The following is a 144,179-nucleotide window of genomic DNA, read 5'->3' as shown; positions in this document are numbered from 1 at the left end:
TTTTAGTTCACTTTAAAGGCGGATTTTCATGTGTCCTTTACCTCCGTGAGTTGCGAGCGATTGTGCTAAACAGCCAATGAAATCACGCATCGGAGATGGCGCGCTACACTCGCGTCAGAGTAGAAATTTGTTCAATTCTGACGGAAGTAGCGCGCGTACACTATTGTATTCACTGACTGACATGGCGGAAGTCGCAAACTTTCTATTTTACGCATGCGCATTAGCTAGGGAGTAGTAATTTGGCGCAATACACGCACGGATGTATGAAAACGGTGAATACGCTACATGTGATGCTTCCGTTCTAACGCGGGCATGAAAATCCGCCTTAACTCTCTGCGGTTAAAGTGAATGAGTGCATATTATGTTTTATCCATACAGGAATAGCGAATGCCGTGTGAATCAAATATTGAATGTTTTTTGTAAGCTACTGAACATTTGGAAAAGTATTGTGAATTAAATATTGAACGTTTTTTGTAAGCTGCTGAACATTTGGAAAAGTATTCTATCTCTTGTCCGTATAAGAGTGACTTCTCAATTCGGTATAAATACCTATTTTTTAAATTTATAATTTTTCTTTCCGTGCAGGTTTACTTTTGGCTAACCACTCGAAATAATAGTTGAAAAATTGATTCTTTCGTGCAGTTTTAGTATACGGATCCATACTATAAGTAGTAATAGGAGTAGGGGTAAGGGGTAGCAATAGGAGCGAAAGGGGTTAGAAGCCCCGCAGGGGTTCATTCGGTTCGGGAAGGTTTTAGGACACAGATCCCCCCATATAGAGGTTAGTAGCAAGGTTGGTTCCTTTCTGTACCAAAGTTTAAATTTTAATTTAAAGACTATTGCCGAGCGAGTGAAGGCGGGTTAGAGAAAGGCAGGGCACGTCGTTTTGTCTTTATTACAGCTAAATGGGAAGAGGGACCTGTGTTCTAGAACCTTACCGTTGGGTTCTGTTCTCTACATAAAATGGGAAAATTAGACTTCCCTAAGTTTTTCCGTACATTTTACAATTTGTGGATCCGTATAGTAAAATTGCGCCGATTCTTTTACTCATTTCCTTCTTGTCTCCTAAATGATTTGCGCTAGGCGACTTGAAATATCTCACATATAGATAAAATTCAAGAGGGGAATCGCAAGTAATTGTCGATAAATTATAATTATTCGGCAAGGTTCTAGAACACAGGCCCCCTTCCCATTTAGCTGTAATAAAGACCGAAAACTACGTGCCCTGCGGGGCTCTAACCCGCCTTCGCTCGCTCACGCTCGCTCGGCAATACTATTTCAATTAAATATTACATTTCACTACAGAAAGGAATCAACCTAGGTGCTAACCTATATGTGGGACTTGTGTTCTAGAACTTTCCCCAATTATTCTTTTATGATTTGTGTTTATATGTACGAGGCCGGATGTATGGCATAAAAACTAGAGTGCAAAAAATACAAGCCAATCTCTAGTAGGTGGCCGCTAAAAAGCAGCAATGCCATCTAACCGAGTCAGCGCAGATCAAAGATGGGAGACCGAGCGAGAGCGAGGGGATGCTTTCAAAGAGAAAAGGTGAGTATATTACCATTTCTGTGACATGTCATAAGAATTCTGCATACAGTTTTACTTTTGGCGTGCCACTTGATATAATTAATGAAGTATTATAATTATTAGTGTGGAAAAGAAGTAAAAATTAAGGACAGGGGCAATAACCCTACATTCACTATTTTCTGTCGTAAAGGTAAGAAAGGAAGACAATCTAACACTAGTGTATCACTTTTTTTTAAAGGATCGAAATTAGGTTTTTTGTAGATGAGAATTATTACAGATATTTTAAGTGTTTTACCACATCCTCGTTTATGCGTATACCCCCCGTTCCTGACGTGGATGCTACCTGCAGACGCACTCCCTCGCAGCCTCTCCGGCCCCCCCTGCTGTGCTTCTGCCTTGACTCGGTAAGATAGCATTCGTACTTTTAGTTGGTTCGTGATTTATGCACTGTAGTCTTTAGAGCTCCTCATTTAGTGCATGTTGTGCAAAAAGAAACCGGAAAGTGGAAGGAATATGTCAAAATTTGGTAGAATCGTTTGCCTGTAGATCTTCCAAAATGTGGTGCGCCAAAAGTAAATCAGCACCTAAAATTCAAAATTTTTAGTGGCGACTGACTGATCCTCGCACACGACAAACCGCTTAAGTTAAATACTTGAAATTTGGACAGTACGTAGGATTTGTGACGTATGGTACCACTAAGGAAGGATTTTTGGGAATTCTACAGGAAAAGGGGGAATAAGCGATGGAAAGTACTTTAATAATGTGGCCATATCTCTGAATCTCTTAGGCTTAGATACTTGAAGATTTATTTGTACTTGTCATTTAAAATAATTAGCCTCGTATTTCAGTTTTTTACACCAGCCTAGAATGGAAGAAAAGGGGCGGGACAGGGAATAAGGTGGGAGGTATTTTAATAAGATGGCCATTTCTCTGAACCCCATAAGCTTAGAAACTTGGTCTTTTGTGTTTAGGCTCATAATTTAAAATAATTTGAACGTCTTGCAGTGTTTTTTAATATTTAATAAAAATCGGTAGTAATGAAGGGAAAAAAAAGTTATGGTTTGAAGGTTAGAATCATGGAATTTGGTATTCATTTGGTGGACTTCTCATTTAAAATAGATACGAAATTAAGCGTTCTTTTTTTTAAAATATATGTCCTAGAAGGGAAGAAGAGAGGCTCTGATGGCGATGGAGGTAGAAGGGAGGTCGGAAAAATAAGCAGACACGTGTCCGAGTTTTAGAAACTTCCGTTTATTAGGATGAAAGGGGCTGAATTGTTGGTCTAACACACTGAAACGGGTATGTTGAGCTAGTTCTAATAGTTACCCTGATGGGCGCATGGTCGAAAATTTGCTTACAGATTCATAATAACCCACAGGGCATACGTTATGCACATACGATTATTGTAAACGGCTCACTCAACTTTTGCTTCAACTATTCTTTTGTATTAGCTTGTCAAAAGTGGCCATCACAGGACATTGTCAGACGAACTGCATGCGAAATGAAGTGCCACATAATTTACTTATTTTGTTTTAGTTATTTTGTGTCACTTCAAATCTTCTAAGGTGAACTCACTATAACCAGTGGTGCTATTCAGCTGGTTCGTTAGAACCGGTTACAATATTAAGAGTTCGCAGAACCGTTTGTTATACAGTGAACCCTCTGAATAATGGACACCAATGGGACCTGAATTTTTCTCCGCTATAGAGAAGTTACAGAAATTTCTCACAACGGTTAATTGTATGCAGTAATATACAGTGAATGTATTATGTATGAACGTAAATACATAAAATTAAATATGAAAATTTTCTATTTAGTACGTATTTGAATTACTGGGAGGGCTGAATTAGAACTTCATATCTGTTAAATAATATTATTGCTGGGAGATGTGTTAATATATTCGTTCACATACCACCTATCAACTGATGGAAAATATCCAAACATCTTTGGCATATTATTCTTCAATATGGGAGGGAAAGTGTTTTTCATTTATTTCAAATTCTCAGAACCTTCTCAAAAGATGCGTTCGGGAAAGATGCAAAGTCGAGAGGAAAAAGGAATAAATTTATTAGGAGCGGAAAGATCTTTCACATAAAATTCTTGTCCATACTATTCACCCTGCATGAGTGTTATTGCTTATTGAAGGTTTTTTGGGGTTTTCACGAGAAGGCAGTTTATTAGGCAGAAAAAAAGAATTTCAAGTTCAGGTCGAAGTGTTCTGTTTAATGGTTAACTAGGTCTAGACTGAGATACGCTTGTGGGGAAAATACTTTTCTGCCAACTGTAATATGTCACAGAACCGAGAATAATTCTTGTCCGTTTTGAAGAGGTTATTGTAACTTTGAAAAAAAATCGCGTCCATATCAGAGTGTCCGTAAAAGGGAGGGTTTTTGTTCCGTAGGAGAACATATATTTTTGCCGGGACAAAAAAAATCTGTCCGTATTATAGAGGTGTCCATTAAGAGAGGTTTCACTGAACTATGACATAACAGAAAATTTTACCCAGTTATACCAAGGAACAATAAAGTTTAGTTGAACTATGCTGCAAGGGGTCCTTGGTTCGATTCCAGCTCACGCCAAGTGTGCTTTGTGGTGGAAAATTCAGGTGCATGTGTTTTGTTTTAAATTAATATATTTGTTCATATTTGGCGAACGTCACTGAGACAGTGCCGTAGCTTAGATTTTTTCTGGTGATCAAGCATTAATACGTGTATTTTGGCCCCTAGAAAAAAGTTGTTTTACTAATTCTTGGGCCTCCTCTTTCCATCTTTCCTTTACTCTTTGTGGGTCTCCCGGAGCCTTTGGGCCCTCCCGCACGGCAAGGTCTGCGGGGCCGTTAGTTACGCCCCCGGGCCCGTTCCATACATAACAAATGAATTAAGGCGACAATATTGATAAATTTCAAAGCCATACGAATAAGTATTATTTCTAGGGCTCCTTATAGTACATTTTTTTTTACTGAAATGGGCCCATGACTCATTTTTGTTTTATTTACCTTTTGTGTGCTGTTTTATGCAATGTAGTGAACCTGTTTGATGCTTTATTTATAAATTCATGATCGTATCGTATATGGAGTAAGAAAACTTTGTCTTGAAGTGGGCCCCCTCGAACGGCGGGGACCTTCCTTGAGGGGAAGTTGCCCCCACAAGTTACGGCCCTGCACTGAGGATACTGCGATGATTCAATATACATTTGTTCGTTCGTCTTGCCTGTATCATACATACTACAGGGTACCACTTTCAGTCTCGTAAGTTTAAAGTTTCAGGGTACAAGCACGAGACAATTTATTTCTTGTATATATTTGGCGGCATACCAACGTAAAATTTCAAAATGGCGGCCATTTAAGAAAAATATCAGTGAATACAAAATTGTTGCAAGTTGTGACGATGATAATATTGAAATATAAATCACATTTTAACACTTTTTACCCCACAGACATTAAAATATTTCGAAAAAACCCAATTAAACCCGAAAATACTCGAAAAAACCCATATGGGCCCAGGTGGGTTGGGCTTTTTCGAAAAAACCCGGGTTTTTCAAACCCTGCTCATTAATCACTAACACAACAATAGGTTAGTGATTAATGTACGTACTCTCCGTACTGTTCTATAGTCTCGTTTTCAGAGTGTAAAAAGATGTAGAACTTGTCATTTGAAGAGGGATACTCTATGTTTAAATTATTGTGAAAAAAACGTTCTGATGCCCATTTTTTCGCTTTAAATATATACTACACAATACTCTCGCTAATCCGGCGCACATCCAACCAAAAACACGTCCACAATGAAGGGGCCGTGGTGGCTCAGTGGTAGAGCGTTCACTTCTGGTGCTTGGGGTCCCGAGTTCGATCCCAGCCCCCGCCAAGTGAACTTTCTGGTGGACAAACACCGCGTGCGTGGATTCCCTCGGGGTTCTCCCGTTTCCTCCCCCTTTCTTCATTCCACCATTTCATTCATTACTCATCATAACCGTCTCCTTTAGCTTAACCGGCATACCTTGGGACGTAAAACGTGCACAATGTATTATTGTGCGCATGCGCAACAGTGCTTAGTTAAACAATGCTTCATATACTGTATGTATTCGAAATTGTAGCATTCTTTACAGTTCGGTTGCGTGATATAGCATGCCACGTCGCATATCATCATTACGACGGTTAAAAATTAGGGGCACGTTTCATAGTGAGTGATACTACTCAAGGACTAAGTTTTCTTTGAAAATTAATGTACATTTGGATTTAATAAAGTATATCCTATGTTTTAAAATTATATCCTTCGATTTAATAAAGTACAGTACACTATATCCCCTATTTTCTTTAAATAAATAAAAAACAAGATAAATTAATAAATCAAATACATGTCAGACACTCAATCCGGCACCCATATGTGCCAGGAATGGCCGGATTAGCGAGTCTAATGTATTGTGCCATGAATAGTTGTCAAAACCATCTTCCTGTAAACTTTATTTCCCAAAAGCATGTTATAACATTTAAAAGACGTTGGGAATCATTTTCGCAAGATGTGCAATTTTCCCATCTTCAATTGACACGTTAAGCGTCCATGGAAGAGAGAGAGCTGAATATGTATGTCGGCGATAGAGAGGTGAATATGTATGTAAAACTATCAAAACGGCGCGAAGGTTCTGACAGTTCATGAGTCAAATTTTTTCAACGTTACAAGGGTAAGCTACCTGCGATTGTCACCAGCTGACACAGGAAGATTGATTTGCTCTTTCCCTTAAAAAAAAGTTACTTCTAAATCTTGGTCTTACAGAAAAAAATGTTTTGTTTGTGTGCAAACTGTAGTACTTTCATCGCATTTGGACTGGTAATTTTCAGGTTGTGGATCATTCGCTCACGCCTAAAGTACATTTCAACCTTTTCTTCAACTGTTCTGCCATGTTGGTAGTTTGATAGTTTCCTTGAGCATTTCATGATTTATTCCTACTTTCACGATTTCTTGTATTCTTTGCAACGCAACGTTACTAAAATTATTCATTTGTATAAGGCAAAGTAGTATGTATGGCCTGCTCCGTGGGAAAGAAATTGAGGAAGGTAGCGGTGATCAAGGCCTTAGTAACCATCTGGGTATTCACCTGGTGCGACTCAGATAAAAAGAATAACCGGGCCAAGATTTGAGATCGGAGCCTTGTGAATGGGACACTAGCTCTTCATCAATTGAAATGCTGCCACATGTTTTCACATTATTATTATTATTTTTTAAATGTTTTTAAATTATTTTCTATTCTATGTTGCTAATTTGTAGCGCCCCAGAGGATGGCCCGGAACTTCTGAGTGCTACAGAGCGGAAGGCGTCTAACGTACTTAGAACGCAGACTAAAGAAAATCCAGAAAACTGAGTATCAAGGGGTCGCCAGTCTGTGAAAGATGATATGGCAATGAAGTATAGGGCGCACAGACAACGTCCGACAACACGAGGCTTGCCCACACCAGCTCTACGAGAAGGCATGAACAAACCCCCCTTCCTCTTCTTGCTCCTGCGTACACCATAATTTAGAAATAGCTAACCTTAAATTAAACTTATCTAGCTACTAAGGACTTGCACTTGAACAACAACACTTAAAATGGAAAAGATTATTTATTATTTGATCAAAAGTTGGTATTAGGGCCATGGAAGCTTGATATAGAACAGGTACTTTATAACAGGTACATATACTATCATGCACGAGAACATATATTCGTATATTTATAAGAACAATAAAAAAAAGTCATACGTGAAAATATTCAGTTACTGATGCATGATTACATCAAAATTCTTGCAGCTATAAACAATTGAGGAGGGACAACCATCTTCACCTCCCTTGTATAATGATTGAAACATTAACACACTTCATAATAATATACAAATTAGATTCTTACCAAATTCCAGAAGAATTGTCACTTCTGAAGATGATGAAAGAAATAGTTTAAGTTTATTATGCAAAAGATAATATCGTATCATAATTGTTAATTGTTGTACACTGCAACTAGACTTCAAGGATGATAATATAGCTATAAGGTACTAGCCAGCGTATACCCACCATCGGGTGCGCGCCTACCTGTGCACTATCCAAACATAAGTGCAAAACTCAGTATTAAAATTGTTACCACTAAGGAAAGGTATGCAATAAAATTATACACATTCATCTAATAACCCATTGAGACTGATTACCTGTTACTATGAGATTTACATTCCACATGTGGGCATTCTGTGCCCTTTTCTTGATTGAACTGGCAACATTATGCTCCACCCCGGTGAGAGTGAAGCTGCCATGAACACATATAGCATTAAGCTTGTTTATTCAACATTGTGATTCTTACCTGAGAATATGCACAAAGCATACTTACTAATGAATGAAGCATGTATTCAGGATTGATGCTCAATAAGATAAGATAAGATAAAGACACTTTTGTGTAAACAACACAACTGCACTAAAATGCGAGTGGCCAACATTATATGGAGATTATAAGGGACACCTAGCACCAGTGAGAACACAAAACAGCTATTCGTGAAGTAGCACTGACAAATAGTAGAGGATACAGCTTACTGCAGCTATGAAGCAACATAAAAACAAGATAATTAAGTAATGCACCACACTTGTAAACACAGTTCTTCAAAGAACACCATTGAAATGAGCTTGGAGAGATAGCTGGAGGATTCACTATTATTATGAGAAAGCACTGGCTAATATGCCACTTTCACTCAACTCAGAGAGCACTGAACATTATAAACACTAAAGAGGGCTTAGAAAAAGTAAGCTTTCGAAGAGCTTAACTGGGCCTGATAAATTAACAGGCTATATCAAAGATGAGCTTTAATACGCACAAACATGCTCAAACATAATTGAACATAACTAAAAACAACATACTCATCAAAAATTACGAATGTGGTTGCTACGAAGGCAACCTTTATCAGGAAAACACCTTTAAACTGCCCATCTTCATATAAGAAACACTAACACAACAGCATCTCATCTCACTACCAGCTAATCCTGAGCCAAGGCTGGGCGGAGCTAAACCAAAGGGGGCTCCAAGGTAACTCCTTAATAATGGAAAAAAGTATGAAAAACTCCAGAAAAATGTATTGTGGTGTAAGATAACATGTCCCAGAACTGCATTGTCGCTCGACTAAACACTGAGCGAGCGGCGGCGAAAATAACGGGTGGATTCTTCATGCTGCTCATTCACCTGGGCTATGGGCCACTAAAATGCCTCTAAATTATTCCAACTGAATATGCGTTTGGCATAAATCCTGCACCACTCTACAAGCTGCTTGTTAATAGACTAATACTGCTCACTTAAGAAACTGCACTGGTTCACAACACATATGAAAGGATATTGGTTTGGAATAAACATGCTACTTGCTACTAAAATGCCATAAGTAGCTATAGAATCCAATACTTGTTACAGTAACCAGTACACTAGAATGTAAAGAAGCCACATTTTGTTGAAGTACATGGAAGTAGTGTTGTAGCAAATATATGAATGGGAATCAGCATTTAAGTCGTTTGTACGTGAAAACCAAGTTACTTCCTGGGAAGGTACATTGCTGATTTGTTACAATCCTTGTAAAGATCTGGACTCTTGATGATTCTGTGCTAGAGGTTGAATACATTGCTTCCTTCACTGATATGATACCGGACAGAGCATGCATGGGGCGGGTTCCCACAGAAGTTTTTAGTGCTTCATTATGATTTCATACATTATCACAACTAAGAAAAACTTCACGAAAATTGCCATTATCGTATTAAATGGAGAATGTCACTAGGACGAACACAGAAACTTAAAATATAATTAATGGAGAGGCACACACTGACAGACAAAAACTTGTAGCTGTAACAAAACACGTGGGAGACCACTTGCTCTTCTTTATAACTTCCTCTTGGAAATTGCACACCAAAATTATGATGAAAAAGTAACAGTAAGGCTTCACTTACACTCAATGTTGCTCTGTCAAAACTGTTGATTACTAATAAAAGGAGGATGGCTACGAGAGGCCTAGATTAACTATAATTTTAGGCTTCATTTTTACAGATATCGAGAAGCCATGCGGTACACAATCTCTTTCTCCGTGGTACAGCGGAAGTCACCCGCTCGTCTTCCCTCCACAGAAGCGGAAGTATCAATGTTGCCAGATCTTACAAAAGAGAGTTAACAATACTACTTAAAAATATTACCATTATAAAATAACACAATTACTAAGGGCACTACAAATTGATATTATAATTTGCCTCAGTTGTAACATTCTCATTTTTGACTTACGTAGTACGACTGAGAGAGTGAACCAGAAGTATATTTTACAGCACAGTGTTAAATAAATTAAATATATTATGTAATTGTAATATTTATAAGAATCTTTATATAAGAATATTTATAATAATAAAAGTGTGACTGCTTCAACATATCATTTTCAGCTGTAGCTGTTGTCTTCCTTGCCCTTTACATTTTTTCAGTGTGTTACGTTTGTGACACAATAGTGTTTTCAGAAGCTGATACAGGTCCTACGCAAACATTTTAAATATTTTTGTAAGTTTAAGATGTAATAATTGATCCTTAATCATTCCCTGCGGTTATTATTTTATTAAACACTGCCTATTGTTTCTATTTTCAGAAACTGCGGCAACACAAGAGAAACGTAAATAACGAGATTATTGAGAATTGCCTTCAACATGCCAAACAGAGATGAACAAGAAAATCTGTTAAGAATTCAGCTGCAGTTCCATAGAAATTTAACTGTCAATTCGCAGCGTCGAAATTAAATTTATTAATCAAAAGTAACATTATAAAGGAGCAAATTTGTATTTCTGGTTATTCAGCAATGTGTATGTTCTTGAAAGTGACATTTCTTGAAGCGCCGTAGATTTGTTGAACTTATTTTCAACAACAACATACGTAAATATTGTTGTTTTTTATTATTATTAAATTAGCGTGTCACTGACATAATTTTCTAGAACAAGTGTTTAAAAATTAGAAGGTGAATTTCTGATATTTGAAAAGATTGTTCTTAATGTGTAGAAACAAATAATATGAGCAGCATGAAGAAGATGCTGCTGAAGAGAAGATAAAGAAATAAAGCTAGAATAATATACATTTATATTTTTATTTAACGACTTAACGAGATAAACTGATATATGTGTATATATTTTATAGTGGATAGTGTAAATTATGACTACATAATGTTCGCTTGCTCTCATAATTTTAAGCATTTTTTAACTCAAAATCTTATTTATATACAAAATGTTTTAGGTGTTCCACTGCTACTACTGGTGTGTGGCCGTGTCGTGCATGTATGTTGGGGTGTGTTATGTGATCTTACAAGGTTCAAACTGCATATTAGTGATCTTACAAGGTTCAAACTGCATTCATAATCATCATCTACCAGTTTTGAAAGCGACTATATTGGATTTATTATCTTTAAAATAGAAAAAGAATTGCTAACAATTGTTTCTTGAATTTGATGTCTAAACTTCAATCCTTTTCCTATTTATTTTAAAAAAGAATCCAATATATCCGCTTTTAAAACTGGCAGGTGACAATTGTGAACACACTGGTATGCAGTTTGAATCTCGTAACGTCACATAAGACACCCCAACATGCACGGCGTTGCCACACACCTATAGTTCATAGTGCAACATCATTGCGACATGTCACAATTTGTTACAATGAGGTAACGTGGATATCCCTAGGATGTACTGACATTTGGAGATCCCAGCGACATCGCATGGGATGTAACCGGAGCGGACATTTGTTAGTCGCATTTACGTCGCATGGACTTTCTGTACCAGGCATTTTTTTAATGCAATAGCCTTCCTTTTTAAACAAGCTGCCCTCAATTACCTGAGAGGTACTACATCAGGTAATTGAGAGATAATTAAGCACAGTATTTGAATACATGAATTCTCCTCCATGCGATTTCGAGAACCTAAGATGTCCTCCCTGGACTGTTATAAGCAGATGTACCTTGTATAATTAACTAGCGCGATTGTCACTAGTATATTTTTTTAAGTTTGTGGGCCGCAATGGTTCCTCGTGATGAAGACAGAGTGATGCAAAAGTGTCTAAGCAAGTAAAATTCTGCAGAAGAATCTTATGTTTTCTTCCAACTGCTGTGTCGTTGCCTGGCCGGTTTGTTTTCAGTCCACTATTTGTCCCCAGCAAGCAGGCGATATATATACAGAGTGACGCAAAAGTCCAGAGCCCATAGACCAACTGGGTTACTATTGCAGATATGAAAACAAGGTAAGGATATTTTTAAATTCCAGCGACAGTTTTGTTGTGTACTAGTGTATCGTCCAATAAAGAAAATACGTTACCGTGCGTCATGTTGCACTACATGAATGAAAGAATGTGGCCTGAAATTAGCTACACCGAGAAGAATTGAAAGGAAACACAATAAAAGATAAACATGCGATTTCAATATCCACGCCAGTGGCGTAGCAACCACGGGGTTGGGGGACAGATCAGATACGAAAGACACGAAATTGAGTCCTGGATTAAATATTTCATTGTGTCTTTCTTTCCGTTTTCTTTGGTCCAAATAATTTCAAACCATACTTTGTTTCATTCAATGTTGTCCAACCCTGGCAGCGTTGTACTTTTCGTTACTATTGGGCGGTATACTGATATATAAACAAAAATTGCTGAAATTTAAAATTACCGTTACATATCTTACCTTGTTTTCATATCTGCAATAGTACCCGAGTTGGCCTACGGGCTCTGGGTTCTATCATGTACAGAAAATATTCTCTAAATATTTTCTGACACAAAAAATATTCACTAAATATTTTTGTCATATAAAGAAAATATTTTGTCATATGTAAGAAAATATTGTCTAAATACTTTTTGTCATGTACAGAAAATATTTTTTGTCATGTATGGAAAATATTTTAGAATTATTAGTTTACAGAACATTAATCTTTGTTAAAAATGAATTAGAAATCTTCAGAAAACATTTCAAGTAATGTACCCAATACATTGTGAAAATATTTAGAAAAAATTTTCTTCATTCCTGACAAATTATTTTCTGTGTTATTGGTAAATAATTTTAAAATATTCCATGCGAAACATTTTAAAAACCATTCCGTTAACATTGTATAAAACATTTCAAATACATTTTCAGTAATGTTTGGAAATCGTACAGTAAACATTTTTTTGGAAAACTTTTTCTAACGGCGTATAAAATATTTCTGCAACGTTTCTGAGTGTATTCAGAGAATATTTTCAGTATTATTTGGAAAATGTTTTCAAAAACATATGGAATATATTTCCTTAAGGGAAGTAGGATACATTTTCTGAAGGAAAATTATGGTACGTTTTAAAAACGTTTTGAAAATATTTCATTGCTGTGTGGGAATAATTACATGTATTCGTAAAATCATTATTTGAGGAACAAAAAGGAGATATAAATTGAATAAAAAGTTGCCGTTTTGTGTATTAATTAAATGTTCATATTTTAAAGACAAAACAAAGAAACATATACATACCTTCCATTCCAAGTTCCTTGCTTGCATCTGCCCACAATTTGTTCACGACTTGTTGTTTGTGGTAATCTGGATGAACTTGGTTCCACAACGGAACTTTATCAAAAGCACAATTTATTAAAGCACCAACATCTATTTTCATCTGTATTTTTATTTAATTTTTTAATCTCCGCACCTTTCAATTTATAGCGAAATATTTATAATATTTATAGCGAAATGCATGAAAATTTAGGATATTAATAATACATACACGTAAATGATATACCACACTGTAACCGCTTTCAGGATCTTCCCCCATTCTGTCCCACCAACGCACTTTCAGACACCTGAACTTACGTATTTAAGACATCAAAGAACTTTTCCAAAAGGAATTAAGAACTTTACCTGGATCGCCCTCCGATCTCAACAATGAAATGAGCATAAGGCACCGAGAGATTCAGATGTCTCGTCTCGAAATCCTCACGGACATCCAGATGATCGCTCACACTGCGACACAGAAAAATATTCATATATGCAACGAAAACACATTAAATAGAATAATATTATGCTTATTTATAGGGCAACCATGAAGCATAAAAAGCAGTAAAAGCATAATGGAATTTTTCACTTATCTATGGTTGGTACCATATCTGTGATTTTGACCACTATTCATATCCAAATTTGCTAATCTTGCATAATAAAGCATAACGCTGAATGCTTTTTATTCCAGAACCCTGTGTATGTGTACAATAAATAAAAGCATCTTAATATATTTTATGCCAAAGAAAAAATATCAACAAGGGCTGTTATCAATCCGCCAACAATGTAAATCAACTGCTAATTGCCCTTACGCGTTAAAATGGAAAGTTCGAATTCCTCCCTCTAAGAAGGATTTTTCTTCTTTCCTCACTTTGTATTACAAGGCAGGCAAGACTGGTTGTGCTTATTCCAAGATGCTAAAATCAAGAGTATATGGAATCTGAGAGAGTAAAAGAATTCCCAACTGACTATTTCAAATTAGAAAGTTGTAATCTATTTTGTATTCTTTGTCCTGAATTGATTAAGTATAAGGAGTCTACTTTGCAAGTGCATGTTTTTCTTCGAAACACCGCTTAAGGAAAACTACACAAAATGAAGCAGTATGATGTATTGTGTGAGGTTGTTGTATTGATGTCATGCTTAGTCGGAAAAATTAATAGTTTCACATACATTTTTAATGCTTCTTTAATAAAACCTGTAAAATATAACAAAATATGTAATACAGATGGGTAAAATTAAAATATAATTCAAGGAACAGCATATTAAGGCATAATTTAAGAAAAAGCATAATAGAAGGAAAAATAAAGCATAATATACAGCTGTATAAAGCATAAAGTTGGTTGCCCTACTTATTTATTAAATGCACTATGCGTAAAAGATATAGAAGAGAAAGGATCACAACACTAGACACTGATATGGATGTAAACATTTAACTATTTCCACTAATATTAAATTACACTTCACACTTAACGACGTTATAGCGATTTAGATTTGTATCACACACATATATAGATGATACTTTATATTTGTGAGTTCGCCATAAACACTTTTCTCACACCACTCACTAATGGACGTAGGGGTTAACGTTTTGCGGGTAACACTAAAGTAATCCCACGACGTAAGTTCCTGGCTGCTGTAGGAAAGTCTATATCCATCAGAATACATACATGGAATCACAATGTAGAATTAGGACATTGGAGGACCCGTACTACTTATACGAACAGGGTCAGCGGATCCGAGAATTCACTAAGTGAGGGCTAGCCGCTATTCAGTCTTTGATCGGCTACTAGCTCACGCCCCTTTGCGTAATGCTATACGATAATGATAAATGAACGTGTTCGCTATATTGTAGCATGGAGAAGACTCCCGGAGTCCAGGTGTTCTAGATGTGAGCTGGGTTGACCGACTGGTCAATGTTGGTGGTTCATTTTAAAATGTAATTAGGTTAAATCATCTGTATGGATATGCAAATTAAATGTTAAAAGAATTTGCGTTAATTCACAGCTCACTGGTCGCAATGCAAGAGAACACGATGAACTTATCGTGAGAACTTCTAAGTAAAAAGTGGCTGAGCAATATGGTTGGTGCCGGCGAGTCATTCGAACCTGATAACTTCTAGATAAAACTGGGTGAACGACATTGCTTCTCGATGGTCTGACGACGCTGTGGCTAGTTCGCAGCTGGTCGGCTCTCACCTGCCACAGTATTTCCATAAACAATTGAAGAAAGCACTTAATTTAGTTCCAAATAACTATAGAACGTAGTCTTTGCATACTTATGAGTAAGGGAGAAACACTGACGACCCAAATAAAAGAAAATACAACTATCATGTATGTAATTCTGATAAATGAACGTAGCCTATGTTACAGACTAAAATCTTCTCACAACAAAAAACGTTTGACATATATGTATGAGTGAACGATGAAAGACTTATTCTTGATTCGTGGGAAATAAATTAAATTCACCAGTTCCCACCGAAGAAAATAAATTATTTGCGTCGCAAAAATAAAGCATAAATCGAAGAATGGTTTCTGTTTTTCCAAAATATACAGAGCTTCCACAACAATTACTTATATAACCTGGTTATATAATTGACTTTCGACGAGGGAGCAACTTGTCAAACACACGAGGAACAGGTTGAAAACTCCTGGCTGTTTAAAGAAATTGGAATAAAATTAAAAATCAGTCATCAAAACTCATCAAACTCGTCATCATCAAATTCATCAACTCATCAAAAATTATGATCAGTTAGTTGGTAACACTGTGATATGGTGTCATAATAAAAAAACATGCATGAAAGTTTAGTGGTTTTTCACCCTAATGCTTATTTAAAAATAGTTAGGTTAACTCTTTTATCACTCACTACAGTCAAACATGTTGAACTTCCTGCGTGAATAATCCAATCCAGCTGTTCCATAAAGTGATAAGATCCTTTTAAATGACTGGTGCAGTTGAATTTCCTTATCTTCCGTTTCTTCGTATGAAGGAATCCTTGTTGTCATCTCGTGTTGAATATCCCACGTTGTTCCCCGGCGTTGAGTTGATTGGGAGGGAAGGGGAAGTCCTTTTTTCACTACACATGGGTGTGAGAAAAATGAGATGTGGTTTAAACACCTCTGCAATACCTTTTGTTTTCCATTTTTTCACCGCAACTGTACAGAAAGCGTTTATGGGGCTATTTAAATTGTTACATTTAAAATATATTTTCGTGAAATGTTTTAAGTGTTCCGATTCGATCACTGTATATTGTATAATGTGAAGTAGATATACACACACAATAACTATTCATAAAAATATTAATTTCAAAAATTATCATGAAACATTTCAATAAAAGTCAGTAAAGAGTCTCATTTTAGAATATACTTTTACATGTATTTAAAATATTAAAACAAATGAATATGCAAATAGCGAAAAAATGTAAAAGATATTAAGGATATTAAAATTACGACAATAATACTTAACCATTATCACTGATATATGTTGGAGAAATGTGAAAATTATTAAAAAAGGTAAAATTAATGAAAATATAGATACATTATCGATTGGCAATATACAAACAAAAAATAAGATTTTCACCTGTATGTTCCTTTTTCCCCTCTCTTGAATAAAGTTAGTGCTTTGTGTTGTTTAGAGAAAAAAAAACGAAAAATCGCTTTTCCAAGAAAACTTAAGTGTCTAAGCTGACATCCATACTGATTCCCACAAGCTAACATGAATCTGCATTTCAAGAAATTGCGATCTCGTTAACATGTATCAAAGAAACCTGATATGCCGTAAGGCCAAAGCAATCTATATTTGCCATGTGAGAGATCGAGACCTTCGTTCAATAATGCTCGGGACAAACGTAATTTGATTCTGAAACAAAGTTATTGGTATTAGCGTAAGCCTAGAATAATAATTTTTCGCTTTCAAAAAACTTATATATTGTAGGGTTACAAGAATGTGCGGATATTATCTGCTGAAAATTCATTAGCAAAAGGTTGAAAACTATGCAATGTAGATCCAAGTATTTGAAAGGTATGTAAACCACGAAAGTTGACTTATTTAGTGCAAACATTCCTGAAAATAAATTGTCATTGCGCCAGGTACTAAAAAGCTTAGAAAGGGAAATTTGTACTACACGTAAACACAAAATGCAATCGTCTCCTACGATGCAAAACTAGAAACGTGAATAGGCGCTTAGAAAATGTTTCTATACATAACTGAAATATAAACGCTTTAATATTCAGTAATATACACATATGTTCCCTAGAACGCAACTGCATACCGACTTCGTTCTTCCACCTAGGAGAAAGATGTATAAACACACAAGATTCAAATGCTGTCGTAGCATCGTAAAAATATGTCTCTACAAGACAAAATACACAAGACCAATTAAAAGAAAATATGGAATGCAAACAGAAGTATAGTCAACAATATTACGATTTTCTGGTTGTGCCTGAAACATTAAAACTAAATTCCCTACAAGACAGTTATGATAAACTTTCGTAGGCATCTTCGCTACAAAACATATTCGAGTCATTCTTTTAAAACTTTAAAATTCAAATTCATCGAGCACGTTGGATAGTTAACAGAAAGGGATTTTCCTAAAATGTCATGGTTTCATGCTGCTGGAAAGAAACAGAATAAGTTTATTTTTATGGAATCTATCTCAGTATTCAAATGGTTTCTGGGACTTACTTTAACTAAAATATAACTTTTACAAAATTAGTATGGAAAAACGTTACAACATATTAACATACAAGTACACATAATATAATTACAATCCATAAACACTAAAATATTCACTGGAATATTACTGAACAACGAAACCTACTGAAAATATTTAGCATACAGATACACATGCTATATTACGGATTACTGTGAAGGAAGAAAAAACTATACTTTACGAATGATGGTAAAAAAAATACAGTTAGCTACGGAATATCCAATGGATTAGCCAAGTCCATTTTGCAATAGAACTGCAATTCCAGGATGTTTCCTCCCTAGAAAATAAATATATTCCCATAAAATTCCTACCCGAAGAAGTTTCCCTACGGCCGCCAAGGTATCTGAAGAAGACGAAAAGAACGTTAATCGGAAATTACAAGAAAATGTAGGAACTAAACATATTTCCACTTATATATAAATATGGGAGAAAGAGGACCGTTCACCATCATAATACTTGCTCATATAGTCCCTTCTAAAATAAAAGATTACTACTTTAGTTCGAGAAACATGCTTTTCAAACGACATTCCTACACATATTCATAGCCAACAAGGAAATGCCTGTTATCACTTCTTAGAGCTAAGTTTAACCCTTTTCCAAGCTTTTCTCTTCGGACAAAATACATCGTGTCATATCCTGGAAATTCAAGTTAAATATTAAGAAAAATAAAATCTTAAGGTTAATTAGAATTATAAAATTTCATATTCTACGCATTATGTTACATGTTAAGTTTCAATCAAAAATCTACAAATGTATATATAATTAACAACAACTAAAATCTGTCTTATCCTGAGAATCTCGACATATCTGTGGAAATGGTTCTAAAAAGAAAATTAAACATTAATTTTTAACCACATGTAATAATATATTTAAGGATTTAGAAAGTAACAGAGGATTCGAAAAAGAATTTTAAGATTGAAAACACTTAATAAAAGAATCCATTATAAGACCAAAATGTCATCCCACAAGCTAGAGTGCAAAAATCTCGCTAGGATTTCAAATCGCTTTTGGAAATGCGATTCTCTTACGCATATAATGCGTGTCCTTATTTACTGAAAATTTTGGAATCTAATATCTTAAATTAAAAATTAATGACACTGAGCTAAAAGTAAATTATTAGTAAAGTTTGCAACACCAGTACTCAGCTAAATAAGTACAAAGTCTAGACAAAACGAAAACCAGAAAAAGGATCAATCAGTTATATCAACACCCTCTTATAATAACATTATAAGAGGGTGTTTGTTATATTGTCCCTTCTTTGTAAACACAAACACAGATGGTCGGGAATTTCAGTTGTTGCCTTATTAAAACAAAAGAAATAAAAAGGTAATACATGTTTATATTTAACAATTAAAAGTCTGGAAGCAAAAAAGAAAGATTAAAAGAAATGCTTAGTTCTCTTTTTCATCGGTAGCTGAAAATAAAACGAAATTTACTTATCTATTTTAGTCCTGTTCAACTTAATTTTGAAAACAAATAAAGTACATAGCTTTCCTGAAAGACCAATCTGTATCAATATAGAAAATCTGAGTTACCTTTTTTCCTTTCCTATGATTACTATTCCTATTTTGATAGTTACGGTTATTGCCTGGTCTATTTCTAAAATATTTACTGCTACGTACAGATCTATTCTTAAGATCGTTACGCAAGTTACGATTCCAGTATTGTTTCTTATTATAGCTCTGATCATGTAGTCGTTGTTTGCGATTCCGTTTGTTTCTATTACTTTTTGTGCGTGATCTTGGTTCTGATCCCTATTCACGTTCGTGTTGTTTACACGCTGATCTTGATATATTTCCTTATTGCTATAACTATTACCTCGTTTGTGCCTTTTCTCTCTACGATTTTTGTTAGTAGCTGTTATAGTGCGCTTACGACTTCTGACGTATACAGCCTTCACTTTAGAATTTTCACTACTACTACTAGTAGTAGTGGTGTCATTACATTCTGAATAAGCAGAATCATTATTGTGTCTATTACGAGGTTGGTTAGGAACAGGCCCGCAACCAGAGGGGAGCTAGGGGGCCTGCCCATCTAACCTTGGTCCCTCAAGACCTGAATACAAAATGCACAGTTTAGATATTTGTAACGTATTGTGGGGTAACACTAAAGTAATACCACGACGAAAGTTCCTGGCTGCTGTGAGTAAAGTCCATATCCAGCAGAACATATACATGGATCACAACGTAGAATTGAGGGCCCGGTGGCGCAGTGGTAGAGCGTTCACTTCCGGTGCTTGGGATCCCTGGTTCGATCCCAGCTCGCGCCGTGTGGACTTTGTGGTGAACAAACACCGTGCTCTTGGGCTTTCACGGGATTTTCCCGTTTCCTTCCACTTTCTTAATTCCATAATTTCATTCATTTCTCACAATCACCGTCTCCTTTAGCCTAACCGGCATAACCGTGAGACATAAAACTTAAAGATTTCATTTCATTTTCATTTTCATAATGTAGAATTAGGACATTGGAGGACCCGTACTACTTATACGAACAGGGTCAGAGGACCCGGGACTTCACTAAATGGGGGCTAGCCGCTATTCAGTCTTTGATCGACTACTAGCTCACGCCCATTGCGTAATGTTATACGATAATGATAAACGAACGTGTTGGCTATATTGACGCGTGGAGAAAACTTCCTGAGTCCAGGTGTTCCAGATGTGAGCCGGGTTGACCGACTGGTCAATGTTGGTACTTGATTTTAAAATGTGATTAGGTTCAGTCACCTGTATGGGTATGCAAATTAAATGTTAAAAGAATTTGCGTTAATTCACAGCTCACTGGCCACAATGCAAGAGAACATGGTAAACTTATCGTGGGAACTTCTAGATAAAAAGTGGCTGAGCAATATGGTTGGTGCCGGTGAGTCATTCGAGCCTGAGAACTTCTAGAGATAACTGGGTGAACAACATTGCTTCTCGATGGTCTGACGACGCTGTGCCTAGTTCGCAGCTGGTTGGCTCTCACCTGCCGCAGTATTTCCATAAACAATTGAAGAAAGCACTTAATTTAGTTCCAAACAACTATAGAACGTAGTCTTTGCATACTTATGAGTAAGGGAGAAACACTAAGGACCCAAGTAAAAGAAAATACAATTATCATGTATGTAGTTCAGATAATGAACGTAGCCTGTGTTACGCACTAAAATCTTCTCACAACAAAAAACATGTGACATAAAGTGAATGAACGATGAAACACTCTTTTATTCTTGATTCATGGGAAATAAATTAAATTCACCAGTTCCCACCGAAGAAAAGAAATTACACTGTTCAACAACGAAAATGTAAATTGAACAAAATCAGCTAATTCTTATTCATTTTGTGGTGCTGATCAGGAATTTGAAAGTTATTTTCGAATATTAGCTCTACTTTTCGTTTTACAGGCATGTCTAATAATAACGCTTTAAAAATAAATATATTCGCTTCGTTTGGGGTAAAATGTTACACTGATCCGGCAATACTGGAGAAACTATATGAACGCTTGGTTTCATTGTGTTCCTTATCTCAGTAGTGTTCTGCTATTGTTAGAAAAGACAGGTTTAGTGCAGTTATCAGCGTTTTGGGTGTGACTTTTGTGTAGTGCAGGACATAAAAATGCAACTACAAGTACGCAAAAATACTCGTATTTCGAATGTATATTTTTAAAAAGTTGTCGGAACTATTTCAAGTAACATTTTGAGGATTTCAATAAACAAAAATGCCGCGAAATTGTGTAAACAGTGCGGATAGCTTTTGCTACGTGTGTGGGAAAGTGACATTTTCCTCATAAAAGCAGACTATAACACCACTAATAAGAAAAGCCTATCAATATTACTTTGGTTGTAAAATTGGAGACCAAGATAAATCTTGGGCACCCCACATTGCGTGTAACACTTGTGCCAGCAAGCTAAGAAATTGGATTAATGGAAAGGGGCGCTCAATGCCTTTTGCAGTGCCCATGATTTGGAGGGAGCCAAGCGACCACATCAGAGACTGTTATTTTTGTATGGTTCCTTTCGTCAAGAAGGGAATTTCCACGAAGAAGAAGTGGGCCTTGATCTATCCTAACATTCCTTCTGCAATGCGCTCTGTTCCACATAGAGAAGGACTACCTGTTCCTGACTCACCTAAAGAATACGATCTTTTTTCTGATGATGATCAAGAAGTTGAAGCTCCTGAATCAAGTACTTCGAAGGACCCTACGTTTGTTGTAGAAGAACCTCCATGTGAACCACATAGACTTACTCAAGAGGAACTAAGTGATCTAATCAGAGACTTGGACCTCTCGAAAAGCAAAGTCAAAATTTTAGCGTCACGCTTAAAGCAATGGAATTTATCACAGGAAAAAGTAAATATTTCAGTGTATCGGAATAGGGAGATGATGTTCACTTCATTTTTTACTATGGAAGACACACTTGTGGCATGTACAGATGTAAATGGTCTCATGAGGGCACTTAAAATTAATTACGAACCTACGGAGTGGAGGCTCTTTATAGATTCGTCCAAGGTGAGTTTAAAGGCAGTGCTTTTACATATTGGAAATGAACTTCCTTCAATTCCTGTAGGTTACGCAGTTCATATGAAGGAATCTTATGAAAACTTGAAACGTTTACTTCAAGCCATTAAATATTACGATTTTTAGTGGCTCATTTGTGGTGACCTTAAAGTAATAGCACTGTTGCTAGGTATGCAGTTAGGGTATACAAAGTATTGTTGCTTTATATGTGAATGGGACAGTAGAGATCGTGGATCTCATTACCGCAAAAGTGATTGGAGTACCAGGGAAACTTCAGCCGGGAGTGAAAAACGTGCAGCATGAACCTCTGCTGGATCGTAACCGAATTTTGTTTCCCCCTCTACATATTAAATTAGGTCTTATGAAAAGTTTTGTTAAGAGCATGAGCCAAGAGGATGAGGCCTATAAGTACCTAAGAGGACAATTCCCTCGATTAAGTGATGCCAAAGTTAAAGAGGGTGTTTTCATAGGGCCACAGATTAGGCAACTATTCAAAGATCACAAGTTCGACGAAATTCTACAAGGTGAGGAGAAAGCTGCGTGGGAAAGCTTGAAGAGTGTTTGTTCACAGTTCTTGGGAAGACACCGAGCAACAAATTACAAACAACTGGTAGCAAAATTGTTATTGTGCTACGAAAATCTTGGTTGCAATATGTCTCTGAAACTCCACTTTCTTCATTCACATCTAGACTTCTTTCCCGAAGATTGTGGAGCAGTAAGTGACGAACATGGTGAGCGTTTCCATCAAGATATTGCAGCCATGGAGAAGAGATATGAGGAAAAGTGGAGTTCTAAGATATTGGCCGACTACTGTTGGACTATTGCAAAGGATGCTCCAGATGTAACCTACAAAAGGCAAGCCAAGCGAAGACACTCAAAATAAAATAAACATAATCCTGTACAAGGGATCGCTTGAAACTTTTGTCTACATTGCAGTGTAGTTCTTGCACAAAAAGGTATTTGTACATATTTTTCATGTTTTGATGTTAATACTGATTTTTATTACGGAATTGTTAATGTTTAACTTGACCACGGTTGCTTTATTTTCTGTATCGCTGTGAAACTGGTATTTGCGCAATTTTGAAAAAGGAAGTACAAGGGTATAGAAAGCTATAGGTTAGGGTACTTCTTAACTCCCCAGCTTATCACATCACAGTGAAATAGATAAAAAAAAGTGAAATGTAGGTTTTTACAAGGATTTTGCTTAAATGTTCTATAAATATTAATACATTTGTATATATACAGCTACTGTTGTACAAGGGCGTTTTTTTTCACAACCTGAGCTAAGAAAATTCTTCTATTATCATTTCCTTTCATATTGTGCTTAAATGAATGTAAAAATCGCAATTTCAAAGAATTTGCATACTTTCGATCAAAATTTGTTGAACAGTGTTATTTGCGTCGCTAAAATAAGACATAAATCGAAGAAGGTTTTTTGTCTTTCCAAAATATACAGAGCTTCCACAAAAATTACTTATATAACCTGGTGACGGTTATAACACTATGTATTAGTCATCCAGTTCCAAACAGCTCTTGCCCATTTACTGCAAATCCCAGAAAACTTACAACAAACTGTTTGATCTGCATGTTTGTAGAACTGGGAAAACTTCAGTGTGTTCATGTGAAAAACTTGAACATCTTCAAATATTTCAAGTTCTACAAAACGCATCGGTCCTGCAGTTTTTCTCGGGTTTCTGAGATCTGATGTAAATGGACAAGAGCCGTTTTGGAACTAGACGACTCAACTAATAAAATATAAATTTTCCAGTTATTCATAACAAAAGAACAATTTATTCAACGATTTCAACCATTTTAAACTGAATACATTTTAAAGCAAATCTTATACAGAATGTTCCGAAAGTCACGAATGGTGATACATTATGCAAATGTATAATGTAACATAGAGACGGCATAACAACGAAGAAAAATTCCTTTTCTACAACTCATGTGTTACTAGTGCTCTTGGCAACCACTTAGTAATAGCTGAGAAATGTACTTAAAACAAATGATGAGTTACCGAGTACCAAAAGTGCATATAGACAATGCCTACCAACAGTAAATAAAACAATGACCTGTTATGCATTATGGCATCGGCATGGTAACAGGAAAGCCAATTAGGACTAAGTTCAAATAAATGGAAAATTTTATGATAAAGAATATGAAAAATAAAACGTATAAAAATTACAATTAATTTTGAAGATATTAAAATCTAACGCTATAAAATGAATAATTATTGATTTTTATGCCAAATTTTCTACGAAATTGAGGAAAATGGTTATTTTGTGAAGTTTAAGTATGGTATATCCTACATATTTTTAAAATAAATTAAATATAGAAAATTTTGAAATTAAAGTGGTTAAAAGGGGCAATTTACCTAAATTACCATAGATTACATATTTTAGATAGAAATAAAATTATTTTACGTCTAAAATTTTTATTTTCTATTTTGACACAAACTTATTGATACTACATGAATATATTACACCAAAATATATAGGGTGTCCCAAAAGAGAGACATATTGATCGGATTGAGACATATCAGGCGGAAGAGCTTTACTAAAGGAATGTATGGTTTCATAATAAAAATGCACAGTAGCGGCTTGTAGTCTGTACAAGCACCGGTTGCAATGTTGCAATATCAAAGGTATGTAGGTACGCGCAGGTGTTCCACTCCCCCAGCATTCTTGAGTCTTATCCAAAAAATATTCAGGAAATATGAAGAGGAAAGTCTTTTAAGCTCTATTTGTATATTATTGATTAAATTATTTCTCTAATATTGATTTAATATATAAGCTATTTCCTTTTTTTCAAACAACCACTATCAATGTACGTTTATACACTATTTATATACAAAACCTCTACACTCATGTTATTGAACACGAGATAAATCGAATATATAGTATGTGCTGTAAGCCATGAATGGTGGCGTTAATCCGAAAAGAAGAAAAAAGCAAGAAAATTGCACGCACGCAGTTAAACAAAATTAATTAATTATATAAACTATGCATTATTTTAGAATGGAAGGTCTTTCTTCGATTTTCTGGGCTTCAAATTTTTCTATGACTTTATTAAAATCTAAAATGCTGCTCGCCAAGTTTCTCTGAATAGAAAGCATCGTTATCGCAAATATTTTCTGCTTTATTTTTTTAGGGTCCAGAAACACCTCTCTACTCCGACAATATGTATTTTGTTAGTATTTCTTTGTATAAATTTACGGTACAAAAAGTCAATTTTCAGAAACCACGTATTTTTGTCTGTAAAGAAGCATGAAATCTAAGATGTTTTCCTTCGAAAATGAAAAAAATTAACATTCCAGGAAATTAAGCTGAAGAAGACAGATGAGTATTGGAAGTGAATGATTTGATATTAATTTATGGTCTACGCCGGAAATCGAACAGTTAATCATGTGTACGAAAGACACAGAGCTAGGCATTAGACCAGTAGTAAGACATCTTCTTCGACACTCGATCGATCCCCCCCAGACTAGGATTTTTAAAAAAATAAAACTTATTCCAAGAATTTTCATCTTTGTATTATAAATGTTAAATAAAATCTATTGACTTCGAACGACCGCCCCCCAAACTTTCAGCCTGGATCCGTCCCTGCTACCACCAGACATATTTGTTCTTTGCGAGTTTATGTTTTGTGAATAACTTCTTTCTTCCAAACGTTTGTATCTCCCTCACGCTGTCAATTGAGTCAAGCCCTGCTAAGCGGAGGAATTCATAACTATTACAGAAGCTGACCAGTTGCGGAAGAAACTGCAACCACAAGAGAGCAATATTCATATTCATATTCATATTCATATTTATTTGCCTGTTCATAGCTTACATTATGAAGACAATCCCCAATTAAGCATTACAGTTGTCAGATATGGTTTACAATCTCTATATGTTATCAGTAAGATATGTTTCCACAGAGTAATAGCTTTTTTTTAACAAAATAATTGTAACAGAGTATTTCTGAATATCCGTTTTTCGTTAGTCTTTATACTTTGTTGGTAATTTGTTATATAATTTTATACAATTCATATATACAGTTTTGCTAAAAATTTGCATAGTTCTGCTGGATAATATACATATTACAATTCTTCCTAGTATTGTATGAGTGAATCGTATTAGCTAATGTAAATAGATCCTTGTGTTCGATTACATACATAATTGTGCGATATATATATATATATATATATATATATATATATATATATATATATATATATATATATATATATATATATATATATATATATATAAACTAGGTAATGTCAATAATTTATATTTTTTAAAAACATTTTTACATGAGAATCGTTCAGGCATACTAAACATAATTCTAATAATTTTTTTCTGTATTCGGAATGTACTAGCACTTATTCTCGAATTCCCCCAAAATATAACACCGTAGTTTATTATTGAAAAACCTTTGCTGTAATATAAGGACATGACAGCTTCCTTGCACAAACTACCTTGCAACCTACGGAATGCAAAGCACAGTGAACTGAGTGTATTCAACATGAGTATTCCATGTTAAATTTTCATTAACAAATATTCCTAGAAATTTAATAGATGTTGTTGCCATAATTCTACAGTGTCTACAGTTATTGGTACAAGTTCATTTCTTTGGCCCGGGAGTCGAAATTTGACAATGTTAGTTTTTCCTAAATTAATAGTTAATTTATTTATGTTTAACCAAGTAATAAATTTTGTTAGCGTCTTTGTAGTGAGCCTTTCTGCTTCAGTTACTGAGTCTCCACTGACAAGAACATTTATTTCATCAGCATACAATGTTGACTACACAACCTAGACTGTTAGCCAAATCATTAATATATACAACAAAGAAAAGAGGACCCAATATTGATCCCTGTGGTACTCCTTTTGTTATTTTCATTATAGATCATTTAAACATTTTCCTTTTGCCATTTACCTCTTTACAGATGCCAACAGTTTGACTATGTTCTGATAAATACGACTTTATCCAATACGGGAAGATAGGGGCGATGCAAGAATAAATCCACTTCCCCATTTTAAGAGATAGGAGCTCGCTGCCATATGCTCAATGTTACTGCTTCCAGTGGCAAAGTTCGCTGCCACTGGAAATGTAAATCTCTCTCTTTCTTTCCGTTTTTAATTGACTTTTTTCAGAAATGCATCAATACTGTTTTGCGCTTAAGAGCAAAGGTTTATTTTTTACTAATATACTACTTTAATACTTAAAAGTATTTTTAGTATTAAAAAAATATATCCGGTTGCACAACCATGCAACATATAGTACCATCCGCCGCTGAAAATGCATATAGTTTAGCTAGATGGAAGCACTTGTCAAAAATTAAGAATATCATTTAGGTAGAAATATATACTCAATGAAGTATATCAGGGATATAGCATGACGGAAAACCTAGGTTGTAAGTGAAATCCGATAGCTGAAGAAGCAATGACACAATACATTTGCATTCGAACTTGGCAGTAAACTTCAAGATTCTTTCCAATGCGAAAGAAATTAAGCCGACCACCTTTAACTAGTATGTTTCTCACATAGTATTTCTCCCGAATTTTTCAACCTCAATCCATTACACACCACACGCTATCGTAGGGGGACTCCTTCTATAACTGTCTGCACAAAGTTTGTGGATCAAAACACTACGCAAGTATGCAACTAGTAATTATAAATGCTATGGGACAATCGTAAACGAAAATGCAAAATTCTAGAAATTTGAAATGTTACGGTATGCATTAACCCAAACCATTACGGTATGAGGCAAGGAAGTCATAACAGTAAGCGTAAACACAATGCAAAATTTGTGATTTAATTTGCTGTGAGCAGGATAGCAGTTATAATGACTTTTTAAAATATTTTTGCGTTGCATTAGTCTATGTAGAATTCTGTGAATTCTAATACGGAAAGATACCTTTGTCCATTCTAAGAGCTCCTCACTTATTCTTAAACTGCTCAATGTTTATACACCTACTTAGATAATACGTGGAAAACTATATGAAAAGATATGAGAAGACAGAGGATTATGAATGAATTAATGAAATTGAATATTTAGAGGAGAAGAAGAAGAAAAGTTCTAGATAAGTGATTGACGTTTCGCAACTGTCAAGGTTATTGTTGATATATTTTGTAAATTTAGGTGAGTAAGGAATTCAATTTCAGTAGTAATTTCCAGATTTATTAAACGTTACTGTAATGTTAGTATATAAATAAATAAAAAAAAGTGCTATTTTGTCTTCCATCCTTGTACTTCAATAAGTGCACGGAAAAGACATTGGTTAGCTAAGTGTTTGTGCACTCTTTCGTCATATGTACTAATTGACTTCCAAATCTAGGAAAAAAAAAAAGAGGGGGGTTCAGTATTGCAAAGTAGGGTACAGATGTAATGTACGGATCCACATACTAGAGGAAATTCATAGTAATATTTCACTAGAGTAGTAAGTAAATAATCGAAGTATGATGTGTTTTTAATTGTGAGATGCGTATCTATGTAGAAATACGTTAATGAAAGTCTGATCTTTTAAGCATGGAATCCTCTATAAGATAGCCGTTAACCTCCTCCCCCCACACACACTCATAGTCATAGATAAAGTACAAGGGCACTACAGATGCAGATATAAAGTACAGGTCCGTTCTTTGGTTATAGTTAAGGAGCCGTACTTCCCATTTAGGGAAGGACGGGAAACGCCATATTTTCAGGAATTATTCATTGACTATCTAGGATGTTAAAAAGTAGGTAATAGACTGAGTTCTTGCCCTTGTACTTAGGGTGTTTAGGTAGTACAACAGTAAGATGTATCCTCGTGCACGAGAGATGAGAAGTAGCTGTTCTTAACTATTACCCGTTTATAGTTAAGGAGCCGTACTTCCCATTTAGGGAAGGACGGGAAACGCCATATTTTCAGGAATTTGTTACCCACTTTGTAAGTTCGTACATACTCAATGAATATTCCCTAAAAGTATGAGCGTCCTGCTCCTTCGGGAACTGATGCAGCTTCATGTATACTATATCCACCACATTATACAAAGTAAAGTTAGTTGAAATTAAGTATTTGAAAGAAGTGTGCTAACTCGATGTACAACCATAAAGGCGTCCGAAAGTTTAGGGATCTATATGCTTTTGGAATTTACGTAATAATGTGTTAAGTTACTGGTATTTTAGAACGCCAGTGTGTAAGCAATGAAAACGTGAGTGACATTTAGTATCTCCCCCATATTCATCGACGGCTCAGGAGTCGGTACTGTGACTTATAGTAACCTAACCGTAATCATTACCAAGTGATTTAGGGGAGAAACTAGATAAAACCCTGAAAACGTTTCGAATTATTACCCCTGACGTCCATAGTAATGGAAAATACATAATCCAATACATAAGGTAATTTTAAGTGTTTTTATCCACATACTGTGTTTTGCGCTATCCTCGTTTATGTGATACCCACCGTGACTGACGTGTCTACTCCACACAGAATCGCTGCGCGCGGGCCTCTCTGCTGCGCTCCTAACCTGATTCGATTAGATAGCGTTCGTGCTTTTTAGTGGCCGCATAGTGCAAATTGGTTAATATTTGATGCACAATATGTTTTATGGCATAGGTGCACTAAAAGCTCTCCTAAAGGGTATCTGCGCGGAGGAATGCAAGCCTTGCCCCAAAAATTATTGTTTAAGATACAGAGATTCGATTTACTGACAAACAAGTGAGCAGTGAATTTATGTGTAGATCCGTAGAATAAATTTGTACCCAGATTAGATCTAGGGATACCGAACCTAACAGACGCTTAGCTAACCAAACACGCACATCATATTGTATTAAACTGGAATAACTATTCGTACGTAATCGCTAAATATAGTTTTACATTGTGGGTGGAGAGAGAGAGAGAGGGAAAAAAAGTTCATTATCATATTGTTGATCGACTTTACATCCAAGTTCTGCAAGTATTGGAAACCTTAGGAAGACTTTTTAAATCAAAGGGGAGGGTGTTCATCCCCCATCAGTAGGGTAAATTCACCACTCACCCCTGACACTTTTTAATCCCAAGGACTGACTGAGTACTGTGGGAAAACCTCAACAAAACGTTCATGTATCCTAACAAAATCAGATAATTTTTACGAAAGGTATCGTTAATTTTTTAAAAGTAAATCGAAAGAGGGTCTAATCGACCCTTTTATTCTTTCGTAATATTTGGTCCATCTAGAGATGATTCGTAATCTTTACAGAAAGTATTCGTCAAATTGCATTAAAATCAAATACTTTTTAAAATAAAATTTTCGTGGGATATATTTGTTAAACTTGAGAGAAAGGGAGATCCATCTTTTCATTATTGTTAGATTTTAATACCAAGCTGTGGGAATCATCGGACTCCCCTTAAAAGAGTGAACAATAGGTTTTATCGAAATCGAACAATTTATGCGTAAATTACCGTACAACTTTGCAAAGACAGACAAATACATATGTGCTAATCGTGTCGAATGGTAGAAGCTTCGCTAGCGCTTTCTTCAGTTACCATGATTTTGAAATGAAATAAACCGTTTATTCGTTTATTGAAGTTTAGCATACCTTTTAAGCACCAAGGCTATATAAGAACTGAACCTACATTTTAAGATGGAATTCGAACCACCGTAATGTGTTAAAATTTTTCATGGGTCTTTCACAGGGAATCAACTGGGAACCAGTGCACCAAAGAGGCGCGCGTAACATATCGAACAGCAACGGCTAAAATTTATATCTTGTGTGTTTGTAACTGTTTTATTCCTGCTGTATCTTTAAAAGATATCTGTGAATAGGCCCGAAGCCAGGGAGCAGAGGCCTGCTCCCCAAATTTTCCTCTCGCTCACAATTCTCTACATCAGTCGTAAACTTACAGAAGCTTACGGTTCTCTTCTGAAATGTGGGAACGGAACGATCGCTATGCTGCAGATCGGCAGCTTTCTGCTTGACCTAGTTTTTAAAATAATTATACATTCTAAAGACAATCTTAAGATACTGTTTGTGTACCATTTGACGCTTACAATTATTGCACTCCATTATTTTAAAAAATCAGAAACAAATATTTAAAAAATAGCTATGTTTGAACTCCGCACACTATGATTATCTTTTAAAAAAATACTGTAATAGGTTCCAGTGAGAAAGGAAAAGCACTTTTTGCACGAAACCTCCAAATTTCCAATGACTGTTTCCAATTTTCCATGTTGAAAATGTTTATAATTGTTAGGACTGAGGTAATCGAATAAATGAATTGTGCCAGAAATTTGAGTACCATTGGTGAAGGGATTCAAATTCTTTCATTAATTCCAAAATCATGGATGACCAAGAAAACTATTGAACCATTTCAAACAACTGAGTATCTCGTTTGTGCATTAAAAGAACTGACTCACTCAGAAGATATAAGTACAAACAATGGGTTCAAATTGACGGAACCCAAATGGAGACAATGATTAAAGATACAGGCGACTTCATTGAGATTTTTGTAGGAAACAAATTACAAATTAGCGCAGCATTACTTCATAGCCAAATCCCAGAGCGACTACTTCAAATACATACAGTAGAGACTTTGGATGACAAATCATACTTAATTAGAGTTGATTTTGCTGAAAACTACTCCTGTATTATTCAAGATGAAGTTTAAGAGTAGCACTGGACCAACATTCTACTCAACTGTGCAACATTCTAATCTTTTTAAATGCAACATCCTAAGATATCCTGTAACTTCTGTTATCAAATGTTTCATTATGTTGTGTCAGTGATATGGTAAAGCACGACACAGTTACATTTTATGCTTTCCAAGTTATTCTTTCGAGGTATGTTAAGTATGTTTTTCCTCACACTAAACACGTTATCTACTTTGGAGATGGGTCAGAAGCTCGATATAAAGATTATAAAAAAATCTTTATCAGTTTATGCCTGTATGAGTGAGTTTGGACTCCCTTGCGAGTGGAACTATTTTGCCACAAGCCACGGCAAAAAGTATTTGCGATGGCGTAGGTGAGACGCTGAAAGCTCTAGCGAGACATGCTAGTTTACAGAGGCCACTGACCGAATTGTTACTGTTGCCGATTTCTTCGAATTTTGTCAAACTACAAGCAATGTCAAACTATAACCAAACGCTTTTTTATGCTGGAATATGTTGAAGACAATCGTCCAATGCTTCAAATGAGATTGTAAAAGCTATAACGTTGCAAGAGATGCGTGAAATTCATCATTATGAACACATCAGCCTTTTGAAACTTGAAGTCAGTCGTATATCTTCTTCAAAGCCGTGTATCTCATTCACTCTAAATACTTGAGCAGAATCGAAAGACATTAATCTTTTCATGTGAGCAATTTGTTGTGGCATTTCTGAAAAGAAACGGTGGATTGGAAAAATAGTTTAGATTCACAGGAACATCGTGACTAATGTGAATTTTCTTCATCCCTATGGACCCAAGAAAATTTTTTTCTGGCCAAAACACCTTACACATGCTGGATTCCATACGAAAACTTCATCTTTAATATTGAAGTATCCAGTATTTCAACTTGTACTGGCAGAAATTACAGCATTTCTCAAGAAGTAGTTCAAGCTATTTAGAAGACCTTCTCTGAAATTGGTGATAAGAGATCTTAGGCTCAATATTGCAAATTGTTTACAATCAACCAAACATGTAAATGTTACTAACAAAACTACAACTGACCAAAGCAATATATATATTTTAAAATTATATATTTGTGTTACAGTTTCGGCTATGTAACACAAATATATAATTTTAAAATATATATACTGCTTTGGTCAGTTGGAGTTTTATTAGTAATCTTGAATTTTTAGAAAACTACAATGAATAATTTACATGTAAATATTATTTGTGTATTATATAACGATAGTTCGGTGTTTTCACTGTTCCTTTTGTTAAATCAAACAGCACTATATAGGCTGCGTAATAGGCACATATTGTTTTAAAATAACTTTATAAATTACATTTAAAAAAGGGTTTCTAGTTTTTTATTATTATTTTTTCGTAAGAGCCATCAACTATTGTAAAGGAACATACTTAGCCATGTAAGTCGTATTACTAGAAAATTAAATAATATGAGACTTGATTTTTTTCCTTCAACATATCAAAAAACACCCTCCTAATTTTTTAACATGATGAACAAGAATACCAGAGCTACTTATTTTGAAAATTTGAGGTTGATGTTAGGTGGGCCCTTTTCAGAAATAATTGAAAAATTTTGACATTATTTTCTTCATTTTTCTCTTTGATGGTGAAATTCATATGCTTACTGACACTGACACTGAATCCAACATTTCAGGGTACTTTATCACTATGATTAAGTTAAAGGTGTTTGCAAGAATATTATGTCCTTTTTTGAATCAGGTTTGGCTAAAATACCATGCTCCTTACTGATCTTCTGAGCTTTACTAACAAGATACTCGGTTGTTTGAAATGTTTCAACAGTTTTCGTAGTCGTCCATGATTTTGGAACTAACAGAATCTGAGTCCTTTCAGCAATGGTACTTGAAATTTCAGATTTCTGGCACGATTCATTTATTCAATTACCTCAGTCTTGACAATTATAAATATTTTCAACATGGAAAATGGAAACACTCATTGGAAATTTGGGGGTTTTGTGCAAAAAGTGCCTAAATCCGCCCTCAACTTACATTGTGTCATAATTTGTTTTTCTTGAACATACCAAAAAACACCCTCTTATTTTGATATATATGTTAAAGAGGAACATCAGAGCTACTTATTTTGAAAATTTGAGGTTGATGTTAAGTGGGCCTTTTTCAGAAATAATTGACAAATTTTGACTATTTTTTCTTCTTCTTTTTTTTTTCTCTCTGATGGTGAAATTCATATGCTTAACCCCACTTGAGAGGTTTATTAGTACAATGTTTTAAATGCTACAAATTCTAAGATTGTTTTAGTGGAACCATTTTCAAATAGCTTCAATATCTGAGCGGTTTTAGTACTTTAAGTCGAAGGCGGACGTAGGTGCTTTTTGCACAAAACTCCCAAATTTCGAATGGCTCCTACAGCAGTCCCCTTTGAGGTACAGCTGTAAAATTTTACAAGTGTGTTATACAGCGTGATTCAAAATGATGTGAACGATAAGGAAACGCTTTATAAGTGATAATACTCTCAACAATGAAATCTCTATGGAAATACTTTCAATATTATCCTCAAGTTTTGTTTGGAACGAGCATAGTAGTTTAAAATTTATCCGCTAGGTGGCAGAGTGATTAGTTCCAAGATGTCTGCTTGTGGTGCAGAGAGAGCATTTTGCGTTTTACAGTTTCACGTTTGTCGATCTGTTGTTAGTGTTCAATGCGAGTTCCGCACAAAATTTCATAAAAATCCACCATCAAAGAACTCCATACGTAAGTGGTATGACAAATTCAACAGAACGGGATGCATCTGTAAAGAAAAATCGCCCGGTAGGCCGTCCACTTCTGAGGCAGATGTCGAAAGGGTTCGAACCAATTTTTAACGCAGCCCACAAAAGTCAACAAGGAGAGTTAGCAAAGAGTTTCAAATGCCTCAAACAAGTGTTTGGCGTGTAGTGCGTAAACATTTAAAGATGTATCCGTATCGAGTGCAGTTGTTACAACACTTAACACCTAATGGTCACACGTATCGCAAGACTTTTTGTGAATCATTTCAAGAGTTGTGCAGTATTGATGATTTTTTGGGCAAACTTTGTTTCAGTGATGAGGCTACGTTCCATGTGACAGGAAGAGTGAATAAACAAAATGTTCGGATTTGGGGAACTGAGAAGCCTCACAAAATCTGTGAAATTCTGCGTGATTCACCGAAGACGAATGTGTTTTGTGCAATTTCATCTTCAAAAGTTAATGTCCGTACTTCTTTAACGAATGAACTGTGACTGGAAAAACATTTCTACAAATGCTTACTACGTAGCTTATGCCACAGCTCGAACATGACAATGCAAACTTCATCTATCAATTGGATGGAGCTCCATGTCACTTTCATCACAATGTCAGAAATTTCCTCAACAACAGACTGCCACACCGCTGGATTTGGCGGTCAGGTAAAAATGATCATCAGCTTCTACGTTGGCCACCAAGATCACCGGACTTAACCCCCTGCAACTTTTTTCTGTAGCGACATCTAAAAGACATTGTCTACAAACCCCCTCTACCCGAAGATGTGAATGAACTGAAAGAGCGTATCACTGCTGCAGTGCAAACGGTTGATGGAAACATGTTGAAACGGGTCTGGGCGGAATTGGAATACCGAATAGATGTATGCAGAGTAACAAAGGGGGCCCACATAGAACATTTGTGATGTACTATTTTTATTTTTTTATGTATGCAGGGTAACAAAGGGGGCCTACATAGAACATTTGTGATGTACTATTTTCATTTTTTATGTATGCAGGGTAACAAAGGGGGTCCACATAGAGCCTTTGTGATGTACTATTTTCATTTTTTATCACAAAAACTTGGAGAGTTTTAGCATTTAACTGTAAGATTTGAAGCTATTTGGATGATTAATAAAAAAAGTTATAAGGAGTTGTAATCATTCACATCATTTTGAATCACGCTGTATTAGGATACCACAACACAAGTACAAAATTTGAAGAAAATTTAAAACATATGAGCTACATTTTAGTTTCAAATTCGGGGATTTCATATGGAATGACCCTATATTTTTTTTGGTCTTATTTTGGTATCAGGAATCACCTCCTAAACGTCGGTATTGTTTTGAAACACCCTGTATATATATGTATGTTTGTCTTTTCTCGAAGTTTTAAGTTTAGGTATCTCGAGGAACTCAAAAAGATAAGGTACCGGTATTTAACTTTTAGGCTAGGCTAGCGTTGTAGTTAGTGCACCAAGTTGCATTATCTACCTCACTGGTGAACAAGATAATTGAAACCAGTCAAGATAGCTACCCCGAATCGAACTTAGAACTTGAAAGTATTGTGTGTTGTTTGTTAAATGTAGTAGAATCTACTACTGGAAAACAAAGTTGGTACTGTACAATAAAGAAATCATAAACTAAATTTTCATTTTTTTCTGTTAAAATAGCTTTCAAAAACTAGCGTAATTTGAAAAATTCTGTGTGTTAGCTTTTGTATAAAAATGCGTCTATACTTTTTTCTTTTCACGTGCCTTTATATTGTAAAATATGTTTCACGTATAATTTATCAAATATCGTGAAACAATGGATTGCATTTTCTTTGAACCTTAACGGTCATCCGTGTTATTTGGAGTTTATATCGGTCAACGATTTCTTTCTTCCACGTTAGTCTTCGTTTGGTAAATTTTTCCGGAGTTAATACGACCTGTCAGTCGGATTCCAGAGGCGAGACATTAAATTTAGGTAAGGGAAATCTTGATAATGGTTGGATAATTAATAGAATTTCGGATTAAACACTTTAGAAATGTAATTATTTAGAAAAAAGAAAGAGATGGCAAAAAATTAAAAAAGAATATATTTTTTAACATCTGATAAACCAAATTTAATTTAATAATTGTTAATCAAAATAATGTTTTAAAGTATGACACAGGTTACTATATAATATGGTAGATTTTCAGCAGCCATAGGTTTGGCAAAGCTTAACCCATTACACCGGTACTTGGCATCAATGAAGAAGTTCCATAGTGTAGTCAACATAATCCATAAAATTTGGAAGTGGGAAGAAATATTATTGATTGAAGGAACTTCAGTTTATTATTTTAAGATTCATTACGTTTCTAGTATAAAGAAATAACGTGGTGAATTATTGAGGAGATTCAAATTAGTGTAGTGTGAACGTATTTCTTCGATCAATTACCTGTACGTTATTAGCGGTGTGAAATAAAACAGGTGAAACAAAGTAGACTGGAAAGCAATGTTTCTTTAATTATTATTATTAACCAGCTACAAAGGTTCCTGATTAGTGGGACTGAAAAATGTGTATTTAGGTACAAGGGAAATTTTATATGGAGGACTGGTGGAAGTATGAAAAGTATTGCTATTAGGAAGATGATGGGCGGGTAGTTCTATGGACAACATTTGTTTTCTGCAAATATACGCGCTCAAGAAGGCAATAACGTTTTGCCGAAAGATTGAGATACTTTTGGGATATTTTTAATGAATACATATTCTCACCGTTAATCAATTTGTTATTTCCTGCTTAACTAGTTAAGATGCATAAGTAAATTTATTGAATTTTCGTGAATAATTTTAGCGAATTTCCTTACTTCAGTATTTCTAATTATTTGAAAACCTATTAAACGATTTTATTTATTTATTTATTTATAGGTTACACGAAAATGGTGTGCATTCCATGCATAGTGATTCCTGTGGTCCTGTATATTTGGTACAGATTTCTGCAGCCTATTTTCCTGCGCTTCATACAACCATGGTGGCCATTCACAGATACAAAGCAGAACGAGAAATCTGGCAGTAAACCAAAGTCAGAACTTAACGCAGATGATGTAGCAAACAAAGAAGTGTTGAGTGGTGGTGATGTTGGTGTTCCGAATAAGACTGAACATAGTGCTGTTTCGCCCAGTGATGGGGATAAAAAGCGGGACTAAAATCTTTAATATATTGAACACGTTTTGTTCATAAATTGTTCAAAATTTAATTATAAAAAGACCTGTTTATGTTTGACTTTATTTTTAATGTGTAATTATTTACATTCGTTTATATTGCTTGAAAACAAGTTTTTTAATTAGCGGACTACTGGTTCGTCTTTTGTTAGTTTCGATACATTCATACTAGTGATATAAGCAAATTTATTGTCTTAAGACTCAATATGCTCTGCAATTAACATTTGGCACAATTCATTCTTATCAAAAGTCTGAACACACCACAGTATTATTTGTGTGCGTGTGTGATTGTTGTTCGTTACTATAGTTATGTGATATACAGATCTATTGTATTTATGTTTGTATGTACATATCAAACAAAATTTTGTTTTCTTTACATCGCCTTTTTCTTACAAATTATTACTATTAATTAGTTCGTACAGTGTTTACAATACCAACATATCTTCTAGAAATGCATTGACAATAGAAAAGTTAAATCCTGTCTGTAGAAATTATTTCAACAATGTGGATGAAGTTTACAAAAATATTTGTTAAAATATTCAGTGTTGCCATCATTGTGTAAATTATTGTCATCCGATACAAATATCCATATCTTATTTGAATTTCTCTGATCAGATATTTACTTAAGGAAAGTAATTGGCGCATTTTTAAATACTATTTAAAAAGTGATAGCATGGATCTACCTTATTTATGCCTGACTGGTTTCAGATTTTATTTTATTTTTTTTTAATTGAAAGAAACATCATCGAATCGTTTTACATCAGATAGAGAAAATCCAACATTAAACTAAAATATGGGTTCCGCAGACAAACAATGGGATAGCACTATATATATACAGTTTGTAAAAAAATAACTGCATCAGTTGCTAAAAGTATGGCAGGACATCTAAAGAATAACAGTAGTTACTTTTAGTAGTGATATGCATTCATAGATTTTCATAAAAACAAATCTTGTGTGGTTCTCTTACACAGTCTTTTGTTTTGTTGTTATTTGTTTCCCCTATTTGTCAGCAGGTGGGTCTGTTGTTGGCTAGTGTCGTTAAAAAACTGCATATGCAGCTCGAACACTAAAAATAAATAAATCATCGGTGTTTGTCCGATTAATATTAAATAAATGGTATAAGTTATCTCAGTTTTGGTTAAAATATAGATGAAAACATGAATACAGCTTTAGGAACACACGTGAGATGGTTGCATCCTCCTAAGTTGTTTCGTTTTCTAAACAACGATTAAAGGATTATACGAAAATGAGTTAAGTAGTCGAGGACTGGCACATTTACCCTAGTAATACAAAACATTTATTTATGGCTGTTCTGCGTAGTTATATTTATACAAAAATAATTACTTGCTAACTATATGAATTTTATTTCCAAGTAAATAGTCGGTGTATACGAAATTCTATATACTTATGAAGATGTAATAATGTCTCTCAAATACTCGCCCAGAAAGTATGTACCGGTAAATTCTATTTTCTATTTGGAGCAGGCAGGCGTGCCCACAGGCAGGTTTTAGGGCGTTGGGTGCATCCTTTCCGACTTTTTTTTTTTTTTTTTTTTGAGGGGGGGGGGGGGCATATTTTCTTTCAAAATGATACAATCGCACTTTTAATTATACTATAATTGAATCGGTGAGTTGAAAAAGGTACAAATTCCAAAAATATAAACTTTCGGAAAACTAAGAAAAACTGTTTTGTGAGAAAACTAATTGTTCTACCAAAACATTTACTATTGTCAATTTGTGTCGTTTAGTGTAGCAAACCTATTGCACATGGTACCTGTACCCAATTTTTTTAAATATATACTATATAATTGTCTAAAGATGTTTAGGAATATGTTCCTTTTTCAACTCAATGTTTTTAAATGCTCAATAATTTATCCCAATTAGTGGATTATGTTAAACAGGTTTCAGAAATAAGTGAGTAATATTATTCAATCTTTGTATAAAGGCAAACAAATGTATTTCAAACCTGTTAGCTACACATATTGACAAAAATAACAATGTTTTCCGATAAAACAATGGTCATTGTTGAATTTTTCAGGGTAGACAATCGCCAATCATCTTGATCTAGCGGATCAGCAGCTGAAAAACAAAAGCCTTGATCGAAAAATATTATAAAAACATGTTCCCTTTCAGTTGACCATCATTAGTAATTTTTTTATGTGATTAAAACACACCGAGCTGCGAAAAAGTGCTGAGATAATAATATTAAAACGATTTATTTTACTTTACCATTGCAACTCAGTCTTTTTTTGTTACATACACGGTCCAATGTCATAACCTACCATAAAACATGTCTGTAATAAAGATAGCAATACTTAGGTTAGGTTAGGTTAGATTGTATTATGAAGTTTCGTGTTATATTCAGACTGTAGTTAGGATAGATAAGTTCAGATAAAATGAAAATAGTCTAAACTAATTTACAAAATATAAAATACTGAATATAAAATTTACATGATTTTCATTGTCATTAAGCGTGTTTGATTTAATTTTGGTCTTCAGGTCTTCACAGATACTGCAGACACCGATCTGAGTTCTACCAAACCGGTAACCAAAGTTTTTCTTGAAATATTCTAAATAAAACTCATACTTAATTACATTCTTCAAGTCAGGACATTTTTCTATGAAAAGTTCATGCATTAGGCTGAGCATCGAGATATATGGTTGATGTAAACGTATAATGTGCAACATATTTATAAAATTAATCAATATGTTCTTGTATTTTAAGTACATGTGAGGCTGGAATAGCATTAGAACGGTGTTCCTGTTTACCTCTCATGTCAATAGGGAATTTCCAAGAAGCCAGAATCTTTGTTAACCTAATAACAACTTTGTGTTATACTGCATGAAGGATTATGTACGCATTACGACATACTTCAACTCTGCTCGTTCGTTTCATGGCAAATTATTTGAAAGAGTACTCGTATTGCTTTGGGTTTTGATTTTATAGTGTGAGCCTTGCAATCTCATGCCTCTCAATTAGGCTCACTAATAATGTGTCCTGCTCGTTCTTAGGTCTGCCACTATATAGGGTTTTAATAATATTCTCCTCTTCCTCAATAGAGAAACTATCCATGCATTTTCTCACAGCTTAGGCTGGTTGTTTTGGATGGAGCAAGAACGCCTGCTGAAGTTACAAACTCCTCACCTCGAGCCTTGCTAACTTTTTCATCTTCCGTACACGTTTTTCTTTGTTAACTCCACCATTTTTACGGCTTGGTTCACCACTGTCACTGTTTCGGACATTGTTACTAGGTTAAAGCAAAGAAACACTAATTAACTTCACTATACTACTTTTCGCAATGATCTTCACTTTCCACTTTAAACATAACCAACATGACCTTAAACAGCAGCTCACCTGTTAAATCATAACACATAACTGAGCACTAGCGCTGTGGCGAGTTCCGCCGACACTATCGAGTCTGTGAGTTGAAGAAGGGACATATTCCTGAAATATGTTCCTTCTTCAACTCAATTGCATCTACACATTTTTGGCAAGCTTATTTGCAATAGTGAAATATGTTTCTTTTTCTGCACTATGGATGTAGATACGTCCAAAGAAAAAAATGGCTATCTCAGTTTAATTTGTGATATTTTTGGAATATGTACCTTTTTCAACTCACCCATTCAATTTTCCTTTTAAGAACGGCAACTGTGAAGCTGAATGAATGTATTCTCTGTAGCTTGAAAGGATAAAATTATGACGGAAGGTGGAAGAAAATACTGTATAGACTGATTCTGTTTAGAAAGAATGGATAACGGCTACTAAGTGATGTAACCTGCCATGTATTCGACATGCAAACCAGTGTGGAAACTCATTGGGGAGGGGGCATCTCGCTAAGAATTTAAGCACTCTGTTTTTGGGGGCGAATAGTATATTCGGGGGGGGGGGGAAATTGCGCCTAAGTAGTTGGAGAGATAGGCTACTCTAGGTCGACGGCGGGCTGCAATTCTTATGTGGTTAACTGCTAGCCCAAGATTCAATATTCCCCTCCCCTCTAGAAAATTCGTAAATAAAACACTGACTTAGTCTACAAAATCCCTATTAAACAATGCCAAACGAAATCACAAGAGAAAACTATAGTTAAAGATACAAAGGAAAATATTCAAACCAGTTTTGGCGGTAATGTATCTTTAAAAATGTAGGTAAATACAAAACAATTTAATTTAAACGGTTATTTTATGATACTAAATGATGAATATTCTTGGCCGGATTTCGAGGCCAAATACTCCAGTGTACCTGACAAAACATCAAGAAATTCCATGATTATTTTCTACTTGCTTCTAAGAAATACCTGATGGCAAAGACACTAAAACTTCTATCCCAAGTTGGCCAATGAAAAAAAAAAAAAAAAAAAAAAACGGACCAAAGATACTCCCTGCTTACCTATGATCGTTTTACAGCAGGTGTTATCTTCAGATAGAGAAAAAGAATCTTTTGTGTAGAGAACAAAAATCTACAGTATTTTCGAATTACAATATACCTCTCCCTGCTATTGGAAGAATCAGGTGTCTACCTTGATACAACCTCACGCTTAAACTCATTTCGACCTCACGCTTACATCAGTAGTCTGACCTCACGCTCACTTCGTGAGGTTGAGGTCGAGTGAGCGTGAGTTCCGAACTCGTGAACGCCGACCTCTTGAGTTTGGACACCTATGCTGTTGCGGCGTTACGCCAACAATCTGCACAGAAAGATTCTGTTCACTGACGAAAAGGTGTTGACAATTGAGTAGGCCTACAACACCAAAAATGATCGTGTCTATGCCACATCATCTACTGTAGCTGCTGAGGCAGCTCCAAGGGTTCAGAGGGCACATCATCCTGCCTCAGCGATGGTTTGGTTAAGAGTGAGCTACTCAGGCACAACCCAGCTGCATTTTTGCGAACAAAGTGTTAAACCATCTACCAATGTGTACAAGAACACAGTGCTAACACCTATAGTGAAACCACTGTCTGCTACTATGTTCCCTGGAGAAAGGTGGACCCTCCTGCAGGATTCCGCTCCAAGCCACAAAGCGAAAACAACCCAGGACTGGCTGGCACGGAACGTCCCCGACTTCATTCTATCGCTGATTGGCCTTCTAGCAGCCCGGACCTTAACCCATTGGACTACAAACTTTGGGGAGTCCTTCAGGCAAAGGTCTGCCATAAACGGCATCCATCTGTCGACAGTCTGAAACTATCCTTGACCCGAACAGTGAAAAATTTTCTCATGGACGTGGTGCGTAATGCCATTGACCAGTGGCCGGACAGACTTCGTGCCTGCATCAAGGCCAAGGCGGGACATTTCGAATAATGATTAGTGCGTCAGGTGTACAACATATCAATGTAAAACAATGACCAAAATAAATTGCCTTGTTGTTAATACTTTGTGTTATTCATATTCAAACTTGTGACAGTATTTATGATATAACTAGGTATAAAGAGATAAAATGTCTTTCTCCATGTGTCAGTAAATTACAAATCGAGAACGCTTCACTTGAAAAAGGAAATTACTAAAGATACACCTCTATCTTCTCAACACTAACGGCAATCAGATCGCTCTAGTGCCCCCTAATTCTTCTTGCGTATCTGATGGAGTATGTGAAGCACAGTACGATTATTGTATGCCACAAAACAACTTTAATCGTAAAATATATTGTAAGAAACCAAATTGGCAATTGAAAATGAGAAAAAAAAATCCATTTCCAACATTTCAGTTCTTAGAAAAACAACATCCATTCAGTAAAGTCACTTTTTATCTCTGGCTCCTGAACTTGATCTACTATCCCAGTATTTACCCCGCGTTTTAATTGAAACTCACGACGGCTGGCTGAGTTATTGGAATTATAAGTGCAAGAGGGGATTTTATTCCTATTTTATATTACGTAAAACTATCGACCTCTTTGTTAGTCTAGAAAATTGTGTACTTCCTTCTTTCTACAAACCGAAATACAAACGAGTGTCAATGGTGCAAAGTGTGCCCCACGAAACGCGTATGGGACTTCACGGATTCCTTGTGCATTATTATTATTATTAGTTATTTCTAAGATTAGTTCAATGTCTCATGATCATGTACCACGGCTAAGGGAGAGTGCAAAAAATGGATAGAGAAGCCGGCTTTTTTGGAAAAAAACGAGAATTTTGGAAATTTTGGCTTTTTTCATTTTCATGATTTTTCTATCTAAATAGCTTTCTTATAGTATATTCTATAGTTAGATAAGAATTCCATGACCTAAATGCCAAATTTCGCTCTGAAATTCACCATCAAAATGGATGGAGCACATATTTTACGAATTAAAGCTAACATGAAGAATGTATTTTTTTCTTCTCTAGATCATTTTAGTTTGTCATCTGTGTTTCATTTCTAAGAGCTTAGTACTCTAGCTTCTAGCGCAAAAGTTAAACTTACGTTTTTCTATATATCCGTCAAAGCGTACGTTTTTCAATATATCCGTCAAACCATACTTCCAGATTTCTGTTATACTGTAACTGTGCAATGATTTAGCAATAATTTTCCAGATACAACCTTGAATACTAATTTATACAAATAATCAGTAGTGGATTTAGAAACGTACTTTGGGAGGGGTTTCTCTGATTGTTTCGTTTTCTAAAAAGTCCTAATTTTATTTGGGAGGTGCTTGAAGTTTATGAGTACAGGCATGACTAATATTTCGTTTCGTTTATATGTTTAGCAATAATCTTCCAGATACAACCTTGAAGATCATTTTATACTGAGAATCAGTGACGGATTTAGAAAAGTATTTTGGGAGGTTTTTTTACTACTGTTTAGTTCTTCTAAACATTCGTAATTTTTATTTGACGAAAGCTTAAAGTTTATGAGTAAAGGCATCATTAATAGATATTTAGTTTGTTTTAGACATTCCGTAACTTTGGGGAACAGGCTTCAGTCCGAAAGACCGCCCCCTAACCTTCGCAAAACCGTCACTGCTGGTAATTAGTACACGCACTATTTCTACATTCAAAGATGGAATGAAAAAAAGCTTTGTCAGAATGGTCGAATGCAGGATTGAATCCCGGACTTCCCAATAGAAGCGCAAAAGCTAACCACTCAGTCACGTTTGTTGTACAGTTGTATTTAGTTTAACTTAAATATAATATGTCCCGTAGTCCTTTTCTTTGGGGGGGGGAGGGGGAAGGAGTTCCGTAATGATATGTTGAATCCCTCTTGTTAAAATTTCAGAAAACTTGTGGATGGGGTAAACCGTGATGGTGGTTATATAAAACAACTGTAGATTTTCAAGAATATACAGAATCAAAAGCTCTAGATGTGCAGCCTTTAAGTGTATCATATAAAGCCATTGTCTTCTTTGGGACCTTTTCCGAACTTTATAATTGTATTTAATAGCGGCTTTTTACTAGTCAAATATTAACATTTCCTATGGACGATTGCAAGAATATAAGCTTTAAGAGAGGTAAGTGGTCTTTTTTTTTTTTAATACAAGACTGTACATAATTTTTCGTTCTGATAACATTTCGATTTGAATTGAATAAATTTTATAAATTTTAAATTCTGAACTACTGGCTGTGATTAATCAAGACCGGATGTTTAGATATTAAAAACCTGGAAAATAGGCACTAATATGTAACTCGAAGTAATGAAGATAAATACTCAATACAATTAAAAAATAAATTCAAGTCGTAGATAATCTTCAAAGAATATAGAAGTATACCTATTTGTTAATATTTTCTTTTACTGTATATATAAAAATTAAACTTGACATGCATTCCATACAGAACTTTATATATAACAGTCCAAATTTTATATACAGTTTATCAGTACACACAGCAGTTCACAAAGTTTTACAGCATTTTATCGCACAACATAGCAGTTCAGCATGAACACTATGCTGCTGAAATGAGGACTTAAAAAACGTTTCTTTTGTGTATTTGTGGAATGCATTACTGTGGCAAACAAGAGGAAGTGGAAGGGAAAAAATGTGGATCATACTCTGCCAATGCTTTCAGCGACATTCTTTTATTGTAGCAGAGTGAAGCCTGACTCTGACCTGCCCATAAGTTAATCTTATATTTCTCGGAAAAGGCAGAATACTTTCTTGAAATACGAAATTATATATTTTCCCCCCAAGAAGAAAACGCATAGAACAGGCAACATAGGCAGTAAAGGGGGAAATAGGCAAAATAAAATTAGTTTAAATTGAAACTATAACCCCGCATATACACTTCAAAACGTTATTTTTTTTATCGTATCTTTAATATTAAAGAGTAGGCATTTTGCTTAACATCCGGTCTCTAGTGATTACCAACAAATTAAATACAAATTTTTGTATGCATAAGAGAACAAGAGCCATCACTCATGCCAAGTAAAAAAAATGTCCACGCTTGAATATATTTATAGTTGTGCTTTTTATAATGATTTGAGAACGACGAGTACAGTGAAACTATAAACTATCCGTTCATGAGGGTCACAAGAAAAATGAAGTGGAACGTTTGAATTACTCATGCTTGGATAAGTTTCTAATTCCGCTTTTTACACTAACTAGCGGATATATCCGTTCTTCGGACCCGGAAAGTAGTATTTGGAGAATAATCTGAACAATCATTCCGCATTTAGATATACATTCCAATGAAACTTTAATGACAATAACCCATAATTGTTTTAGGATAACTTTTGAACTCTCAGGATGCGCCCTTGAATCAGTGATTATGTAACTAGCTTGAGATAGCTACTACATTCCAAAATTCATTTCAAATGGTTCCTCAATTTTCCTGTGATGTGATCACAAAAACAGACTACTTCGATGTGACGAAAAAATATTTCTCCCTCCCTCCTTAAAACGGACAATTTCAAAAGTTTCTTTTTAATGAGGGGTTTATATACCGATTTTCTTTATCCTTAAATGACTCGTGAGATACTGTATTTTTTACCTTAATTTTCAACCACCTCTACTTCTTTAGGATATTACCTTTCGCTAAAGTAATTTGATAAATACACAGCTCGCGGTAGGTGTTTCAAAACTCATTTGAAGCTGTTCAAGCGTTTCCACGTTATAAACTCACAAACAGGCAACGTGAAGTAAGAAATTATACAAAATACTCTCCCCCTAAAGCAAAAATTTTTAAAAACGCTGGGACAAAGGTCTGCTTATTTTTAATAAAAAATCAATATATAAATTCTTATCTTCCTAACTTAACGAGCTCGTGAGACACTCAATTTTTCGCATAAATTGTCCCCCGCTTTTCCTTAAGACACACCTTTTAAGTCAGTTCAAGATTTAACTATATCCAAATATTCATTTCAAACGGTTCAGCTGCTTTCCTCTGATTCGATCATCCATAAGACCACTTTCATTCTTAATGGAACTATCTTGAAACCTCAAATGATTTTAAAGTTGGGATATTTATTTATATCTCAATTTTGAGATATTTTGACCCCATGGACCCAATTCCATTCAACGTCCTCTAATATAAAAATGCGCGATTTGAAATATATCCAACTATTGGCACTTCTATTGGCATGAACGATATTTCTTTAGCTTACTATTATGTTATATTTCTAAAAACTGTTTTACAGCGTTAGTCATTTTTTTTCCGTTACCTATATAATATATTCCCGTTCAGCCTATTTGCATTAAATCTATTTTCTTACGCGTGTCTGTTCGTGAAGACTGGAAATGTTAAACTAGTGACTGTTTCATTCGTACCAGTGCAAAGAGGATTAATTCAAAGTGAGTACAATGAGTGAGACAGTTTCTCAAGCAACTTAAATAAACAATGGCCAATAAAGAAATTACCAATGATTTCTGAAACTATATTTAGGGTTAGCAATCACAAAACAATAATACAAAATTTAAACGCTTTATTTCTCGTTATGACTGATAACATGTATGACATTTCCAACTGTATTCATCATCATTTGTCCAACCATCCACAGGAACAATCAACAACGCAATGTACAGAAAAACTTAACACCTTCATGGCACTTCACTTAACAGCACCAACCATTCTTACAACTACTTTAAAAGTTCTGCATTTTCTCTCTCATTACATAAAGACAAATTTAATGACGTGGATGCAGCTACTTCAATGAAGTGACATCTGTACATGTAGATCTTTCTTAGGATATATAGACTGAACCATTTATCTTGAAACGCCATTGGATCTTTTAAACTAATATACAGAAAACGCTGAAATTTTGCAGTATGCAAACATTGGTAGGAGGGCATTAGTATACTTTCCAATAACATCAGGTTAACAGTGTTGCCAATTTAAGATAAAATTCATATCATAGCTATAATATTCATTACTAAGGTACTACGGATGTGTATTACCTTGCCCATCTCATATCTGTTACTACTGTACTGGAAGCCTCCAAAGATTGGACGTTCGTAACACTGTAGTGTTCTTATTTTGTAACTCTGGGTAATTAATAGGGTATAATAAGTTTGCGTTTAACATGAAGATTTGAAATATGGAACAATCTGATGTGTTATTTGTAAACACAAATAAATAAAAATACCACTTTTGTTGGGTGACATCGCAGGTATTCTGATAATTTCGTCATGCCAATATTTGCTTCTTGGAAAATTTCACATTTCTATACATTAGTACGGAAGTTATAAATGTGTTTCAAGATAACTGCTATCACAAAAGCTGATAATTTGGAACTTATACAACTGATAACCTTTACGGATTTCGAGAAGAAAATGAGTACTACTTCTTTCAACACTGTACAGCTAGTCAGTTTTACATGAATGTAAAATTTTAGTTTGGCCTCTCTCAGAACCAAAAATTTCTTTCTCACTAATGTCCAGCCTTGCAATGCAATGGTGTGCGCCCCACTTTTACTCAAATTTTTAGAATCTAAACATTGCAATCAGTCATGTACACTCATATCAAGATATTACATATATAGACTCCGAGCAATCATGCTTATTTATTTAGCATTTGGTCTACTTACCTTCTTGGTCACTCATATAAAAGTGTCACTATAAACAGAGGAAAATTACTTTCTACTGACACTTTGTGATTGGTGTTTAATTATGAGACTATAGTTTAACGAAAAAAAAAGGTAGAGTGGATAGGATTGTAACAATTCAGTGTATTTTAACTATATGGTAAATGGAATGAATACAAAGAAAGTTTAAAAAGATATGCCGAGAAACAAGTTCATGTAGATCCAAATAGTAAAATCACACACACTCCCATAATGTATTAGAACAGTATCACTCAAGTTGCATTCATCTTTCTTCTCAAACGTACATTGATGAAAATGATAACATATTTCATGAGTTCTCCAGTCTTTACAGTTAATTCACAGATTTCAATTCCACATCGAATACTAACGTACTATTCGGAGGAATTACTGGTGGCGATCCCTGCTTTCCATACCTGCAAAAACAGTATACCAGTCAAATTCGTTTCACACACTTGATGCGAAAAACTATTCCCGTATATAGACGGAAGTCCTCCAACAACACTTAAAATACGTTTAAAAGGAAAGCCCAAATGGATTCTTCACGGGAAAGTCTTCAGAGTAATTTTAGGCTTCTCTACTCACCTACAAGGGGAGGAAACTACCTACAGACACTTATAATATGAATTTAAAAAAATACTTTCTGCCAGTGTTCAGGCATGTAGCCAAGGGGTGGAGGTGGAGGTCCGGACTCCCTCCTTCGAAATGAAAAAAAAAAAAAAAAAAAAAAATACGGATGAAAAACAAGAACTGGTGTTAAAAATAAAAAGCCACAGCACGCGTTTGGTTAATCTTTCTTATGAGGAACTTTGTGTGGAGGAAATTTCAAACTTTCGAAAACACAGTGCCGTTCTGTAATAGTGTGGACAATTTTTATAATTTTTCTGCAGTATCAAACATGTTACTTCAGAAACAGTTTTCTACTGCTCCTTTAACTTGTCATTTGAAGCAGACAGTAGTTGAAGAAATAATAGAAACAAAACGTTATTTGTAAAGAAAGTTATGTTAATATTTGACAACAGAGAAAGGAATGTAGATATTGTAAAATATTTTACAACACATTATTGGATATGTATTTTTTATAATAACTGACGTAATAATGAAAAGGAAATTGTTGTATTTGAATGAACAGAGAAAGGAACGTAGATATTGTAAAATCTTTTTTAATACTTATTTTATATTCTTTTACTCGAGTTTGTTACTAAAATACTTATTAACATACCCTCATTTTATTGTCCTAACAATATACGTTGCCAATAAAACAGTTTAGAATAATCGAGCCCCTGGTGATAACCATAGTATTTCATGTCACGGACTCCCCCCATTACAAAATCTTGGCTACGTGCCTGCAGCGTTTGTTGTAGAACTGAAAAATTAGCAGAAATGATTGTTTACTAAGATTCAGTCTATTGAACTACAACTTGTTTCGGATTAATCTTTCTGTGAACATTCAGGAACTTCATTTATTTTATGTACTGTATTGAAATATAGGAATCTACGTCCCTTTTTCAGTCTATCTTGGTCTTTTTAAACAGTTTTCTTGTGAATATCCTCCTTAATCATATTATATTAACAAATCAAAACTACAGAAACTTTTGTTTCTTTCGGTAATATATTACATTTCTGAACTATGAGATCAGGCAATCTATAAATAAATAAATAAATAAATAAATAATAATAATAATAAAAAAAAGATGTTTTTGCCCACGACATGGGGTTAGTGTCCCAAGGCTTAATGTCATTGGACAGCTAACAGCTGCAGCTAATGGATATGAAATGAAATGGGGGGGGGGGGGGGAATGAAGAAAAAAAAATTGAATTCTAATAATCAGATCTAACGTATTACGCCGTGAAAATGAACTTTCCGCAAAACTGCGCTATATATTACAATATTATTTCGATAAAGGTGCAAATGCTGCGTAAGTCCTTGAAGTTTTTGCTGTTTATGAGAAAGATATGTTATCAAAAGTACCAGTCAAATGATGGCTCAGTCACTTTCGTTCTGGAAATTTCGATGTTAAAGATACTTCTTGCAATGACCAACAACAGCAAAACTGAATATTTTGGCAAAATTCGAGCCAGACCTGCATGTAAGTAGTCATGGCTTCGCCAAGGACCTACACATACATCACCATACACTGTTAAATTATTTGGTGAAAGTTGAAGAGTGCCAAACTATAAGAAGAAGAGTTGCACATGAACCGATTCATAAAACATTTACTCGAATTTGTATCTGCGAATCTCTATTGAAACGTAAAGAACTCGAGCCATTTCTGAAGTGGCTGATAATGAGAGAAGCTGATAACCTGCAACAACAATGTTAAAAGGATCGTGGACGAAGCGGAGACTTTCCTCAGTCTGTGGCAAAGCCCACACAGACGTACAGGAAAGTTATGCTTTGGGTTTGGTACGATTGAAAGGGCACTGTGCATCACGAGCTTCTGCAGCAGAGCACAAGGGTAGACATGGAGCTGTACCATGGACAATTAGCGCTAATGCACCTAGCTATTCAATAGAAACTATCTGATTTGGCCAAATGAAAGGATGCAGGACACAAAAATTCTGGTCGGCAGGTTGCCATTGGCGACTAGAAATTCAGTAGGAATAGTTTCTGCCTAAATTCTCCGAGTTGTGCAGTTTGTTTCGCATGAAAATAATTGTCAGTGAGTGAGAGAAAACACAGAATGTGAAGTCTTCCCAACGAACATGGAAAGTGAAGTTTTCCCAGCGTTGTAATTCGCCCCCTCTTTTTCCTACCCTCAGTCGAAATGGTTTGCCTCCTGCGTGATGTAATCTCTTTCTTTGTCAAACCAAAAGCGGTGCGGGGAGAGGGGGTGGGGGTACCTCTCATAACTTGTACGTGAGAGATACTGGCGACCATTATTTTTGGATTGGCAAGTGCGTCTGCTTTAGAATTTTGAGCCCTGAAGGATGTGATACACACACATCTTTACCGACCCGTCAAACTATCACTTGTTTTAGTCTCTGTGTAGAACTCCCTGAATGTGTTAAATTAATATATGGCTCCATAATGTTTTCAATTCATAATAAATGTATTCTCAATTTTGACCTACAAAGGCTCAATTCTTTTTAGACAATCTGATAGGTGGGAGTACGGCTAAGTTTTATAGAGCTATTTGTTCGTGTGTCCCTTTATATGTATAGAAACAAACGGTAATAGGTAGTAAGTTTATATATGTGATCAGAAAAATGGAAACACCTGAACGAAATTGCAACTTACCAGATTAATATGGTGTCAGGCCACCTTTCGCCTTCAGAACAGCCTTGATGCGAGTGGGATGGAGGCATAGAGGTCGTGAATGGTAGCAAGTGGAATTTTACACCATTCCTCGTGCAGGCCATCGGCCAGTTCTGTGAGAGAGGATTGAGGTGGAAATCGTCGCCGGAGTCGTGTTTCCAAGACGGACCACAGATGTTCAATTATGTTGAGATCTGGGGATTGGGCGGGCCAGTGGAGGTGTTGAACTTTATTCCGATGTTCCTCAAACCACGCTGCAACAACGCCAGCTGTGTGACTGGGTGCATTATCATCTTGGAAGATGGCGTCATTGTCCAGGAACAACATCCGGACCATAGGATGCAAGTGGTCTCCTAAAATTGCGACGTAATCGTTGGCAGTAATTCATCCGCTAAGTGTGACCACAGGACCCAATGGAAACCATGATATTGCGGCCTACAGCATCACCGAGCCGCCGCCATGTTTCACAGTTAGGCGGAGACACTGCAGATCATAAGCTTCTTTCGGGGTTCTCCACACAAACACGGCCCGTGGTTGGGAATAGGGTGAAGGATGATTCATCCGACCATATCACACGTTTCCAGTCCTCAACGGTCCAAGTTGCATGGTCGCGGCACCATTTGCGGCGTGCGAAAGCGTTATGGTCCCTGATGAGCGGTTTGGCCCGTACAACACGACCCCGTAAGTTCATGTCATGTAATTCGCGACGGACTGTGATTGTCGAAACAGGGTGGGGGAGGTGCTGATTGAGTTCCTCCGTCACTTGCTCCGCAGTGGCACGACGGTTCTGCGTGACAATGCGCTTTAATACCCGGCGTGACCTGTCCCTCATAATTTTCTTCCGCCCACTGTTCCGGTTCCCCGATGTGTTTTTCCCGTGTGTTGTGTAGGCCGTCATCACCTTCGACACTGTCCCACGCGACACCTAACACAGTAGCCACTGCCGTCACACTCACTCCACATAACCGCGCACCAACAATTTTCCCTCTTTGAAAATCTGAGAGGTCTCCCATTTTACACTACCTCCGTCTGCTGCAGCCACTGGACACTGCTGTTCCACTGCGCCTGACGCAGTATGGAGACCGACCTAACACACCACCACCAGCGGTCCGGCGCTGCGGGCGCCACGACACCACTGCCAACCCATACATCTGACGTGTTGCCAACTACAGGTGTTTCCATTTTTCTGATCACCATATATATATATATATATATATATATGGATTCAGCGTTGCAATGATCATTTCCGTCTTTATCCACCTACAACCTTTCGTTTCAAATTGGATTCCAATAGTTTGAAGTATATCGAAACTAATGTATAACAAATGTAGATTGTGTGTAGAAAGAGGTTTACATCTACCACCATTATTTGTTACCTTTGGTGTTCAGTAGCAATGAGTAAGTGCAGCATATTCAGCGATTCTGAACATGGTAAATCTAGTTTTTAGTCGAAACATCAAAGGAAGACATTAAAATTAAATGTAAGAAGTTACAATTACGATCAAAGACATTAACGTTGGCAAAACTTACGCCATATGTGGTGGGCATATTATCCTTCTCTTTCCTCCAACTTTCATGCCTGCAACTCCTATATCCCATCCCTTGATAACTTCATTGGCTCCTAATCGGAATTTGAAACCAGGACCTTGCTGGGTAGAGTCAAATTGTTTGTTGTTTTGCTTGAGTCTACCTACGTAATACACTGTTACCTGTAACAGTAAAGATTAATTAGAACAGGATTCTTTGGTAACTTTCTACAGTTGAAAAGAAACATAAACAAGAATGATCACTTATACAGTTATATTTCCGGAGGAAGGGAGTAATTGCTTAATAGCTATAATCCCATTGAAGATGACGCTATTGACACAGTCACTTTCTGCTATTTGTTCCTTAATTTGGCCTTAACGAACTTTATTTACTTTTAAATTCACTTCGAAAATTTTTCTCCTTAAACATTCTGTGCTTACAAATTTAAAATAGTGTCCTCCACATCCCGGCTAGCAGAATATCTGAATATAACAATATGATCTAGTTTCTTTAATATTGTAACACTTTTGGAAATTATACATATTCGTAATTATAAACGAATGCTTATTGGTGCTACAATGGGAACCCCCACCTTCATCAACGTGATTCAAACAGATGCTCGTGAGAAAAAAAAAAGCCACTCACGAAAGGAAAGTTATTACCATTTATACCTCATTATTATTATTATTTTATTAATAGTACACATTATATGTACTAAGTTTTACGATTGGCATTATAAAAACTTGCATGCGAAATCAGTAGTACTTCGTATTGTTCGGTTTCCAATATGCATTGCTTTTAATTATTCCCAGTTTTTCATTGTCATAAAGCTCCTAGATGCTTTTATAATTTTTTTTCCTTAGTCATGACTTTCTAAGCATTTGAAACCAAGGCTAAAGAACGCCCCGGAGAAAGCTAGTTCATCTGGATTTTGCTTTCGGGAACAAAAAGCATACAGTAGGTATTACGTCTGGCAAGGGTAGATAGGCCACATCGTAGCTTTCTTGGTATAAATAAATAAATAAATCAATCAATCAATAAATAAATCAATCAATCAATAAATAAATAAATCTATATATATATATATATATTTAAAAAAAACTGGTTTAACGTCCCTTATTACTCCCGAGGCTATACTAAGTAATATTTAGAATCTGGTAACTATGAATATGCTATACCAATATGAATACCTGCTACATTTTTGTTTTTAAGGATACTGGACGAGGGAGGAGCTATTAGTCGCAAATTTAATTTGTTCAAGTAACATTTTTTTTTTATTTCGTTTGTTTTCCCTAGAAGTATGCAGTTTAAAGCCAGCCGGTAGGAAAAGTATAAGTGTTAATATAGTATTTATTGGGAGTCGCCATGCATTTCACTTAGGGGAATAAGTTATCAAGCACATTTCTTTTAAGATGCCTATCATTTCATTGCGGGTGAAAAAGACAACAGACAACCGGTTAAATTATTCCAATCTATTTAGTACGTAAAAACTAATTTTGATTCCCATGTTACACACCGTTGTTTCCTATTACTAATTTTTAAGTTTATCTTTAATCAGATACCATATACACGTGGCCAGTGGCGTAGTCCGGGTCCGAACGTCAATGTTCAACATGTCCAAAGCTGCACCATTAATCATAAGCCAAACGAGACGAACAAAACGAAAAATCTGTCACAATCGAGGCTCTACTTGTCCCGTGACTGATCCGATGTTGCAAGATGCAGTTTTTCCGTGACGGAGGATCAGTCCAACACAACCCCCAACCTAGAGGACCGAAGGCTATTCTAGCATAATGTTGGAAGATGGGAGCGTTACTTTCCACACGCCGGTAATTAGCAACAAAGAAGATAAAGAACATACATTTTCACGAACAATCATTGGCTGAAACTGGATTTGGCATGAAATATGTCTGTTGGGTTAACACTGGGTAAGTTGAAGGGAAATGGAATGGCGACAAGGACTGATGGTAAAATGGATGGTTAGTCGGAAAGAATCTGGAAATGGATCTTAGCTTGACCCTGAGGGTATGTCCCGGACTTCAATACGGTACAATACAGTACTGTACAAAAAGTTTTAACTGAAACGGAAAAGCTGGAATTCTATTGTAATGTTATACGTAAGGATAGTGAAAAGACGTATTACAGATACTGGTTGAATAGAACATAATGATTATACAATTAAAAAAAAAAAAAAGTAAAAGTAAAATCAATGAAAATGTGAATGTCAGAAGAAAAGTTTAGTATGAAAGTGTAACGCAGATAGTAAATAAATAAAACCAATATACTAAACCAAAATAGTACAAATAATGAAAAAACTGAACACGAGAAAAGCCAAAACACGAAATAAAAGAGAAAGGAAAAAGATGGCAAAGGGATAAATGAACTCTGAAATTTTATTACAGTTTCTTTTGTAGGCATATATTCAAAGAAATTTACGAAAGTATGAGACTAGACTGTGGATCACCTTTATGCTGGATACAATTTTTCATGCTACGTTGGACAAATTCGGATACTATTACAGACATGCTGCTAGAATATTTTCACTCACGGAAGAAAATTTAAACATTAGAATCATGATATGTTACGTGAGTAGTACGATAAAGTTTTTGAAGTAAGATAACTGAATACAGTTTGAAATTCGCGTGCTCGCGAGAAAGAATACGTGCACGCTCCCTGCACTCGTTGCATTCAATCGAATGCCATTTGCTTTGCAGGAAGTGGTTAACATGCTGAAGAAAATCTGAAATTGGTATCATTTGTTTCTTGTAAGTAAACATGAGAACCGTTAATATTCATCGCCAAATAAGCAAGGTGTATGATAACAGAGCAAGGAATGAAAGTATGAAAGTAAGATTCGTTGAGGATAGTCCAAGAAAGGTTGGTAGATGTTCATGAAGAATCGTGCTATAGGGTAATGACATAACCATACGATTTGAAAGAATTTGATCATTCGCCACAACGCCCAGACCTTGTACTTAGCGACCACAACTTCTTTCTCCATCTTAAGACTTTCTGGGAATTACGAGTTTAGGCAGGAAGTGAAAACGACTGAATAATCTGCTATCATGATATATGATGGTATCCAAAACCTCGCTGTTCCTTACGATAACTGCCACGAAAATTACGCAGAAAAGAATTTTACATAAGTTCAGAATTTTAAAAATGCTCACGTATTTAATTTTTAATTGCAAAACTGACCTTATAACTCTAGTATGCTACTCGCTCAGCGAACGATTACTTCACAATATTAAGACCGTGTGCACACTGACCAGAACAGGGCAGCCAAGCAAAAATACAGTATGTTAAGCTATAACCAAGCCTTGTACTGCACATTCATCGGAGCATGTGCTAAACAAAGGCCAGGACATTCTCTCCGTCCCTCTTACATGGCTTAACTGTCTTGCTTGTAGTCACTTAAGACAGCCTTCGTAATTAACTTGATAGGAAAAAACACCTTCTTAAATACTTACAAATTTTCCATGTTTTGCTGCAGGTCCATTTCCAACCTGAACGTCCTCAATGCTAACACCACCTGCTAACGTCTTCTTTAGCGGAGTGTTTCCACCAGGAGTTTTTGGGCTGTCTGCATTAGGTGTTCCTGAAAGAAAAATAGGCATTGACCGTTTCATTAAAATATATATTAAGTGTCTGTTCCCATATTGTATGTAAGTTAAGTTTTTTGTGTTCAAGTGTTTCGCTTTTAATTGCAAAACGGACTTTAAAACGTAATCCTAGCATGTTTCCCGCTCAGTAAACTGTTATTTCACACTACCAAGTTGTCCCAGAAGTCCTGCACCATCAGCACATTGACTTGCATGAGGTAAAACTTTGGGAGGATAGGTGGCACAACCAGTGAAAACTGTTGGCAGGCATAGAGGACAGATTCTCGAAATCAAGTGTAGGCAAGTACTGCGTGTGTAGCGAGTGTTCCTGTAAAGTGAAGAAGGGCAACATGAGTGAGGACCAAATTGCAATTCGAGCTGTGCTACGATTTTTATGGAAAAATGACTAACTGTAAAAGCTGAGCGGAGGAAATTTGTCGTGTAGAGAACGTAGTAGTACTAGATCGATCGATTTTTTTTTTTTTTTTTTTTTTAAACTTCGGGTGATTTAAGCCTCGCGGACAAACCCCACAAGAGTATACTTCCGATGGACACTAACGGCCCTCTCCAAGATGTTACCTGTGTTAGCAAGAGTAGTTGGGGCGTCCAAATCGACAGTAAACCATCGACTGCATGACATGAATTACGTCAATAAACAGCCTCCACAAAGTCCCCATTAGCTGACAAAGGAGCAAGTCAAGCGCAGAGTGGAAATTTGTGGAGAAAAAAAAAAAAAAAAAACGCGTGATCTTCGTTCCTGGAGAAAAAACGCGTGATCTTCGTTTCTGGAGGAAAATTATGACAGGTGATGACAAGTAGGTGTTTGTGAAAAACCCTGACACACGTAAACAGTGGGTGAAAAAAAAGACAGGAAGCCCTCGCCGATGTGAAACGAGACAGATTTGGGAAAAAGCTCATGCCTGTGTTTGGTGGAATATTGACGGGATAATTTATTTTGAGTTTGTTCCCGACGGTCGTGCTATAACAGATGAACTGTATTACAGTGTGAACAATTACAGAGTGTATGCCATTCTGAACGAAAAATATTCGGCATTAACGAGGAGGAAGAGATTATTGCTGCAAATTGACAATGTTCCGAGTCATCGATTTCGAAGTGTGACCAACACCCTAGCTGAACTAGACGGGTTTGAGTTGTTACCTCATCCTGCCTATAGTCCAGGTGTTACACCCTCAGATTATGGTTTGTTTCACTTTCTCTCACATTTCTTGTGTGGTTGGCAATTCATAAGATGAGGTGTATGCTACCTGCCGCGAGTTCAATTCTAAACCTGCCACCTGGTATCGCTATCAGATTGAACTGTTGTCCCAAAGATGGGTGAAGGTTATCAAACATTAATGACCTGTACTTTGCTGAATAAAGGTTTGTCTTTGTTTATGATATGCGTGACATTTTCCTCCTAACTTTTGGGACAGCCTGGTATTAAGGCCAGCTTAATATCAGATGTATTAAATACAGGGTGTTAATGAATTATACTGACGAAGAGGTGATTCTTCACATCGAAATAAGAAAAAGGAGGTCATATTCGCCTGTAGGGAAGTACACATTTTCAGACCTAGGCCCGTCCAAAAGCGTGGGAAAGCTCAATTTCAACACGCGTTATTTTAAACAGAAGAAACCGTGCATGCGGCCCATATCAAAGGAAAATAATTCACATACGCCTTCCAAATATGCAGATTTCAGTAATATGCAATGGATTCTCTACAGGACACAATTGCCAGATATGCTCCCAACAGAGTTCTTAAGATATGCTCTGATTTCAAGGTGACTCCCAAGTACGTAAAAAGTAAGTCCTGTTTCGGCAGTAAGTCGGAATTTTCAGGGACTGCCAGCTCTATGGTTCCTCGTGTTCGGAAGAAGGCGTGCTGCGATGTGTCAGGATTTTTTTTTCTTCACGTTTTTGACTGCGTATACAGAGTCTTCCAAAAGTCCTGCAAAACAGTAAAAAACTAACTTTGAAAGTACTACTTACAATTTTATATTTTGTTTGTAATGTTTACTGGAAATGTTAAAAGTTTTGTTAGCAACAATGCGGATGTAAAGGTTGACATCATAACCGCAAATCATGTGACAAAGATGGCGTCTACTCAAGAGAAAGCGCAGTGTGTAGTGTGGTTTTATAAGTTAAAACCTCGTGTTTTCGTGGGAAGAAAATTCCGACAAAAATATCAGAAACAACCACCTGCAGGTTCAAGTAACAAGAGATGGTACGATAAGTTCCGAGCTACCGGAAGTGTCTTGGACTTGCCTCGTAGCGGAAGGCCATCAACCAGTGTTGATGTGATTCAGTCCGTGCAGGAAAGCGTGTTGCGAAGTCCAAAGAAATCGTTGAAACGCAGATCCTTGCAGCAGCGAGTGCCAATGACAACGCTATACAATATCGTTCGTAAGAATAAAGAGCCTTACAAGTTGAAACTTGTACAGGAATTGACGGAAGAAGACTGTGACATAAGAAGTGTTTTGTGAAATGATGCTTACACGGTTGAACAGTGATCCAGGGCTTCTTTCAAAGTTAATGTTCTCAGATGAATCCACTTTTCATGTGTCTGGTAAGGTAAACCGACACTATTATAAAATCTGGGGAATTGAGAATCCACACGAATTTGAGACATATGTTCGTGATTCTCCAAAGTTAAATGTCTGGTGTGCCCTTTCAATGAACGTCGAAATGCCATTCTTGGATTCCCGAAAAGACTTCAGCAATGTTTGGACGTAAACGGTGCTCAGTTGGAGATTTGGCGTTGAAAAAAAAATGCTTGGAAACAAAATTTCAGACTTTCTTACAAGTCCACTAAGTTTTGTACAAAAAAAATAAATGATACAAAGTTACAGATTTTTACTTTTTTGCAGGACTTTTGGAATACCCAGTATATGACTTTCTTAATATGATCCGTCATTCCACGGTTTCTCGAATTAGAAAAGCTAAATTTCAACCACGCACTATTTCGAAGATTTTGGACAGTCCTAGCTCTGAAACTATGCACTTTTCCCCACAGATCCATGTTAATATTTTCTCTTATTTTGATGTGAGGTATCATCTCAGTGTCGTTATAGTTCATTAACAACCTATATACAGAGTGGGTCATTTACCCTGACACACTCTTGTAACCTTTATAGTGATTGACAAAAAAACGCTGAAATTTTCTACCAGGCAAACATCGGCAAAGAAACATTTTTCGGCATACTTTGTGATAAAGTTAATTCTGTTTCCAACCCAATAGTTCTTACTATTATTATTATTATTATTGACTTAAAGATTTATCGTGCTATAAATGATGCTAGTGATTGTACTAACAAGTAGACCTCACCACTTCGCCGTTGCGTTAGCAAAAGAAAACAACTACTGTCCTAGAATAGGGTTGAATATAAGATATTGACAAAAATTTTAGCTGCTAATGAGCACTAGAAATATGGGAAAACGAAATAGAAACACGAATGTGGGAAAGCCATCTACAATATAATTTGATAGTTGCAAGACTGATATTTTTTCGAAATAGATGGAGGAACAATAGTTATGACTTCAACTATGTAAATCGAGTTAGGAGGGATGTTTTTATGGCATTCCAGATCATGGCCGCCATCTTGAAATCCGCCATATTGAATCGACGTCAACTTTTTCAAATGGAAAGAGGGCCATGTGAGGTATCAAACAACAATGATTTTTTCCACCCAATCTCACACACTAATTAGTTTGTCCATATCTAGAACGGTTTACAACTTACAGTTCTTTCAATGTGGAAAAATTCGTTGTTTGTAGCAGATAACAGATAACTATAGTGACAATGAATATAGCTCCATAGATAGCATTCTTACTGGAGAAAATTACGGCAATGCAAGAAATGAAAGTCCTCAGCATTCATAAAATGGTCAACACAGAATTTTGCAGAGTACCATGAGCACCTAATAAAAAATGAAGCATCAGAAATATCACAAAAGTTAATGCCGGGAATATTAAAAGCGTGCTTCTTCGGCACTTCGAACCATTCGATCGCTCATCGATATATACGGTTTACAAAATGCTTATTGAATCATTCCTGTGAAGCGAGGAGACTGAAATTGATTGTACACAAGGGAATGCAGAGTGACAGTATCTCTGTCATCTCTAGAATATCCAGAGTTTATTCCATTTCGAATTCCAATTCTTCATCCGCTAGGAATCTAATTATGTCATCTGCGATTACTCTTTCCTGTTCTGATATATTTGTTGCATTGTGCTTGAACTGTAATGTCTGTAACTGCTGCAGGAGGTACTACCATGAGCAAAATAAATGACGCGTCTCTTTATTTTGAAGTTTTTTGAAAATATCTCAGTTTTCTTTATATGTTCGAAATTTCGGAAGGTTTCCCCAGCAGGACAGGTTAATAACAAACCCGTTTTTAATATTTGTGTTAGATATTAGCTTAAAATAAAGAAATTAGAAGCAAAAAACATTAAATCGACAGAAATCTCGAGAATTACCAACTCTGCTAAAGTGGGAAATTTTCAAGAACACGAGGGAATTCTGCATTTCAACACGAAGCAGCGACATCTATGTCATTGAGAGAAATGTGGATTAAATCTACAAACTAAACTTTTAACGAATATTCCTAGTATGTCTTATTATATGCATTATCTGCAAACTCCAAATATATGAATATATGCTAAGTATTAACATAAAGATAGAGCAAATAGTGGAAATTATCTATGGAAAAGGACGAATTGGTAGGACGATCGTAATGAAATATCGTCTTTACCGGAATAGGCTCAGTTCACGTTAAAAAACAAATAGCTCAGTTAGTTAAAGCAACGAGTCTGTATGCTGAAGGTAGCGGGTTCTATCCCATGGAAGTGCCGTTGTCATTTTTATCTCTACACTACGGTTATTTTATTTATTTTTTTATGTGGGAAAGAATTAAATTGTAACGTATGTGTAAAACTCATGACGATACCAAAAAAAGAAAAAATGCCGTTGTCGCACTTGCATTAGCGTCCCTAATTTTGTTTGCAAACAGTTTGGTAATCATTTCTCCTGTGCTCACTGCTCACCATATGCTCGCTGGCGCATAACGAATGTTTCCCAGTAAATGTTAATTCTAATTTGGAGAATTTTATAAAGCTTCCCAATATTTCTCACTAGATAGTCTTCTATCTACGTGTTTGGATATTTTGATAACAGATGTCCCTATTAAATGTTTAATTTTCCCTAGATGTTTAATTACGGAAAAGTTTTACAATGTATTTGTATTGAATTGAAATTGTTTTGAATTTACTACATAAGGTAAGTAGACCGAAGGAGGAGAACTCAAGTAATTGATATTCTACGTAAAAGCAACCTATTGTAGAATGATGATGCTTCTTACCTTCAGCACATAATCTTTACGTTAGAGAGTCACAGAGAAAAATCCTGGTTTTTCCTCCTCTATGACCACCCATCTTAAAGCTCTACCTATAATGATTCGTGTCACATAATTTCGGCTCTCCAAAGACATTCAAATAATAATAATAATAATAATAATAATAATAATAATAATAATAATAATAATCCTGAATATGCCATCCTTACATAATGTAAGGATATCTTAGTTTCCTAGTTTAAATCTTAAATATCTTAGTTTAAAATGCTTTCTTTAGTACTTATTTGAGCAACCATGTAGGAGGGGTACGACTTTTTATTTTGCCCCTCTCATTTCAGTACCCTTCCAACAGAAAGTAATTTTTGATAAGCAGGACAGACAAAATGAATAAGAAATATATTTACAGCATCCTCTCCCCTTTCTTGATTGGAATATCACGTAATATTTTTTATTCTACGAAAGATGGCCCTGTGCGGTTAGGGGTAGGTAACTAAAAAAATACCTAATATATAGCGCTCCTTGATTGTAATATTACCGCTTCTTTATTTGTACGAGGGAGCCCCTACACAATCAAGGGTGACAAAAAGAATAGGAAGAGTGTCTATTGATTCCAGTGGTGGATCCAGCACGAACTCCTGGGGGAGGGGAGTTGAAGTGAAACATTCTTTTGATGATGTGAAGCTGTCACAAATTACCACTTAACTAAACTAAACAATAGTAGGCGGAACCGAAACCCAGTCAGTTTAAATTGATGTAAAAGTTTAATTTTTGGCTTCATATTAAAGTTTTGGTTTCAAATGAGAATTTCAGTCCAAGTGGTCAATGATCAAATCTCGTGGGGCTCTTCAGTGTAGGCTAATATGAGAAAAGGCAAAATTATTAACATGTTTATAGCTTTCGAATTTTTCGTCTATTTTAAAGAAATATTTTGCTTCGTATTAAAGTGTTGGTTCCAAATGACAAATTCAGTCCGAGATCTCCGGGGGGGGGGGGGCTCTTCAGTATAGGGGGCTACGGCTCCCTTATGGGAAAAGGCAAAAATATGAAAATGCTTATAACTTCCGAATTTTCCGTCTATTTTAAAGAAATTATTAGCTTCATATTAAAGTCTTGGCTTCAAATGACAATTTCAGTCCGTGTGGACAATGATCAAATCTCGGAGGGCTCTTCGGTGTAGGGGTTTCGGCTTCTTTATGGGACAAGATTCACGTAGTTGATATTGCAAAATTGTTTTGTATATATAAGTGGAAACTTGCACCATTTGGTTAATTTTACCTCTTATGTTTTGCAGATTCATATTCCAAGCAATAGTTACTTCGCAGAACTAAAAGAAGACACTTACTATAATAGTTTCATTAAAATGAAATGTCTTTTATGAGAAGTTCTCATGGAGCCGACGAACGAATAGGCACCCAAACGTTGGTTGAGTCGTACGGTTGAAACTCGTTAAGCTCGCTTCAATTATTATTATTATTATTATTATTGTTATTATTATTATTATTATTAATAATAATAATAATAATAATAATAATAATAATAATAAAGCATTGCAGGGACCTTTGGTGCAGGGGGTCCGTGGCTCGATTCCACTTCGTGCCAAGTGAAATTTGAGGAATACCGTGTGCATGGGTATGTGTTTTCTTGAGATTTTCCATTTTCCTCCCACTTTCTTCATTTCACCATTTCATTCATCATCATTCTCCCTTAGCGTAGGTGCATAATCGTCCAACGTTAAACTAGATATTGCAATTTCAATAATAATAATAATAAAAATTAATTCAACTGAAAGGACTGTAATTTATGTGGACAGCAATTATCATAAATATGCAACCATTATAAAAACAATGCTTTGAGTAGAAAGATAATCCTTTCCAAGTGTTAACGAATGCGCACGAGATAAGACATGTCTCGAGAAAGAGACAAGACGCGCTTTGTGACATCCAAGATAATACGAGGCAAATGTTTTGGACACGAGATAGCTTGTAAAATGTCTCGTCTTGTCTGGAATGTCTCGAAAACAAAAGTCTAAGTTTTAGAATTATTTTTCAAGATCTATTCTCTCAGAAGTAGTTCTCTGCCTTAAAATTAATAACGACATTTGTGATTTAAAAAAAGATAAACAATGCCTAAAGTTAATAGTTAACTTTTCGAAAAGAAGCTTCATTAAGGGTGAACCTGAAAGATGTCCACAAACTTCGGGAGGTGATTCGTGACATCAAAAGGAGACAAATGGTCCTCTTGCAGTTTTCGAATTCAGCTTCGTTGTCGAGATACAGGGTTGCCAACTGGTCGTGTTTGAGAAACTCACTGAGAATAAATTCAAGTCCAAGAATAAACTACTACTCATATATTTTTCAGGTCAATTGACTTATACCATGTTGTAAGGTCAAATATTTATTTATGAAGTGTGTACAAAATTCGCCATGGTCTTTTCTGAGAAAATCGTCGAGAAAAAGTCACCTCCAAGAATAAACTACCCCTTGTAAATTTTTCTAAGAGAAATATCTGATACTGCAATATAGGGTTGTTAATTAAATATTGATTAATGAAAAATAAACAAAATTGTTAAAAATTTTTTTGAGAAAATAGCGTTTTTCGATTTTCGGCTGTTTGTAAACCACACTTATTTTAGGTGGTAGGAAAAAATGGAAAAGCTCCTGTAAGAATACTAAGTAAACCCTAAGTTTAATATTTGGTGTAGATAAGTTGAACGGTATGGCCTCTAGGCGAGTGCATATAAAAGTGTGCCGAACGGACGGACCGGAAGGACGGGTGTCGAAAAGTCACATTTTCGGTATGTAGACGCCATTGGCGTCTCTGACATGTAAAATTTGGGGGGGACATCAAAGGAAATGATCTAACTGCTAGTATCTCAGCGGAATTTTAGATTATGTCACTTCAAAATATTGGGGGGGACACGTCCCCCCGTCCCCCCGCCAGAGACGCCCATGGTAGACGCCATGAAACATGTAAATCCGTTGAAATCTGAATTTGATATTATTATTTAACGAATATATTGAAAATTGTCAGAGACACGTATGCAGTAATTTATTTCGGGAGGGGTCCGACTTCAATATTAGGATAAATTATAATAAAATTTTAAAAGATAATCCCCAAAATTAGGCTAAATTTACAGAAGAGTTGGGGTTTCAGAGGGGTCCGGACCCCCTGGACCCACCCCTAAATGCGTTCTTGTTTGTCAGTAACATTTCCTCATTTTGAAACCCTCAAAAACTTCGGATAGACTATATAAAGGAAAACGAGTTATTTTCGATAAAATATCACTTCAAGGAGACGCGTCAGTTTTATTGCACAGTGTGGTATCCCACGTTCACAATGTCAAGAATTTCTTTCCTCTGATTCTCTGTCATTGTGCTCTATCGAAAGGTTAGGTTTGTAACATATTACTCCTACGAACAAGTATGATTGGCAGATAGGAATACTGAACACAACTCCAGAGAAATGCATGCTGGAACTTACGTTTATAGCTACGCTTTGGTGATTTGCCCTCAAGGTCAATTGAGTGGTAATTCAGTTCCGTCTCTGTTCTTAAGCCATGTTCGTATTACTTCGAACAGTTTTGATAATGAAAAGCATGCCTCTTAATATAACAGACTTCTTTCGCGTAAGAAATCGAAACTCAGTTGGTCAGAGCAACTAGTCTGTAAGAATTAGGTTGTTAGTTAGTTAGGAGCCCAGTACGAGTAAGGGTTTTTATTACTATTGTTTTTATCTTTTTTATGTGAGGAAAAATCAAATTGTGACGTCGCGATATCAAATGAATTTGATTAGGTAGCTTTGTCTTAGCTAAACTTTAAACATCAGTAACCGTCGAAATTATTTCACTAACCGATCACTTACTGAACATTTCAAACACGTCAAACCAGTGGCATAACATGAAGGTTAACCTCTCCTCCGCAATCCTTAGTTATGCGTCCGTACTTTCAAGGGCGGACTAAGGGCCGGGCGACTGCCCGGGGCGCCAGAGAAAGAGAGGCACCAAAACGAGCCTCAAAAAGTAAATTTTATAATGTGCTTTCTACTGACGTTTTTGGTTTATATTCTTGTAAAGTAGTGGCAATTATATGATCTTTTTCTATTTCACTATGGAAGAAGAGAGTTTCATAGTACTAAGGGGGCTGTATCGAAAAATTGAGAGATGGCATGTAGAATAAAGTGTGCCGGGAATTAAGTATTGTTTGTTTGTTTGCTTGAGTTTAGCGTTCCACGGTTATGCCTTAATGGGCAAGGGAGATGTGGATACTAATTATAGTGGAATCCGAACCACTTTTATCGTTCAACAGTAATCCACCGGGAATTGGACCCGGTACCACAGAACGCAGGCGTGCTAGCCACTAGACCAGGGGGTGGAGTTGGTATTGTTTATAGCAGGCCATATTCTTTGTGAAGTTTTCCTAGGTAATGGATTTCTTTTTGAAAATGGGTTTAAAACAGGGGCGTCATTTAGGGAGGGCAGGGAGGGGCATTTGACCCCCTGAGTTTGAGATGTATATAGATTTTATCATTAGAATAGTAGTAAATCAGTGAAAAACGCGAAATTTTACTTATATCAAGAGGTCTTGCCCCCCCCCCCCCCCAAAGCAAAATCTGAAATGACGCTCCTGGCTTAAACTATTAAAAACACTATGATAAAATGTAAAATATAGGGGAAGGGCGCCAAAAAGTCACTTTGCCCGTGTGAAAATTTGGCCTGCTCCGCCCCTGCGTACTTTCTGTATATTTTTTGGCCTTGCAGCTTGTGCGGTCCCCACGCCACATTGTTGCGGGGGCGCTATTTACGCCTACCCTTCGAACGTAATTCAATAACTGTTTAAGAAATTTTACCATCAGCGTGGAAACGGGAATATATTTTTCTAATAGTCCCATAGAACTTTCACTCAGAACGCCAAATGCAATTTTTCAGAGTGGGCTCTGGCTAAGTAGAAGGAAGATCTGTTTCCTAAGTATTCTTTCCCAAATAAAAAATAAATAAAATAACCTTAGTGATAAAAATGACAACAGTACTTCCACGGGATTCGAACCGTCTACCTTCGGTATACAAACTCGTTGCTTTATCTAACTGAGCTATTTGCTTTCTTACGTAAGCTGAACTTGTTCTACAGTAAAGACGATTTTTCATTACGATTGGGCTAACAATTCGTTTTTTTCCATAGGTAATTTCCACTATTTGCACTATCTATACGTTAATACTTAGCATAGATTCATATATTTGGAGTTCGCTGATAATGCATAGAATAAGACATACTAGAAATATTTCGTTAAAATTTTCGTTTGTAGATCTAATCCACGCTTTTCTCAATGACATAGATGTCGCTGCTTCGTGTTGAACTGCAGAATTCCCTCGCGTTCTTGAAAATTTCCCACTTTAGCAGAGTTGGTAATTCTCGAGATTTCTGTCGATTTAATGTTTTTTGCTTCTAATTTCTTTATTTTAAGCTAATATCTAACACAAATATTAAAAACGGGTTTGTTATTAACCTGTCCTGCTGGGGAAACCTTCCGAAATTTCGAACATAAAGAAAACGGAGATATTTTCAAAAAACTTCAAAATAAAGAGACGCGTCATTTATTTTGCTCATAGTAGTACATACCAATGTTTTCCTTATTTAACGCCATGGTGTGTCTTTTTTAGTCCATAATTGTTGCCTGCACACACTCTCCCTAACACACACACGTACGCACCTCACAGAATTACAGGCTTAATGCAATAAACGAAATAACTATTTCTCAAGCACTTCCAAGTTCACGGGTAGAACTCTCAGTGAGAATAATATATTTCCTGCACTTGTCTCCTTACAAAGAGTTTGTCGCTGTAGAATGGTACACGATGCATGTAAGCTTCTACATTATACCGTAGCTGCTACGACCAGGAATGCCATTGGCAACCAATATTGCTATTCTCTTCATCGTGCTGCCCCAACTGCTTATAGTTTCAGTTTGAATCTACAAACGCACACACGAAGTGGCGAGATCAGAACCACTTTATGAATGTTGAGGACTTTCATTTCTTGCATTGCCGTAAGTTTGTTCTGTAAGAATGCTGTCTCTGGAGCTATGTTCATTGCCACTGTAGTTATCTGTTATGTGCTACAAACAACGAATTTTTCCACATTGAAAGAACTGTAAGTTGTAAACCGTTCTAGATATGGACAAACTAATTAGTGTATGAGATTGGGTGGAAAAAATCATTGTTGTTTGATACCTCACATGGCCCTCTTTCCATTTGAAAAAGTTGACGTCGATCCAATATGGCGGATTTCAAGATGGCGGCCATGATCTGGAATGCCATAAAAACATCCCTCCTAACTTGATTTACTTAGTTGAAGTCGTAACTTTTGTTCCTCCATCTATTTCGAAAAACTATCGGTCTTGCAACTATCAAATTATATTGTAGATGGCTTTCCCACATTCGTGTTTCTATTTCGTTTTCCCATATTTCTAGTGCTCATTAGCAGCTAAAGTTTTTGTCAATATCTTATATTCAACCCTACTCTAGGACAGTAGTTGTTTCGTTTTGCTAACGCAACGGCGAAGTGGTGAGGTCTACTTGTAAATTACAAGATGATAATATCATTGTTAATTGGTCAAAGACTAACGCTTCACCTTTGAATTTTAAGAAAACATGCTTGGTATTTTTTACCTTAAAAACAAATCCTGTTTATTGTAACTACGTGGTCGAAAATGTCTTGGTTAAAAAGCTTGTTCCTATAAAAGATCTAAGTTTTACTTTTGATGCCAAATTGTTATTAAATACGAGGGTCACTACGAAAGTTTTGAGACACGCATTGTTGTGGCACAGAATTTGAATTCCAACAATTGCGTTCGGTAGTGGTATCCAGAGCGAAGAAGCGAAGTAAGTTTGAACTCGCCTCGCTTATCGGCGTGGCCGTATCACCTTCACTTGTTTGTTGATGTGAGCAGTATTCGGCTGCCTAGAATGGAGCTCGAAAGGGAACATTTTCGGGCAATGATCCTTTACGATTTCAAAAGTGGTTTGAACGAGACACAAAGCCTTGACCGTTTGCAGGGGGCATTTGGGGACCTTGCTCCTTTCCGTGCTACAATTTTTCGGTGGTTTGGTGAATTCAGAAGAGGACGGACATCGCTTAAAGATGAAGAGAGAGCTGGACGTCCGGCAACAGCTGTGTCAGATGAAAACATTGCCGCTGTGGAACAAATGATTCGAGAAAATCCTCGAACAATTTTCAAGGACATTGAATCTACAGTGAACATTGGATCGCCAGCAGTAAAAAATTCTTCATGATCATCTTCGGCTCAAGAAGGTTTCATCTCGTTGGGTGCCTCGCACCTTGAACAGCAAAGCGCATGCGTGTGGAATGGTGTGAAGAAATGCTTGCAAGATTTGATGGAGGCAATTCTCGACGTGTCTCTGACATTGTTACTGGTGATGAGACTTGGATCTATCAATTTGACCCTGAAAATAAACGCAAGTCTACAGTTTGGATCTTTCCAGACGAAAATCCACCCACGAAAGTGAAGCGATCACAAAGTGTGGAGAAGAAGATGGTCGCAACTTTCTTCTCCAAATTGGCCATGTTGCAACTGTTCCACTTGAAGAACAAACGACTGTTACTGCTCAGTGGTACACCACTGTTTGCCTAACAAAACTGTTCCAGAAGCTTCGGGAACGGCGTTCAAGTACTGGATTGCGTGGGATCCTGCTTCATCATGACAACGCGTCCACACACACGGCCAACATCACAATTCAGTTTTTAGAATCTACGGAGGTCAAAAACTTATGACTCATTCGCCGTATAGCCCTGACCTGGAACCGGTTTTTTTTTTTTTTTTTTTTTTTTTTTTTTTTTTTTTTTTTGTTCCCCAGGATCAAAGATCGCATGCGTGGGAAGAAATTTTGCAGCCCTGAAGAAGATTTAGTGGCTTACGAGAATGAACTTTCAACACTTGAAGAAAAAGACTGGCAACACTGCTTCCAAAAATGGTTTTCGAGGATGCAAAAGTGTGTACAGTGTAATGGTGAATACTTTGAGAAAATGTAAGTGTTAAATTGATTTTAAGTATGTAAGTTATTTCACATCTCAAAACTTTCGTAGTGACCCTCAAACATTTGGAAAATATAGTTTCCAGAGCGAGAAGAAATCTAGGAATCACAAAATGGATCTCTAGAGACGACTTCTTTTTAAAAACTTGTTTAATTCTATATTACGCAAATGTTAGAAGTCAACTTGAATACTGCACCAGTATTGAACAAAGGAACCCAATATTTTCAAAGGGATAGAGAAGTAGTATAAAACTTGTTTCTTTCATGGTTAAAATGGAAATTTAAATTTCTATCAGGAAAAACTCATGATGAAATTAGGTACCATCTTGGCCTATTAAAATTATCTGAAAGAAGAACTTTATTTGACATTAAACTGCTTCATAATATTTTGTCTGGTAGGTTACCACTGATTGAGAACGTTAGTCTTGGTGTTCCTAACATGGCTAGAAGAAACATTTTCAAATATAACCCGATTTTTAGTGATGCGTCTATATATAAATGTTAAATGCAATCAACTATTTGCATTCATTGATCTTTTTATACCTGATTTTCCTTCTATCCAAAGAAAATTTACGACTTATCACAATCTTTTTATTTTCATAATCACAATTTCATCACTGTTTGTGCATGCCTTTTGCTCTGTTTTCTTTTTTATAATTTGATTGTAATTTTAGTTGTGTTTAAGTAATATGTGTTTGCTGCTATTGTATGTATTCTATCTTTTCTCTACTTAATATTATTGTATGTATAATTGTTTTATTGTTTATGTACTGTACTTGGAATTGTAAATGAACTATTAGTCTGTAATTTCCAATAATAATAATAATAATAATAATAATAATAATAATAATAATAATAATAATAATAATAATATTTTTAAATGGCACATCAGGTTACTAAAATACCACATTTGTCATACAGCGTTGCAAACTAAGAACGCTACAGTATCACGAACATCCAAATTTTGATAGCCTTTACAGCAGTAGTCACGCAAATACAACAGACGGGGCAATTCACATCTAAGGTACTGTACAGTTAATACGATGATTGTGGTATGACGAATTTCGAATAAAAGGAATTCACAAGGGATTGAAAATTGACTTTTTCAAAATACTATTTAAAGAACCTGCTTAGATAAGTACCTCATCCCATTGCATAGATGGTTTTGTAGATGTGAAATCACAATGGCAATTTTACATTTAAAGTTGTTCTGGAGATAAGGTTAAAAATGTTAAGTTTGCAACACTGCTTAAAATTATGCCTAAAATTCCGAGAACTTATTGCAATTACATCTACCAAAACTTATTATTGTAACTTTAGAGAAGGACAGTAAACCAAATGCTTTTATAGAAAGTTCTCACAAATACGCTATTTTAAGGAATACCAAGGACATCAAATTTTATTTTTCTTTCATATCTCCAGAGTGGTTTCAGTTATCAAATTGCTGTAAACGGCATTATGATCTTTATGTTTTTGAAAACCATGTATGTAATTCGATGTGGTATTTATCTAATAGCTTTTTCGAAATACAGTGAAGTTTCTTGAAAAACTATAATTTCTCAATTTCTGTAACTTCGTTTCTATTTATTTGAAACACGTCATATGATGATTGTAGTAATCAACATTAAGGCATTTTTGATGTGCGTTAACCCTATCCATCTGACTTTCGTTATTACTGTTGTAGAGCTTTCCAAAATTTGATTGTTTCTCGATGTTTGCCATATCGTAGCGTCCTTAGTTTGTAACACCGTATGACAAATATGGTGTGTGTTTTTCGTTTACATGTAGATTTGAAGTGTGTAATAACCTGACGTAATGCCATTTGAAAAAAAAAAAAAATGGCTGGCAACACTGTTAGCCTTGTGGTATCAAAGCTTATACTAGACAATGTCCCCTTGCCAATATTTGGTTAGTACAAATTTCAGCTGTGTTTGTCAATTAGCTTAAAAAAGTTAAAGGATGGCAAAATACACTGACACACTGGAGGCAATACAGAAAAAAAAAAGAATGTCTAATGAACATGGGCAGAAAGCAGCAGTTTTCACGTGAGAGAACTTGCAAAACTGGTTGATATAATGCTGAATATCTCATGAATGTGGAAAGGTGTTCTTACAGACAGATAAGTCTATGCTTAATACTCGCCATCTGTGGTGATTCCAATTGTGCGTCGACCGCCCCACTTCAATCTGTACGTCTTTGGAATTTGTCGGGCACGACGATGTATAACCTAACAGCGATATATTTGCGCATTCAGGAGATATTCGGATTATTTCAGTTTCTTTGCAGATTTTTTCAACGCCTCTAACGTGAAAACTCTGCCGATCTCGTCCCGTGTTCATTAGACATTTTGTTTAGTCTCACGTCTACTATAAACTGCCGACTATCCGGTTTAATGTTGCGAAAGGAAGGCCAGATAATAATAATAATAATAATAATAATAATAATAATAATAATAATAATAAACAGAATATGCCGGAGTTCTTTAATTACTCATTTCTGGTCCCTCCCATACCATTAAAAGCACACTTTTTATACCAAAACCCGCTGTTGCTCATATTTTCTGACCTCTCAGTACAAGCTAGTACTTTCCTCAACATTTGTTATGTACTATGATATAAGAATAAAAAAATGCATACATTTTAAAATAAATTTTATCATGTCTAACTTAATTCCAGAAAACAAATTAGATAATGTACATTGCACATACATACAATTTTAAATAAATAAATAAAAAGAGTAAAACGTTGCTTAATTTTTAAAGGCAGCATTGTAAATGGGAATATTCAGACGCTCTTTTCTGAAAATTGGCCTACATATATAGTATATCCGTACAAGATTCCCGTTATGAAGGAACTCATCACCATAAGCAGTGGGAACTTATGTTCGTTCGTTGGGCTGGGGGTAAGCGACGCTTTTAAGTAATATTTATGTGCTTTTTGATTCAAGTAAATCCGCGATTGCTTCATGAAAATCATATCCGAGCATTATTAGTGTGGGTAGCAGTTTCAAATCAGTCTGATTGAACCTTTCTTCTTCGAAGAAACAGTACACAATCAGAGGTACTTGACTGTCACACAGTAGCTGTTTCATAGTTGTATGTCACTACTCTGCCTGTCAACACACAGTGCTTTATGGAAGATTGTACAAGACCGCACGCTGACAAAATTTTATTTGATTTTTTACACAAAATTTTAACTGGTTATTTCAGGTCTGTTTCATAGAATACCATTCTGGTTCCCACACAATCTAGATCTTAACCTATGTAACTATTTCCTGTGGGGTTACCTCCCTTTTTTTATTATTATTATTATTATTATTATTATTATTCCCCAAAATTTGATGAAACTGAAGACTTAATGTTCAGGTGTGCGATAAAATTACGAAAAATCTGTGTCATCGGGCAATCAGTAACGTCTATATTCGCTTAAATGAATTTTAAAATCAAATTGGCGGCAATAGTGATCATCTGCACTAAAACATTTCTCCACAGTGTACTCTTTCATTTGATACTAGTTCCATTGCAATATTCTAATAAAAGTTATCAAAAAAAGAAAAAAGTGTGAATAATTTCGTGCGATATTCTGTACTTTTACGAAAGCCATTAGAATTCTAACCCTTTAAGCTTAGTCTTGCTCACGCTTACGTAATGGAAGTTAAAAAAAAGGGGGGAGGGAGAAAAATAATTACCTGGGTTTTGTGTTCCATCGAGAGACTTTTTCTTATTTTTCTTCTTCTTGCTAGACTGGTCATTTGGAGTTCCCTGCAACAAAGACACGTGAATTGAAAACCAAAATTCTGCTTGTTTGGAAAAGACACGAATTTTTTAATAATGATTTAAATTCTTAACAATACCTCTGAGACTTATAAGCACTATACAGAAATCACATTAGGACTGTACTTGTGTGTTAATTACACAAATCTATACTTAAATATGTCAAATCCTCCAGACTTCAAAAGAAAAAAGGAAACTTACCTTTTCCGGCGATTTTCCAATTTGGTTGGGTGTTTTGTTGTTTTGATTAGGGGTCTTCACTTGATTTGGAGTTTTCTGCTGCTGGTTAGGGGATTTTCCTCCTTTCGGTGTTTGACCCTTTTGGTTCTGCAATTGCTTATTCTGTTTCTCTTTTTTATTTGAAGGTGGAGTCTGAAGTTCCTTCTTCATCTTTGTCGGAGACTTGGACATGTCCATATCCTCGTCGCCTAAACAATAAGTATTGTTAAGTTGTTTAGTTTAAAAAGCACACAATTAACGAAAACGGAATTTCAACCATAAAGAAATTATTTCCATAATGTGACTGACAAAGTGGTGCTGCTTCCTTAATTAAATTTCTCTCAGTAACTCAAAAGATATAAATAAATTTCCCACTTATGTAACAATGGATTTATCCTAAAATTCATTGTACTGTGGGTACTACATATATACGTCTCTATGTTATAAGTAGCTAGCGTGAAATATACATCATGATTAACACATTAAGTAACCATTCAACTTGCACGAAATTACTACCAAATATGTCTTTCATTGGTGCAATTCATTAATAAAGAAGCAATGCACTTTCGAGTAGGTAAATTCACAACTATAACCTAGTTTTATTTCATCTTGATCGCTAATTTGCGAAGTGGACGTATTTAATATTACAAGAGTTATTATTTCAGAATATTCGAGTTACAATAATATGGAACTCAAAATCGAACGCCTCTTACTAACGAAACAATTTGTTTTTACTTTCAACAGCAGTCTAGAATCCAAAATAACAGACGCGGATATGAGAGCCTATGTGGGAATCAAATATGACGGAACTAAAGTCGCCGAACAAGCCATGGCCCTAAAGGCTGTAGGATGTGATGTCAGAAAGTGTAGTTTTAAGAAAAACTGAAATGACAGATTGAGTTCAGAATTTACATCAAGTTTCATACCTTCAGATACCCCTTTCCCCTAACACGAAACAATACGTCCGAGTTACCATGATTAGCAGCGTCGAGATTTCAAGAACAAACGAGAGAAAGAAAAAATGTATGGTTCAAGAGAGTTAATTGCTGTAATTAACTGAAAAATTAAAAACATTTTGTAATTTAATAGTTTCCTGATACATTTTCATCATTAAACGTATATTGTACCATCTGAGTTATCTATGACAATGTCTTTCAATGTTTCTCTCTGATCTTCGTTATAATCCTGAAACTTTTGGTGTGTTTTATTCAAAAGTTAGGATAACAAAGCACCATACCGGCTCCAGCAACACAGATTTGTGATTTTCTTCCTTTGTAACTTCAATGAAATTAAAATTTATACTGATTAAAATAGTTTAAGAGTGTAAATGAAGGTCACTTTGTGCACTTTTAGCAGAGTAAATCAATGTAAGCAACGAAATTTGTTATACGTTTGCAACTTACAAGCAGAAAGAAGCTGACATACAAATAATCGAAATTCTACAGTATCACTATGAAATTCACAAAAACACTATTTCGGATTCCTTTTCACCCGTATATAAGTTCGTCGTCCTTACTGAATTAAAGAGTGCAAAAAGTCACTCTTACTTCTGATGTGTGCAGATTAGGTAGTTTTACAATAAAAAGTTATAAAAGACATCAAAATGACACACTAAAATTTCTAAAACTAAAAGTTCTCTTAAAATTCAGAATAACTTTACGCATTACCATTTTCATTTCTTACTTTCTTCAGAAAAGTTCTCATGTGCTTGTTTTATCGGGTTTTTGAAATGCAACAATTTTAAGTGTAAAGAAAGTTATTAATGGATTTTAAAAGTTAAAGTTGGATCTTGAAGAATTATGTATGTAAATTACATTTAGTCGTCACAAAGAGGCAATGGAACTATCGTTTCTATTTTTTACATACTTATGTAAGAATGAAATTATATTCGTACTATAATATCGGAACTTCGAGCCCCTTCCAAGATTTTAACCTGAGAATAAAGGAGGTTATGAGCACAATAAAGGAGAATTCAACTCATTTTTGACTATGGAAGATTCCTGGAATCCTAAACCCGCAGTATCTTGCTGGAAAGATTAATGTGTAGTACAACTAATGGCAATGGTTGACTTTAAAAAAACTTAAGAAATTGTTTTATGTGAGAATGTTTGCTTGTTGAATTGACAAAAGGTAAGAATATTATGCTTTGTTGGAATTTAATGGTAGTGCTTCCAAAGTGCAGGATATCTTAGAATACTAGAAAATGTTCTGAATGTTATATAAAGAGAATCAGAAACCGAGGTCAGGTGCGCGTTATCCTTAAGAGTACCATGAACAGTTACGTATTTTATGCTCATCCTGTCAGAACAAATCCAAGCGAATTTTCCAAGATCAAAATCCTAGCATTTGATTTCAGTTGTGTGAAGTTGCAACTGAGTCTGGATGATCAGCACGAAGATCGAACAGATCTTCAACAGTAGATCTTAGCATGTCTAAATATAACGGGAAAAGATCAAGTGCTGAGCCCTGTTTCCGAAAAGGAAATATGGGTTATCTCACACAATTGAATTTTACGAGTACAAATGGTGTAATTTTAACATATTAAAAAATTAGTGTTACCAGAGATCAGTTGTTGCCTGCATTTCTTTACGGTATATAGACAAGCAAATTCGTGAATGTTCCTCCTTAGCAGCACAATTTCGAAGTGTGTGGTCTCGAATTAGTTTCCTATACACTGAATTCCATCCTCTCGTAGTAACGGAAGGAAAACAAATCAAATCGATTAAATCGAGATTACAAATTTTATATTATATTATATATATATATATATATATATATATATATATATATATATATATATATATATATATATATATATATATATATATATATATATATATAGTGGAGTCTCGTTAATTCGAACTTGGATAATTCGAACAGAAGTCAATTCCCTTGAAAACTATATTAAAAACAATAGTAAGAAACCGTGGATAAATCGAACTTTTGAACCTATATTTTGGATAATTCGAAGTAAATACAGTTGAAATTTTTTAATATTGGACAGATGTAGAGGGAAATACAGTTTTAACGTGTTTTCAGTTATCCAGATGCAGCCATAGGGAAGAGTAATACAAAAGATAAATAGAAAATCTATGTAATGATAAAGATGAAGGTGAGTTGAGGAAGAAGTAAAGATAGAGAATGTGTGCCAATCTCATCTTGTTTCAGAATTGGTTGAAAATTTAAGATGAATTATTGATAAAGTCAACCAAATGTTATTAATATTGTATTCCACGCAATACATGAAATTCAAGACTTATTGACCGTACAAAAACAATTAAATTTAAGCAAATGAGGTTTACGACTTCTTAAAAGTGAGAACAGAATATTCAAATTGTTACTGGTGTTTAATTGTTTGGGCTATTCAATGTATGTTGCAGTGTTGTACGTAAATATATTTTCCATTGTACACGTAGTTTGAATTATGTGGAGTCAATGTCGTTTGTAAGTTTGCGGTATTCGCTCACGCAAATAATAACCTGCTTTAAAAGTAAAGTCTACACCATATGAATATGTTTTTGATGCACAGTACTTTGGTTTGTTTGTTGTTATATATATGAAAATGAATGTTGTTGGATAATTCGAAGTTTTTTCGTGTCCCCTTGAACTTCGAATTAAAAAGAGTCCACTGTATATATATATGCTTTAATTCCCGTAACTCTCTTTCGAGTTATCGTCAGCAAGTTAGTGATAACTACCTTTGTATAGATTTACTACGATTTTAATAATGGAAGGTCAGACTTGTCTTCTACCCAATCGCTTGTGAAACTAAAAATTCGATGAAGCAACAAGTTCCCAGTATTATTATGACATTGTATCCACAGAAGACGCTAATGAATGTCATCATTTCACTGCACGAAAAATGGAAAAAAGTAAAGTATTGGGTTAAATTTCTTCAAGCAAACCTTACTGTTTGTGATAAAATTAAATCAGGGTTCCTACTGATCTGGAGAAATGTATTTCCCTGACTTTCCATTACCTTTGGCAGGATATTCCTTGACTTTCATGGTAGGTGTCGGATGATGTTGACATGTAAGGAATATATAACTGAATATTTATATGTGAAAACATTTATTCTACGAGACAAATAGTAATCAACTGCTCTTACGTACTTTCCACTTACCTTCTATAAAAATATGAACAACGTCCATTATAATGGTTTGCTAAGCTGAAATTGGTATACAATTAATGTGAGAACTTATTTTATAAAATTTCCCTGACTTTCCCTGATTTCCAGTCTTTTTCCCTGACCAGTAGGAACACTGTAAATCCAGTATTATTTGATGATAATTAGTGGTTATGTGTAACTTGGAAACAGGAAAGCAAAAATCATTATCATCTTCACTCACATTACAAAGAATCTAACATGGTATCTTAAATTATCGACAATTGTTAAGTCAATCCACTTTCAAGCCTTAATGATAATAATAAGTTTATATTCAAGAAAGAAAAGTAAAGTTTGAAAGTACAAAAGCTATACTTTTCATGTATTTGTAATTGCAGAAATTTCTTTCGTCACAGTTTGAATGTATTAAAATTGTTCCCCTCTCAAGAATTAATGCTGCCAAAGCACTGCAGTTTCAGAATTACAGTGATAATGCTAAATGATCCAAAGTAAACTTGTAAGAAGCCAAGAATCAGCAACATTATACAAATTTAACCCCTAAAATTAAATTTGAATTATTATAATGTTAGCAACTAAAATGCTTCAGCTGAAGTTCTTACAAGTAATTGAGTTCATTAAATATACTTACAACTACAGAATGATACAGGGTAACAATATACTTACAAGCAAACCTTTCTAATTATATAATTCATTTTGAACACGACTATACAAACTCCTCAGAGTGATAGCTCCGATTTTTAAGGTTACAAATATTAAAATTACGGTTTCACATTTCATGAAATATTAAACGAGGAAGCAAAGCACTTTTAAGATGAACTTACTCTCCTCTTCATCCTCCATATCCTCATCTTCACTTTCTTCCTCTTCTTCAGATTCCTCCTCAGAGCCTTCTTCCTCTTCTAATAAATCCTCCTCGTCTTCATCGCTTTCTTCCTCATCAGAGTCCTCATCTAAGGGAAATAAAGTAAGAAACTAATTCATTGTTTGACGAAGCCTAGATTTCTTATTTATGTTAAGACTCCCACCCTTCAAACTAGATGCATGTTGTGCAAGAATTGACCCGACCCGTTGTTGTTGTGAAGAAATGGCTACATATGTTCAATAAATTTTGCAGTGCCGTTAAGAAGGAAAGACTACGGTTTATGTAGGTCAATAATGTAACTTTTGAAAATTATGATCTTGAGTAGTTGTAGATGGCGATGCTTTAGTATAAGAATGGTTTAAGATTACAATTGAAGATTCGCTGTAGAAATAAAAACAATGCAATTTCTCGTGCCACCTTGAAATTGCTTCACTTATTTTTCAATACGTTAATGGCTTAGACGTTCATACTTCGTTATATACTAGGTTGTATTTCTAAGCAATAGTATTTGCTATTTTGTGACGCTTGGGAACAATTTATTATCTTTTATCTCTACTGTTAGAGTAACTATTAGTTTGGCACTTACATTGTTTTCTACACCGAGTCTTCAATTATCTTTTAGTTTATGATGATGTCATACTGTTAGGCAAACGTACGGACAGTATACTCTTTGTATCAACACATATGGAGCAGAAAGGAAATAACTGTGTTCTCATTCAAAACAGAAGTACACAATCTGGTCATAATCAACCCGTATATGTAACACGTATGCAATAAACTACCCATATGGTTTACGTTGGATACGGGTTCTGCCGTTACATTAATGAGCTATAGAATATAAAGGTAAAATATTTTTTTTTTCCTAATACAAGTATAGAGAAGTGCAATGAAATGTTACAGAGTGCTGATGGTTCACTAACTGAAGTAATTGGTCGCATTTGGATGTTAGTAACACTCGTACAGGAAAGTCACAGACTGCCTGTAGTGATGATAAAACGTGATATGAGCAATTTTTTCATGCGAAGGTCGTGGTTGAATTACATAATTTGGACTATGGAGAAAGGATTAATAATTAGTATGAGTCAAAACTAAATGGCATCAATATAGTAATGAGCATCGGGCTTGCACGTGTGCAATTAAACTTACAGTGAAATATTAAGAGCTAGAAATATTGTGTGAGCAGATCATTGAAAAGGTGGAATTTTTGGATTGGGCAACATGACCTGTTAAAAAGAAAAACGGTAGTTTGAGATTATGTTTACATTTCAATAAGATCATAAATTTAGAAAAAGTCAGCCATCTTCTACCACGAATAGATTACCTATTAAACATGATAGTTGGGGCACAGTATTAGGTACTTTTAGACTTAAAACAAGTTTTCTTACAATTGGAAGTTAGGTTCAAACTGTGCTGCGCAGATTAAAAAAAAAAAAAAAAAAAAAAAAGCCACTAAAGGTTTAGATGGAACACTATCTTGATGTTCTTATATTGTGGACATCGTTAGAAGAGTGGAAACACCTAAAAGGTAAAGATATTCTGCCAGCACAAGGTAAGATTTTAATCATTCTTAATGCTATTGCACCTACCAACGTATTCACTAGAAATATAATTAAACTTGTAAAAAGTAAGAAATATCACCATAAAAAATTGAAACGTGGAGGTTTTTTTTTTTTTTTTTTTTTTTTTTTTTTTTTTTTTTTTTTTTTTTTTTTTTTTAAAGAATATCACGAAAAATTTTGTAGTATTAAAACTTGCCTTAACAGAGAAAGCAACGAAATCATAAAAAATATGTACACGACTGTGTACAAAATATACTAGAAAATCCAAAAACTTTCTGGTCGTACGTATAACACAAAACTAGAAAATCAGATCATAACATTCTTTGATTTAAAAACAATATTTTAAAAGATAACTTAGAAATTGCCAATGCTTTTAAACAGCACTTTCAAAATATTGTCAGCAACTCGTCACCTACCTATGACATGCAAAATACTTCAAATCTTGAAACTTCTGAAATAATTGACAATCTAAATTTTCACCCCATACATGACCGAAGTAGAAAATGCAATTAAAAATTTTCTACTCGAGCCTAGAAGCTCCCCTGGCCCGGACAATGTACCTCCATACGTAATAAAAAGATGCGCTGAAATCCTAAAATATCCACTACTAGCTATATTTAATAAATCGCTATCGTCATCCCTGTTCCCATCTTAGATACCAAAAAGCAACTGTGACAACCATAACGTTCAAAATTATCGGCCCATTACCTTAATATCTGCCCCAGCTAAGATATTTGAATCTATCGTTTATTAAAGAATTTTTAACCATGTACATACGTTAATATCTTCTTATCAGCAATGTTTTCTGCCGAAGAGATCTACAGGGAGTCCATCAAGTCCTGCAGGAAAGTAAAACTCTATAACTTGGAAACCGTTACGTTTAAGTGTATAAATTTTGGGGGTTGGAAGAAGGGAAGTTTAAAGTTTTGTTCTGGCTCGATGACGTTTGCGCTGGTAATCATGTGACTTAAGATGGCGTCTATTAAAGAAAAGGCACAATGTGTTTTGTGGAATTAAAATCTTGCGTTTCAGTGCGGAGAAAATTCCAAACAACGTATGGGAAAACACCCCCAGCAGAAACAAGTATAAAGAGGTGGTACGAGAAGTTCAAAGAAACGGAAAGTATGTCAGATTTACCACGCAGTGGAAGGCCAGGAACGAGTGACGATGTGATTCACACGTTGCAGGACAGTGTAGCCAGAAGTCCAATGAAGTCGCTTAAACGTAGGTCATTGGAACTGGGAATACCGAAGTCAACGTTACACAAGATCGTACGCAAGAATTTGAAGGTCCGGCTCTATAAGTTAAAATTTGTGCACGAGCTGATAGAGGAAGACTGTGACATGAGAGTGGAATTCTGTGAATCCATGCTTACCCGCTTACAAGATTATGACCTTCCTTCGAGACAAGGTGACCTTCTGTCTCGATTTGGGTTTTCAGATGAAGCCACATTTCATGTGTCGGGAAAAGTGAACAGGCACAATTGCCGAATTTGGGGGGTGGAAAATCCACGTGAATTCGAGAAGCACAAGCAGGGTAGTCCCAAAATCAATGTGTGGTGTGCTGTTTCAATGGACCACATTATCGGCTCTTTTCTCTTCGAGGAAGAGACAGTAAATTGTAACAATTATCTGAGCATGCTACAGATATTCCTTTTGCCAGAACTTACTAGGTTAGGCATCCTTAATGAGGTCCACATGCAACAGGATAGGGCACCGCCGGACTATGCCGTTCAAGTTCGACAGTTTCTTGAAGAATTTACGGAGAGATGAATTGGCCGAAGAGGACCCGCACCTTGGCCTGCAAGATCACCAGATTTATCGCCTTGTGATTACTGGCTGTGGGGACACGAAGACCAAGGTGTATTCGCAGAAGCCAGCTAATCTGCACGATCTGAAGAACAAAATAACTGATGTGATTTTCAACATTCCAGACGAGCACCGACAACACGCAATTCTTGGTTTCCCAAAAAAACTGCAAGAGTGTTTGGACGTGAATGGTGTACAATTGGAAGTTTGGCGATAAACCTTAACTAGCTGAAACAAAACTTCGAACCTTTCTGTAAGTACACCAAAAAGTATTTGTTAATACATTACGTAGTTTCCAAGTTATCGAGTTTTACTTTCCTGCAGGACTTTATGGACTCCCTGTACAACAACTAATCTTGTTGAATTCATACACTTCATTGCGGAGCAAATTGACAGTAGAAATCAAGTTGATGCAATATATACGGATTTCAGTAAAGCTTTTGATACACTGGATCATGATATCTTATTGAACAAGCTTATCTCATTCAACTTCACTCTCAAAGCTAGACAATTTCTAATGTCACATCTCTTTCATCGCAGACAGCATATAATATATAAAAATATAACTGCAAGTTTCATTGTAACGTCAGGGGTCCCTCAGGGCTCAAACCTTGGTCCATTATTATTCGTAACTTTTATACATGATCTCCCAAATGTGCCATCAAATTGTACTAAATTATTATTTGCTGATGATGTAAAACTCTATCGAAGAATTTCGCAGCCCTCCCATGCTCTCGCACTACATACTTGGTGTATATCGAACAAATTTAATCTTAACATAAAAAAATGTAACTCCTATGCTGAAAGTCATCCTGAACTTGACATATTTACTATAAACGATCGTTCTCTAAGGACTATTGTGCAATCTTATTGAAGACTCAGTTAAAATTGCCTTAGTTAAAATGGCCTTATCCATAAATGTGTATTTGTAATTATGTAAGTGAATTCATGCATGCTCTAATTATAAACAAACAGACTAGGTCACTATCATTAAGTAATAATACCGGTTGTGATCTATATGTAACCATAAATAAATAAATACAAATTATCGGCACTTAATACATACCGGTATACAATACGTGAATTGCTTAAGTATTTTATACATATCATGCATTACTTAAATTCAATAACTGGATCTAATTTGGATTTTTCTATCTACAGTCTTCCGCCTGGGTTCTACTTAATATTTTAACGAACGAATTTTAATGCATAGGTAAAACTTTCAAATACTTTCAGTATATCTTGGCAACTTCTGACGTCACAATACGAAGAACTAGAGAAATCTGAATAATCATGCATCAATTGTATACTTTATACTGTAATTTCAAATGCAAGAAAATTTATTAAATTTAACAAATTAATATAGGAGCAAGTATTGTTACATGTAGTAGATGTTAAGTGTCATTGGCGAAATTGCACGCTCTTTCCGTTAAATACACACCGTAAAGTAATAGAGTACTTACATTTCCTATCACAAAACATTACTGCTTACAACGTAAAGAGTGAGAAATACTAAATTACCTGTACTCTTATCTAGTCCCAGAGATGCAGGTGATGCTTTAGCATTTAACTTCGGCTTTTTAACGTTAGAAGAGGGCTCTGCTTTCTCAAGTTTTCTTTTATTATTCTGCTCATTAGTTATTTTAAATACTGGTGATGATGCAGGTGTCTCTACAAAAAGGAAAAAAATAGTAAAAGCATTAAGTGAGAAGTTCAACATAATTCAATAAAATGTGCGAACCTGCAGCAGCTACATTCAGAAGTACTTTCTCTTAGTTTAACTTCCCAAAGATATGCCATTTATGTTAAAGATGGATAATTAATAAATGACAAATTCAATTTTTGTGCTCTCCCACCAGAATCGAACCTAGAACCATGTGCACAAAAGGTGCACGCGCTAGCCCCTAGACGAGCGGGGAGGGATGAAGTATTTCTTAGGTGGAATTCTGTATATTCAGATAATTCAAGCTAGTTAAGTATAGATCAGCAAAAACGATACTTCCTACTGGAAGTACAATGTTTTATAGTAAAGTCAATTAAATTACTGATTAGCTGCTCCTCCCGAGACTTCGGCCCACTCACTGTACACACTAAAAATCGTGCTTAAAATTCTCTGAATGTTTACATTTAGAAAAAGAAAAAAAGGTCCATCAACCACCCCGAACACCACTATATAACTGTATTTAGGCAATTCTTCAAGGACCTTGTTATACAGAGAAATAATTTTAAATTAGCAACTCGCTTGCACAGATTAACACCCAATAGCGCAGACAGTGGTATCTATTAGAATAAGTTTATTATTAGGAATTACCGTGACGCACAAACTGAGATGTTGGCCATTTATTTGGATACTGAAAACTTGCCGACTGAAACATGACAGTTTATTACGAGTGCTTACATTTGAATACTGGCAGTTTCACTGCAAACTGCCCAATTATTGCATTCACGGCCAAGACTAAAGTGATCTGAATTTCGAGATCAGCTAGACCAAGGTGGAAAGACAAGGTGACTGCATGTGCATGTGGTCTGGAGTATCATCGTGGCTGTGATGTCATTTGAGTAACAAGGAACAACGAGGAAATGCGCGGCTAGAAGTGACAAGTGAAAATTCTTTCGTCTTCGGTTAAGTGATATCGAGAATATCTAGTTTCTTCTTAGTATTAGTAGTATGTAATAGTAGCATATACAGTGACTTGTGTTGCTTCTGCATATGAGTCCAATAGTACAATTTAAAAAGACTAACTTCGAGGTAAGACCAGGATCCGAAATCATGGGGGAGGGGGTTAGCGATAGAAGTAATCATTTCTTTCTACAAAATTTTCCCCACAGAGGCAGACATGTAATTTCAGAAGGGAGACTCGATGTTCTAGAGGACATTACCTCCCTCGAGATACGCATATGAAGACCATTAAAAGCGTTAAAGTAGTTCAGATCCCCTTTCATTCTGGAAGTCCCATTCCCTGTAACCTTGGTGCTGAAACGGGACAATGGCCTTCAAATTACTAACTAGAGCCTGTCTATCTCAGGTGTGCCCTCGGAAACTATGTGAACTATACTTCGGCCCCACCCCCGCCGCCCTATGACGGAGGAAACTCTCCCTTTGCTTACGGAAAAGAAGTGAATGACCTCAGGCGTGTTGCCAATTTGTCATTCAGTCGTTTGGTCTTGACGAGTGAAGATCGTAGGATACTTAGACTGGCTAACAAGACAGTGCACAATGAAGCCTGTGAAATAATTCATTGTGGCAACGCTTCCACATCTAACAAATGAGAAATCTCGGCCGCAGCGACTTGTCCCTCCTCTTTCGAGGAAGGTACAGGAACACACACATCGACAGTAGCGCCAGAAGGGGCACAGTTCAAATAGAAAGGCTCTAACGAATGGAAGGTTCGTAATAATGATGATTAACGGTTACAAATGAATTGGACCAAGATTATAAAGTATCCATCTCCCATGTCATGGACGACATTGTCGGGGCATGTTTACACATTTTAAATTTTTTTGTTCATTTTAATCATAACTTCGGATAATTATGTATACATATTAGGGCACCTCCAGAACTACAAAATTAATAACCGCAGTAAACCGAAATATGGTATATTCTCGAACAATCAAGGAAGCACGGTAGCTTAGTGGTAGAACGCTTACCTTTGGTGCAAGGAGTACTGGTTCGCTTCGTTAACGTGAGTTTGTGGTGGGCAACAGTGTCCGCGAGTTCCTCGGGATATTCCCGCATTCTCATTCCACCAAATTCTCTCAGTCACTTTGCATTTATCGTTTGTCTCCTTTAGTCCATGACAATCATGAGACACTTAAACTAATAATTTCAGTATTTTGCACAATTAAAAAAAAAAAAAAAAAAAAAAGCTATTCGTTTTTCATATTGAATAATCAAAAACTAATTTAAGATGAAACAAGCAAAACAAGGAATTTCCTTCCATTCTACCCAAGGTATATTTATTATTACACACTAAACAGTTATTTTGCACAGTAAATAGCAAAAAACGATGCAACAAATATCTACCATCCTAGTAACTAACAGTACTAACTGTGCTTATCACTGTTTCCTGAATTTATTGTAAATATTTTGTCAAGTGCTGTGTAATCACTCTACCTGCTCGCTATCAACTCCTTTACCCGGTCCTACGAAGATAAATTAACTATAAAACGAGATAAGAAGGCCTATACATACTCGAGTGTATTACTTCATATAAAAAAATAAAAAAAAGGAAAGAAACAAATAAATAAAGGTAAAACATGTAGTGAGCAATCTAGTTTGTTCAAGCTTCAAAGTTGTTTAATATAAACTGATATTGCTGTTTCTTTCGCTATTGTAAATACTTTTCTTTGAATTCACTTAGCTTAAGTATTGATTACATTACGTTTATATTATTACTGTTTGTACAAAAATTTTCACTCCGTTGAAGATTACTACAAATACAAGCGAAGTTCGCGTGTGAGATACCAGCAAGCAAGCGCTTGTTAAAAGTACATCTCCCACTTAGATGACGTCATGCGCCAGAGTGACAATTTAGCTCCGCATTGCATCCACCTAGTCTTTCCATCATGAGCTAGATTAGGGTTTCATGTGTAATTACTTCCTTTCCCTGCTTTATACCTGTATTTGTAATCCTCCGAAGTCTTCCTGTAAATGTCAAGCTCTTCCCGAAAGATTATGTATTAGTCTTTAATTGCCTCCCCCTCAAAAAATATGTGACGTAGTTTAATTATGACCACCTTGTTGGCATCCAGTATAAGGGCTAAGGTTGAAAATTGCCTCAAATTACTCTACATTAAGAGACTATTTTAAAGTGTATAGTTCTCGTTCTAAAAACTATTAGTCCTCACCAAATTCAAATAAGTAACCCTACCTTCATCATCATCTTCACTTTCTTCTGCGGCATTCATCAGATCAGATAAATCATCTTCTGGCACCAAATATCCTACAAAATATACGAAAATATATGTACATAACGCAGGGAAACCAATATACATTTACACTAACCTAAGTCATATGTAAAGTAAATTCTATAAACATCAATCATTAGATGTTACTTGGCATAAGGCTATATTCAAAACTACACCGCAAGACTTCAATACACTGTCACAAATTGCGTCATTCACAATGATAAAATCACTAAAGCGCTTTTAGTGATACTATTTATCACACTGAAAAGGCAGCATCAATACTTGTTATAATGAAGGGAACTTTAGTTTCACATTTTCGAAATACAGCGGAAAACAAAATATTAACGAAATTTTCAAGTATTTATGTGCCGGGAAAGAACTCTTCCAAATTATAAGTTTATACATATGAAAGTTGTTTAAAAATCTCTAAGTTTATAACTCGACGTGTAGAACTTGACGACAGTTTTTATGTAAGAGGTTGGGAGTGGATGTGTTATCCTGCAAAGGTCTCAAAGCACCACCTAAAATTCAGTAATAAATCTGCCACGAAAGAAAATGGAGATAAGATAGAAAACATGAAAAAACAGTGACAAAAGCAGTAGGCTAAAATCAGTAACACAGTAGAATATTAATCATCTTTTGACGAGGATCCGTGGCAAGGATAAAGAAAGGCTCAAGTTAGTATGAAAGATAAACGAAGTAAAATACTTGTCGTAATTATCAATTGAACTGGAAACGAAAAATGGGTGTTAGTGGCAATAGACAGGGGACAAATACATACGTGGAAGCAAGAAAGGAGTTAAATACAAACCTTAACACAATCACAATGGGGTAGGACATGGAGATGAAAAAAAAAAAAAAAAAAAAAAAAAAAAACTTAGAGACATCATTTGGTGCTCATCCCCCAGCAGTGTTGGTTGAGTCTGCTAGTAGGGCAAAGTCAGCTCGAAGCTGATCATGACGAGGACAATCCACAAGCAAACGTTGAATACTTTGTCTAAATTCACAGGCTGCATACAATGGTTAGTCTTCGCCACAAAGCAGAAATCCCATGTGTTAATAGAGACTGGTGGTCCAGACAATAAGTGCAGGTTTGAGTAATTTATCGTTGACAGCCTGGTCCCATTCGAGCTGCCAGTGCTGATGTGACTAAGCAGTGAATAGCGAACGCACATCCGTGTCAAGTATGATAAGATAAAGCTCCTTCACGGGCAGCAAGCTCTTTTCCTTCCTTTCGCTAGATGGTCTCTCTTCATTACTAGCTATACCAACATGCTTTGGGACCCAGCAGAGTTGTACCTCACATCTTTGTTAATCATCTAGGATATGATAGGAGGATTTACTGGACGAAAGGATGTTTCCCCTGCACATCAAGGATATTATTCAAAGAATGAGAATCATAAATTAAGAACCACCGTATACGACATGCACAGACATAACGTAAAGTTTGTAAAATGGCAACAAGTTTAGAAGTGAATATTGAAGAAATGGCGTGTAATTTAATACCGGAAGTACATGTAGTTGTAACAAAAGGCACAGCATCCTTGGAACCATCAGTAAAAAAGACAGTAAAGTCTTAAAACTGCTGAAAGAGGGCGCGATATTCTTGTTGCAATCCATGAGGGATGGTGTTTGGCTTCTTATATTGGACAGATGAAAAGAAATAGGTGGGTGAAGGATCTTCCATTGCGGCGATACCTAGAAAACCCAACTGACAAACTTTGACACAAGGTCATCCAAAAGTTCCAGAGCACAAATTCCAAAAAGCTGGTAGCATTGGATCACGCTTGATATCGTTGGTAGCGCTCTCCAGCTTTCAGTGCAAAAGTTGAAGGATGGTGTTGATTTTAGATGGGCAAAATAGTAAAGCATCAGCCAATTGACGGCGCTGCGTTAAAGATGACTCGTACGCATTGACATACAAGCTGGGAATAGGACTGGTACGGAATGCACTAGTCGCCAAACGTATGCCAAGGTGACAGACAGTGTTCAATTCGAGTAACGTGGTAAGTGTAGCGGATCCATTAACAATGCATCATCCATAATCCAACTAAACACTGAACTAAGAGGATTAGGGTACAATACAGTTGCACAATGACAAGACTATCAACAGCCCAAAAAATACGGAACAACATTTTCGGAAAACTGTTCTTCGACAGCAGTATTTTAGGCCTGATAGACCGGTGATCAAACTGAAGGTAGAAATCGGATACTGTCAACAAAAGACAAGCATTTACAGTCCAGATAAAAAATATGGATGATATGCGCACTTGCGTAAATGACAAAATTCGATACAGTTACTCCTGTTGATGGAGAAAATCAATCCAGGGGTCACTGGCTAATGTGAACGCTTCAGCAATATGGAGATCACAAGAGCAACAGTAACTTGCCAAATAGTCCACATACCATATTCCATGAACAGGAGCGAATATCTGTCATAGCACCATTTACTGCCACAGCAAAGAAAGTCACATTTAAGAGGCTGCCTTGTGGAACGTCATTGTCTTACAAGAAGCGGTTGGAGAATGAATCCGAATTCAACTCGAAATTATAAATTTCCAAGAAACTGGTGTAGAAAGAAGCCTATACGGCCTCGTAATAACAAAAGTAGTTGATGTAAAATTTAATAACGCCAAATGGTGTCATAAGTCTTCAGAAGATTAAAGATGGTGACTAGATGTTAGCGATGGCGAAAAGCGATCTGGATTGCACTACCAAGATGATCGGTAATAAAACGGAAGTTCCGGAAACCACACTGTTGACTGGAAAGCAAGGATATTTTAAAAGTACCACACCACGGATGCACTCAATTTTTTCCACTAACTGGAGCTGGACGTAGTCGATTTCCCCTGTTTCAGGATAGGAAGAATATACGCATCACGCCAAGCAGCAGGAATGGATCCTTCAATCCAGATTCGTTTATAGAGGTCTAACAGAAGATATTTGCCAGTGGCAGGAAGACTGCGAAGTATAACATAATGTATAAAGGCTGACCCAGGTGTAGTGCCTTTAATGCTATTTAGAGCAGTGGTAAATTACGCAGCCGTAAAAAGCAAGTTGGAATCTTCACTATTAGCAACGTAAAATGTGTGTCTACATTCGACCCGTGCTTTAACTTGCGGGAAGTCGGGAGAGTAATGAGCCGAACCAAACACTACAGCAAAATGCTGGCCCAATTTATTGGCAATCCGCTTCTGGTCGGTAAATGCTGAAAGTGTAATAGTCCTGAAGACTACGAACTTTGGACCAAACAGCACTTGTTGAACCATCTGCTGTTAAACTGGAGACAGTCACGCCAGTTTAGTGGCTCGGCGTCATGTAAGAATAGCTTGACATTTCTTCCGATCACAAAGAAACAGCATGTTTTCGAAGAACTCCATCTAACAATGGAATCGAAGCACTAGCAGCATACCACACTTGCGTGCAAGGCCTCAAGTTGTTCAATAGAAACCGGATGAGGGGGGGGGGGGGATTGGTATAAAGGCAAAGCTGCCAGAAAACTGACCGTAGACTGCACAGCGGAGATTGTAACGAGGCAAATCAGTAAATACTAAAACACATAGCTCAGTAAAATGATCGGAAAGTGATCACTGCTACATAAATCATCGTAGACATGCTAATGAAGATTAACGGCAAGTCGTGGGCTGTAGACAAATATCCAGAATACGTTTCTGTAGCACTCCCAGTCTCGTCCCTCGACCTTTTTTTTCTGATTTTTAGAAAATTGAAGAAAGAAAAAATACTACCATAGAAGAAAAGGAAAATCATCATTTTCTCTGATTTTCTTTTCTTTTTGAGAGAGCTAGCTTTCTTCTACTTTTTTTCAGAGAGGAAGACAGAAAAAAGAAGAAAATAGTAAACCCAAAAAGAAGATTCCAAGCAATGAAAAACTGTAGCGAGAACTGAAAAGAGGCATCCTTTTCCGTCAGGACAACGTCCTTAGCAATTCACAATGATTGAAGCTTCGAATTAGTTTCCACAAACCTTATTTGTCCAATTTTATATCTTATAACGTTTATTTATTCCCTCAAAAAGGAGTCGAAAGATGTTCATTTAAAACAATTACATGCGTGTCGTAGATATTCTGGGCGGCTTCGAGTTTTTTTTAAGGTATAAACGTATTTGAACTCGCTGAAGAAACTGTTTTGAATTGTTAGGGGACATTGTTGAAGTGTAGCATTGTTCTTCAACCCTCAGCTGCTCCTTCCATAAACTTTTGCAACGACCTTCGTAATATTATGTTAAGTGTTAGAAATTAAACCTCAACGAAATAATTATATACCGGGTGTATGAAAGTCCGGGCCCATAGGCGAACCTCATTATGAGTGGAGATACAAAATTGAAAGAGAAGAGTTGTTGGAAGTAGCTTGTTTTCAATCTAAAATGGTGGAATTTTTCTACTCTTACAAGTCGTTGGGGCTCCACACTTGTAATGTGCCCTATATTAAATTAAAAAGAAACTTTTCCAGGTCAGCACGTTTTTCGATCGGACCGTAAGTGCACGCAAAAATGATACACGTAATATGCACGTTGTTATATAAGGGAACCCAAAATACTTCGAACCTGTCTCCCAAAAATGCTGTAATGTTAATATAATGAGGGCCCAAGGAAAGAGGGTGCTTAAAATATAAAAATGAATAGTCCACTCTTATTCACTACCATTCTCATGTTTCCTGCAAGGCAGAAAGACTATTATCCTATACCCTACGTCTTTTTATCTTACCTAAATGGAACTCAAATTTAACATTGCTCCAAATAAGATTAGTTGGAGTTATTTTCTCATGTTTATTATTCTAACTGTATTTTCGAAACAGCAAGCTGTTCGTACGTTATATCTACCATAGTTTATTCAACCTAATGCGGAAGAGAAACTTACTTGACATGTGATTTTATAAGCGTAATATTACCTGTCAGATGCACAGTGCCTTTCCCTGATGTAAAGAATGCTATCTGTTCTCCAGTCTGGAAGGTCAAATCCAAGGCTTGCTGCGGAATTTTATGCTTCGACAGTGTACATAATATGAATTCCTGCTTTTCAGTCTCCAACATCACACTGACTGGAGCATTGTCTGTTTAAAAAATAAAGAGAAAAAAGTTAAAAATGAATTACAAAACTTTTAACATTATTATTACGTGGTAGAAAAATAATATACAAGTATTTTTGAATGAGTATATGAATCATCATTCAAATGAACCCTTTGTTAGATACTGCAGATAAATATGATGAAATATGATAAATGTTTTTAAAACAGTTCATATTTATCTGCAGTATCTAACAAAATGCTTAGCTCGAGAAATGCACCTTCACATCATATTATAGAAAGATTTGTTCTACTATCATTCATTTATGTCTGACGTACTTCGTATTCGCATATGTTACCGATGTATGTTCTCGCCCGTCGATTTCTCTTCCTGCTTTTCATGTTCGATAGCCGTTCACATCAAACTGATGCACGACTCAACATTATCAATGTACACTTCCGGCCATGAAAACCCGACGGCGAAAAACCAAGTTCAATAATAATAATAATAATAATAATAATAATAATAATAATAATAATAATAATAATAATAATAATAATAATATCATGATCATCATCATCTAGATCCTTACGTCCCTCAGATCTATGCTTATTTATTTTCAGAGACTTATTTTCTCTCCATTCTGCTACAAAGTAACATGACCATTTGGAGCAGAAATATTGACTATCTGGACGCTGCAGTCAAGTAAATATGTAACTGACATATACGAAAAGATCATAAAATATGGCAAAGGAAGACAAATGAAATCACAATTTGGCTTGCTATACAGAATTTATGCTTCTACGCGTTGCAGATCACTAAGGTAATAATATACACAGATGGATAACTTCTAAAGTGAAGTCTTCTTGGTATAGTGGTTAGCATAAGTTGCGTGAAGTAGATTGTTTTAGCATAGGTTCGTATCTTTTTTAGGAAAAACTTTTTTTTTTTTTTTTTTTTTTTTTTTAACAAAGAATCTGCATTCTATTGGAAAGAGTATGGCTGTAAGAAAATTATGTCAACGTAATTTAGTACTTACATTACATATTAAACCAAATCATAAATCCTTCATACAAACACCGTGTTTGTGGGTTTTCTCGCGGTTCTCCCGTTTCCTCCCATTTTATTCATTCCACCATTGCATTAATTTCTCACCTTCACTGTCTCCTTTAGCCTAGCCGGCATAATCGTGAGACGTAAAACAAAGATTTCATTTTCATAAATCCTTCTGTCTCCAATGTGCATTCTTGAGCCGAAAGTAAGCGAGTGTTCATCTAATTCTTCAGTATTTTGCGCAAAGGGAATCATTATGAAAGAAAAAATTATATCTATAGTTTCAACCGCAACCAATGGAATAATGTGGTAGGCCTGTAGAAAACACGCCTGATTCAAATGCGAGAAAACTTTTTTCTGATAAAGAATATCCCAAACAGAATAGTTTTTAAAGTAATGTAAAAGATTTGTCGTATCGAAACATTTGAATTATAAACACCAAAGAATCATAGTGAAATAAAAAAAAAAATAATCAAAGAATCAGGTAAGGAAGAGAAAGTCGAGCAAACAGCAATACAAATATATATTTATACTAATTTTTCATATTCATTACAATTTAAAATACATGATGGGTTTCACTCATATGAACTTATTCATGCTATAGAACACGTTGAGCTTATTTATTTCACACTTGCAAACAGCTTTTTTTTTTTACGTGTAGATTTGAAATATGCAATAGCCTAATGTAGTGCCATTTCAAAAAATACAACTATGTTGAGTTGGTAACACTTAGCCTTGTGGTATCAGTATGCCAAACAATGTCCCCTTTCCTATATTTGAATGATACAAAATTTCAGGGTTTTCTGTCCATTGGTTTAAAACTATATTGATTGATATACAAGTAAATACCTTCGCTATTTTTCAACGTAGTTACCATGACCTTCTAGACATTTCTGGTAGCGTGGTAAAAGCTTCCGTATACCCTCTGTTACAAGGACGCTACAGTATTATAAATATCCCAACTTTCGTGGTCTCTATAGCAGTAATAACGCAAATGAGACACACAGGGCAATGCAATCCAAAATACTTTGAAGACTAATATTATGATCATAATAAATTGATATTAAATGAATAGAGAAAATTAGGAAGAACTGAAAATTTGATTTTTTTTCAAGATTTTCCTTTGAAAAACAGCTTATGTAAATACCTCATCTAATTACATATATGATTTTAAATAGATGTGAAGATCACAGTGCCATTTATGCAATTTGATATCTCAAGCAATTTGAGATATGGTAAAAATTTAAAGTTTGCAACACTGCTTCAAATTATGTAACTACGTAAACTTAGTGTAATTTCACTAACCAACTAGTATTATGGTAATATTCTAGAAGCAAAGTAAATCAAAAATATTTTTAGAAAGTTTCCACAAATATGACATTTTAAACAAAATATAAAATTTTATCATTTTTTTTTCTATTTCCAGAGTGATTAAGATAAACTGCTGTAGACAGCATTATGATCTTTATGTTTTTGAAAACCATGTACGTAATTCGATGTGATATTCATCTAAAACTTTTTTTTTCGAAATAAAGTCCTTTGAAAAAATAAAATTTTTCAATTTCTGCAATTTAGTTTCTATTTGTTTGAAGCACGTCATATGATGACCGTAGTACTCAAAATCAAGGTTTTTTGGATGTGCCTTACCCTATCCATTTGACTTGCGTTATTACTGTTGTAGAACTCTCCAAAATTTGATCTTCGAGGTATGTGATACTGTATCGTCCTTAGTTGCAACACTGAATGACAAGTGTGGTATTGTATGTTTTAGTTTTACATGTAGATTTGAAATACGTAGTACCATTCGAAATCTTGGAAATTCCATTTACCAAACATTCTCCTGCCTTTTTATATGTGAAAAGCAACTATACCTAACATTAGAAAGGCAACTTTTATGCCTTTATAACATGCAATACTAGAATCTAACCTCAAACCTTAATTTGTACGTTAATTAAAAAGAATTAATATCGCATCCTAGTAGTACACTTGGGGAAGCTTTTTCTTCCAACAGAATCGTGAAAAAAACTGTTCTGTGCATTTCATAATACAATCTCAAGTTTCTAGTGTTACCAACAACAAAGCTAATCATTCGGAATGTGAAGTTTAAACTACTTCACATTGAAAATCACAGTTTCCTTCGCTCCCAGCCAAAAAGATGGATGGCCTCTGCTTAATTTCCAGCTAAGTACGACAGAAATCACAGCTTGGTCTCGTGTAATCCTCATACGTAAAGTATAGAGCGATTTAGCTATTATAGACCCCCCTACACAGACTGTAGTAGACAACACTAAGTTCTCTAATTATCTTGAAGTATTTCGATATAATTCAACTGCACTTAGTTTCATTTAGTATACAAAGTATGCTGAAGACATTTAATCATAAATTCGTGAATATTCATTTTTAAAACTTCAATATACATTACATTAACATCAGATATCTAATACAAACATACACAACTAGTATGTAAAGAAGGAACCATTCAAAAAAGTTCTTACCTGCTGAATCTGCATCTAACACGCCCATCGATATGTGAAACGAATTCTGCACGCGCTGCGAGTATCTCTTGCCAGGTTCAAGTATCACGCCTGTAAGAACAAGTTTTTTATTTCATTACTATTACTTTTAATATTAGTGATACCTTACAATCTCCCAAAGTACATTCTTTCTGAAGTAGAAGATTGACGTATCTCCAAACTACACTTTGGTATATTAAAAAACACTACAATAACGACTACCAATGCATAACAAACGGAAAAAAAGTCTTGGGTTCAATTCCTGGTAGAAGTCTTGGAATTTAGAAGTCATTGCGATCCTTCGAAAGCTTAAGTCTCATACAACCTTGCTGCTGAAAGGAACGCAAACCTCCAATCCTAACAAAAAAGATATAAAAGCCATATATCGCAATACAGAGTACTGTAGAATAAACCGTGCTATTATGCTCATGGGCATCAGATTAGGTACAATTTAGACCAATGGGGCGATACATATCCAAAGCACCTTAGTGTCGAATACTACGATAATATGAGGTAACTAGAAATTGAAAATCTGACTATTTCAAAAAGTGCTTAGATAAGTATTACATCTAATCATGTCGATTGTTTTCAATGAACAGAGATCATAATGCCATTTACATCAATAACATATCTCAAACAGTTCAGGAGAATTGATAAACATGGGTGGAGACTGCTATATCGCTTAAAATGACGATTCTAAATTTTCAAAATAATTGTTGTCTTCTTGTGTTCCTTTTACACTTCAGCATCAACTATTACCTTATAAAATATGAATTATATCTTTGTTAATTATTTTAAATTAATCTTCGGGAAAGAACCGTCTTGCAACAAGTGCTCGGGAAATTCCTGTAATTTAACGCACAAAGTATCGGAAGTGAACTTCAACAATAAAACCATTTATTTTCCGCCAGAAAATATTAATTTCATAGAAGAAATTTTGAAACATTTTATAAAACATGAATTATATCTGTTTTAAATTAATGTATTTGGTATTCATATCTGGCGATCGTCACTGAGGCTCCTGGGATGATTCGATCTATATTTGTTCATTTGTCTGCCTATACCACGCACACTACAGGGTACAACCTTCGGTCTCTTAAGTTTAAATTTTCAGGGTACAAGCATGAGACACTGAATTTCCTGTACAGATTTTGGCGGTATACCAACGTAAAATTTCAAAATAGAGCCTTTCAAAAAAAAAGTAACCACACTACACAGCTCAATCTTCAGTTTTTTAGGTTTTTAGAGTAGAAGCACGAGACACACTATGTATATATATTTTGTCGGCGATCCAATGTAAAGTTTTGAAATATAAATCACATTTTAACACTTTTAGTCCAAAAGACATTGAAATATTTCGAAAAAAACCCATATAGGCCCAGCTGGGTTGGGCTTTTTTTTTAAAAAAAAAAACTCTCAAACCCTGCTCACCAACTACTTACGTACTAGTTTTCATTTTTTGAAAATCATGTCAACGAAGTGGTCGCTATTGTTGTTAACTTATTCCTCAAGCTGGTCTCGAAAATAGTGTATAACGTTGTGTAGAAATGCCTGAGTAATCCCAAATGCTGTGTTCCGGTGACTTCCTCGAGGGTTATTGAATGTCTCCTCGATTAGGGATATTCTTATTCTGGAACATGTAGCAAAAGTCATGGACTGAATATATGTATCAGTCGTGGTCCCATCCTGATAATACTAGATTTGTCTGAGGATTATACTTGTGTCGATACAATTCAGGTTCGACAAACTTAGTTAACATGTTAAGATATCGCTCTGAATTCACTGCCAGGGAGTTACTTTGGTAGCTTCCTAAAAAGAACGACCAATAACTCCACACCAACTTGGACTGTGCAGACTCCTTTTCTGCAGCTGGAGGACTTTCTTCTATTGAGTAACGGCAGTTGTTTGTATTCACGTGACCATAATTGCGTAGTCTGTCACAAGATAACTTCTGATATAATCTGTCACAACAGTTAATAAGCATGCACATAAGTTTCTTTAGCACAACTTGGTAGCATTTAACATTTGCTCAACAAATTTGTAAGGGTGGAAGTGGAAATCCAGATACAATATTCTACGAACAAGCTATCTGTCAATTGCAAGGCCACAGCATTCTTCGCAGTTCACCGAGGACTTCGTATAGAAGACTGCCGAATTTGCTCAATGTTCTTGAAAGTGAACAATACCTGGTCACCTGGTGGTGATGAGAGCGGGTCCTGTCATACGAAACAAGAAAAACTGTCTACAATGGGTTCTTCCATAAGGAAACCATCGTGGTATGTTGTTACTTCTTCTCAAAGGCGTTTTTTTCATGTGAATGTTAGAAATAGTATTTCGAAAATTCACAGGTAAAATGAATATCATAACTAAAAGACATTGCATTACTAGTTTATTTACGAATGAGAAATATATATTTTAATAGAAAAAAAAGAAAAAAATGAACAGCATGTACGATTCAATCCTCCATATAAGAAAAGTACTGTGTAGTATTCTACTTTTTTCTCTTAGCGTATGTTTTTTTATTTTTAAAAGCGTAGTTAGTGTATTAAAACAAAATAGAAGGGTAAGTTACAATGTATTTTAAAAAGTACTGTAAAGGAAGTTATTTATGGAGGTGATAATATTTTCACAGAGTGAAAAAGGAGAAAACTAGCTTGTAATGACCATCTAGCAAAAGTTTGTTTATTCGCGAATATTCCCCACCGTAGTTTCGCAGTTACATATCCTGTGTAGGTCCACAGCTTAGCCCTGCTCTGGACTAGAAGTATTCTTTGGGGTGGGCAGTTGTCCCCTCTGAGTGATAAATGTATATGGGTAATTCCATGTCAGTTCATCCAGGCCATTTAACCCACCACCCCGGATACTCATGAAACTTCTGTCTCTTGTTAGTAGTGTAAGGGCTATGACCTATGTGAAGTTTTTCCTCTTTAGACCAAACAGGTTTGGAGATGGAGGCGATCCCAGTTTGGGAAAATATCACATATACACAGCTTCTGAGATTCTGCTTTGAGATTGCACTCTAAATTAAAAACTTTATAGCTCAAGACCTAACAAACATAGCTGTTTAAAAATTCTCAGAGAAACACCAAAATTTGTAGGTTTAAGGGAAAAAAATATTTCCTCAAGATAACCAACTTTATTATTATTATTATTTTAACGAATGTTATAACCTCCATTTTTATGGATCGAAAACACTGCATCACTAAACAAGAATCCTTATGAAAGGTATAGGTGTTTTGGTGGGCGGCGGTATTATTAGCATTTAGGTAATTGTTACCGGAATTGACCATAATACAATGAATGAATTCGGAAAAAGTTTCTGAAATTGCTTTCCTTAATCTTGAACTTACTAATGCCAGCTTCAGCACAGGCAAAATTATTCCTAATGGGTTTGTGTACCATTACTTACAAATATTAGGTCTCGCCAGTATCAAAATTTCAGAACAGCAAACTACTTATTGTAATAAAATAAGTGGTTATCATGTTCATTTTCTTTTCAACTATGCACATTGTAGGAAACATCAAGCAAATCATCTTGTTCCAGTGTTATATGCTAAACACAGACTGGAGCCGTTCCTGCAAAGTCTGATAAATATCGACGCGTGCGCACTTCACATCCGATAAATACTGATGCGCACTAAACATTTACAGTAAGAATTACCACGAATAATTCTTTTTTCTGTTCATTGCATTTTGCAAACTTTCTGAATTATACTTCTGAACATTAACAATTAATAAAATTCAACGTTACGATTTGTTTTATTTTCAAGATACCTCCATAGACAACGCTAACTTTTGTCACAAATATCATGTCTCCGTCATTCTTACTTCATATACTCGATGAAAGTTTGGGTTGCATTTCTTTTAGGACACACTGTATATGTCCAGATGCTGTACTTATACCTATAACGGTTAAGCATTCCGAAAGCGAATCTGCACTAGGAATGCAACTCTTTCCGCAAGTCGTAAGGTACTAGTACCTAATCCAATTCGTGAAGAAACAAGTAAATCATGACTTCATGCAAGGTTGCGTAAAATAGGACTGCACCAAAGACTCCCCGATTCATATAAACAGTAAAACACTGAGCTACCATAGGGGGCGCAAATTTGTAAATCCTACGTAAGAAATATGTTACTTGATTTCACAACAGAATTGCACAAGTAATGAAAATACATCAGGATCTCACATCTTACACGTATACTAAGGTACAAAGGTACACGTATACTAAGGTACTATACGGTTAAATAGCATTCGTGCTTTTTAGTGACCACCTAGCATAAGTTGGTCCGTGCTTTATGCACAAATTTTTATCCCATACCTCAGCCCTCCTGAAGTCGGTCTCCAACTGGTAATTGAGTTCCTCATTTAGTGCATATGGTAAGATTTGATTTGATTGGTAGAGGTTTCTTAGGAACGTTAGTATCGGTAGGCCTTATGTTGCCGTCATGATAACGACGACTGCCGTAAATAATAATTAAAATGTAACAAAAATACTACTGCAATATATAAATAATAAATTACGAGAATAACAAATATACAAAGATATTAAATATATAACAATAAAGTGAAGATAGAACAATACCAATAAATAGTAAAAACAGAACAATAACAAATAGTGAAAAAACAAAAAGAATAAAAGTGCTGCAATAATAAAATAAACACACAAGCAAGACTACAAAAACTGAGAACGTGAGCAATGTTACAAGCACGCACAAGAAAAAGGATACGCTTAAGAATAGCAATATCGTTGCCCAGTGACAGCCGGTGACGCCCTTGGGGTTCGGAGTATTCATGACGAGACAAGAATGTGCCAAATACTTAATGACAATACCTACCTCACAATACTACGACATAAACAACTATGCGTCAGACGAGTGTGACCGATATCTAAACGCGTTAGGAGCATTTCATCTTCACGACGAGAGCGAGCGGATATGTCCCATTCTCCAAGACGTGGCTTGACTGCATGTTTATTTTCATTTGCCTACTCCCAGTCTGCTTGTCTATGAGAGCCCATCAAGGTATGGCAATATCGGAGCGAGAAGTTTACGCTCCAATGCAAACCCGGCAAAGGTGGTGTGCCTGGCAGTTGTGTCAGCACGTTCGTTTCCCCGGATGCTGACACGACCCGGCACCTAGCCAGGGCTTGCCCAAGTGGACCCAGCCCGAAAAAACCCATCTTAAAACCCACCTGGGTTTTTGACTTTTTTGTTAGTGTATTATTGGTACAACTAAGGTGATCACATTGAAAGTTATTTTTATCAGACTTTAAACTTTCTTTGGGCGAATTATATGCTTTCATGTTAAGATAGACAACAATATTCAGCATAAGACCTTTATAAAGCTCTAAATGCACTGAATGTATATATAAATAAAACCCTCACCTTAGCTTGCGATAATTATAGAACAAATTAATGTGTGGATTATGCTTATAGCCTATTTGAAGTGAAGTAAGCGATTGTATATTTTAGAAAATCCTTTCCGTGAATAGTGTGTTTCTTGACTCGGCGCCGCCGAGGGACGTTATCCCTCATACATTGACGGATTTAAGGTCATAGGTGCCGGTACTAACAGTAAATATGTAACTACATTAGTAAAACTATTAGTATTATTTCTTACCTTTGATGGTAACAAAAGTATTCAGTAAAATTTGGTTTTCCAACAACAACAGTTAAGTTCAGTCATTTGTTGCTAGCCTTCAAATAAGCATTCTGTAGAATCAACACTAGCAATAACGTAAAAATTCTTGTCAAAATTAAGAAACTTAATGCTCGGAGCTCCGAAGACTACGTAACGCTTACTATTTCAAGTGCTGCATTCAAACATCAGTATTAATGAAAGTTTCGATGTACAGTAAAGCAAGCTGCATTTTCAGGGAAAACCCGCCGTGAAAGAAGTGTTCGGGAAATTCCCGCAATTGAATCCACAAAGCATCGAAAGTAAATACTTCAACAATAAAACTATTTATTTTACGCTGGAGGATATTTCATTTCATTTTAGACATTTTGAAACATTTACTTTATAGTTATTTGGTATTCATATTTGGCGAACGTCACTCAGGCTCCTAGGATAACTCTATCTACATTTGTACGTTTGTCTGCCTTTACCACAGTGTTCAACTTTCGGTCTTTTAAATTTTCAGGATACAAACCAGAGACACACTAAATTTTCTGTTTAGATTTTGGCAGCATACCAACGTAAAATTACAAACTGGCGCGCTTTTTTTAAAAAATAGCTGATATCCACTGGCGAAAATCCCGGGGGGATGATGGGGACATATCCCCTACAATCTTAGAACTTTCCCAACTCAATAATCCGATTGAAATTATTGTCTTTTAGGACGAAATGTGATGATTCGTGTCCAACTGTCACAAAGGAAAGTGAGATGAAATTTATACCTCCCAGAATAAGCCTCAAATCTGACCGCCTCCCAATGTTGAAGACAACTCTGCTCCCCTACCCATGTTGTCCCGGAGTCCCACACAGGGAACATAAAATATGACTATATTATTATTACTTTACAACTTTAAAATTCGACTGGCAACATTGAAAACTGTTTACAAGGGATGATCCATCTATGATTATCCCCTATAAAGAGTTTTGAATGTTGCCAGTCGGATTTTAAAGTTATCAAGCAATAATAATGTCGTCATATTTTATGTTCCCTGTGGAGGACGCCGGGACCGACATGGGTAATCCTCCCTAGCATTGTTTTTCGCCTTCATAAATATTTTGTTAATCGCGCGCGCGCGCACACACACACACACACACACACACACACACACACACATATATATATATATATATATATATATATATATATATATATATATATATATATTTATCCCGATACCGATGGAACGACCATACATTGGCGATTTGCATTCCATCAGGCGACCTGGTCGATCAGGCGACACTATATGGTCGTCCAGTGGGAAACCGTGTTAGACGGTCTCCTCTCACCACCACTAGTGCGTAGAAATCAACTTTGAAAATTGACGTTGGTGGTCCCAACGGTGCTGAGATAACTTTTTCTTGTATAACTGTAGTTCAGGGTTTCATCGGCAGGTGCGCGACAGTCGTGAGCGTATAGCTTGTCGAGCGTATAGTTCTGTATACATCAAGGCGCGTTGGACCACCGGAAGTTCTCATTTCGCAGTTGGCAGCTGTGCTCACCATTGGCTCGTGCATGCACTTTGTTCTGTTTGCAGATAGAGAGATTTATCACGGTTTCGGAAGCTAGAAGAAACAACATGAATGAAGGAATCAAACAATGATTAAAAAATAACTGAAAAAAACTGACAGAATATTTTATATAGTAATATACAAGACGATAAGAAAAAGTTACAATGTTTTTTTAGCTTGTACATAGAATACATGTGAGTATCTGCAAATAATTATTATAATACGTTGTTTCAACTATTATCATACATATTAATCGTGTGGGATGTCAAATACTTTTACAAGCAGTTGGGCGTCTTTGGGCCACTTTCACATAATAAAAGCCGAAAGTTACTGGCAGAAGTTTAAAAATGTTTTATATCCATTTATAAGAAAATTGTCAATCGTTTTATACTAGTTTCCTTAAACCTCGGATCCGTTTCCAGCAGAGCCATAGCAAGAAGGGGACGCGCGGGGCGGTCGTCCCAGGCGCTGATGGCTAGAAAGCGCCGAACGAGCAAAAAGAAAGAAAAAGTGCTAGAAATGATTTTTAAAAGTATTGACGCCCTATTAAATCAATGTTGTTGTCGGTTTTGATACAATTTGATACAACTGTAACACTCCGACTTTGATAAAATTTGGCAGTTAGATACCACACATAAAATACACGAATGCGTGTTTTTTTTTTTCTTTTATAATTTTCTGTAGAGGAGAAACAATTATTGGGGACCAAAGCCCATATCCAATATTTCGGAAGTTGACGCTCGAACGCAGTATGAAGTGGACCGAAGTGAATGAAATTGTGCACAGATATTGCACTTAGTAGATGTAAAATGAGAGAATACTTGTTTCGTATTTTTCTGAAACAAAGAAATAAATGGGTGGGGCAAAGACCCTTCCAAATATTTGATTACGAAATATGAAAAGTGCTTATGAGTATACTTTCGAAGTGCCTAAATTACATAGAGAACGCAACGAAAGTATGTTAAGAAACGATACAAAAAATAAGCTAACCCGTGTTTTGTAGTTTGTGCGGAAAAACTGTGTGGATGCCAAGGTCCTGTCCTAAAAAAGTACATAATAAAGCAGAAGCACAGGAAGGAGTGGACCGAAGCGAATGAAATTATACATATATCTTGTATATGTAAAATAAGGCAATACGTGTTTCGCAAGTAGCTAGGGGGCGCTAACTTCAGTCTTTGAACTTGAACTTTTGAGAGCAGAAACACGAAACACTCGAAATTCACCGTATTGATTCCTACTTTTAGGTCATCTATCTATTGCTAAAATTTCACTATTTTCAAAATTTTACTAGTTTTTTTTCTACATATAGTATTTTTTCTACGTATTTTATAGTATTTCGGGGTGCGCCTTTAACCCGTACAGTGTTTTTCCCATAAATAAAAGCACGTGCTGATTTATTTGCTGTTTACTGGTCGACGTGCAAATTTGAAACACGAATCAGTACGGGACACTTGGGAAACACGAATTCTTTTATTTTACATATACAATATCTACACACAATTTCATTCGCTTCGGTCCACTCCTTCTTGCGCTTCTGCTGTAATATTTACTTTCTTCGGAGAGGCCTTGGCCCAACACTATTTTTCCGCAGAAACTAAAAACACGTGTTCCCTTTTTTTTTTTTTTTTTTTTTTTGCCTATTGTCCTTACACAAGTTGTTGTAGTAATTCTCCTTATCCTTTAGGCACTTCTAATATATACTTATTCGCACTTTTGATATTTTGTAATCAAAGGTTTGGAAAGGTCTGTGCCCCACCCACCTATTTTTTTTTTTTTTTTTTTTTTAAAGAAAATACGAAATACGTATTTCTTCGTTTTAATTCTACGGTATCTATGCATAATTTCATTTACTTCGGTCCACTTCTTCTTGCTTTTCGAGCGCCAACTTTCAAAATTCTGGGTTGGGGCTTCTGTACCCTAAAACTGTTTTTCCGTAAAAAGAAAATACGTATTCATTTATTTCATGTGTAATATCTACCTGCCAAATTTGATCAAAATCGGAGTGTTACACTTGGGAATTGTTACATGTTAGTACTTAAAGAAAGTTATTGCTGTATATGATTTTAAATGACGATGTGATATATATAAGGTGCTAAGTAATGATGTACTCAAGAGCGTTTTCAAAATCAGAAAAAGTCAAAGTCTGAGTCTAAAATACGTTGGTGGTGATGAGTTTGCTTACTTAATCATGCTTTTCTACCCAATGGGATTAATATTTCTTGAGAATGAAGATACAAAAATGAAAGGAGTGAAGAGACGCGAGAGAACATGCAAGTTGCTGTTAGCGCGGGAATATTAAAAATATAAGTAAACAAGACGAACAATAACACTTTCGAACTTCAAGCAGTTGTAAAAAAAGAGTCAGCGAATTTTCTCTTTTCCAAAGACTGATCACTACCAGTGTGTTTTTTTTATATTCCTTTTATAGGCTATATGAAATGCTTCCAATTTGAAGGAATTTGTTGGAATCATTTCTCCATCAACCACTTGTATCGTCAGGATATTTTCTTTTGTGCATAAATATCTAGTTTTGTGGTTTTTCTATCAGCATACATACCAAACGTATACACATATATAATATATATGTGTGTATGTGTATTAGTGTATTTTTAATATGAAAATTAATAATAAGCAACCTTAAATTTAGAACTTCTATTGATTAAGAGATTAAGTAATTACTATTATTTCAAAATGTTGTAGCGAACTATATTTTGGATTTGAAATACAACATTAAACATATTCTTTAGCTCCATAGATCAATATTGAGAAATTCGCAAAGAAGGCTCCTTCTAAATGTCCATTACATTTCACAAAATATTTTTTTGTCGTAAAAGAATTGAAATTAAAATCCCATTTGCCTACAGAATAAAATTACAAAAGTTTACAATTATTACTGGAAATTCTAGCTATAATTCATTTCGAACATTTTAAAAGCACATAGTTTCTACTGTACTGAAATATCATTTCTTACCGATAGTATGAAATATTGCAAATAGTTGTATTTTAAGTTTCCATAACTGTTCTCCAAATGGATTTGTATAGAACCAAAGGGAGTTTTGTCAAGTTTAACAAAAATTCCAAAATAAACCTCTTGAAAGCAGCTCTTATTTGTAGAAGAATACATAATGATCGCTTTTGGCTGTTGTAATGCTCTTTCAAGCAGCTTAATAAAAATTCAGTGTAGCATAATAACAAAAGCTGCTTTCTTATGTAAAAGAAAAAAAAAGAAAGCTTGGTAAGGTGTCTGTACTGGGTGCCGAATTCTACTTCACCCCGGGCGCCGAAATCTCTAGTTACGGCTCTGGTTGATGGTATTTTTTTAAGTAAAAAGTTCGAACGGGGTGCGTACAAAACGGAATACCGAGCTCATTCATGGTGTATGGCATGTTTTAACAATGAGAAAGGCAAATAACTTTAAAACGTCGGCACAATCAAGCCCTTAAATGAGATATGAACTTCCTTTTCTGAACATTTGTAATCTCTAGGTTGAAATTGGTAAGGGTAATTTTAAGCTTTCATTGTTGGGTAAAGACAGGAAGATTGTGCTGATATATTTACTGGTACAGTCAACTGCTTTCGAGCTTCTTTAAAAGTACGAGTAATTTTATGTGTTTAGGTACAACTCTTCAACATTGTTCAATCACTCATTTTCCTCCTTAATTATTATTATTATTATTATTATTATTATTTGGTTTTTGGCTGGGGATAAAATTATTGAAGTAAATGATGTAAGATGGTTCTCAAAATAATTTAGTGCAAACATTACTACATAATTACTGGTCAAATAATTATGCTCTATTACTGACGGTTTTATTCAAAGTAACTTATAATATTTCATACTGTGTGTAAATTGAAGAAACTTTTTCTAATAAGAAAGTAACTTATCAATACTTGTATTTTCACTTCCAGTATGTCTTTGTGATAATGTTTGTGACATTTTACATGTTACAAGCTTTGCTTACTTAATATACATTAGGGGGACGCGGTGGCTCAGTGGTAGAGCGTTCACCTCTGGTGCTTGGGGTCCCGGGTTCGATCCCAGCCCCCGCCAAGTGAACTTTGTGGTGGACAAACACCGTGCTCGTGGGTTTTCTCGGGGTTCTCCCGTTTCCTCCCACTTTCTTCATTCCACCATTTCACGCATCTCTCATAATCACCGTCTCCTTTAGCCTAACCGGCATAACCGTGGGACGTAAAACTCAAAGATTTCATTTAATATACATTAATATCATCACTGAGCAAATCAGAATGTTTTAATTTAGAAAGTTGAACATTCACATGGGTCAGTGGGTCAAAATTTGTCAGTGGGTCGTGGTCATCAGGACGTGACCCACTGCTACTTACCAATCACCGTGACCCACTCTGACTCACCGACACACTCAGACCGACTGACTCACTCTATTCAGTCCATAGTAGACAGCATCTTCTGAACACTGGTGAATGTGCCTGTGTTTCACTTTCAAGGAATCCATTTTATTCATTTTTCATTTTTTTTCTGTTTACTTATCTGAGATGAGTATATCTATGTGAAAAAACAACTTCAGGTATCTTGGATATTGATATTTGTAACTGTTGTAACAACAATAGGACTTACTACCTGGCTTTCGAGATACAGCCTTTGAGTTTTTAGAGGAGCTAACTACTGAAAAAAATATATTTGAATCATCTGTAATACATGAATTATTACATAAAAGCGAATGTAACTAAGTGTGAGTGATGATCACGGACAAATGGCAAAGCCAAATGAAATGAATTTTGGTAGATAGTTAGACCCTAATCTCAACTGGGATGTTATCATATCGCTTTTATTATAATACATGTACTAAAGGGGGAGAGGGGGTCCAAGTTTTTTACGAAAAATTGTGTATCTCACAAGTCGTTCAACTTAGGTAGTGAAATTCAGTATATTAACTCTTTATTAAAAATAAACAGAACGTGTTCTAGCAGTTTTTTAAATTTCTCTTCTATGGGGGAGACTTTCCATATATGGGAAATTGGTAGTGGGTTGATCTGTAAAACTAATCAAAAACGATCGATATTAGTTGAGAAAAAATTAAGAAACAATTATTAATTGAGACACAAAAAATACAGTCTCAATTAATTAGAAAGCAGTAATAATTAGAAAGCAGTGGTATCATATATCCACTACTTTCTAATATAATAATTTTTGAATCTTATGTTTATTATAGATCCTTCACTGAATACTTAATTATATGAAAAACTTTACATCTTTATTCACATTTACTTTGGTCCACTATACCTTGATTTGAGACTTTCAAATTTCATCCCATTTTCCACTGAAAAGTATCTGTAATTCAGCAAGGAAATAATTATATATAATATTTCAAATTCATCGTAATTTTACCCATGACAAACACTTTACCATTTTATATTGTAAAGGTCAGATCCACCTTATTGTAACAGAGCGGTGCTTGAGCGATTAACCGTAGAAATTCAAACTCCGATTAGTGATAATTTCACAGCATTGTTTAATTGCAAGTGTAAACTCTTTAGTCAGTGGACAGGAGGACGTGGATCATGGGTTAAAGTTGATTACGATGGGTTTTGATGGGTAGTGGGTCAGAGTGCGTCACGTTAGGAAGTGGGACATATTGGGTCACGGTTTGTTGAAGTGGGTCATGGTGGATGGTGGATCACAGTGAGTCATAGTCATGATGGGTGGTGGGTCAATGGGTTGTGGGTCAATATTTAATTGACATACATCATCTGAACAGTGATCAGAAATAACGAATTGAAGCAAGTATCATTCCTTCTGATCACTGTTCAGACATTTTCTCCTTTATATATTTTCCTTGGAACAACGTAAACATGATAGTCTAAATTAATACTTGAAGGCTTTGAAGGTTGCCATCACTTTTTCAAGCTTGAAGTATTATAAGAATAGTAACAATGCACTGTAGTGCCTTTCTGCTAAACAAACGCATGCTTAATTAGATGCGTAACCGTGGTCTCAATTAATGCGGATAATCAACACTATTGCATTGCTGTCACTACTGGAAGTAAGATTTCTTTATAGATTAATTGGTATTTTAGACTTCAAGACTTTTACTTGCCTCCTGATGTGACACTCGTCAATGAGCACGTAAGGCTGTAATGAAAAATGAGACTGAATTAAATTGTTCATTACGAAGTAACAGCCTGAAAAAGGTTTGGTTTAAAGAGAGTGAGTGTCAAGAAAAAAAAAGTAGATTTTTTTGCAGAGGATGATAGGTAAATATAAAAGTTCGTAGTAAAGCTATACGTATAAGGGTAAAATTTTTAAGGGATGACAATAGTTTCAAGAAGCAAAGAAATATGGAGTTTGTTTACAGGGTGTCCAAAAAGTCCCGTATCATAGATGAGAGCACATTTGTTCAATGTGCCCTCTGTTGAATTCTACCTATGTTTTGAAGCGGAATGTTAAAGAATGAAAATGGGGGGGGGGGACAATTTGGGTAAATTGCTTCCCTTATATATCCTTTGTTTTCGTGCAAAATGAGCCCCGTCGGGAATATATACGCTGAATTACAACATAGATTAACCGTACTCCCAGAAAGCGTAGTTCATCGAACTCAAAGTAAGCCTCGGGCTCCTTGACGATCAATACAGTTTGGCTGAAATCTAGTGTTCAAGTAGTTTAGTATGAGCAAGACGTAGTGTGCTAGGGCACCAACTTGCATGAACCATGCTTTCTTTATATATTCTACTAACAAAGTGCAATATTCTTATCCATGTTCAAGAAATGACCATCTTATCCTCCTGTCCTCCCTTCGTTTTCAAATACCGTATTTACACAATCCTAAAACGCACATTTTTAATTATTTTTCAGCCCAAAATTGAGGTGTGTCTTACATTCGAGTTTGCAAGTTTAGGCCTACATTTTGCACTGTCAGTAAGGCCCAATTTACAGCAGAAAACGATTGAGTTTTGACGGAGATAGCTAATCTCGTTAGTCATGATTCTGTGAAAAATGTGTACTAGGAATACCCACATTTTGCGAAAAATGGGAAATTGTTTTATCCGGAAATTGGAAACAAAATGGAAGACGAAAAATTTTCATTGTGTTTTCACATGTTTATTTATCTTTTTCATTCTTAAAAGTCAATGCCGAGTAGTAGTTTTTTTTTTTTTTTTTTCTAGACTCGCGTAAATGCGGTATCTAAAATGTCCTGCAACCCGCTTTAATTAAAACCTACACTTGAAACTGCTAAACTTTTATTCTTATGAACTTTTAGTTGAGATGCATATTCAACAATTTTTCCTATGGCCACGGACTTTCACTCCAACGAAAGTATGTTGGGAACCTCGGAAAGACTTAATATATACAGAAGTGAACATAATGTTTAAAATTGTAAAAATGTTGTTCTCACACATTTTCACCGCAAATTCAGTTTTACCAATTTCTTGTATATTACAGCACTTTTGAAGTATTCTGTAGATATATAAATGAAAGTCAACGCTTTACTTATACATAACAGAAAATTACATTTGAAGAATAAAACGCCATACAGTTTACCTCAGTTGCATATTCACCCATTTAAAGGAAAGTAAACGTTTTATTTTCAAAGAACTGATCACTGTTTGAAACTGAAAGAAATGTTTTCAAACCTCAAATGTTATTTCACTTAACCCATTTCAGGAATTATGCAGAAATTTTAAAGTAACATGTATACAGGGTGTATCAGATCACAACGTCCCAGGCTTTTTCTCGGTTCGTAGTGCCCGTATACACTTCAAACAACAAATGGTGATGCTTTCATATTTGGTTCTTCAAATAAGCAAACTAGCTTCAGGTATTCTTATTATGATAATGCCATTAAGTGATCAGCTAACTGCTTCACATGGCATTTGATACATAGATTTGGTGACTCTAATACTTCTCTGCAACACAGACTGTCACAGCGAAAGCAAGGAATGAAATTACCTGTTGCGCGTAAGTTAGGATTTGAGAAAACACTTTCCCCGATATGTATGGAAAAGAGCTGGAATGCCATGTGAAACAGTTAGCTGATCGTTTAATGTCATTCTCACGGTAAGAATAAATGAAGATAGTTTGACTTAGTTGAAGAACTAAATATCAATGACAGGTTCAACAAAGATAAACAGAGTGCTGTGAAAGGTTTTTATACGAGTTTAAGAAGTGACTTCCCAATTTATTTGTTAGAACACCTGTGTCTACAAGTATATTTAAATCTTTGAGTTTTATTTCCCACGCTTATGCCGGCTAGGCTAATGGAGACGGCAATGATGAGAAATGAATGAAGTGGTGGAATCAAGAAAGTGGGAGAAAACGGAAGAACCTGGAGGAAACCCACACACACGGTGTTTGTCCACCACAAAAGTCACTTGGCGGAGCTGTGAACGAACCAAGAACTCTATGCAGCAGAGGTGAATGCTCTACCACTGAGAAACCGCGACCTGTAAGTATATCGTGAACAAGTTTCAATAAGGAACAAATTGCAAAGTTCTATACAAATTAGTGCACACCGATGAAGAAATGTTCTTTTCCACCATCACGAATATGAACGCTCATGAGATTGGTTTATCGTGTGTTCATATTAATTCCAAAGTGATATGTGAAAAACGGAAACGAGTTCTGGGCAAGTTGACATCGGGCTAGGGTTGCCAGACTTCCCGGTTTTCAATGAAAGAATTAACTGTCCCGAAAAAGGCTTTCAGGACGCCTGTTTTCGCTCTTCAGATTGAAATAAAAATCAGCCCGCAAGAACTAGTATTTCTTACCTGAAAACGGAAGGTAGTATTTCTGACTCAAATGATGACGCAACAAAGAAAAGAGTATCTCTTCAATCATAAATGGGAGAGTGTGTCGTAATTGGCGCAATATTTAGGGCCTGTTCAACACAAAAGCTCGGAATTCGGAAAAAGGGTCACCAGGCAACTCTCCCGTTACCTCTCCACATTTTTTATACATCCTTTGTGGGGCTTCATTTGTGCTAACTGTTTATAAAAAGAATGAACTGGAAAATTGTAAGTAGCTACTAATCTGAAAAGACTGGTATAATAGATCCTTACCAAATGAGTAGGAACCGTGATCTTAATGGCTATATAGCATGAGATTGGTGTCCGGGTTTTTCGCTTACAAAATCTGGCAATCCTACGTCGGGCGAAAGAGGTCGGAATATAACATTGATATTCTGCGTGAGTGCTACTGGTCAGTTTGTACTACCCCTCTTCATAGTCGTATTTCCGCGCCAGAAGAAGAGTGAGGGATTGTTTGTTGATGCTCCACCTGAGAGTATTGCTGTAGCACAAAGTACTGATTGGATAACGACTGATATTTTTTTAACTTCGTTGCAACACTTTGTAAAATTCTGTCAGCCTTCCCCTCACATCCCAGTTCTGCTAATTGTTGATGGACATGGCAGCCATAAAGAACTGAAAGTGATTAAATATGCGAGGGATCACAGGATTCACTGCTCAGTACTCCTCCACATATCACTCACAAGACTCAACTCACTGATAGGTGTTTTATGAAACGATTTCAAAACACATACAATGATGCTTGTTCACTGTGGATGCGCAAGAATGCTGGAGTAAAGACATCCGAATACGATGTAGCGCATCTTGTTTCGAGGCACACCAAAAAGTATGTCACATGGACATAGCTCTCAACCGATTTGCCTTCACAAGAATATATTCACTGAACCCTCAGATATTCACAAACGCTGACTATCTGTCCGCAAACGTTCACGAGTATCTGATCGGCACTTTGTGTGCAAAGGATTGGGCATGTCCGTCCTCACCACAACAAACGTCTGGAGATCAGGTGACATGTTCAGGATAAACGGTCTCCCGACATCCTTGATGCAGTCTTTATGGTTCCCCAAATCTCAATAGGACGAGTAGCTAGGGATGCTGCTATGAGCCACATAATGATTTGGAGGACTCTGCACAATAACGCGTTAAATCCTTATCATGTTCGTCTGCACCAAAAACTCCGAGAACAAGATTTCCATAACCATCTGGAGTCAATGGCTGAGCGACAGGAACCCATGTTTGACCACAACATTCTGTGTACGGATGAGGTGACCTTCAAGATTAATGTAGGTCAACGTACACAACGCTCACTACTAGTCCAGCGAGAATGCTCACTGGGTACGTGAAGTTGACAATCAACATATCTGGAGTCTAAATGTCTCACGTGGTATAGTGGGAGGCCAAATTGGTCTTTATTTCTTCGAAGGTACTTTAACAGAAGTAGGATACGCTAATTATTTGTCAGATGTTCTTTGTGAGCGCTTGGAAGAGGTCTCATTAGCAACTCGTGAAATAATGTGATTACAAGACGGTTACTCTGCTCATTTTGCAACAGTTGCTGGACAAACTGCTGCTCATTTATTTCCAAACAGGTGGATCGGAAGAGGAGGCCGTTTCCTGGTCAGCTCGTTCTCCGGACCTGACTCCTCTCGATTTTTCTTTTGGGTACGTGTCAAGGAGCTGGTTTAGCAAGAGCGTCCTACTACAAGGGAAGACATAATGAAAAGCTCTATAATGTCTGCCATGGTCTAAGAGGAAATGAAGTGTTAAGAGCAATCTACAATGTCCCGGTGCGTATTCGAATGTGCATCGCACGTGCTGGACGATCCTTTGAACATTTATTGTGTTTTATTTTTTTTGGGGGGGGAGTACGATATTTTGGTGAGAATGTTCAGAACTTGCAGTTCATGTTATTTATTTTATTTATTATCTTCAGTTTGTTTATTTTTATTATTCTTGCACAATTGTTTGTGCAATGAGTTCCGAAAAGTGATTTATTAAAATGTTTACATAAGTTAAGAAGACTAAGAGAGTGTCAGTGATTTCGTAAGTTTGATTTTTTTTTGGAGTTGTTGGACTTTGCACCCAAATTTCTTTCATACGTAGTTTAAAACCAAAGAGTGTTTTTCTCTGTTTTTCTGTTTTAAATTGGTTCAGATTCCGAAATTTAAACAAGTACTATCCTGTAATATTGTTTTCGTTTGTTGATAAGTAGACGAGATATGCCCTAACGTTTGATACTAAATGCTATAAAGCGTTTTCAACAACTATTTAATAGAACATGTGCTATCTGATGTTCTTTTGGAGTCATTACCAACTAAAACTGTTGTTCTTAGTTGCAATTCAACAGCAAATAATACATAGATGCCAAACCGGAGAGTTTAACGGAAAATGTTCCTGTAAAAGTTGTTTCCTTTTCAATAATACTTCCAAATAAATCGAAATTGGTACCACTCTCCATTTAAAATTTTGGAGTTCATTCCCCGCGGAAGTATTCTCGCTACGCCACTGAATATGAAAGAATCACAGTTTGATTCTTCACTTACGATTTGGCATTCATTTTTTTGTTTGTTTGAAGTGTCTACCTGCACTACGAAGTACGAACTGAGAAAAATGCGTGGGACGGGTGGTCTGATAGCAATTCAACAACAAATAACACACATAGATGCCAAACCGTAGAATTTAACGAAAAGTGCTTCCTGCAAAATTGCTTGTTTTTAATAATACTCCCAAAGAAATTGAAACTGAAGAAAAATGTCCATATAAATTTTTCGAAGTTGATCCCCCGTGGAAGTATTCCCGCTACGCCACTGGATACGGAAGCACCACTATTTGATTCTTCACATACGATTTGGTAGTTCATTTTTTGTTTGAAGTGCCTACGTGCACTACGAGGCGAGAAAAGTGCCTGGGACGCGTGGTCTGATACTCCTTGTATATAGTAAAAAGCTGAAGGAACAGAATAAAGAGCTCGTCGCTCCATCAGATAAATACATACATATCTGCTACCATAACTAGAGGTGCGTAAAGCATCTATACACAGCTTCGCCGGAAGTCTGCTTCATTGTAAGGCTAATTCGACGCCCGAGCAAACGTTGGTACTTCTGCTTGAATGGGCGCAGAAATTGCCTGAAACTGTACGCAAAAAAGCATCTATACTGGACTCCGAAGAGGTACTTGAGTGAATTGTCTCCAGAAGAACGCCACTTTGGGAACAGGCAGAAATACATCAATTTTGAAGAAAAAAAGTTGACTACGGTGTCATCCTCAATGTCTAGAGACGATATATCCAAAAACAAATTTCTATACTCCAGCCGTTCTACCGGTTGCAAAAAGGATACGTTTTATAACGGTCTCTATATTGGTAGAGGGATTTAAATATATATATATATATATATATACCGTCTTACCCGTCCCCCCAATGTTGAAGACAAATTTGCGCCGCTGCTGATATCCACGCTACAAAGCGCAATTTTAGGTCTTTCAAGTTGAAATTTTCAAAGTAGAAGCACGAGAGACTATATTAGCCTTATATATTTTGGCGGCATAAAATTTCAAATAGCGGGCATCCATGCTACAAGGTGCTATTTTCGGACTTTTTAAGTTGATATTTCGAGGGTAGAAGCACAGGACATTCTAAATTTGCTGTATTGATTTTTTCAAAACAGCAGTGAACAGAAAGTTGTTGCAAGTTGTGACAATGACACTCATGAAATGTAAATCATATTTTAACATTTTTACCCCACAGAGATAGAAATATTTCTAAAAAACCCAATTAAACCCGAAAAAACCTATATGGGCCCAGGTGAGTTGGTTTTTTTTTTCAAAAATACCCGGGTTTTTTCAAACCCTGCACCTAGCAAACGACGACACAACCCTGTTGCTGATGGCATGTGACAAGAATGTCTTGAACAAAGGTGTGCTTACTGAACAAATTCTGTAGGCTCATAACCACGCTCGGAGAATCTATGGAAAACAGCACACGACGTAACCAAAGCGTAAGCGCATGGTCAAGGACAAGCTTAATTGCAGTTAGTTCTGCAGTATATACTGAACACAGGCGATGCAAACTGAATTCTGACCTGCCCTCATCGTGACAAAAGCACAGACAACAGAATTTCCATCCTTAGACTATCAGTATAAAACACATTATAATTGGGATAATGCTCTAATAATGCTGTGAACTCTTGCTGGTATACCTGGGAACTGATGTGCTAAAGACAGGCGTAAGTCAAATCTTAGTGTACAAAGCAGCCATGAGGGTACAGTACAAAACCGAAGCAACGAGACAGAAAACACTCACACGCACGAGGACGTGCAGCACTATTCGTAAATCCGCCCACCAGGGAGACAAGTCTACAGTGGTGGTCAGGAATACAACGCAGATGCGCAGAATAATTGAGGAGTCTCTCACGACAAAACGGTTACGAGGGTTCGCTGGCCTTCACAAAGATTGGCAAAAGGACTACGGAAGGCGCCAGCACCTAGCCGAATACTCAAGTGATGGACTGTGTCAAGTTGTCTCAGCAGAGAGGAACGAGCAGACGCATAAGCAATACAGCCATAGTCGGACTACGGTATAAGCGGAGCAGAACAGTAATATCAGCACCCACGTGCGGTTCCCACGTCAATCAACAGTCATAGATCAGACCCAGAAAACGAATGACAAACAAGTGCCTTTCGTATACAAGACTAGGTAAATAACTCGAGTTCGTTGGTGGCAGAAATGGACACTAAGATTTTTCAACTGAAAAGCGAAATCCTGTCACATTCGACCAGCGAACAAGACTGTATAGAGCCAGTTAAGTCTAGTAATACCGCGAAGGTGTCTGGAGCGACAATAAACTACGAGATCGGCAACATAAAGCAGACCACGGACAGGAAACTGGAGCTGCGGAAGAACCTGTTCCCGACGACAGCAAACGTGATACTACGTATATTGCCTTGTGGAACACTATTTTCTTGAACAAAGCGCCCTGAAAGACTAGATTCTACACGCATTCCAGAATGTCGCTCACGAAAAAAATTCACAATAAGGTGTTACATGCCCACGAAAAACCCAGTCATTTTGTTTCAATATGCCGTAACGCCAAGTGGTGGTGTCATAAGTTTTCTCTGCGTCGAGAAAGATAGCAACAAGATATTCTCCGTTGGGGAAAACGTCATTAATGTGCCCCTCAAGATGAACGAGATTGTCAGTAGTGCTTCGGAAAGATCGAAGTCCAGACTGATAATTATTGAAGAGCGAATTAGATTTCAAAATTTATGCTAAAAGAAATAAATTCTTTCATGAATATAAGTATGCGCCCATAGAATGGGATAGCATGCATGACTGAAGTATTTTTGTATTACATTTGTAATTTTTAATATACCAGGGGCATATGTTTGATAGAGATGAAAAAAAAAAAAAAAAAGCTGGCCTTTCTTGAATGTTTTTTTTTCGCATAAAAGCCTCTTTCTGAAAAAAAAAAAAAAAGGCAATTTTGGCTTTTTCATTTTCATGATTTTTCTATCTAAATAGCTTTCTTAAGGTATACTCTAGAATTAAATGAAATTTCACAACCTAAATGCCATATTTCCGCTTTGGAATTCACCATAATGATGGACAGAGCACATGTTTTATGAATTAAACTAAACATACAGTACGTAGTATTTGAGGGTAATTTTAAAGGCTACTTAACTTGTGTTATCGACCTTTTTTTCTCCTCTTCTAGATCATTTTTAATCGTGTTTCATTTCTCAGAGCTCAGTACTGTAGCTTCTAGCACATAAGTTAAACGTATGGTTTTCAATATAACCGTCAAAGCGTACTTCCACATTTATTATACTGTAGCTGTGCAATGATTTAGCAATAATCTTACGGATACAACCTTGAATACGTTTACACATTTATTTATAAACTATTTTATACAAATAATAAGCAGCGGATTTAGAAAAGTATTTTAGAACAGTTATCTAAAATTTCCTAATTTTTATTTGGGAGGAGCTTGAAGTTTATGAGTACAGAGATAACTAACATTTCGTTCCGTTTGTATATTCAGCATTCATCTTCCAAATATAACCCTGAAGACCATTTTATACTGATAATCAGCGGCGGATATCGAAAAGTATTTTGAAAGGGTTTTTTTCTTATTAATGTTTAGTTTTTCTAAAAATTTCTAATTTTTATTTGAGGCGAGCTTGAAGTTTGAGTAAAGGCATAACTAATATTTTCTTTTAGAATTCCGTAATCTCGAGGAACAGGTTTCAGTCCGAAAGATACCCCTTTGCAAATCCGTCACTGTTGCTAATTAGTAATAACGATTTAAAAACAATAAGGAAGTCGACCAGGACTCTCAGTACACGCAGTATCTTTACATTTAGAGATGGAATTAAGAAAATCTTGTCAGAATGGTCTAGTGTGGGATTGATTCCCAGACCTCCCGATAGATACGCAAAAAGTAACCACTCACCCATGGTTGTTGTGCAAGACTTACGATAGCTTAAATGTGTTCGTAGTGTTTTATTATTATTATTATTATTATTAGAGAGCCCCGTAATGGAATGTTGAATTCCTTTTGTTAAAAATTCAGAGTAACCCGTGATGGTGGTTATATATTCTAGGGTCTTGAAAACCACACGCTCAGATGAACAGTTTATTATGCACGTAATTCATGAACAGAAAATTCGGTACTTTCCCAATTCTAAACCAATTCATGGTTTATATTCAAGGTTTTGTATTATTATCTGCTTTAATCACTTATTAAACGAGATTTTGTGTTATAGATAAGCGAAACAAAGTCTGCCTTATCAATTTAAAGCAGAACTTTGAAAAAATTTCAAAATTTCCCAAGAAGAAAAAAAACCGAAGCAGAAAAAAACTAAGTTTTTCCCAAAACAGCCGGGTTTTTTCCAAGCCCTTGCATCTCTAGATAGGGAGCACCACTCCGAACCACCCTCTAAAAGCATATTACGTAAAAGAATCATTGTTTTAGTAATTTCTGACTAGTGTGTAGTTTGCAACACTTAATAGTTGAACGGTACTAATTTTGCGGTTTAATATTATATAGATGCATACAGATGTACGAAAGAACAAAGGAAGCATGAAAATAAAGAATAACTGTCACTAACAGTGAAACGTGAAAGGCGGAAATGGAACACGAATATAATGTTGAACACAGGTTTGTGTGTGCCTTACCCGTTACCCGGGGCCGCGGGTTAACTGCTGTAGCAAGGACCAATTTTAGGAAGTTTACTCGGTGAATTGGAGAATTCATATTGGTTTGTGGAGTGAGTGAAAGTCAGGTGAGGGAAATAGTTTAAGGTGGTGGTGGTTGTTCCAGACTTTCTGATGTGTCATTTTGTGTGGAGGCGGAAGAGACTATTTGGCGGAAAAGGCAGAGTGGAAAACGGCACGTATAAAGTTTTAACATATCCCGAGATTTTATAAAACTGCACAAAAATAACGAGGGTGCAACCTAACCTGTTAGGTGACTACTACGGCGGTGTATTCCTCCATTGTACTGAAGCTGTATTTTATGTTTACTGATGGAGCGTTACTGGTATGAGATCATGACAAGTGGTACTAAAACCCACCTGTTTTCAAACCCTCGTTTACGCACGTACCAACCATCGCTGACGCGCCTGCTCTCTTCGAACGCACCTCCGCGCGAGTCAACCAACCCTGCCATGACTATTAAATAGCATTTGTGCTTCTTAGTTGAGAGACGACAGGTTGCTTTAAGCACAGTAGTAGTGTTTATGCCCTACATCCGAACGCGGTAGTAATACGCAAATAGTAATCTTCTATTCCGAATAGTAAAAGTTTCCACGCTTTTGGTTTGAAGGTAACTGTCTTGTAACTCTACTCAATCTAACTTAATGTACTAATTTTGGTACTTTTTTTACTTCTCGAGTGGTACAGCGATACGGCACAAATGTGGCCCCCATCTTTGAAAGCTTAGCCAATATCATTACTAGCTACTGTAAAAAAGGTTATATGGAATAAAATTGTCGCGTACCTGTTAGCTTGCACGTGATTTCATTGCTGCAAGTTGTGACATTGTTCGCATCTGCTTTAAAACAAACTGGTGTGGGCAACATAACCAATAATCAATCATGTACGACTCAAACCACCCAGTGAACCACTGTCATACCACTCGAGGCGGCCGGTGTCACAAAGACTACTCTCACAATCGCTTACATGCTCTGATATGCATATATTTGTCAGTAGCATATTGGTGAGTTATACGGCGACATTATCTCTAAAATACATCATAATACATAATTAACATTAAATGACTTCCACATGGTCGTCAGCCGACAATCGCTACCGGTATATTACTCTATGCTAATATTTTTCATGAATAAAATTTTAAACTCTCTTAATTCACTCACATAACTAAGCAAACAAAGAGCAAGTTACTTAGTTAAGGTGGTAATGTAAATAAATCATATAAATTTTAACTTCGTCATGAATAAAGAACATTGCCCGTAACAGAGACGCCATACGAAATCTTCAAATACAATAGAAAACATCATATGAACAACCGTAAAACAGACTTACCCCAAAACATTTTGTAATTTTCAAAATCAGAGTACGTCAGATTTCTTAAATATTATCGAACTATACCGATAGCTGTCTATACAATATATAAGATCGTCAACACGTGTACGGTTTCACACCATGCGCTCCCTTTTCAATGCTTTTGGTTGCCTTCATACGTATCAATGGAGCCACTACCCGATACATTTTTCCACTATAGTATCTATTACAATTGATAGTGGAAAAAACGGAACACTGCCTCTTCAAGAAACAAAACAGGTATTGCCCTTAATTGAGTATAGTGAAGAAAATAATACTAAATAATGTGACCAAATAGTAATAATAGCACCAAAAGCACCAAATAATGTGACCAAATAGTAACAAATTCCTACAGGCGACAAAATTACAATAAAGTAATTAGCTGTAATCTAGGTTTACAACTGTACGGTTACTAGTGTAGAAGGATTACAAGTGATTTACAACGAACGAAGCATGTGAGTGCATACGAAAGACTACTGTATTAGATATTATTTTCCATCTGTGGTCAGGGCCGGATTTAACATTTTGGCGCCCCTAGGCCCAATAAATTTTTCCGCCCCGTAGTCTGGTTAAAGTTACTTTCCTAAAAGCCTTTATTAAAAAATTATTTCAGGTCTATATGTTATTTGCTTAAACACCACTCCAAGATGCAAATAGTTTAACTTTACTAACAATTATTTGTTCCAATGACCTTCAAAATCAGAATGCTTTATTAGCCTGATATTGTAAAATCAATTCAAAAAATATGTTAAGCTATGGCTATTTATTTTTATTTCTAGATATTTTTTCTCTCAGCCGTGCGCCCCCTAGGAGCTTGCGCCCATAGGCCCGGGCCTACCGGGCCTATTGGAAAATCCGGCCCTATCTGTGGTGTACTTCTGCACAAGGTACAAAAGCTGTATTTTATCTTTACAAATGGAGTGTTACTAATGTGAAACTATGACCAGAGGAATTGAAATCCATATTATTACCAAAACACACTTGTTTTTATCACGGACATCAATCCCACTGGAGATGTGTTACACAAATAGTTGGAAAACGATTTTCGTTCCCCTGGGTATATTTCAAGTATCTTAGGACAAATATGACCCAAAACCAAAGGCGCAAATCTGTCTTCAACATTGGGGGGGACGGGTAAGACGTTCCCATATATATATATATATATATATATATATATATATATATATATATATATATATAAGCGATGTTCAAAATATTTATGAAGTTGAAAAACAATGCTGTGAAGGATCAGGGGAGCAGAATTGTCTTCAGTGACGTATTTAGGAGACTATCGGGCTCATTCTCCCCTCGAAATAATTTGTTAGTTTTACGCATTGCACGTACAACAATAATCCTTCTTACCATTTCTAAGAACGTCATTGACTTTCCATTTTCTTATGCTTTTTGTTCAGAAATAATACTGTATTTGTCAAATTTCATTTTATGTAAGAACTGCGTCCTTAATTGTTCTTTCTGTCATCCTTTCTATTTTTCTGTTTCTTTTTCTTGACGTTACTACTTTCATTTCGCCTATCATACTTTATCGACCGTTGTCAGTTGTGATTCAAGTTGGCCGTCATCAGTAACACCAAAACTAAGAGGAGTTGATAAGCGAAACTAGTGTTCCACACCAATATGCGCGGATATCAACACGACAGGACTTTAGTTATTATAACAAAGGAACAATTATATCGTTTAGTTATTTTTAAAAGAAGGAAATGTTTGAATTAAAGAAAATCAAAACGGGGGAATAATTAGCCCGGGAAATTAGGACGGCCAAGAGGATGCTTTCTTTTTCTTGTATGAATAGAATAAAGGGTTAGATTCACTTCTAAATTTTTGTATCATATCACATAGGATTTATCGATCTGTAATTCTTGCCATTATAACTTCAATTCATGCATAAATTAAAATATATTTAATTCTCAAACTCAGGTGGGCAATTGCCCACTTCCTTCCATATGTTGGGCATAGAAAGAAAATCCTAAATACGCCATTGGTTGTCTTCAACATTGGAAGGTGGGCAGATTTGAGGCTTATTCTAGATAAGGGAGATGAAACTCATATTGCGGTAGATGAATCTGATCAACTGTTGCAGAGTATATTAGGTGATGTAGATGAAGTAGTAGTACATATCAGTATTACAAATCACTGCCGTGAAAACATTCTGAAATTTGAATACATGCATATTTATAATTGGTATGTTTCTAATTAGGCATCCACAAAGATCCACGTTAAAATTGTTTTATAGTAATATAATAATATAAATGACGACTTCCCCAAAACTATGAAGAAAGAATATCAATTATGTATGACGCAACAATACTCTTTGAGCAAAATTATTATAATCTTAATAACATTACAGGAATCGTTTCAGAAATCTGACGCATAACATACTTTTTACTTAACAGATGTAACCTTAAGATTATAGAGAAAAATATTCCAGCAATTGAATTCTTTTCTTTGCTTACGAAACATCCTCTCTCAAAAGAAAAAATGGGACACGCGGAAATACGTAGGAACAAACCATGGTTCGAACTAGCAGAGAAGAGAAAACAGGCAAAATTACGTTGGCTACAAAATCCGAATGAAATAACTACACAAAATTTCGTAGACATCAGACGAGGAACTTCCAAAACTTTTAGAACAAAGAAACGCGATATTTTGAAAGCTAAAATTTAGGAACTTGAAGATAATAGTAAAAATAAAAACATTCGGGACATGTATAAAGGGATGAACGAATTTAAGAAAGGCTATCAACCTCGTTCTTATATATGAAAGAAAGCTGATGGAACAGTTCTCACTGATACAGATAGCATTTTAAATAGATAGAAAGATTTCTTTGACGATTTGCTTAACACGCAACCAAAAACTAATGTGCGTGGAGAAAGGAAGATACACACCGCAGAACCATATATTCCAGAACCCAATCGAATAGAAGTAAAAATCGCTATAAAGAAATTAAAGAAACACAAATCTCGGGTGTAAACGAAATTCCAGCTGAGTTAGTTTTAGCTGGAGGCAAAAAATTGTGGAACAAGATACACAAACTCATTCCCCTTATCTACAACAAGGAAGAATTGCCACAAGAGTGGGAAGAATCAATCATTGTTCCAATCCACAAGAAAGGCGACAAAACTGACTGTAATAATTATCGAAGCATCTCTCTTCTGTTAACATCCTATAAAATCCTTTCAAACATTCTATTAGCAAGATTGACCCCATACGCAGATGAAATTTTTGGAGATTATCAGTGTGGATTTAGACGAAATCGATCAACTATCGACCAAATATTTACCATTCGCCAAATACTCGAAAACAAGCGGAAATACAGTAGTCCGGCACATCAACTATTTATTGATTTTAGAAAGGCTTATAACTCGGTTAGGAGAGAAACATTGTACAACGTTCTTACAGAATTTGGAATACCGAAAAAGCTAATTAGATCAATTAAGGCATGTTTAAATGAATCCCAAAGTAAAGTCCGGGCAGGAAAATTTTTGGCCACGAGCTTTCACGTTAAGAATGGCCTGAAACAAGAAGATGCGTTGTCGCCATTATTATTCAACTTTGTCCTGGAATACGCTATAAGGAAAATCAAAGATAGCAACCAGGGCCTAGAGCTGAACGGTGTTCACCAGGTTATGCGTACGCTGATTATGTAAATTTAGTAGGGGATGATAGGAGAAAACTAGAAAGAAATGCAGAGGTCTTATTAGATGCGCTTGCATGGACATGGGTTTAGAAGTAAATGCAGAGAAAACTAAATACATGGAAATGCGTCGGGACCGTAATACGGCAAATTATGTATGTGTTAAAATATTAAATAATACTTTTGATAAAGTGGATACTTTCAAATATCTAGGATCAATATTAACAGACGAAAATCATATTCACGAAGAAATTAAATGTCGACTAAAAACAGGGAATTCGTGTTATTATTCAGTTCAAAACCTCTTGTCGTCGCGAATTCTGTCGAGGGATTTGAAGCTTAAAATGTATAAAACGATAATCATACCTGTTGTTCTGTATGGTTTAGAAGCATGGTCGCTTACTGAGTGCAGAGCATAGACTGAAAGTATTTGAGAACAAGATCCCGAGATAAATATTCGGACCAAGAGGAACGGGAATGGAGAATGGTGGAAACTTCATAACGACGAACTACGTAAATTATACGGCTTACCAAACATTGTTAAGGTCATCAAGTCTAGGAGGCTTAGGTGGGCAGGACATGTAGCCAGGATGGAAGAAAGTAGGAACGCTTTCAAAGTGTTAGGGGTAAGACCAATCGGAAAACGACTATTAAGAAGACTTAGGCGCAGATGAGAAGACAATATTAAGATGGATCTCGCAGAGATAGGAATACAAAGTAGAAACTGGATCCAGTTGGCCAAGAATAGAAGTCAGTAGAGAGCTTTTGTGAACGCAGCATTGAACCTCCGGGTTCCATAGGCTATAGAGTTAGTTAGCTTACGAAGCATGAGTAGATGCCTAGGCTGATACTACAAATAGATTAAATGCGCATTTACTGAAAAGATGGGTTCTATTGACATTGGATATTCTATATACTCTTCGTGTGCTAGGGCCTAGGGGAGAGGAGGAGATAAGATTTCATATCAGGTTACGTCACGCACAGTCGCACGCCTTCATTTTCATTAAAAATGGAAAAGCTAAGAGAAACAAATTTCATCTCACTTTCCTATGTGGCAGTCGGACACAACTCATCACAGTTATCTGCAAAAAGCACTTTTCAAGCACTATTGGGAGAGCCTCCAGTTCCAATGTTGGGGGGGACATGTCTCCCCTTTTCCCCGGAATTCGTGCCCGTACCTACAGCTGAGACAACTTTCCAGCATGAGGAGAGGGGCATATCCTCCTCTGGGATTTATTACAATTTGTGCCCAAATAGCGGAAGTGGAATTAATACATATTGATGAGACTACTAAACTCACTACAGCACAAAGTTCAGTTTGAAATACTACAGAATACGATTCTTTTTTAAAAAAAATGGAAAAGCCAAGAGAAATCAATTTCATGTTACATTCCTTTCGGGCAGTCGGACACAAATCATGACACTTATCCGAAAAAGCACTTTTTAAATCAGATTATTGGGGGGACAGTCCCCCCCAGGTCCAAGATTGGGGGGGACATGTCCCCCTCGATCCCCCCGGGATTTGCGCCAGTGCCCAAAACATGGTGGAAAGACTAGAAGGTGGATGCAATGCAGCGCTACATTCTTGTCGCTCTGGCGCATGACGTCATCTTGGTAGCAGACGTGGCCAACGAGAGGCAGATGAACTTTCAACAATCGCTTGCTCGCTGGTATCTCACACGCAAACTTCTTTCGTATTTGTAGTGATCTTCAACTAAGTGAAAATTTTAGTAAACAGTAATTATATAAACGTAATGTAATCAATGATTAAGCTAAGTGAATTCAAAGGAAGATATTTACAATAGCAAAAGCATGGTAGAAAGACTACACCAGTCATTCTTAACTTTGTAATCATGACTACAAGTCATTCTTAACTTTGTAATTCTGGAGGGAACCCCTAAATATGTATATATAATTATCCAAAGTTATGATTAAAATGAACAAAAATTTCAAAATCTTACTGTAAAAATGGCCCGACAATGTCGCCCTAACATGATAGTTGGATACTTTATTCTCTTGATCTAATACATTGTTATATATATATATATATATATCTTTGTAACCGTTAATCGTTATTACGAACCTCCCATTCGTTAGTTAATTTGAAGTGCAAGGTCCCGTTTCAGCACTGAGGCTACAGGGAATGCATACCTCCAGAATGAAATAGGATCTGAACTACTTTAACGCGTTCAATGCTCTCCATGTGCGTAACTCGAGGGAGGTAATGTCCCCCAAGAACATCGTGCCTTCCTTCTCGAGTTACATGCCTGCCTCTGTAGGAAAAATTTTGTCTCAATGGAAATATGGAAGTGATTATAGAAATGATCACCTCTGCCGCTCCCCCTCCCTCATGATTTCGAATCCGGGTCTTACCTCGAAGTTCGTCTTTTTAAATCGTACTATTGGATTTTTGTACGCAGAATCAACACAAGCCACTGATACTACTATTACATGCTATTAATACTAAACAGAAACTACATAATGAAATCGTGTTTATGAAATTTCATTTAACATTGCATTTATTTATTATTTTCATGTAAAATTTACCATATATTAGGTTTATTTTGACCTGTCGCCTGGAAGCCAAACTCAACTTCTGGAGATATTCTCCCTGTTCTTGAGGAAACCTAAAGTATTTTATATTAGTTCCTTTACTTTTTCTGTAGTAATTACTACAACCGTACGCTGCAGTTAGGCATTCTCGATATCACTTAACAGAATAAAGTAACAAAGAATTTCCACTTGTGACTGCCAGCCGCGACTTTCCCCGTTATCCCTTGCGACCCACATGACGTCACAGCCACGACAGCGCTTCAGGCGACATGCACACGCAACCACCTTGTAATCTTTCCACCATGACCCAAAAGAGGTTCAGCCATCTAACAGTTTGCTACATTCACAAAACAATGTTAGACAAAGTAGATATGAAAAAGTAGCACAAAATTTGGTTTCCAATTGTGAAAAAAGGAAAGCAGTTTTTAGCCCTATGAAGATGAAAGTGGAGTAAACTGTAAAATAACAAACTCTTTTTCTTTACATAGCGAGTAGCAAAGCGAGATTAGTTTAGCTTTTAAAAATTATAATTTTCAACTATTTTTTAACTATACATGTTGAGCCTAATTTACATTTGAATTTAATTGTTTGGATAAACAAACAAACTGCAAAATATGTGTGTCTGTTTTTTTAGAATACAACATTTCCCCCACCCAAAAAAGAAAGTCTATCAAAAGTAAAAATAAAACACAAAGGGCCTTATGCAGAGTCGTTCTGAAGCGTGATTAGCGCCATACTAAAGAGTCCGACTAACATATGTTTCCTGCGGTAGTGAGGCCTTTAAATGATGTTAATCATACGTCAAAACGACCCTGCGTAAGGCGGAAGAATTTTTAAGTTTCTGTTTGCTTTTTAACTCAAAAATGTTTTAAAATGTAACGTACAGAGATTATTCTTTTCGGGAACAACTCTACTTTCTTGGAGGGTATTCCATACACCTCAGTCTCCCCTGTAGTCTGTCCCTCAAAGTTTAAATGCTGCTGACGCCAATAATTTTTACTACCCTAGATTACACACACACACACCCAGGGGCGGATCCAGGACCGACTTCTGGGGGAGCGCTGGGTTGTCATACTGCTACTTTTAAGGGCTCCAAACTTTGGGATGAGTTTTATTTATATATATATCAAATATGAAATTTTCCTCTTCTGGATCACCCCCTGGATCCGCCCGATCACCCCCCCCCCTGGATCCGCCCCAGCACCCACCGACAATGGTAAGTCTGCTCAATTCAGAAGCACTCTTGAATTGTTGCGGGGATCATCAGTTTGGCCCTGCATTGACTCGGTTAGATAGTATTCGTGCTTTTTTAGTGGCCAGCTAGCACAGATTGGTTTGTGATTTTTTCAGTGACGTTTTTATGTCATATATCCGGTAGGCTTATTTAGGATTAAATCGTGAAAGAATTGTATTTGTTCATCAATTTCCTTTGATGGCTTTCTTGAATTGTATCTATGCTAAATGGGTTAATGTTATGTCGCAAAACGCAAAACTTTTGGAGAACAATAAGAAGAAAATTAGTTAATTTTGCTAGTAAATTTTGAGGGAAGCATTTAAATAAATTGCCATAGCAATAAATCTTGTATTACTAGCGTAACAAGGAATCAATCATTTATGTCTCAATAGACAAGGGCAATAGCACAGGAGCCAAGTAAAACCATTCAACGAGGGATGTAGTGGTCACATATTGTTCTAGTAAGTGCTAATTGGTCCCCAAGATGTAGGTGGTGAGAGGGAGGAATATGCCATCCATCCATGCAGGTCATCGACATTCGGAGAGACAAAGGGCCCACGAATTCAATCCTTCCATCTCCTTCCAGTTGTCCCCCAGACAATGAGGCCACTCAGAGCGTTCAGCGACGGATGTAGCTTGTCATGGGGAAAGGAGGGAGGGGAAAAGTGCGTTGGTGAGCATCTCCATGGTTGAAGCAGAATACCTTGGCATCAGGTTATAGGGTCGGAGCAAAAAAGCTTTCCCTGTGCTCAACTGCGCACATATCACTAAGCAGTCATAAAGAGTTGGTCCCAAACCTGGCACTTGTGTGAACCCGGGCGTAGAAGAAGGATGTGGGATCAATGTTTCTGGAAAACGAAGTTCGTATCAAAGCAAAAATGAAAAATAAATAAATATTCATTCCCTCCTTTCTTTCCTTCCCTGAGAGGATCCTGGAATCTGTTTTCTCATATAGGGGACATTTTATTCCTGTTCACAATTAAAAAATTGTTCATTGAGCTCTTTAATACATTCACACATAATGTTCGAGTAATTACGATTAAAGAAGCTTGTGGGAGCTAGGGATGCTGTGATAGGCAAGATCACATTTTTACATTACGCTTTTTAATATTTTCGGGACAATTTTAATATATTTTCTATTCGACTTTCCATAGGAAAGGAGACGGCAAAAGACTCAAAGTGTTCGAGTAATTTATTACAAGAAAAACAAATTTAATGAAAAACGATAGAATACATAAGCAGAGCTTCCAAAAAGGAAGCGAATCTGTTAATAATACAAGCCAAATAAGAGTGTTCGAATAGTTACGAAAAATCATATTTCAAGACTCATAGCAGAATCTAATTCACTGAGAGCAAAGACGCCGATCCTGGGGGGCCGGGACCCCCCAAAGCTCATGTGGGTCCCCTATTGTATGTATGAATATACAATATTTGGCGTAATTTGAATACAATTTGTCTTAAAATCCTCATATATATACCTTCTGCGTCTGAATGCCCCCCAAATTTACAGAGGAATCGTCATCCTTGTCTGAGACTCATTTTAATTTTATTATATCATAATTAAAAGTTATTTATCGATTAAAGAAGCTTGTAGGATCATGTTTCAAACAGGAAAAGAGGATAATAAGCTTTCCAGAGTCCATTTCAACCCTCGTAAAGGTGTGGCAAAAAATATCAAGGTTCCTGGACCTGTCCAGGTACATCTGGCTTATAGACAAGCTCGTATACAGGGCAATAAATCAATTAATCAATTAAATCTGAAAGGTCCTATTCACGACCACTAGACGCTTCCATTGTATTAGCTATAATTAGAATAAGAAATTAGACTTCGTTTAACGCAATTCAAATTAAATTACATTAAATTATACTTCTTATTACTAAGCTTAAATTGAAATCCAAAGTACTCAAATGAGCACTAAACATTAAAATCCATCCGAACGCAAAATTTTCACAAGTAACACACTTTTCTGTTTATTCTATCCCAGAACGCACGAATAATTAGAAAACAATTTTTTTCATCGTTTCAAAAAAAATCGGGACTGTAGAGGTTAAGGAGTGCTCCTTTGTACATCTCCCAAATTTTAAAAATGAAGCGTGTCCTATGGAAAGAGAATGGACACCTGTATTAAACCATATCATTATATAATATGTTAAATGCTCATCAAAGAACAAATTACCCCAATAACTGACCGTGACAAAACTATTATTTGACATTTTTTTTTACCCACAAAAGGAATAAGCAGGATCATCCAAAGCGAATCCTAAAGAACATTTACCTAATGTTTTGACAATTCCCAAATTTAAAGAGTGGTAATATGTAGCATTCCCAAAAATTTAGTGGATATCAACGTACCCATGTCTTATATAAAAAGGAATGGACTCCTATATTGACACCTAATATAATAAGACCCTATCAATGGAGAGGTCTAAATACCTCCAAAATTTGAAATTCTAGCATAAGCGGAAACGAGATGAATCACCCAAGCGGAAAGTGATATATATTTTTGGCCTAGATAGCATTTACCAAATTTTATTTTTAACAATTTCTAAATTTAAGGGATGATCCTAGGTACTCCTGTTAAAAAATTTCCAGGTCTTCATTAACGTGCCCATATCTTCTGAAAGGAAATTGAACCCTGTAGTCATTCGTATAATCATATAATGTAATAAAGCCTCATCAAAGGGGTTAAATTAGACCCAAAATCTCCGAATTTAGTTTTGTTTTTTGGTAATTTTACACCCATGAAAGAGAACGAGGTGGACCAGTCAAACTTGCAGTGGTATACAGTATATTATGATTCTAGATTTACCAATTATTGCTTTTTGATAATTCTCAAATTTTAGGGGTGGTTTTAGGTACCGCTCCCAAAATTTAAGATTGGAGAATTAATGTGCACATGTCTTCTGAAAGGAAATGGACTCCTGTACACATCAATGTAATAACATAATGCAATATAAGCCACATCAAAGGAGATATATTAGATTAAAAATTTCCAAATTTGAAATCCTTGCCAATTTTATACCCATGAAAAGGAACATTAGGGTTCTAGAGAACATTTACTAATTATTGCTTTTTCAAATTTAAGGGGTTGTCCTATGTACTCCTTCCAAAATTTAAAAGGAGGTGCATGGATGTACCCATGTGCTATGAAAGGAAATTAACCCTTGTACACACCCGTATAACCATATAAAGTAATAAGACATTAAAGAGTATAAGAAACGTCAAAAACATCCGAAATTTGAATTTTTTTAACTAAGAGTAAAGGACCATAACCGATACACTCTACCGAAAATCCATTACGAGTGTTATACACCAACAACATTGATAATTATTTGATGGTTTAATCCCATTTCAAACATTTGAGAGAAAGCAACTTGTAAATTTGTGGAAGGTCGAGCTGTCTAGATCCTACAATTTACATAGAGGGTAAAAAAGAAAGTAATAATGATGTAACCTTAGCCCAAATATTAACCATTGGCCATGTGTGTCAAAATCCAGAGTACAAGGTGGGCCAATAGGAATATGTCTATATTTAAGAAGGAATACAAGACATGCTATCCTGGGACAAATTGTCAAATATATATATATATATGGAGGAGTGTCTTGGCCGAGCTTGCATCTCCAAAATTTGGCAGGAGTGCATTTATTCATGCCACTGCTACCTTTCGGATTGTAACCATTTTCAGAAACTCTATAGCGGCTATATGGTTAGCGCATACGGTTTTGAAGACCCGAGTTTGATTCTCGGTCAGAGCTCATATCGTTTGGATTGCGCATTAAGCTCTAGGTCCACGTCTTATGTAGCTCTGGTGCTGAAGGGGACGTCAAATTCTAAACCTGCCATCCAGGGAACAGAGCTAACCATATGTCGTAATTTTACTCTTGTCAATGTTAAATCATCATAAATGCCTCCAATACCCCTTTCCAGCAGTATTGGTCGTTGAACAGTGTTTACTTGATATAATTACACAGGAAAACCATGTATTGTATTTGCTTCTGTCATAAACTTTACAAAAATATGCTTGATTGTTTAGTTTTTAACGGTCCTGAATATTACAAAAAATATGCTTGATCGTTAGTTTTTAACGGTGTTGAATACCTGAGCCATCTTTGTTCTTTTAGATAATTGATTTATACTGGGAATTATTGACTTATATTTTTATAATTTGATTTTATTGATTTTTCTTCAAATTTATTTAAATGTCCATTACTTCCTAAACGTTAAACTTTAGTATTTAATAATCAATTTTAAGTAATACTAAATAATATTTATAAAAGATAAACGCTTATTCCTAATAGAAAACAGCAACACTAATAGATATCGCTACTTTGCCTGCCTGACACTAATCGATATCACTAGCGTGCATTCACTTTGCCGATTCAAAACTATTGTGAAGATTTCATTCTTTAATTACAACTTAAACCAATATTATTCCGTTTGAAAATAAAATTAAATCTCAGTTAAGGTCCCACGATTATGTCCCTAGGCTAAAGGAGACCGTGATGATGAGAAATGAATGGAATGGTGGACTTAACTCCTTCACATATAACTTTTTTTCGGAATTTTGTTTGCAATGCTGTAAACATCAATGCCTCTTCTGGCGCTTACTTAAACTAACAGATGTTCACAAAGCACAGGAAACCTGTAAGTTTCTGCCTTCTATTGACAGCAAGCGGGATGCAGCCGTTCAAACATCGAAACGCGTGACACGCGTCAAACTACGGAAGTGAAAAGTGAAAAGCAACGCGTCCAGCGCGTCAAAATATGGCAAGGGTTAAAAGAGTGGAAGGAAACCCCAGAACTCAGAAAAACCCACGCATCCCCGGCGTTTGTCCACCACGAACTCCACTTAGCTCGAGGTGGGATTGAACCAGGGACCCCACACACTAGAGGTGAAGGATCTACCACTGTGCCATCGCGGCCCCATGTTTCCGTTTAATTATTTCGAAATGTATTGTGATGATACCGAGTATGAAGTGCTTTGTTGTTTGTTGTTAGGAAACAGGTCTTAACAATATTTAGATTTGATCATTAATATAGGTGTAACCTCAAGTTTGCATTTAACCAATCTCACGTTGGTTGGGTAAACTAGAAAAAAAAAGAAGTTAAATGTAAACAATTAGAGCTTTTAATTCAGCACTATTTTAACCTATAGTGTACGGCTAGCCGAAGACTTGGGCGCAACAACTAGTTTGGTTGGTTGAGTTGGTTGATTTGGAGTTTTAGCGTCCCGTTGAGCACCGAGGCTACATAAGATGTAAACCTGCACATAGGATCCGAAACATGAACTCCCATCAAGAATCGTACCCAGCTTTCTCGCGCTGAATGCTCGAACACTAACTTGAAGAAAAGATAATAAATGATATAATTAAATTTCCCCTTCACTTGAATAATAATAATAATAATCCTTCGTATAAATCAATGGGCTAAAAAGTAATAATGGTGTTGTTTATGAGCACCGTTAGGAGCGAGGTAATAGAAATGACGGAAACTGAGCCACATGGTACCTTTCCTTCCTCCACTCTCGTGATATAATTTGTAGGAAATGCTAGAGTTATTTAACTACTATGTTGACAACTCGCTAGAAAGGAATAACAATCCTTACATTACTGAGAGTTTCGTTTACCATGTTTACTTGCGTAATAGTCGCACTGTTTGTACCAATTTTTTAAAGCGAAAATCAAATTGCTACTATTACGCGAGGAAAGCTGCTATTCAATCATCGTTACGAGCAAAACAATTTCGAATTTTGATGCATACAGCATTGTATCAACATAAAAAAAATAATAAAATGTAGCCTACACACGGTAAAATATTAAAACTTGTAAAAATTAAACTCGTAACATACCGATTCGTGGGAGAGAAAAGGTCTTCTTGGCATTGGCACAAAGGAACGATATATTCTAATCGGGAAATGCATGTATAACAACTACGTAACACCACATATGGATCACGATGTTACGTGTCAGTAAAAAAAGGAAAAGTTCTTTTGCTTCAGCTCGCGCATGATTAGCAATTTCGATGAAATTCTTGTTCACAAATACAAAAGTCCAGCAGCCTGCGACTTTTATGCGGGGAAATTATTTTGCCGAATGTTTTTACTTCAACTTTAAGGTGCGACTGTTATGCGAGGGAGACTATTACGCGAGTAAACACGATTATATTTTAAATACAGACGTGAAATATATCAAGTCATTTTTAAAATTATCATTAATGATGTTTTTGAGTTTTAGTCTCTTTTTCAGCGGCAAGGCTATATGAGACGTGAACCCACATCTTAACGTGGGATAATAACCATATGAGTTCCGGCTGGGAATCGAACCTGGGTCTACCATGTCAAAGGCGCGTATGTTAACTACTTAGTCCGAGGGAGTTCATTTCGTTTTTAAAAATTTTATTTGTTTATTTATTTACAAGTAGTTTGGCATAAAAAGTATATATGTTATCGTTACAAAAAGACAAACAATAATTTGCTAGTTACCAGTGTATTTTGATGCAAATAGAGTATATAAACAAATAATTTCTTCCAGCAAAATAAAATATGTCAATTATTATTTTCAAAGAATGACATATTTTCAGAGATTTTTTCTAAAGTTTTCTCCAAAAGCACACTTGGCATCCATTCCATCAAGCATTCGAAAGTACACATGAACAAGGTAAAATGCATTCCATCAAACCTTCCTTTGTTCCGGTCTATGTGATCTGTTGACATATTGATTGCGACAATATGTTAGTTAAGCAGGAATTTAAATTTACGACTTAATGACAATTTTAGACTATACCTCACTAACCCTATAATATACTCTCCTCTTGCAAGTATCATAATGAAAATATTGAGAGTATACTTATATAGGTTTCGTTCTGAAAGTATCCGAACTGTAGGGAGCACAGCCCGAGAATCGATCGAGAGTGAAGGTAGGCGGAGCAAGGTGGCAGTGGGAATCAACCTTCAAAACAAGGCTTTGCTCAGTAGCCTGCCAGCAGCGGTTGAGGTGCTTTCGCTCGTGTTGTGTACACCAAAACAACGTCAGGTAGAGAATTTGAATTTGGTAGATTTGATGACAATGGAGCGCACTTTGAAACAGCGCTACGCTCTGAAATTTTGTGTTAAATTGAAAAGAGAAAACTTTACGGATACTCTAACCATGCTACGGGAGACTTACAGCGAGGAAGTTATGTTCTGCACGCAAGTTCACACTTGGCACCAGTTGTTCTTTCAGAAAAATTGTTCCGGGAAGGGGAACACACGTAGTATTCCGAGGGGCACTTCTGGTACTATTTTATTTATTATTATTAAAGCCCGGAAATTTGGCAAAATGCCTTTCTTTTAATGATGCCTTTATCTGTATTTTTTAAAAGGAAAACTTCATTTTGTGTTGTTGTGAGCCTGTAGTAAAGTTTTTTATTTTGCCTATTTTGCCTTTTAATAGCTTCAACAACTTTTGGATGTGTAAATGCCACTTTTTGCCTTTTTTGCAATTTTAGATACAAAAATTTCAAATTATAAATGCTCATTCTCGATTAGGAGTGTCATCTGTTCGTTGAAATGTCTGCGTAGCGTGATATCATGTTTAACAATAACATTGACTTCAGGTTCAGGTTGATTTGAAAACGCTAGCTTAGACGAAAGTCGGCGAACTTTGGGATTGTAACAATTAATGCGAACAAAGGCGGTAGCGTGCTATCAGAAATAGTATCTGTGCTTGCAACGAAGAGCGGCGATTTCCTTCAAGTAGTTGTTCGCGGGGTCATTGTTCCCCCAGTCGGCATCAAAAGAAACTGGAGCTTCTGTAAAAGAGAAAGAAAGAAAGAAAGAACTTAAGTTCAATCAACGAAGCATTCGAAGAAATATTTTTTATTTCAGATTCGAACGCACAAAAGGCCGCATCATGCCAAAATTTAGCATACCGTTGAGCAGTAAGTTACAATGATACGTCCGTGAATTTGGCGCAGATACGTTTACTACCGATGGCGCAGTTTTGTTGTGCAAAGTATGTGGCAAAACAATTAATCACGACAAGAAATACTTTGTATCTCAGCATCTGAATACTGTTATACATAAGATGCTGCTTTGAAAATGACGGGACAGAAGAAATTGTCCTTGATTTTAACAGCTGTTTGTTTATCCAATAGACAATCACAATTTTCTTTTGACCTATGCAAGGCTTTCATGGCAGCGGGAATACATTTCTGGAAGCTGGCAAACAAGACACTAAAGAATTTTCTGAAAAAATACCAGAAGGAAGTTGTACCGTCAGAATCTACTCTAAGGAAAACATATTTAAATGTTTGCTATGAACAGACTTTGCAAAAGATTCATGACGAAGTTTGTGGGGAAAAGATTTGGATTTCGATAGATGAGACGACAGATGCTACAGGAAGATACCTAGCCAACGTCATCATTGCACCCATGGAAACATCCTTGTTATTTCTTCTGATTTTAGAAGAGCTAAAGGCTAATGGCTCATCAATAGCTCAGTTATTCACAAATTCGCTTGTTCTGATCTGGCCAGAAGGAGCACAACAAAATAGTGTCATCATGCTGCACCATACATGAAGAAAGCTGCGCGGGCATTGAAAGTGCTGTTCCGCAACATGATTCATATCACATGTTTAGTTCACGGCATACTGTACATAGAATCGCTGAAGAGATAAGAATGTTGTACCCTAAAGTAGACAAACTAAGGCCTGTGACAAACATCTTCACATTTCAGCTAAATGAATAAAACGCAAGCTCTAGCGTGACGTTGCCAAGTGGTAAAGGGATGTGGCTATGGGTAAGCAGATAAACTACAGCGCGATCAGGTGACACGGGATAGACGTGGATGTGTGCAAAATAAACGTGGCAATACCGCTGGTCTCTCATTTGCTAGCAGCATTTAAAGGGAATTTGCAGCGCCGCCTTCAAATGCCAAGATGTCACGCCGTTTAATTTCAAACACCAAAAAAATATTTCTGAAACCTCCTTCCCGATGTTGGATTTTTAAGGAAGTAGCGCCCGAGCTTCTTCTTCCTCCATACCCGATTATCACGAGGTGGGGGACCTGGATTTCAGCTGCAGTGTACTATCCAAACAACCTGGAAACGATCCGTGCTGTGATGAAACAATTTTCAGAAGAGGACCCTGCTTCAATTTCCGAGGTGAAAAAACTTTTGTGCTGTTCAGATCTCAGCAGTGATCTTGCATTCATTTCAGTGCATTATGGTAAGTTGCCAGAGACTAATACGAAACTAGAGAAAAGAGGTGAAACCCTTCCAACATCCTTACAGATCTTTCAGGAAACAGTTGACCAGCTAGGAAAAGTGCAGGGGGGAAAGGGACTGGCTGTTTATGAAAAGTGCAAACGTGTTGTGGCAGCTAACGAAGACTTTCAAAACATGTTTAAAATTCGTGATGTTCTTAACGGTGAAAAGTGTGCTGATCCTGAAATGAGTCCATCTACAATAGCTTCATTTACGTACGCCCCAGTTACTTTAGTTGAAGTGGAAAGATAATTTTCTATTGTAAAAACTGTTCCTTCTGCCAGGCGATTAAGTATGTTGTTGATAACTTAAAGAAGCATCTTGTAGTCATGTGCAACCAGCATACACTGTAAATAACATTTTGTACATATACTCATATAACAACAACACCAAAAAAATTCATGTAACGTTTAAGTATTAGAAAGTAACAACTTTTGTTTTTGCCTTTTAGTGCCTATTTGTCAAATTTTAAATGCCATTTTGCCTGTCTATTTTACACAAAATAAATGCCTAAACTTCTGGGCTCTAATTATTATAGATGTATTATTTTGGTCTCGTCCGGGGGGCACTCTCAGAGCTCCGTTGGGCAGTGCCATCCAAAAAACATGTCTGGAAGAAACTCTGCTTGGCACACGGCGTTCAAGGAAGAACGAGAGGTGTTCGAGGACAAACAACACTCAGGGATGCTGTCCACATCAAAAATTGAAAAAAATGTACCCTTCCGAAAGCTTTTTCAGACAAGGATAGGAGTTTAAGTCTCCAGGTGGTTGCGCAAAAGGTGGGATTAGCAAAAACGCGTTTTTTTTCAAGTGTTACCGAAAATTTGAACATGCAAGAAATTTGTGCAAAATTGGTACCGAAGATTTTGACGAACGATCAAATACAGTATCGTGAGCGAAAGTAGTATTGGCCTCACCTGAGGACACTTTTGGTCCCTGCCTAAGGACCCATGGTCCCTGGCTCGGGGTCAATGATCTAGGGGTACATAGGGCCATCCCCTCTAAATTTTGGCAGGGGTACCACGGCCCACCCCCTAAATTTTGTCAATGGTACCTAGGACCACCACCCTTAAATTTTGAAAATTGCCAAATTTAAAAATTTGGTATGGTAGCCTAGGACCATAGAATGTACCTCTATCAGTATTGGGGATCTAGTCGTTCCCTTTCATGGGTAAAAAATTGCCAAATATTCAAATTTCGGGTTTTTTTGACCTAATTTATCCCCTTTGATGAGGTGTTATTATCCTATATAGTTATATGGGCGTATACAGGGGTCCATTCCCTTTCATAAGATATGGGTATATTTGTGCACCCCTTTAAAAATTTGGGAGGGGTACATTGGCCCACCCCTTAAATTTTGGAAATTGTCCAATTTAAACATTTGGTATTATAGTACTGGACCCTAACATGTATTATGATAAATTTGGGTAGTCCACTTTGTTCTCTTTTAGGGGTACAAAATATAAACGTAAACAATACGTACCACGTGTTTGGTATTTTGGCCCAATTTATCCTCTTGGATGAGGTCCTATTACTTTATATGGTTATATGGTTATGTATAGGGGTCTATTCCCTATCATAAGACATAGGTACATTTGTGCACCCCTTTAAAAATTTGGGAGGGGTACCTTGGCCCACCCCTTAAATTTTAGAAATTGCCCATTTTACACATTTTGTATAATAGTATAGGACCTTAATATATATTACTATAAATCTGGGTGGTCCACCTCGTTCCCTTTCATTGGTACGAAATTGCCAAATTTTAGTACAACCACGTGTTTCGTTTTTGACCTAATTTATTCCCTTGGATGAGGTCCTATTACCTTATATGGTTATATGGTTATATATAGGGGCCCATTTCCTATTATAAGACATAGGTACATTTGTGCACCCCTTTAAATTTTTGGGAGGAGTAACTTGGCCCATCCCTTTAATTTTGGAAATTGCCCATTTTATATATTTGGTATTATAGTATAGGACCCTAATATAGATTACTATAAATTTAGGTGGTTCACCTCGTTCCCTTTCATGGGTACGAAATTGCCAAATTTTAGTACAACCACGTGTTTGGTTTTGGTTCAATTTATCCCCTTGGATGAGGTCCTATTACCTTATATGGTTATATGGTCATCTGGTCCAATTCCTATTATAATACATGGGTATGTTGATGCACCCCGGGAGGGGTACTTTGCCCCCCTTAAATTTTGGAAATTGCCCAATTTAAACATTTAGTATTATAGTATAGAACCCTAATATAGATCACTATAAATTTGGGTGGTCCACCTCGTTTCCTTTCATGGGTACGAAATTGCCAAATTTTAGTACAACCACGTGTTTGGTTTTGGTCCAATTTATCCCCTTGGATGAGGTCCTATTACCTTATATGGTTATATGATCATGTATAGGGTTCCATTCCATATCATAAACCATAGGTACATTGATGCACTCCTTTAAATTTTTGGGAGGGGTACCATGGCCAACCCCTTAAATTTTGGAAATTTTCCAATTTAAGCATTTGCTATCATAGTACATGACCTCGACATGTATCATGATAAATTTGGGTGGTCCACCTTGTTCCCTTTCATGGGTAAAAAATTGCCAAAATATAAACATAAGCAATATGTTGTACCACGTGTTTGGTTTTTGGCCCAATTTATCCCCTTGGATGAGGTCCTATTTTCTTATATGGTTATATGATCATGTATAGGGTTCCATTCCATATCAGAAACCATAGGTACATTGATGCACTACTTTAAATTTTTGGGAGGGGTACCATGGCCAACCTTTTAAATTTTGGAAATTTTCCAATTTAAGCATTTCCCAGACAGCATGTTTGCTTGCCGCAAGCTTGCCTATCGCTTTTATTTGATTTTATTTCGCTTTGGCTTATACGCAAAAGCTTATTTCTGCTTAGCGCAAGCCGTAGTGCGGACAACCCACGCTTCGCTTGCGAGACGCTTTTCTTTAGATTGAAGTAAAAAGCCAGCGCGCGTTCGATTTTCAGTTGTTCTCAAAATCCACGTGACGCTGACCTCCTTACTTTCGGCGATAAGGTAGTGTTCGCGTTGTTAGTGTCTTGTTAGCATTCAGCTTGAATAAAGGACAAACTTAATTATTTTTTTAATTGTTCCGTCTAGTACTCTAGTACTCTAGTCCCACGTACCTATAATATCGCTCTTTATTTCCTCATATTTCGGTAACTATGAGGCATAACGAATTGTAGTATTTATGTATAAAGCATAAATGTGAACATAGATGGCAGCAGATTTGGGCCTACTTATTTCGCGAAAGAATACAGAACTGTTGTATATATTTTAATATAAACTTAAAGTTTAACTTAAAGTTTACTATAAACTTTATCTGAACGTTGTGTTTAAGGTATAAACATTTTTCTGCGTTTTTATATAAAAAGGTAGAAATTTCAAGTACTCGCGGCTAATATAGCAACATGTTAGATATTTTCAAGAAGCTACGGCGCGTTGCGTGTCAGAAATAAACCGTAACAATTAAGCTTATTTTGATGTTTTGCAGAAGCGGATGGGAGACTTGGGTGTTTTCATGGTTGTGCATGTGCTTCAATAATTGGGGAGGTGAGGGGACAATATATTGTAGCATAGATTTAGTCAGACGGTTAAATTATACTGATTTCATACTGTTTTATGTAAATTCGCTTAGTGCAAGATTCCATATAACTTCTTTGGCGTGTGTTTCGCTTGCAATAAGCTTAATAAAGCTTGCCATTGATGAGAATACGCTTATACTTGGCTTGCGTTTGAGATAATTTGACTTGTGTTTAACTTGTGAAGACAAGCTTGCCCAAGCCTTGCCCAGATGTAACTAACTAGCTTGCCACAAGCTTAAAGCAAGCTAATTGGCTTGCATAGTATAGCTTGCGGCAAGCTAATTTACCTTGCAACAGCAAGTTTGTGGCAACTTGCAGCAAGTTTAAATTGCTGTCTGGGTTGCTATCATAGTACATGACCTCGACATGTATCATGATAAATTTGGGTGTTCCACCTTGTTCCCTTTCATGGGTAAAAAATTGCCAAAATATAAACATAAGCAATATGTTGTACCACGTGTTTGGTTTTTGGCCCAATTTATTCCCTTTGACGCGGTCTTATTACCGTATATGGTTATATGGTCATGTATATAGGTTCATTTCCTATCATAAGACGTGGGTACATTGATGCACCGTTTAAAAATTAAGAGGGGGTATCTTGGCTCATCCACTCAGTTTTAGAAATTGTTTAATATAAGCATTTGGCAAACAAAAATTTTCAAACAAAAATTTTCAAACTAAAAATTTCAAACGAAAAAATTTCAAACAAAAAATTTTGAAAAAAAAAATTCAAAAAATTTCAAACAAAAATTTTCAAACTAAAAATATCAAACGAAAAAATGTCAAACCAAAGTTTTAAACAAAAAATTTTCAATCAAAAATTTCAAAAACTTTTTAAATGCTAAACAAAACAAAACAATGCAGCAAAGATTTGAAAATCATCAACCAATCAGATTGCACAAAAGATAGTGATCAGCCAATCAGATTGCACGAAAGATAGTGATCAATCAATCAAATTGCATCAACAATAACTTTGCCAGTGTCAGACTAAATTTCAGTGTTGTAGCACGTATTCCCTTAAGACTAGGAGTCATAAGATTCAATAAGGTTAGCTATCAGATTTCCAAAGTTCAAGGTCAAATCAATCACCACAAATGATCTTAGACTATGAGCTGTGACTAAAGTTCAAAGTATTGTTTCAAATTTCGCACCTTATGTTAAAGTTCTGTTTATCACAATTCCCAAATTTAAAGAATACTTCTCTCGATATACCTAAGTCTTAGAATTAATCATATCATTATATGTTCAATAAGGTCAATAATGTCCGTCAATTGTTTACCTTAGTAGAACCAACTGTTTTCTACAAGTGTGTACTCAAACTTAAGAAGTACCACAACAAAGGAAATGAATCCCTGTGCACTACTTCATCAAGGTCAATCACGTGGTACATCGTATTGCTTACGTTTATATTTGGTCCATAGGCTGGAATAATCAAAACCAATGACGCAATTTCATTTGACAATTCTCAAATTATCCTACAAAGTTTAAATGTACCAATGTCCTGGACTTCTAATCCCATCAAAGGTCAATAACTGATCACGTGATCATACTAATATTTGACAATGATTTACCCAATGAATGAGATACTATCCAATCTTAAGAACAATTACCAATTATTGATATGACAATAAGAAATGTACCCCCTCCCAAAATTTAAGATTGGTACACAAATACACCTGTGTCTTATGAAAAAGTAATAAATCATGTACTTATTCAATAATAAAGCCGTATCAAAAAAATTGGTCAATAAACTTTAAATTTTGAATAGTTGGCAATAAGAGGAACACCAACATCTACAATGGGTCCTAGAAAACCTTTACCGAATTTTGTTATTTGATAATTCCCAAATTTAAAAGGGAACATAAACATATAAAAGTAATAAACCCATTACATACCCATATAACGTGCTAAATACTTATCAAAGGGGTCAATAACCTCCGAAATTTGATTTTTGGCAGTTCTTTACCCATGAAAGGGAACGATGTGGACCATCCAAATTTATAGTGGTACATATTGAAGACCTGTACTATGATACCAAATGCTTATATTAAACAATTTCTAAAACTGAGTGGATGAGCCAAGATACCCCCTCCCAATTTTTAAACGGTGCATCAATGTACCCACGTCTTACGATAGGAAATGAACCTATATACATGACCATATAACCATATACGGTAATAAGACCGCGTCAAAGGGAATAAATTGGGCCAAAAACCAAACACGTGGTACAACATATTGCTTATGTTTATTTTTTGGCATTTTTTTACCCATGAAAGTTAACAAGGTGGACCACCCAAATTTATCATGATACATGTCGAGGTCATGTACTATGATAGCAAATGCTTAAATTGGAAAATTTCCAAAATTTAAAAGGTTGGCCATGGTACCCCTCCCAAAAATGTTCCTATGGTTTATGATATGGAATGGAACCCTATACATGATCATATAACCATATAAGGTAATAGGACCTCATCCAAGGGGATAAATTGGGCCAAAACCAAACACGTGGTTGTACTAAAATTTGGCAATTTTGTACGCATGAAAGGAAACGAGGTGGACCACCCAAATTTATAGTGATCTATATTAGGGTTCTACACTATAATACCAAATGTTTAAATTGGGCAATTTCCGAAATTTAAGGGGGGGCAAAGTACCCCTCCCGGGGTGCATCAATATACCCATGTATTATAATAGGAAATGGACCAGATGACCATATAACCATATAAGGTAATAGGACCTCATCCAAGGGGATAAATTGAACCAAAACCAAACACGTGGTTGTACTAAAATTTGGCAATTTCGTACCCATGAAAGGGAACGAGGTGAACCACTTAAATTTATAGTAATCTATATTAGGGTCCTATACTATAATACCAAATATATAAAATGGGCAATTTCCAAAACTAAAGGGATGGGCCAAGTTACCCCTCCCAAAAATTTAAAGGGGTGCACAAATGTACCTATGTCTTATAATAGGAAATGACCCCTATATATAACCATATAACCATATAAGGTAATAGGACCTCATCCAAGGGAAT

The 144,179-nt window shown here is 36.0% G+C and overlaps 1 protein-coding gene across 2 annotated transcripts; it reads right to left on the bottom strand.

Annotated features, from left to right (window-relative positions):
- Nucleotides 1-47,549: 47,549 nt before the first annotated feature.
- On the bottom strand, nt 47,550-120,979 carry Fkbp39 (FK506-binding protein 39kD). 2 transcript variants are annotated; one of them, XM_081734188.1, is made up of 11 exons: nt 120,819-120,979; nt 96,292-96,381; nt 92,629-92,790; nt 87,685-87,756; nt 84,335-84,484; nt 79,406-79,534; nt 74,441-74,667; nt 74,155-74,227; nt 56,939-57,066; nt 53,472-53,650; nt 47,550-49,098 (listed from the first exon to the last, which is right to left on the bottom strand). In XM_081734188.1, the coding sequence occupies exons 1-11, from the start codon at nt 120,826-120,828 to the stop codon at nt 49,017-49,019; spliced, it is 1,302 nt and encodes a 433-aa protein (XP_081590314.1). In that variant the 5' UTR covers nt 120,829-120,979; the 3' UTR covers nt 47,550-49,016. The 2 variants fall into 2 exon arrangements, with proteins under 2 accessions (XP_081590314.1, XP_081590313.1); XM_081734187.1 differs by lacking the exon at nt 120,819-120,979 and adding an exon at nt 120,274-120,370.
- Nucleotides 120,980-144,179: the final 23,200 nt, after the last annotated feature.

Source organism: Thermobia domestica, chromosome 12 (assembly GCF_964235325.1).
Source record: "Thermobia domestica chromosome 12, izTheDome1.hap1.1, whole genome shotgun sequence".
Taxonomy (NCBI): Eukaryota; Metazoa; Arthropoda; class Insecta; order Zygentoma; family Lepismatidae; genus Thermobia; species Thermobia domestica.
This window is presented reverse-complemented; position numbering and strand designations above follow the sequence as displayed.

Coding starts and splice junctions, on each gene's coding strand:
- Fkbp39 (XM_081734187.1), bottom strand. CDS start 120,355: ATGTTGCCCACACCAGTTTGTTTTAAAGCAGATGCGAACAATGTCACA. Junction 79,535..84,334: donor GGGACTAGATAAGAGTACAG/GTAATTTAGTAT, acceptor TATTTCCCTTAG/ATGAGGACTCTGATGAGGAA. Junction 57,067..74,154: donor CGATGGAACACAAAACCCAG/GTAATTATTTTT, acceptor TTTTTCTTTCAG/GAACACCTAATGCAGACAGC.